Genomic DNA, 144,179 nt, shown 5'->3' with positions numbered 1-144,179 from the left:
TGCAGATAAAACAAAAGTGATGATATCTAGGGTTGGTGGCGGTAATGTCAAAGACGAGGGAGAGTGGCCATGTGCAGTTTGCCACAGGGGCGTGGGAAGTAATTCCATTTTGTGCGGTGTGTGTGATAAATGGGTGCATAAGAGATGTAGTGGTATCAGGGGTAGACTGCGAGATAATGCTGATTTTATGTGTACGGCGTGTCGGGGTGAGCAGGTGGAGATTGTCAGACGTGAATGGATTGAACTTGCTGGTGAATCTCTTGAGTGTGTGGAAGAGTTTTGTTATTTGGGAGACATGTTGTGTGCCGGAGGTGGGGCTGGAGCTAGCTCTGTGGCTAGGGTGAGAAGTGGTTGGAAGAAGTTCAGGGAGCTCTTGCCTCTCCTGACATTGAGAGGACTCTCCCTACGTGCTAAGGGGTCTTTGTATGCAGCATGTGTTAGGAGTGTAATGCTGTATGGTAGTGAGACCTGGGCAGTGAAGGAGGAAGATATTCGCCGGCTCAGACGTACAGAAATGACAATGATTAGGAGGATGTGCAGTGCGTCCCTGCGTCCAAGGCCTGGAGGGGCTGGGTTTATGATGGAAGAGTTGAGAGGTAGGATGAGACTGGAGTGTATTGGTGTTGTGATGAGGAGAGGTAGATTGAGGTGGTTTGGACATGTGGAGAGGATGGGGGATGATAATTGGGTGAGGAGGGTGAGAAGTGTTAATATTGGGGGTGGGGTTATGAGGGGTAGACCGAGGAAGACATGGGACGAGGTCATTAAGTGTGACCTCAGGGTTAAGGGACTGAACAGGGAGGCTGCAATGGATCGTGCAGCATGGAGAGCCGCCATTAGGTGACTAAGGCCGACACATGCAAGCATGTTAGAGCCTTTAAAAAAACGAAACGAAACGAAACGATGGAAGAGGCAAAGGAAGCAGAAATCGCTACAAGACCGCTAACATGAGCACCATTGTCACAGCCAAGCACTATAGTCTTTTTACTCTAACTTGGCCCAGATTTTCGTCCCTTTGCAGATTATTTCACGTAAAGACAGAAAAAGACTATACTACGGCTCTACATCCCTTCCATAGTATTTCTTCGTGACGAGCATCATATTCTAGCGCTAAAGTATTCGTATAACTCAGCATTCACGATGGAGAGTAATTTTAGGCCAAGTTGGTGTAAAAGGAATATAGTGTGTGTAACCATTTTGATTCCTGGGGTAATACTTCTGAGACAGGGCGCAATTCTCGTATTGTTAGGAAGCTTACTAACACCTCTTCCTTACTGGTTTATTTCTGACTTTGCTCCGTTACCATATTCTTGCGAGTTATTCAAACAATCTACGTCGATATTGAAAAGATGTTAGAAGCAAAAAAAGAGGATGTTAATGGATAGTTTGGAGAATAAATCGTTAAACCGAACGCCACTGTGATGAAGCAATGTACCAGAGTGTGCTAGAATGAACGATCTGTGCTATTTCTCTTGCCATCATGCTCCTGAATTCACCATTTTGCCTATTTCGGTGAAGTTTTCAATCAATCGATCAGTCACCTTACTTCCCTCGACAGTGGCCTTGCTCTCCTGCATATTCCCGTAGGGTAAGGAGGCTTCCTATCACCTCTTCTTTAAAAGCTTACCTTGTTACTTCAAACCAGTTTGCGTTTTTTGGTGTTATAATATCATCTACAGTTTTCAGTTTTCTTGTTTTTGAAGTAACTGTATTTCCAGTGCGATGACTGTAAGTATTTTACAGTAGAGGATACTGCATATTTCGTTTTGCATTTCGTCTAGAATGCCTGAAATGTTGAAGGTGACTTATCCCTCCGCTTCCTCTCCCACTCATGGTCACCACTAATCTCACTATGGCTAGACCGTCACACAGTGCAGCCATGCCCACCCCCTGTAGTCCCAGGTCTCGTAACAATTAGGCTACAAAGGCCTGTAGCCCGCCCCGTACCGTCCCCTGCGAAGATTAAACGAGCGTGTGGAATTTCGAACTAGTTTCTCCTCTGCACCAGCACGACGTCTATTAAAAACAGGACCGGAACCAGGGTGTCCCCTCCTACATTCGGCTGCGGCAACTCCACAGGCTTTGCCCAACAGACGTCATATTGGGTGCCAGCCTGACTCGCCCCAAAGAGTTCTGCCCCACCAGCACCCGAGCAGGGACCCTCCGGAAAACCTGGGTGGCCTTGGTCAGGGTCAGCCTCTACCAGCTGACAATGGGAGAATCCCTCGAGCTCGGACCAATGGACCATATAGCTCTGCAAGGCAAGGAGAGATCCTTGGAGAGACTGCTACAACTTTCTCGATAAATACTAGCTGACAATGGTGACAGTGATGGTTTGTGTAGGAAGGGAATACAAATCACTCCCCCCCCCCCCAGTTCCGCAGGCGATTCACCATCAAAAAATTTTAACCTACAGGGGCCTGAGATCGTTGACCTGGCTATCTAGGTATGGAAGATGAGAATTCCTTCTCAAGACCCACCACCTTCATTTGCTGTGTATGTATGTAAAGGGTGTACGAAACTTGCTAAATTAATTATTGTAATGACCAAGATTCAAGCGCAGCCCCGGCGCTCCACAGGCACGCTCTTTGCGTTTGAACCAAGAAGAGGATCCCCAAATTGGCTGTGTAATGGGGTCTATAAATGCAACAGTAGTTTATGTAGACCCCATTACATGCGCTCTGGATACTTTTACAGTGATAAATCTTTCCATTCATTCTTCCATCTGGCCCTTCTTTAGGATCAACGTTCCAAGCAGATCCGACACCGTGAGGCATGCTCTCTTACTCACCCTTGAGAGAAAACGGAGAGCTTTATGTCTAGGGTTAACTATGACAGTATTGACACCTCTAGTTGAGCAGATTCGCAGATTGGAAGCTTTGGAAATATAACAGCTGGGATAGTGGTGGGTAGGAGGTGATAGCCATGTGGGTAGAGAGTTGGTCTACTGCACGCAAATTGTAGACGGGTTCAATCTCAGGCTGGGACAGAGAACAGCATGAAGACTGTCGAAAATTGGCGTTCGTACACACTTTTGACTCCAAGTTAAATGCGGCTGTTAGAACTATCTGAATGACTCCAGTGCTTCCTCTCTCTCTCTCTCTCTCTCTCTCTCTCTCTCTCTCTCTCCAAACTCTTCTGCTTTTGTCTCTCAACGTACATCTTTCCTCTTTGTTGGAAGTTTGCTTTCATTCATCTGTAGACCCCATCCATTGCTGTCCCATTGCTTGACATTTATCTTTGCTCAGTGTCATGTTTTTTTTTTTATTCCTAACATTAGGGTCCATATTCTCGTCGGCTAAGAACGTTCCCTAACACCTCTTACTTAGCAATTTATTTTTGGATATGGCTGGTTAATATCCTCTTCTATGCTATTTATGGAGAGTATGGTGATGTTAAGGATTTATGTAACAGAATAGGACAGTAAGATGTAATAAGCAAAATAAATCGCCTAGGAAAAGATAATAGGGAGCTTCTTCAATCGACGAGTGGAAATATTTGAGGAGCATGTGGAGTTGCGTGGAGAGAAAGACTGACAGACAAATGAGGAAGTGGAAGAGCGTTGTGATGTTGATGTGGATATGGCCTACTGGAAAGCATTAGGAGAAGTAGCCTGAAATGGTATGGCCATGTAGAGAGGATGGAGAATGAGACACTAACTTAAAGTGTGTGAGATGAAGGGGGGATGGGAGGGAAAGGCTGAGATCAAGAATGAAATAGAGGGACGGGGTGGCGAGGTATGAGAGAGGGTGCAGAGTGTGAGCTGGAGAAAGGACAGCCTGATATGACAGGACAGAACGACGTAGGTAGACGAAGAATTATTGGTGGGTAATTTACTTTGCAGAGAGAGAGAGAGAGAGAGAGAGAGAGCCTGCAACATGTCCACCCGTTGTAAAAGTAAGTAAACCAGTCATCATTATGGCACTGATATCGATGAGCACCATGATCGCGGCACATGATCCAGAATTGTATTTCAAGGGTTTCAAAGATTTGCTGAGAAACATCCCGACCGGCCCCTTTCAAGGTGGCCCATGCGAGAAAGCATTTTTGACAGTTAATGGACTACTAATAAAATTGTATGACCGATACTTACTCGTATATTCAAAGCGACGGTCCAAACAACCCGCATCTTTTGTAGCATTTTTCATGCTGTACTCCTAGCCGTCGCAGCAGCTTTGGCAGATACAGGATAAAAACAAAAGAATAATCTGGTCTTGTTTATTTTCATTTATGTTTTAAACAGTAAGACTTTAAGATTAAATCAATAACTAACCTTGAAATAATAGTTTATGGGCTATCGACTAGTTCATGAAATCACTCGCCTATGTCTCTATGTATGACAGATATTGTGCAGTTGGAATTTAAAGTATAATAAGAGACGAAATATCGTGAATGCTGTCAGGAATATGCATCATTTGCAAATTAAGCTTGTTTTCTCAGCTAAACTGCTAAATGCGCAATCTGTTCCTCCTTTCTTCAATGAAGCATCTGGTGTATAGAGTTGTAGATAGTGGCTGGTGATTGGCTCGTGGAGAGGAGGAAGTGATGGGTTAATTCGGCTTCAAAACCCATCCGTTCCCAAGTCGTTCCAATTAGGTTGGAATATTTTAGCCTTAATTCGACTGCTAGTTTGAGTTACCTTTGATTGTTGTATGTTAGATTAAGTCAGCTTAAGTTAGTTTAGGATATATTTGATTTAATTTGATTTGATAAGATTTATTGATGAGCACGTATAGATAAATAGACGAAATGGTTAAACAGGAATGGGCTAAGTTACACTAAATTATAAATTTAAGTTAGGTTAGTTTAGGGTACGTTAGTTCAAGTTAGATGAGGTTAGATTAATAGTGACGAAATGGCTAATGCGGAGTAATCTTGAAGCCGAATCGACCTGAAGGCCAGCGAGCGGCAGGGCCATCCACCAATGGGAGGGAAGCTTTAAAATGTTCATCAATTAACATCCACCAAATACTACTTTGTTGTTTTGGATTTTTAGTGTAGTACCTTATACTCGAGAAAGTGCGGTAAGTATTGGAAATCAGGCCCTTGATCCACCCATATGTGATATTTTTGAGCAATTAACGTTGGCAGCAGTTGATTGAGGTGTAATGGAGGGCGGGTGAGGTGAGTTTCTGTGCGTGATTTTGGCGTTGGTGGAGGAGGTGGGAAGGGCAGGGCAGGGCAGGGCACCATAACAATATTTAACACCTGCATAACAAAGCTGCCCATGTACTCGCTAGGCTGATTGGGTTGAGTCTTTGTATGCGAGGGAAGAATGAGGTGAACTGCATATATGTGGTGCAACAAGGTGCAATGTTGCAGGTGGCTTTCAACATGGTACATAAGCTATATTGCACTTGTATGTCGTTATTACCGTATTCGTAGCCGTAGAAGGAGAACTATTGTACATTTATTCTGACCTGGCAAATATTCCTAACCCCTTTCTGCTCATTTATAGTCAAAACAGAGGGTTGATTTGACTGGTAACCATGGAAACGTTGGTACCTCATAACTAAGGCTCACTGAATTTTACCTTAACAGTGTAGGATTCATGTTGTGGGAGTGACCAGTTCCCTCAGGTGAAAACATGCCAGCTATATTAGTAAATGGTTAGCCTTAAATGCAGCTATATAGGCTAAGTTAGGTGAATGTTAGTATGTATAGTACTGGGAAGCTTGTATTTGGTAGAGAAATGATGATATTGGGTAGCCTAAAGTTTCTAGTTTGATTACAGTAAGTTGACATGTTCATATTATGTAAGGTATTTTGGTATGATTATTTTGCTGAATATTGTGGAAGTGGTGACTTTGTTTTCTATATATATATATATATATATATATATGACCGCCTAGGAACACCAGATGCTGTTGGCGTTCTCCCTACGTGTCAAGTGGGGTTGGTGGAGGATTAGTGCCCCTCCCTGTAAAACAGTTAACTCTAAGCCCTTGGCCACCCCGTTTGGGATACGTGGCGTCTGGCAATGAATGAATGAATGAATGAATATATATATATTATACCCGGTATATATAAATATATAAAACAAATAACCTAAAGTCAAATGGCCACCCCTAATGGGATTGTGGCATCTGGCAATAGATAGATAGATATGTATATATATATAAAATTTGATTTTTTTGAGTTCAGTTTTAGTTTTGAACAGTCTTTCAGAGCTCCTGCCCAGAGTTAAGTTGACATGGAATGGATTCGTCATTGTTCATTTCTCTATGTTTGTCTGTCTGTTTATCTGTCAGTAGATCTATCTGTATTTATCATTCTATCTATCCATATCTGTTCTGTCTGTGTACAGCAAGAAACTTTATTCCTAGAAATGGCTACAAGCAGACCTCCCTGTCTTCCTCTTCTCTACCATCAGGCTGCCCTTTCTTCAACTCACAACCCCCTGTCTCATATACATTCCACTCCATCCCTCGTTCTCATCCTCAGTTCAGGTTTAGCCTAATAGAAATGTCTGTGTATTGTACTGCTGACGGCTAATCTTTCTCAGAGTGATCAGCCACTCACTTGATGTAGTGCTGCCTACTGCTTCCTTAGCCTTAATCATTCTTTTTCTGTGCCTGCCCTCCTCTCTTCCTATTTCTTCCATCTCTCCTGTCACTTCTTATTGCTTTTCTTTCCTTTACAGGTGGCTTTACATTAAGTGACAAGCCAAATGGTTTCCTGTAAGTCAAGAAACCATTTACAATGCTGGATGGTAACCATATAACCAAACCATACGTGCTCCCTGTGTGTCAGCAAGTAGGTTGGTGGAGGGTTAGTGCCTCTCCCTGTAAAACAAATAACTCAAAGTCAAATGGCCACCCCTTATGGGATTATGGCATCTGGCAATAGATAGATCGATAGATAGATACTGTACATATACTGGTACCGGTATGGATTTATACGCAGTAATGTTCTTATGGTCGATTACAAACATTGATATTATCAAGTTCAAGTTCATGGTAATTAAAAAAAAAAAAGAGATTACTTATATGAATAGTAATGTTGTGTTTGTTTTGGGAAAATATGAAACGACGCCAATAAAAGATTAGGACAGAATGGTATTGCTTTAATGACAAGGTTTGGTCCAGTTAGGACTGTAATACAGTATTCACCATTTACTGGTGTTGACTGATAATTTTTTGGTAATGTATGAAGCAACGTTGGGTCTGGTTAGTACTTGGATGGGTGACCGCCTAGGAACACCAGATGCTGTTGGCATAATGTTCTCCCTACGTGTCAAGTGGGGTTGGTGGAGAGTTAGTGCCCCTCCCTGTGAAACAGTTAACTCTGAGCCCTTGGCCACCCCGTTTGGGATACATGGCGTCTGGCAATGAATGAATGAATGAATGATATCAGAAATGACATATTTCCACAACATTTTTAGCCCATTCCGTTGATCAACAGGCTGTCATAAATTACTCGGAGAAAACCATAACGCTGCACTCTATAATTGGAACAGGAACTTTCACCTGTTTTTATGAATCTTTCATGTGATGATAACTTTTTTCCCTGAAAAAATGCATACTTTCTAAGATACTGTGCATCCTTCCCTACCCATTAATCCTTATTTGTCCCCCTCCCCCCCCCTGAAAAAAAAAAAAAAAGGATTTTAGAGCTCAGGAACATGCAGTTAAAAAGTAGCACGATGAGTACTGAAAGGTAGTGTTGTGCAAGCATTTGTTATACAAGAATCCAGTGTTACAAGGTTGGCAAATATAGGAACTTTGGTATTACAGTACAGTTACCAAAAATCCTTTGTTACAAGGATCATTCCAGAATCAGAGAATTAGTCGTATGCAAGGGAAATTCAGGAAGCATGCATCTAGCTGTGCCAAGTGTGGTGTACTGCAGTGTTGATGTGCAGGGAATGAGTTTGTGATTTGTGCACACCCCTCATCCTCCTGCAGTCCCACCCGCTGCCTCATCCCTCATTTCACTGTTATGCTCAGAGCCATCGCCTGTAGTTGGGCAGTGCTCATACTGTGTACTGTACTGTGTGAGGGAGTGGATACTGTGATCTCTTGGTTATTGTGTGTAATTTGTACTGAGCGTGATGTGTGATAAAGATATTGTGTGGTAACAAAAGCACAGATCCTATGGGATTCGTCTTAATTGTTACAGTACCTGGCGTCCCAAGTGCAGTCCCGAATTTTCCCCTTTACAACAATTTATACCCACTAAATACCTACCGTACATACTGTTGGGGTTAATATCAGAAGCACACATGGGCATGATTAGATTAATAGAAAATGATAAGAATGATAGGAAGGAAGAAACATGTACCACCTGGGCTTGAGGTAAGGGGTGGAGAGTTAGTGGTCAACACCACTGGGAGTAACTCCTCAAATAGGCCTATAGCCTCATCTCTTAATCCTCCAAAGCTATCAGTAACCACGGACACTGCATCATAATTGTCAGCAGAATCTAGCTCAGGTGCGCAATAATGATGTTTTTGGGGCTAAAAATGTGTGATAACAGCAGGAATGCGTATTTCATCTTGCATAGCTAATGAAAACTGCAATAATTAAGTGCATGATAACCATGGGACCACTGTATACTTACTCGTATGTTGTTTAATTTCATTGTGTTTTCTTTATAGTAGATATGCATTACTGTAGGCCATATGTTATTGTTGTGTGTGTGTTTTAGGTGTAGCTTACCATTATTCTTGTTGAAATTTGACAGTTGGGTGCAGAAAGTGAGTAGTGTGAATGTTGGGGGTAGAGTTGCAAGAGGCAAACCGAAAAGACATGGGACAAGGTCATAGCATGTGACCTCAGGTTCAGAGAAAAGGGACTGAATGGGGAAGCTGCCAGAGATCGCGCAGCATGGAGAGCCGCCATTAGGTGACCAAGGCCGATGCATGCGAGCATGGTGGAGCCTTTATAAACAGTATAATAGGAGACGGTTACACAGCATCATAGATGTAAATTGGTTGTAGTCAGGAACCAAACCCCCTTTTTCCCATTGTTTATGTTTTTCATTATGTATACAGTAGTAGTAGTAGTTGTTGTTCCCTAGGCAGTCTGGCAGAACAGCCCCGATTCCCTTAGGAAGGCCATGGCCGAGACTGAGCTTTCCCACAGAGCTCTCAAAGAGTGTACGTTGTGTTGTTGGCGTAGGTGATTGTGTGCAATGCAGTCTTCCACAATGTGCTTAATAGTATGGGGTGCTGTGTTGCATCCTGGACAGGCATCAGTGACGGAGCCATCCAGCCTCTTCTGGTAGCTCAAGAGGGCTGGATGGTGCCCACATCTCAGCCTGGCCAGGTGGACCCTGTCCATGAGGGAGATAGGATTCAGAAGGGTGGATGTTAGGATATATACAGTACAAAAATTGGCTTAACAAGCTTATCTCAAGCAACATTACTTAGGCTATACGGTAACACTGGGACCTCCTTGCAGATAAGTCAAAACTAGTTAAAAATTCTTGGTCAAGTTTCAGCAACCTTTGGTTTGGATTTTCAAGAATCTCAGATTAATGATATGTTGGAGATGAAAAATCTAAACCTTGGGGTAGGGGCTAGGATTGCAGTTGAAGAGTTGAGAGAAGGATGGGACAGGAATATATTGGTGTTGTGATGAGGATGGGTAGATTGAGATGGTTTGGGCATATTGAGAGGATGGAAGACGATAATTTGGTGCGGAAGGTGAGGAGTGTGAGCATCAAAGGTAGGGTTGTGAGAGGCAGACCAAAAAAGACCTAGGAGAAGGTCATAGAGTGTGACCTCAGGGATAAGGGACTGAATAGGGAGGCTGGTAAAGACTAAGCAACATGGAAAGCCTCCATTAGGTGACCAAAGCCAATGCATGCAAGCATGTTGGAGATTTTATGAATGATAAAATATGAAAGCCAGATTTGATATTGATTTTTAAATAGGCTACTGTACAGTATTTCAGAGTTTTAAAATTGCAGAAAATGAAACATAATGCAGCTGACTTTTACCGCAGCATACCCCATGCTAACTTCATCAGACTTAGTTAATAAAATCATGACATCCTTTCTGTCCTAACTGTGACATTCTTTGGCTGTAACCTTGGCATTCTGTGGTCCAATCATGGCATAAATGAAAAAGTTATTATTGGGAATTTAGTATAGCCTACTTGAGAAGGCAGCATTCTTCAGTCCTAACCCAGACACCTTTCAGCTCTAAACTGAACATCCATGAGTCCTTGACAGGGCATGGCAAATTTGGCATGGATTACCATAGTTCATATTTTTACTGGCCTTGTTCAGGATGTAGCACTTAAATATTCAGGAGTTCCATACCTAGTCCAGGAAATTAGTACCAGGATAATTGTTAATGAGGCTGAGACAGAACAAACTTCAGTGGAAGTACAGTAAATCTGGCCAAGCATTATAGATAATTCCCCCTATGGCATGCTGATACTGGCACATAACCCATGCTGATGGTCAGCTCTCAGTGATGTTGTCTTGTATTAGTGCAGACAAACTCAACTTTGCTGGGCACACTGTCCTGTCAGAATGCTCTCACAGCATGCTTGTTTCTTCTTACTGTGTGACGCTTCCTACGTTTTGTCTGGTCTCGGAGATTTTTTGCCTTTTTTTAGGCCCCTTTTGGGACCGGAGCTTTGTATCTGATTGAGTTTCTTTTGTACTGGCTTTTTCCTAGTGTTTTTGTGTGGGTCATGTTAATTGTTGTCTAACTGCAGGGCTTTTTTTTTTTCCTACTATGTTATGTTTATTTTAGGTACTTTTCAGTCTTTTGATGCACTGACGATTAACGTTCTTTTTGTGCCATTTGAGCTTCATGTCCTCCATTTTAGTTCTTCAGAGCTGCACCCGCCCTCCCTCTGACTTCTAGCCTTATGAACTCCAAGTCAAGACCAGTTGCTCTTCTTCTTTCCTACCGTACCATTTTGAGGAGTATGGATTGTTTTTATGGCTTCTCCAATGCCCAGGTTATGTCGGGTTAGTTGCATTTCTGCCCTCTGATGGTCATCATTGCTTTGTGGTCCCTGTAGGTTCTGGCTTTCCAGTTTCCCAGGGCCCAGCCCTGCCTCCTGGAATCCTCATGATGCTTTGCATTGATGCCTTGCCAGTGATGTCTTTGCCACTTCTCGCATTCAGATGCGTCTTGTGGTGTCCATGTGATGTCTCACATTGCAGCATTGTCAGCATACCATGGCATTTCCTTCTGCCTGGTGACTTTGTACCCTGTAGTCTTGACTAGAAGTCCCTCATTAATAATGTGCCTCTTCAGGGGGTTTAGTTGCCTGGCCATCTGGCGTAGAGGCATCTTCTCACTTCACCATCCCTTGATGCTTCTGAGTTCAGTCATGTCTCATCTTTTCGAGTGAAGTTTGGCTCTGGTGTCCCCAGGACACTTTATTGCTCCTCTGACACTTAGTGTCATTCTCAAGATGTACAGTATTCAGACAGTGTCTAAATAATTCTGTAACTTGAACAAGGTAACCTGCCTCCATTATCCCTCCATCCTCTGACACTGAAAAAAACATCAGATAGGATACACTCAGTTTCATGTGTTTGTATCTCTCCTGACTTTTACAGACCAGATTCTTCTGGTATCCACAGAATTCTTTTAGAGGGAATGGTAACAAGTTTGCAAGTAACATGTTTTTCCCTTTTTATAACATTATACTTTTTACACTGAAGTTGATTTTTTTTAAAGGTTATTTTGGATAACCAGAAGAAAAATTACTTCCTGTTTTTAACTTTCCACTTCTCTCCATGTTTAGTTACTGTCATTGGAAGTAACTTTGTTTCAGGAGGTGTTAGACATTTGCCTTTGCCACTTATCTTTACAGTTGTGGTGTTGTCTGTTTCTGCTTGCACAGCTACTATCACTCTCCTCCTCCTCCAGGTTCAGGGCAGTCAAGGCAAGATTGTATGACCCATGGTCAACTTGACGTATGGCCTTTGACCCACATGACCCATGTCCCCATTGCCCTAAGCCTATGAATGTCCAGAGCTCTCATGGTTCACAGCCCCCTTGGCCATGGCATAAGGGATCCCACAGACCATAGGCTGTGGCTGTCTTTGCCAAGGACACATATGGTCCTTGGCTACATTTTTCTTAGCCAGTAATGATCCATGGCTTTTATGGCCCATGGTCCCTGTGCCCCAGAGAATTCCACAGGCCATAGATCATGGTTCCTTTACATTTTGTCTATGGCCCATAACCTTTGGCTCTGTTTCTTCATGGCCCATTTTCCCTATGGTCCAGGGCCCAAGGTCACCACAGTCCATGAGCTAGTGGTTCCCACACCCTTTGGCCCTCATACATCATGAGTCATGACAAATGACTTCTGTTGGCCATGACCCTTAAGCTCAGAAACTTTCTGTGGAGGAAAGTTTTCTAGTTTGGTTGGACGAACATGCAGTTCTCCCTAACCCTGGCTTTGCTGCCAAGTTATTCAGGGAGATAGCCCTGGACAAAATCCTCAACCACCACACAGCATTGTTGCCAGGCTCATCTACATCAGTTCCTGCAGTAGTCTTACTTTTGTGTAGTTCATCAAGCTTCTTTGACCCATCTGACAGCTTCAGTCTATATGGTATTTACTGTAGTCCCTCAGGTTCCCAGTCCTTTACCCCTGTCTTGTACTGTATTAGTATGTTTTTCAGCATGGGTTCCCACAAACATTTGTTCATCTGTGGTCCAGAACATTTCTTCTGTTTCTTCGTCCCTTAGAATGTCTCAGAAAATCAAAAGGCCTCTCCTTCCATCTGGAGAAGCTCTAGGAGGAAACTTTTAAGTCTTCTCAGTGTCTGACCGTAAGGCTCCCACAGTTTTTTTTTTACTGGTCCAGGCTTATGAGGGACATATGATGTGGCCACTGTGGGGACAGTTAGTTGTTGCTCATGCTCCTTTCCCCTCTCATCATCAGTTAGATGGTAACCTGCACATTTAATAGCAACTTGCCCAGTGCCGGACAGATAGTTGTACAGTATTGGCAGTTGCAGCTGTGACTGTCATCCAGTCTACCTGAGTATGGCTTGGACTGAGTGTGCCAGAACCATGCCCTGCCATTGCATGTGCTGCACTTGCCAAACAGCATGGTGGCCACTTACCATCACCAGGTAGCATGTCCCCACCACCATCACCACAGTTCTGAACTACAGTAGCTTATAGAAATGATTAGGGATGACAAAGTATAATCCACTGTATACCCCTGCTCACTAGCAAGCTCAGATTTTAAAAAGTTATCCTGACAGCCTTTTAAATACAAAAGATTCTCCTTTTCCCCTTGGGTGCCTCAAGACATGTGAAGACTTAGACATTGAAAAGAGAACTGTAGTTCCAAAGGCACCCGTCTCCCAAGGAAGGTGTGTGTCTCTTCTTACAGTACATCATGACAGAATCTAGAGCCCTCATCTCCATGATGTACTAAAACTTTCTGTAGGAGCCAAGTGGACCACCTTACAGACTTATGCAACAGTGTTCAGTCCTTGAAGAAACTAAACCACCTTAGATTGGCAGTAAAATTTGTAGGGGGAGGGCGTAAAGAAAACTGAATACCTGTAGTTCTTTTTAGAAGAGAAGAGATGCTGAAAGGAATCTCCACAGTGATAATGCCTACCTTGGCAAAAAGCTTGTTAGAATATTGCCAGAAGACTGTTATTTAAGAGGAGCCTGTGGAGTCACGTGGAGAGACAGGCTGACGAATGAGGATATAAAGGAGCGTTGTGGTGTGGATGTGATAGGAAGCGTTATGAGGAACACACTGAGGTGGTTTGGCCATGTGGAGAGGATGGAGGGTGAAAGACTGACGAAGAGAGTGTATGTGAGTGAGGTGGAGGGGGGAAGAGGGAGGGGGAGGCCGAGGATGAGATGAAGGGATGGGGTGGAGAGGTATATGAGAGAGGGGGGTGTGAGTTGGGAGCAGGGCAGTGTAATGGCAGGGGACAGGGCGACTTGGAGGCGATTTGTTTGTGGCCACCCCAAATGGGATTGAGGCATCTGGCAATAGATAGATAGATAGATAGACTGTTACACAAACAGACACTTTGAAGGGTTTTATATGATTTACCCTTTCTCATTATTACCTGGGGAGCGCGGTAGCACAGTGGTAGCGCGCTGGATTCGTAATCGGGGGATTGCGAGTTCGAGCCTCGCCCGGGCTGCCGTGCTGGGAGTGGTAGCTCGCTCCTGTAACCCTAGCGGGGCTATATAGTCCAATACAGGGCTTAGCTCGGGGGAACTCCATTTCTCCCATTTTTTTCTCATTATTACCTACGGGGAAATCATACGTTTGGGGGTGCATTCTTTTTCTTGCATAAATAATCATGCATAGGAGTAATCAGTCATCACATATAGATTTCCCACTACCATACTGAGATCTTAGTCTTGCCCTCTGGTGGACAGAGGTCCCCTAAAACATGTGTTTCTGTCCCTTTTCAAAAAATACTTTATTCTGAGGTGGTGACAAAAAAATCTCTGCCTCATCAGTGTTGAAGTTATGGGCTGGGTCAAGAAAAGCCTCACAAGTGCTTATGTCAGTGCAGTTATCTAAGGCAGAATGGAACTGCTATTTTATGCATGCACTGATGTTCTTGCTGAAGTCAGGGCTTCAGCTGTTCTGAAAGTAAGACTCAAGTGTCTTCTCATGAAGCAGTTCCACCTCTTTTGTGTAGGTGTAATCCCTGTTAAAAGAGAGTGGCTCTTAACAGGCATGACTCTATCGGCTTCTTCCTGCAAGATGGTTTTTACCGCTTTCCTCAACTTAGACTTGGTAACAGGGTGTGCACACTTTGCAGGCTCCTGTGATATATTTCTTAAGTACCTTTGCCTCAACTACTGTCAGTACTGTACAGGGGCTTAGGGCCAGCCTTGGAATCTTATTATCTGGCTCTTTGTGTCAAAAAGTGGCATCAGGAATGCCATGTTTATTGTTCGCTGCTTGCATTGCCAGTCCGTAGCTGAATTGAAATATGAACGATGAGTTAACCTTATAGACGGTCATGAAATCCACTTGGTAGAAGTTAGTACTCTTTGTTAGTACTGATGTGTTATGATAAAGTTTATAAAAATTCAGTATATGTAACTCACTGGTAAATTAAACTATTTTTTTATTTTTATGCCTTGCCCCTTTTATTCAATAAGGGCTAAGACATTTTCCCTTGGTAGAGGACTTTGGTTCTGGAGCGTGTGTCACTTCATAACTGGATGCCTTTCCTGATGTTTACCAATGACCCTTGGGTGGACTCGAACTTCCGACCCTTCAGTCAGAGCATTCTAACCCACTGAGCCATGGCTGCTATAGTCAGCTAGGTGACAGGTGAGCGCTACCTCTTCCGGCAAGGCAGCTTACCTGGGCGCGGCGTGAACTCACGACTCTTTGGGCTTGAGTCAGGCACACAACCACTGAGCCACCATGGCCCCATGTGTACAGTATGTCATCAAGTGTGGAATATAAAGCCTCTTTTGTTATGCGTTTTGATTTGTTTTGGTTTATGCTTTGTGGTTTTTAAGTCCTTTGCCTTTATTGAGCCTCTGCAGTGCTACTGTCATTTACCTAACTACTCACTAAAGAGATTTGGTAAACTAGGTCTTCACTGAATTAGGCCCGGCCAAAGTACATACGCTGAATCTGGAAGTTGGGTTTTAAATAGTGGTTTGGGTATCTCTAACTGTGCAGTTACATATCAGTACAACTGCAGCTTCTGTATGAACATGCACATGGTTGTGGGGTTGTGCAGTTTTCTGAAATGGAGAGGGTCCTGAAATCCACTGCAGGCTTGAAGCTGCCATATATTTAACAACATCACTTGTGAACTAAGTGTTTGCAACCAGTACAGAATATACTTTTACAGTACTACCCACACCCTTCCCACGTGCAGCACATAATCAGCTACCTGAATCCGTAACTGACTCATGGTCTTACCCACAGATCGTAGTTTTTGTCATCCTCATAGTTTCCTTTTCACTCCATACGTTTTCTCCAGTTTGGATATTTCTCATCCATTTTTCTATACCCGCTGCCATCAGCACAATATCATCTACATGTAAGAGGTTCCATGAGCACCCTTCTCTTAAGTCCTGTGATGATTGTTCATTACCATTATAAAAGTAGTTGGCTTGTTACAGTACTGCCCCAAAAGGCATCATGTGAGCAGTGAACCCCAACCACCCTTTGGCCTGAGATGTGTAAAAGTCACATCCAGTTGGACTGCCTCAACTCACTAGACCACTGGGCTTCCATTTGATGGTTATATGGTTACTACTCAATGTATTAAGTGGTTTCAGGAAGGAGGAAGGAATGAAAAAGGTTAACTACCCATTTTTCATCTACTTGAGAGTGATAAATGTATGGGTCCTGTCCTGTGGATGATGAGGCACCTGTGTGGGCATTTTGCCAGAGAGGATATACTAACCTGCCCTTTTTTCACTGGGTATGTACACAGGTGGGAGTCAGAATGGCAAGTTGGTGTGGCACAGGCAGGGGCACCAGCCTGGCTAGTGCAAACTGAGTGTTTACTCTGGAACTGCTTACCAGAGCCAGTTTTTACAGTTTGAATGTAGCACCTCTGACTAGGGTTGTGTCATGATGGTCCACACAAGACACTGGCATGGTGGCAAGTGCTTACATATCTGTAGGGGTCTCCCAAGCTCCACAGCCATCTAACAGAGGATGAATGGTTGATAGAGTGTGCAAAAACTCCATATGGGTATCCTGTTTGGAGTTGGAAAAGTGGATGTGAGAAAATGTGATGAGATGACCTGTGTACTGAGGCAGTTAAGTGCATTCCTCTCATATGCATGTGGTTCTTGAGTGGGACCATATGTTTTGTGGTTTTTATGCATTCTGGTGTTATGTTTAGAGGAGTGTGTGTGTGTGTGTGTGTGTGTGTGTGTGTGTGTGTGTGTGTGTGTGTGTACATGCATGTGTGTGTGGATGTGTTTGTTTAGTTTTGACTTCTTGTGTTTTACATGGAAGCAATACAATTTCCGCTCTTGTAATTTAAAGTGCAAATGCATGTAAATTGTAATCTTTTGATAATTATTTATTTTGTTGGTTGGAAGTGGTGCCTGTAAATGTCTCAAGTGCATTAAGCATGTGCATGGTCTGTGCACTGATGCATATGAGTTTAGACATCATACATACAGATCAAGTTGAGTCCAAGAATTTTTGTAGGTGAAGCAGTCTTTTCAGTGTGTGTTTAAGCCACAGTTCCAGCGAGAGCATGGTTTCAAGGAAGGAAAGCAACACTCAGAACTCTTTCCTTTATTAGATTGCTCTTTAATTTATATTACAGTACGTATTTCAGGAAAGCATCATGAAAGGTGCTAGAAAATTTTCATGCAAGTAACTTTCCCTTTCCTGTCCAAAACCGGCATTTATATGTACCAGGTACCTGAGTTGAGAATTTGAACAGTATTCCTGAAAAGTAAAATTTATTCAGATCAAAATAGATTACTCAAAGCTGTAGACATTTATTGTAATTTATTTTATCTGTATATCCTTGTGAAAATCACATGCAGTTATGGTAATACAGTAATGACTGGTGGAAAATACCATTGTGGTTATGCCTGTTGAACAATAGGTTGCAGATACAATGCTACACCAGCATCTGTGTTCTTGTTAGAAGGTAAAGTCTGAACTGAATAATAATAGATATGTTCAGTGTTACACAATACTGTACTGTAATAGAGGTGGTAAAAAACACCAAATTCATATAGCCCACACTGGAGCATAGGGGTCCTGAGGATTGGCAGCCATTGAAACATTTAAGGGTAGGAGACAAACCTGCACCCCAGTACGTGAGAGCTCTACCAACCACACCACACCACACCACCACATGTATATATGTATATACTGTACAGTTGTTGTTGTTGATCAACCCCAGTCTGTCTGGCTAAGTAGACCTATCAACTACAGGAAAGAAACTGTCCCTGCAAGGGTGACCCTTACAGTGAGCCGATGTCCCCTGGGGGGATGACAGCGTCTCACCACAGTCATGGGAAATAGCTTGGGGGTTTAGTTTCTGCATGGATGCTGCACTTGCCTCTCTCCACCCTGTTTTCAAGGCACCATAGCAGGCTCCACATCACCCTGTAATTTGGTTACAGTATATGGTTACCGCTGAGTTATTTACAGGTACCTTCCAGGGCTGCAGGAAACCATTAGAATTGTCACTCAGTGCAGAGCCACCTGAAGTGGAAAGAAGAGTAATAAAAAGTGACAAGAAGAAAAGGAAGAAGTAGGAAGAGAGGAGGACAAACAGAGGTAGAATGAGAGACAAAGGAAGAAGTAGGCAGCACTACATTAAGTGAGTGGATGATGGTCGCTACCACCTACCAGCATACTGTACAGTAATACTAATAGTGTGTAGTATATCCTGTTGCAGTTTGTTTACCACAGGATACAGTAACAGCCCTTGTAAATCAGTTGTATGAAGTTACAGTCTACAGTATATTAATTCCTACAGTATGGTGTAACCCTTGTTTATTCTCGCTGGAATTAGGCAGTTTTATTGAGCTGAAAAGAGTTTGGCACATCTGTTTTTACTGGTTGAGGTGATAGTGGTTGGACTGACTCTAGCGGATAGGTTGTGTGTGCATATGTGTGGAAGGTTATGTCTGTGAGGTGAAGTCAGGGTTTTAGGAGATTGCGTTTGTGTGTGTGTGTGTGTGTGTGTGTGTGGTTGGTTCATTTGATTGGGTATGCTGTTGATTAGACTCTCTCTCTCTCTCTCTCTCTCTCTCTCTCTCTCTCTCTCTCTCTCTCTCTCACACACACACACACACACACACACACACACACACACACACACACACACACACACACACACACACACACACACACCATCTTCGAGTGAGGATGATGATAACTACAAGAGTCATGAATACAGACAACCAAAGCTCCAATATCCCGCACAATAACAAGCAGCTGTCAGATTTACCCTACAGGTCCCTATTTCAGTTCAGGGGATAAGCATGTGGAGGTAAAGGGAGTGACTGTCGAGAGTATGAGGGAGGGAGGGGGTAAGTAGGGGGAGAGGGGTGGTGGGGGTGAGTGGGGGGGGACAAGGGTAGTGGGAGGTGTGAAGTCTTGTGGAGCAGTTCCAAGGAGCCACCTGTTGCCGTCACGTTGCCCCCCCTCCTCATCTCCCCTACCCCTTGCTAACCCGACCCATTCTCTACGCGGCTACTAACCCCCTCCATCTCTCCCCCCTCCACCCCCACCACCAATGGTTCCAAAGTTACGGGAGGCTTCGGGAAGGCGTGCAGTGTGGCTCGCTTGCTAGTCTTGCCTCCTGCTGTTTCCCGCCAAAATTTCACTTCCCGCCAAAATTTTGTTTCCCCTCCAAAATTCCGTTTCCCGGTCAAAATTTAACTTTCCCTGTCAGAATTTCATTTTTCCCCTTCAGAATTTCATATCCCCGCCAATATTTCGTTTCCCGCTAGAATTTCACTTCTTCAAAATTTCACTGCCCGCCAATATTTCCTTTTCCGTAAAAAATTCGTTTCCGTGCCAAAAATGTCTTCCTGCCAAAATTTCGTCTTCACTTAACCCACTTAAGCGTGGTATATGTAAATGATCCTAAGCATAAGTGGTGACATGTAGAGAGGTGTATAGTATGTAGGAGACTACTGGGCCTTGAGAGCAGGCTGTGAAGCCTATGCCCAGAAGTCGGACACATAGAAAAAAAAAAAAAAGTGGTTAAATGTTATCTTTGTATTTTGCCTATTTATAAAGTAACATAAGCTTAAATAATATATAGGATGGCAGCCTAAGTCGGTAAGGAGGTGATATTACGAAAATTCCACAAGAATTACGTACAGTATGACCTTCAGTAAGATATTATTATTATTATTTCGTGTGGTTATGGAAGGTTGTCACCCCATCCGTGGAGATGATGATGATGGTGATGACGATATGATGATGATGATGATGATCATGATCATGATGATGATGATGATGATCATGATGATGATGATGAGGAGGGGGAGGATGAAATGATGATGATGATAATGGTGATGATGCCGAGAAAGGACAAGGAGGGTGGTGGTGATGATTGATGATGATGATGATGAGGAGGAGGAGGGGGAGGAAATGATGATGATGATAATGGTGATGATGCCGAGAAAGAGGACAAGGAGGGTGGTGGTGATGATTGGTGATGATGATGATGATGAGAAAGAGGAGGACAAGGAGGAGGATGGTGATGATGAGAAAGGAGGACAAGGAGGAGGGTGGTTGTGATGATGATGATGATGATGATGAGAAAGAGGAGGACAAGGAGGAGGAGGGTGATGATGATGATGATGAAAAAGAGAAGGACAAGGATGATGATGATGATGATGATGATGATGATGGATGAAGCATGTCAGAGATCATTTATTCATTCATTGGTTGATTCAGGCCGCATACCTTTGACGTTTGGCTGGCAGTAAACAAATCGCTAAGGAAGAGATGTAACGGTATCTCCATAACGCTCATCCAGCTTGCGCCATTCACGAAGATATCTGTTAAATAAATAATGTTAAAGTAAATCGGTAAAGAAGAGGTGTTAGGGAATCTTCGCTTGTTTCATGCATCGCCTTGCCTGATTCATTGCTATATTTTTGTCGTTTTTTTGGCAAGAAATACAGGTTTATATCCTACCCTTAGTTGGGAAAGTGGTGGTGGTGATAGTGGTGGTAGTGGTAGTCGTGGTGATGGTGGTGATGGTGATGATGGTGGTGGTAGTGGTAGTAGCCATGGTGGTGATGGTGATGATGATGATGATGGTTGTAGTGGTAGATTAAGATGATGGCAGTGATAGTGGCGGTGGTGGTGATGGTGGTGGTGGTGGTCGTTTTGTTGGTTGTGGTGTTGGTGGTGGTGATGATGATGATAGTATTGGTGGTGGTGATGATGATGATAGTATTGGTGGTGGTGATGATGATGATAGTATTGGTGGTGGTGATGATGATGATAGTATTGGTGGTGGTGATGATGATGATAGTAGTGGTGGTGGTGATGATGATGATAGTATTGGTGGTGGTGATGATGATGATAGTAGTGGTGGTAGTGATGATGATGATAGTAGTGGTGGTAGTGATTATGATGATAGCTGTGGTAGTGATGATGATGATGATAGAAGTGGTGATGATGATGATGATGGATGATGGGTGTCAAGATCAGTTATTTATTCACCGTCTTCCCTGATTATAATATACAAAATAAGTCGCAAGGGAAGGGGTGTTACGGAATCAGGTGGGTTCATTCACCTTGACTAATTCAGTGTTGTACAGGTATTTGGCGTTGGGCAGGCAGTGAAGGTAATATTTTTCTTTTGCGTGTAAGGCCGTTGGTCGTGGCGTTGGCTGGTGATGAGTCAGTGTATGGGGGAGGGGAGGGGAGGGGAGGGGCGAGAAGTGGTGAGAATGAATGGGGAGGGAGGGGGAGGGCTGTGAGAGTAGGGTACAGCGGAGGATTGGGGAGGGGAGGGTATGGGGTGGGAGGAGAAGGGAAGGGAATGGGAAGGGAGGGGCAAGAAGTGGGGAGAATAAATGGGGAGGGAAGGGGAGGGCGATGAGAGAAAGGTACAGCTGAGGATTGGGGAGGAGAGGGGAAGGGAAGGGAGGGGAGGGGTGGGAAAGGAATAAGAAGGTTGGAGTGGGAGAGGAAAGATGGGAAGGAGTGGAGAGAGGAGGAAAGATGTGGGGAGAGTAGGGGGATTGAGCGACAGAATGGGGAGGGGAAGGGCGGTGAGCGGAGTTGAGGAGGAGGGGAAGTAGAGGTGAGTGGGGAGGGGAGGGGGTGTGGTGGGGGGAGTATGGGAAAGATGGGAAGGGGAGGGAGACGAATAGGGGTGAGTGGGTTGGGGAGTGGATGCAGCGGGCGGGAAGGGGAGGGGGAGGGAGATTAGCAAGGATGAGTGATTTGGGGAGGGGAGGGGAAGGTGGGGGAGTAGATGGGAAGGGGAGGGAGGCTAGTTGGGGTGAGTAGTTGGGGAGTGGATGGGAGGGGAGTAGGATGGGTCAGTGCCAGGTTTGTAGCGTAACGTGTGACGACTGAGACGGTGTATGAGAGAGAGAGAGAGAGAGAGAGAGAGAACTTATATGATACTGCTTTCAAACACACACACTCACACACACACACACACACACACACACACACACACACACACACGATAATGGTGCTACATACGTGATTGCAAAGGAAGCCGATGGTGTAATGGTCAGCACATCCACCTACCGGGAAAAAAAAAAAAAAAAAAAATATATATATATATATATATATATATATATATATATATATATATATATATATATATATATATATATATATATATATATATATGTATACACACACACACATCTATAGTTTGATTACCGAGCCGGTCAGAATTTTGGACCAAGTTTGTTTCCCCTGTGCCCCTGTTCATCCATCAATAGTCATTTAGGGACTTGGATGTAAATTCGATGGTTGTGACGGTAAAATACAGTTGCTTCAGTAACCCTTGTGAAGTATGTTGCATGTAATTCTTCTTGAACGTACCCTTACTATAGTCCTTTTAAAATACCTTGGCCCAGAAATTTTCCCTTTTGCAGCCTATTTTACGTATGGGCAGAATATGACAATACTACGGCTCTGCATCCTGGCACTTCTTCGTGACTAGCTTCGTAATGTGGCGTCTGTTCTTACAACTGAGTATTCAAGACTGCGAGATGGCGGTTTTAGGCCAAGTTAGGGAAGGGTGTGGTGGTGACAGTCGATAGTTCCTGGTTACTAGGAGAACCGATTTCGTATCCGTGTAGTTGGAGACAGAAATTTGTCCAGTATTTCACTTTTTAGCTAGTCTAATACTTCGACTTATTTTTGAATATGGGTGGTTAATATCCTTTTGTGCCCTATTAATACAGTATGGTGAGACTGGAAGGATTTATGTAAAGCAAAAAAAGTACGGTAAGGTGTATTAAGCAAAATAAATCGCATCGGAAAAGGTATTAGGGAGCTTCCTCAGCCGACGAGAATACGGGAAGGACGGTAAGATGTAATAGGCAAAATAAATCGCTTAGGAAAAGGTGTTAGGGAGCTTCCTCAGCCGACGAGAATACGGGTCTTAGAGTGCAGTTGTGGCGAGATTGGAAGGATTAATGTAACACAGAAAAGGACAGTAAGGTGTAATAAGCAAAATGAATCGCCTAGGAGAAGGTGTTAGGGGACTTCTTAACCGACGTATTTTCGTATAGTTCTTTCATTTTAACTTGGCCAGAGATTTTCGTCCTTTTGCCGCTTCACCCTGATGCCGTATCTTATGATATTCTTGACCAGGCGATTTTAGTTAGTTTGTTGAATCTCTCTCTCTCTCTCTCTCTCTCTCTCTCTCTCTCTCTCTCTCTCTCTCTCTCTCTCTCTCTCTTCTATTTTCCTTCATCTTCCTTGTTATCAGTATCATTACCTCTCGTTAGTGATAATATTTCATAACGTGAAGGAACAAAAACAATACAGTATATCAGTTAAAAACCTGTGGGTAATTTTGACTAGGTATCAGATAACATTTACAAGGCCAGCACAGTATTCTAGTCCCTGTGTTTTCAGCTGACGGAACTATATCATTCCCATTATTTGAATACTACATTTTGAGTAGTGGTTGTGTGAAATTCGATGGCCCTTTGTTACGAGGTAGCCATGAGTCTCCTTTGTTACTAGTCAAAATCAACCCTCCAGCCTGACCACACCTAGCCACCACCACCTGAGCTGTAAGGGGTGAGGAATCTATGTCAGGTTATAATAAACACCCTGTACTTACCTGCATATCTCATTCAATCCCGCGACACATTTTCCCTCGCCACCGTCAGACGGGTTTGTTAGGATGGGAGGCGTCCGGTTGTGAGGGGACTAGAACACAAAATGCATAAACCTCCTTCGCCCCAGGAAGTCTGGTGCCTGGGAGACCGGCGTCCCCTGTTACGTGTTAGTTAGTAGCAGAATAAGATAACGAACGAGCGAGCAAGCGATGTTTACTCTCAGTTAAGTTTGGAAATGAGCGGTCCGACCCGACCCGACCGTCACTTTAAGCAGAATCTAATAACTTTCCTATGCGAAGTAGGATTGAAATTCTTTCTGCGTGTGATACATTCAGAAAATTTTGTTATCAACTAAAACTCACCCATAAAGGCATAGGAATCCCTTGGAATCTCCAGTTTTCCAAAGGAGAGAGTGTGTGTTTGTGTGTGTGTGTGTGTGTGTGTGTGTGTGTGTGTGTGTGTGTGTGTGTGTGTGTTTGTTATGTGAGAGAGTTTGTTTTTCGTTCTATTATATTTTTCGTTATTCAGCTACCATCATGAATAAATTATATGTCAGAGGTAAATTGTGATAATGTGGCCCTCGCTTGTTCGTCACGCGCTCCCAAAGCGCACTTATACTGTTGCTACATCCAGACATCATTCTGTAGCCAGTTGGATAATACCTAAGTGAGAGTTGCATCCCCCTTAGCCAGTGATTTGTTATTTAATGGCAAGAATAGAAAGCACGTAGAGTGCATAGGCTTACCTCCTTGTGTGCCAGTACACTTTCAGTGGCTCGCACAGAGATACACGAAATAAACTGTAAAAGGACGAAGATCAGGGCCAAGTCAAAGTGAACGAACTGTAGAAACAAATCCATCTCCCGTAACAGCTCAGCATTCAGTATAAAAAAGTATATTTTTTTCTCGTTAACTTGGCCCAGATTTTCGCCCTTTTGCTGTCTAATTCTCAACTGTTAAGGAGCTAAAGTTACTGATGACTTCATTGGGGATTTTGAGTGTCTCCAATTTCCCCCATTCGTTCATCAGTAGTTGTAGCTCTATTGAGAATTGGACCCTTTCTCTCTCAAACACAGACCTCGAGTCGTTTTATCGTTGGTTGAGGAAGCTCCCTAACACCTTTCCTGAGCAATTTATTTTGCTTGTTACACCTTACAGTCCTCTTCTGTGTTATATAAATTCTACCAGTATCGCCATAATCTACATAAATATCACACAAATGGATAGCAACCACCCATATCTAAAAATAAGTCACTAGGGAAGAAGTGTTAAGGGGCTCTCTGAACCGACGAGAATACCAGTCCAATAATTACCTTCTGATATACGATTACTTACCCAAACCCAATACCTCGATATACGATTACATACCCAAACCCAATACCTCGATATACATTTACTTACCCAGACCCAATACCTTGATATACAATTACCCAAACCCAGTACCTCTATATACGATTACCTACCCACATGGCAGTATCTTATGTGTTCCAAGGATGGCTCAGTCGGCTGGTGTGGGTGTGGTTTTGACAGTCGGATGAGGAAATATATAAATGATGCAGGATAGGTACTGGTAACAATCATATTTTTTTATGTTTAATTCTTTCTCCTTAATTTGGTTCAGGTTTTCTATAATATTAGTTTCTTACTCCTTAATGTGGCATTTTTTAAATTATAGTTTTCTCATTAATTTGGTTCAGATTTTTGATAATATATCTCTACCTTAATGTCTCAGATTTTCGTCCCTTCCTAATTTATTTCGCATACCGTAGAATGGGGGAAAATCCGACCGTTGGGGGAATTCCTACCAGTTTTTAATGTTTATGAAAAATGCCTAATCTTCATTTTTATACATATTTTGTTTTATATATATATATATATATATATATATATATATATTATGATGTTTTATTCATTTATTTAAACTTTCTTCAAACCAATCGGAGTTGCCCCCAGCGATCAGAGTTGTCCTATTCTGCGGTACGGTAGCTCTGAGGCAAAATAAGATAATACTTCGGCTTTACATCCCATACATAGCACTTCGTGACTGGCATAATATTGTTGTGTAAAGCTATTGTTACAACTCAGCATTCAAGACAGACATGTGGTAATTTTAGGCCAGATTAAAGTAAAAGGAGTACAGTAAATTTTGTAGTGAGGATGAATACGGGTAGGAAATGAACGAGCAAGAACATTTTAAGCCAAGTAAGAGTAGAAAGAGTAGAGTAACATGAATTTCGACTTTTGGTAGGAAGTGAAGGTAAACGAAGGCAATTTTGGGCCAGCTTAGAATTAAATAATTATATCACTTTTACTCAAACTCGGCCCAAAATTGTCATATCTCCTTCATGAATTCGAGTTAGGAATTCTCTGGCACTACAGTTCGATGCTAGTCACGAAAAAGTGCTGTGGGAAGGATGAAGAACCGTAGTATCGCCTTTGTATGCCACTGAGCTACGTGAAATAAGCTCCAGAGGGACGAAAATCAGAGCCAAGTTAGGGTAAAAAGAGTATAGTTTAAATTTTCGGCTTGGTAGGAAACAAACTTAAAGCAAGATATTTTTAGGCCAAGTCAAAGTAGAAAGAGTATAGTTGTGTATTATTTTTCGACTTTTGGTGGAAAATTGAGATAAAACAGAGGGATTGAAAGAATAGTCAATTGAATGCATGGTGTGACGTGGACGGTGCTGCACGCGTGGGTAAATGCACGATATAAAATAATGGGAAAATGCATTGAACGTGGTGACAGAATGGTGAAGTCTGTTGTGTGATTGCCGATTTCCACACACACACACACACACACACACACACACACACACACACACACACGCTTCAGCTTTAATTAATCTTAGTGCAGTGGAGCAAATTTACTTGTAGATAGATATAGACAGATAGATAGATAGACATGTGTGGAAAAATAGATAGACTGGGTTTGTAGTCCATCGGGTTTGTGATTGCCATGCTCATCTGTTGCCTACCGTTTTTCTCCACGTAGTTCATATTAATTAATGTTTGTGCAGTGGAACAAATTTACCTGTAGACAGATTGATAGATAGACAGATAGATTGATAAGCGGGCAGATAGGTAGAGAGATAGATAGATAAGCAGACAGATAGATAGACAGATAGGTTTATTCTTTACCAAACGGGTGCGGCCTTGCGATATTTTCTCTTGAGTCTCACAGATTACTTGGTATTACCTCCGCCAAGGAGGTTATGTTTTCACCCCTGTCCGTTTGTTTGTTTGCTGGTTGGTTGGTTTGTGAGCAGGATTACACAAAAACTACTGGGCGGATTTCCACGAAACTTGGTAGAAAAATGGGTCTTGGCCCAGAATAGACTTCATGAAGTTTTGGTGCAGATCCGGATAAAGGTGCGGATCCAGGATTTTTTTTTTTTTTTTTTTTTTTTTCACTTTAACATTGCGAGATGGGTCGTATTTCGACATTTTCGTAAAATTTTCAGTGAATATTGCATGGATCTTGATGAAAAAATTCAGGCATATTTAGGATGTTGGTATCTACGAATGTGTACAGTTTGGCGCTGATTCACACCTTGGCGGAAGTATGTGCTGTGCTGAGAGCCATTCTAGTTATTCCTGGATTACCACAGCTGCTGGGCATTTTTATAAACTTACCTCTGAAAGCTGTAAATGAGGATATAGAATGCGTAAATATTTCACCGACGTCGACGAGTAGCTGGCCATATTTTACGTTCTTAACGCTGTTTTGTTTTTTTCATTTTACTGGCTGTCAGACGCAAGTGAGGTTACGTTGGACTAGGTTTGGTTTGGTTAGGTTAAGTTTGGTTTAATCATTAAGTTTCATAGCTTTGTCTCGGAATACACATACGCGTCCAGTAAAGAATTAATCCTATCTATCTGTCTACCTATCTGCCTGCCTATCTATCTGTCTGTCAACACAGCCAGTCGGAGAGATCGTCTGTAAACACTTCCACAGACGACCTAGCTGCTTCCTCAAATACCCAAAGATAGGTATATATATTTTTATCCAGTTACTTCTTACAGTCACAATTCAGCATTTAAATATCTGTGTTGCATATGTACCAAAATTACCTACCATGAGATGTGAGTTTGTTATAGGTGGAATCGCCGCGCCCATTTGGGAATTATATATATATATGTATACCGAGATTGGTAGGTAGGTAGATACGTTGTTATATTATCACATTATGTAGTCAGTAACAGTGCTCATGGTATTAGTCCTGTATTACGTGTCCTCAGTAATCTGGTACACCTGATTTCTGAGTCTGTTCTGGAATAAGCTCTGGCATGGTATAATTCACAGCCATGAGGTAAAATTTCTCTGGCCCGTGTTCTCGTGGGTTAAGGAAGCTCCCAAACACATTTTCCTGAGTGATTTGTTTTCGTTAGTGCACCTTACTATCCCCGTCTGTGTTGTATCATTTCTTCGGACATCGCCATTCCCGTAGTTAAAGCAGCTGCCTAACACATTTTCCTAAGTGATTTATTTTCGCCATTCCCGTTAGTTAAGGAAGCTGTCTAATACATTTTCCTAAGTAATTTATTTTCGTCATTGCCGTTAGTTAAGGAGGCTGTCTAACACATTTTCCTAAGTGATTTATTTTCGCCAATCCCGTTAGTTAAGGAAGCTGTCTAACACATTTTCCTAAGTGACTTATTTTGGTTAGTGCACTTTACCGCCCCCGTCTGTGTTATATAAATCATTCAAACATTGCAATACCCTGGATAAGCAACGTGTCGTGGAATATTAACCAATCATATCCAAAAATAAATCGCTAAGGAAGAGGTGCTAGGGAGCTTCCTTACCCGACGAGAATACGAACTCAGGACAGTGCTGACGTGGGATTATTTTTTATTATTTTATTTAAGCGAAATTTTGCTTGTTTGAAGTAATTTCAGTCGCTTGTGTCAGTTTGTAAGTGTAATATAATTTTGAAACATTATTTTTAAATGTACCAAAAATATCTATGTATCTCATATCTAGCCAGACGCCTCAGTTCCTTTGGGTGGCCACAAACAAATCGCCTCCATGTCACCCTGTTTTCCTCTGACAGGCTGTCCTCTCTCCATCCTACACCCTGTTCTCCGCTGTCAGGCTGTCCTGTCTCCATTTCACACCACTCTCTCATAACTCTTTACCCCATCCCTTCACATCTTCCTAGGTATTATCGCTTTGCTGTCACACTGCCCTCTCTCCATCTCACGCACCCCCTTCTCCACTTCATCCTGGGCAATATCTACCTATGTACAGTATCTATCTATCTGTCTACAGTATCTGTCTATAGCCAGACACCATAATCCCTTAAGGGGTGGCCGAGTGTCTTTGAGTTAGTTGTTTTACGGGGAGGGGCACTAACTCTCCACCAACCCACTTGCTGACACGTAGGGAACACGTATGGATTGGTTATATGGTTACCACCCAGCGTTGTAAATGGTTTCCTGGCTTACAGGAAACCATTTGGCTTGTCACTCAGTGTAAAGCCACCTGAAAAGGACAGAAGAGTAATAAAAAGCGACAGGAGAGATGAGACAAATAGGAAGAGTGGAGGACAGACACAGAAAGAGAATGATAAAGGCGAAGGAAGAAGTAGGCGGTGGGTAATATCGCTTTGCCTAAAAGATTAATGCAGAATGTAGCCGTGTGAATGAAGCTGTCATGAGGCGAGGAGAGGGATGGTGGGGAGGACGGTGGTGGGAGGTTATGACCGTATTGTGAAGCAGTGTGGGTGAGGTGTGGTGGTAGTGGCAGTGTGGGTGAGGTGTGGTGGTAGTGGCAGTGTGGGTGTATGGTGGTGGTGGCAGTGTGGGTGAGGTGTGATGGTGGTGGCAGTGTGGGTGAGGTGTGGTGGTGGCAGTGTGGGTGTGTGATGCAGTGATGGCAGTGTGGGTGAGGTGTGGTGGTGGTGGCAATGTGGTAGTGGGTGAGGTGGTGTGGTGCGGTGTGGTGTGGTAGTGGGTGAGGCGGTGTGGTGTGGTAGTGGGTGAGGTGGTGTGGTGTGGTGTGGTGTGGTAGTGGGTGAGGTGGTGTGGTGCAGTGTGGTAGTGGATGAGGTGGTGTGGTGTAGTGTGGTAGTGGGTGAGGTGATGTGTAATGTGGTAGTGGATGGTGTGGTGTAGTGTGGTAGTAGGTGACGTGTGGTGTAGTGGTAGTGGATGACGTGTGGTGTAGTGTGGTAGTGGATGAGGTGGTGGTGTGGTGTAATGTGGTAGTGGATGAGGTGGTGTGGTGTAGTATGGTAGTGGATGTGGTGGTGTGGTGTGGTAGTGGAGGGCGGCAGTGTGTGTCCCCCGCGGCATTATCGATCCCACTGCGCATGAATGGCGGGGCGGCCAGCCTTTGTATCCACTCACTCACTCCACCGCCGCCACTCCCCCCTCCCCTCACCCACACTCCCCCCCCTCCCATACCACCACCCTCCCCCTCCCTACACCGCCTCACCGTTCCCAACTCACGTATTTTTCTCTCCTACGTATTTCTTCTTTATCTACACTTGTCATAATTACTCTTGTAACGTGAGAATACTGCAGGATGGGTGACAGTTACAACATCGTATTTATAAATTGTTAATATAAAGGTTATGTGATGAAATTGTTAGTGTGTGGATGGTGTGCCTGGCGGAGCACGGAAGTTACTGCACACAGACGATGCGCTGTGGAAAGGGTGAAAATGAAATTGATTTAGTGCTCAGATCGGGTGGCACCGCTCCTGGGCGGCTGCGGCTGCGCCAGAATTTGCACGCACTCCAGACGCGTTCCCCGTTCCCGGCTTGGGATTCGTCCAGCCTTCACCCTTTGTATTTTGCGCTGGATGACTGATTCATGGCAGGCATCTTTAAGCCGCCTCGCAGTTGTTGCTCTTGCTCTGTATCAACCCCTGTTGCTGTTTAATTGGTCCTTGTCTATTATTTATTACGTTTCCTTACCACGGCCACTGCCGCAGCAAGGAGAATCTTTTCATTGTTTTATCCATCAGGCCTAACATCACCTACTTCCTACCATCACGCCATGTGATACCTAACACCTCCCCTCACTGTGTCCAGTGTAATAGGTTGTATACACCAGCCATGGCTGTTTTCTTCCACTCGTGAGCCAGCCAAGGCTTGAACAGACCACATGAACAGCGGTTGTGTTACGTGCACACACCGACACGCACTTGAAGATAATTTAGCCAATTATATGATGGCGGGGATTCGGACGTGTGTCTTACTACGCGCGTTGGCTCCCCCTATCCCCCCCCGCGCCCCTCCCCCGTGCGTACTCTACACACAGCGGTCGCCACCGTCGCCACACAGCCTGGCTTGGTGCCTCTGTGCTACTGTTTCTCTCACCGCCCACGCACCATACCTCTACCCTACGACCCACACCCACCACATCCTGAACCCGTGGAATATGTGACATTATTATAGCCAAGGCAAATCCCTCGTGAGTGTGAGTTGAGGGTGTGTCGACTGTTGTGGCACTCGCACTCACACACACGCACACACCACCACCACGGCCCCGTTGCCTCAGGATGGCACCGGACGTGACACCGGCCACCGCTTTAAACTGTATAATATTTTGGGACAGCATGGCTTAGATATTCGCTTTTTACCATAGCCTAGAGTCGTGTATACGTTTAGTGCCCATTGCCTGCTTAAAGATACCCTTGTGATACGTGTTAGAGGTGCATATTGTGATGTGCAGTGGCAGCTCACGGCCCTGACAGCGAAACCTTGCAACAAACCCGCCGTGCACTGTCTCGCTGTGTGGCTCTTCACCTCGGCACCATGAGTCACACGGGACATACTTGTATCCACTGGACCACAAACTTGGCAACACTCTGTCCAAGTGAGTCTCATATTCATTCTCCATCACCCAACCTCTCCGTTTTATATGGACACCCTTTTAAATGTAAATCAATTCTCTATTTGTTGATATTTTGTTACTGAGGGTGATGCTCCTCCCTACGCCAGGCATTCCCTTAACTAATTGGATGGGGGTTGTGGTTCAGTAGGACGGGGATGGGTATGTGCAGAGTGTAAGTTAATCGGTACATATTGGTACCAATTACTTTTTATGTCTCTGTCAATTTTATCTACAGTATATTGCAGTTGTGTATGCAAGGCATGTATGTGTATAGGTAGGTACAGTAGGTAGCTTGGTAGATAAGTAAATTTGTAGGTGGATAGATAGTGTGTGTGTGTGTGTGTGTGTGTGTGTGTGTGTGTGTGTGATAAAATGAGGACAGATGAGTTCAAGTGGTTAGAATGGACTGTAGCATTGACAGCCATGCCTGCCACAGGAGTTTAAAGCACTCAGAGGTGACTACAGGCTTTTCATCCATGTAATGATATCAGTGGCATGGGTCAGGTCTCTCACTTTTATATGGTTTGGACTAATATAGCCAAACCTGTACATCAACCCAAAGGAGGGAATAGTAATTTAAGTGTAGCCCATTTTATATACAGGTGTCTTGTGGCCTAATAGTCTAGGTAGCCGACAGGGTGAAGGTCATGAACTCTGTGTAAGGGTTCAGTCATTCAAAGGTTCTTAATCTAGTTGGGTAAGGAAGCTCCCTAAGACTTCTTCCTTAGCAATGTATTCTGGGGTATGACTGGTTAACATCCTTTTGTATGCTCTGAATATAAAGTGAGATGATATTGGAAGGATTTATAATGTAGAGGAGGACAGCAAGGTGTAATAAGCAAAATAAATTGACAAGGTATAGGTGTTAGGGCGCTTCCTTAGTTGACGAGAATACAGACCAAAGGCACCAAGGCAGTATGTTGATCAGCTACCTTGCCATGTTCTGCACTGCAGTCCATGTTCTTCAGTATTAGGTTCTTACAATTGAGATGCAGTTACTTAAAGTTTATACACCATATATATATATATATATATATATATATATATATATATATATATATCGTTTCATTTCGTTTTTAAAGGCTCCAACATGCTTGCATGTGTCGGCCTTGGTCACCTAATGGCGGCTCTCCACGCTGCACGATCCGTATATATATATATATATATATATATATATATACTGTATTTGCATTTATGTCTGTGTATACTTTACATTATAATTGGTATATTCCCACGTCCCAGCTTAAGCTACAGTATATAATATAGGAAAAAAAAAAACAAAAAAACAATGACAGGTGGGTTTGAAGAAGCAGTCAACATACTGCTTAGTCAGGTGGGCCACACATCCATTAACTCTCCATTAAAGCTTTTGATGTTCTTGGCTGCATCCCAAGGACTGTGCCATCCACAACAAGTCACTCCATAAACATTTGTGCTACCGAGCCATGACAATGATGCAAGTTAGAAAGAGGAAAGTGCATGCCAAGCTGCCATCATCTGTCAAATTTACCTACAGATAAATTTTGTTTACTATCCGTGATATAAGTGCAGATTTAAACACACTTTCATCCTCCGATCAGTCAACTATGCAGCTAAATGTCATTCATTAGGCTTTGTTGCTTTGTATAATCCAGTCTCTTGCATCCATTTCCTGTGCTTTGCTCTCATGTTTAATTTTTCATTCTCACAATACACCAACATATCGCCCATCCTGTGCTTACTGACACATTTTCATGCAAGCTTCTTATAATCTTGTCATTCAGTCTTACTTTCTCAATCAGGGCATTCATTGCACCACTCACCTCTCATGACTTTTTGAGTAGCTATAATGGCTCTTTTGTATAAGGCATGTCAGCAAATGGGTTGGCGGAGGGTTAGTGCCCCTCCCTTTAAAACAACTAACTCAAAGACAAATGACCACCCCTTATGGGATTATGGTGTCTAGCTTTAGATAGATAGTCATACAGTCACTCAGTAATTTTGCTTAACCAAAGAAAGGCATTTGTATTGATGGAGTAGATGAAGATTTTATCCCCTTTAATTCTGAAGTCTTTCCCAAACTAAATGATACATACAGCAAGAAAAACATAGAAGATAATTTCTTATTGAAGGGGTGAAGCAGGAGTACAAGACGGATACAGTCCACTGTGTCTGAAGCCAGATGCCTTAATCCCAGAAGATGTGGCCACAGATGAATTGCCTCCCTGTCGTGCTATCTGCTGCCATCAGGCTGCCCTCTTCTCCAGCTCATACACACATCTCTCCTGTAGCTCTCCACTCTATCCCTTCATGCCGTCTTCATTCTTCCCCTCCCCCACAACCCTCCACCTCATTCACATTCACTCTCCCAGCCAGTCTCTCATTCTCTATTCTCTCCACAAGGCCAGACTATCTTAAGTTACTTCTAATGCATTCTAGGACATCCACAGGTGCACCACAAAGCACTGTCACTTGCTTTATAATTTCTGTCGTCTTTCGTTATACCATGATACTGGTAAATAAAATATTCTACCTCTAAAACTATCTTTCATTTATTTGTACACTACTTACTGTGTGCTGTTTCTTCATTCACGCTACCATAACTTACCTGGCAAGGTATAGTTGTTTTATGTTGGCTGGCACTGTACACTGTGGATCACCAGAGTTTTTACAGTCATGAGAGGTAATGTAACCCACTCATGTCAGTACAGTATTAGGAACCAGGGTTGTGGCAAATTAACGTTCTTGGTAATGTTTTGGACTCGCATCCATCATTGGGTCTGAAAGGGATCATACAAAAAAAAAAAAAAAAAAGTGAGGGGAAAGAAAGAAAAAAAGAAAAAAGTCTACAGATTAGTCCACAGAGATTACATTATACCAGGAATTAAGAACACTGTTATAAAGATGCAGTGAAATTTGAAATTGGAAATCAGATATGAAATAACTAAAAGCAACAGAAAATGAGCACACACTTGACTAATTCTAATGAAGAGATACTGCCGCGTGATTGCAGCAGTGTCATAGCTGTGAGCGTAGGTAGTAGCAGTGAAGTGGCAGCAGTTACTACATTGTGCAGTTCAAACATTTTCAGTTTTATTTATTAATCCCATCAAGAGTTTCCATATGCATTGAACTTATGATCTAGCCATTCTGTTGGAGGTTTTTCAGACTTGTTAAGTGCATAAGAAGTCTGCCATATAATATGTTTGAAAATTGAAAGTACAGTATGTAGTGGACTCATACACCCATTGCTTTGTTATGCTTAGCAGTACACCACGTTGATGGTTTGTTTATGGGGAAGTGGGTACGACTTTGCAAGGAAGATGGATGAGTGGAGGAGGATGCCACATGAATTTTGGTGGAGGCAGGTGAAACTGTTAAACTTTTGGGAGAATCACCTGGCCTAAACCCGTTGGTGTTTTGTTATGATTTTATTCCTCTCTCTTTCTCTCTCTCTCTCTCTCTCTCTTGATTGTTAGAAGTCATAGGTCAGAAAGTAGAGCATGTGTTAACCTGCCACAGTTGGATTTCAAAAGAGGGCTGGAGGGTTGTCATTTCAACATTACCAGAGATGTAGTAGGGTCCCTGCAACTATGATGTTCTGGGCTGTGCCATCCATAGCCCTCAAGAGATGATAAGGAATTGACTCGTATTTACTTTATTCATTTATTTATTTATCTTTTGGACTAAGGGCCTCAACCATTTTTCATTCAACATACCATATGATGTGTTTTTAGACACTTGCAAGTACTACTGCTGTGTGACTTCCGTTTTTGGTGCATAAATGAGTGTGATTACAGGATAATTAAGTCATAACACATAATATCTTTACATAATAAGTTCATAAAAATGCAGCCAAGGTAAGAGTGAGTACAGTGTATAATAACATGGTTTGTGACTGGTGATACCTCCTCTCAGGCGCACCGTGCGATCTGCTTCGAGGACAGAATCAGGTGGGGAGTTTGACTGGGGCGGTGCATCTGTCAAATGATAAGGCAGATGTCCTAAGGCCAGCTCAGTGTGGACAGAAACCTTGCATAGAGTAAATAATGAAACATACAAAATTTGCTGATGTCAGCAAATTTTGCAAGTTTCACCCCTTACGGGACTCTGGTGTCTGGCAGTAGATAGATGGACACATGAACCAACATCTCTGTTTATTGTAACCTGCATGGTGTAGTTATTAGCTGAAATCTTAAATTGTTATTTTTTGCATTACAGGTCTTGATGAAGATGTAACATGTAGCAGACTGCAGCATCTACCAAACTTGTGAGTACAATTTTTGTGCTGCTGATTTATTGCATGTCTGATTTAACCAGGTACAATATTACAGTCATAACAAGACACTTGTAAGTAATGTACTGATATCCTGCTTCATTGGAAGTATACCTTACCGACAAGTAAGCTAGGCATTCTGTCAACAGTGTCAATAAAAAGGTAGTCATTTTACTGTTACTATTACATGCTGTGGGGAAATAAGCTTTGCTGTAATTAGAGTAGTGCATATCATTAGAAATACAATTAATAAAGAAGTGTGAATGCAACAGCCATTCAGAGCACAGATATTGAAGTGTTTGGGGAGGAATGTTAATGAGTTTAGTTTATGTACAGAAAAGTTTGCAGGTTCTTCTCCACAGGTCCCTGATGAGCAGCCTGAAAGCAAGGATTCCATAATACAAGTACAGTGGCCAACCCATTAACTTATCAGCTAATTTTGTCAGCAACAGAATAGTACTGTAATTATCGCATTTTCCTACATTAGCGGATTTGCAGGAAGGGGTGTATTCATGGGAAATATAATGACTAATAAGTTGTGGTATACAATATATGTATATACTGTATACAGTACGGTTAGTGGTAGGTGGTGTTGGCCATCATCTGCTCAATGTAATGTTGCCTACTTCCTTCACCTTTATCCTTATTTTTCAGTGTCTGCCTTCCTCTCTTCCTATATCTCCCATCTTTCCTCTCACTTTTTATTACGCTTCTTTCCTTTTCAGGTGGCTTTACATTGAGTGACAAGCCTAATGGTTTCCTGTAAGACAAGAAACCATTTACAGTGCTGGGTGGTAACCACATAACCAACCACATGTGTTCCCTACATGTCAACAAGTGGGTTGGCGGAGGGTTAGTGCCCCTTCCCGTAAAACGTGTGGGTTGGTTGTTTGGTTACCACCCAGCGTTGTAAATGGTTTCCTGGCCTACAGGAAACCATTAGGCTTCTCACTCAATGTAAAGTCACTTGAGGAGGAAAGAATAGTAAAAAATGAGAGGAAAGAAGGGAGAAATAGGAAGAGAGGGGGGCAGACACAGAAAAAGAACAACAAAGGTGAAGGAAGAGAGCAGCTACACATGCAATACAGTATGTAAATTTTGGTATGGAAGAACACATTATGGGGGAGCCCACTGCATGGCTTTCTCATAGCCCATTTTACTACCACCCTCAAGAACTCTTTAAATGCCTTCTCCAAATCCACTACATGTAGTACAGCTTTGTATTCATTGTGGGATATTTCTGTTAATGCTGACAGAGAATGAATGTTGCATCATTTTTGGCAACCAGGCATAAAACCAAATTGCATTTCATTTATGCTTCTCTTCTTATATTCTCCCTGGCACATTTCATAACCTTTATTGTGTGGTGGAGCAGCTTCAACCCTCTGCAATTATTTCTCTCCATTGCTTTACTTTTACCTTAGATTAGCCAGTCTCCCAATACTTTTTTCCCCAAGAATTGCATTTATCAACCCATCACCATTTTCACACGTAAATTACAGCAACTCTGAATTTCAGAGGCAATAGTTTCTTTACATTTCGACAGCCTAGTGATAGCACTTCAAATTGCCTCCTCTCTAATCTCTGGAGGTGGGCTTTGCAGTGGCTACTCGTTGGTAATATCCTCCCTTTCCTGGTCAGTCTTCATTCAGCAGCAGACTGCAATGTTCACACCATGCAGTCTTTAAAAAATTCATTTGCAACAGTCAACGTTCCTGCATCATCCCTGACTACTTGTTCACTGACCACTCCATGATTTTTCCCTCATTATAACCATTGCCATGTTGAATATCTTCATTTATTTTTCTTTGGACCATTTGACTTGCAAGTTAATTCTGTACATGCTCTTGTGTTTGCCCAGTATACCTCAGTCTTAACTCTGCATTTGGCTGCCAGGTACAACTTCCTGTCCCTCCCCATTTTTCCATTTATTAAGCTGTTCTTACATACCGTAATTGTTTTTACCTGTTTGTATCTTGACAGGATTGAGTCAAGCTCGTACTCTTCCGTGTTTTGAACCATTTTCTTCATACAAATCTCTGAATTTATGAATAGTGTTGACATACACCATTTCATTCAGTAGTGCTTTCTACTGATCATTAGCTCCTTGTGGGAAACTGAATTTCCATATGTCTCTATCACCTCTCTTTTTGTATAGTTTTTTGCATTGTCTCCTGGTGTTGCTTACCCATAGGTTATGTACAACTGTACAAAAAAGTATCGTTACGACTTTGTGCTAAACAATATGACAAACGACGGTGGTTTAGGAAAAACAGACAGGGAGCTAAAAAACTGTTGGTACCCCTGCATGTCCAACAATGTTGGTTATGCATGAGATCCTGTGTTTGAGGTAATGTGTCAGTATGAATGTATCAACCCTTCGAAAACAGAAGCCATCTTAGTGTTCTTTACGTATCTATCGGACCCCTGAGTAACAATATTTTTTTGTACAGTTGTACATAGGTTACACACACACACACACACACACACACACACACACACACACACACACACACACACACACACACACACACACACACACACACACACACAAACTATGTATATATATTAAATTTATATTTATATAGATTGTGTGTGTGTATGTTTTTTCTTTGTCACTTCATCATTCCACCACCACTATGCAGTAACATGCAGCCTGACTCAAATAACTGGTCTGAGTAAGCTATATCTAGATTTGTGAATATACTAGAACATAATTAGTGAGGCTGGATAGTGAGGAAATGGAAAATGTGAGTGCATTTAAGTACTTTGGTAGTGTAACGAGTAAGGACGGAAATTTGGAGGATGAAGTGTTTGAAAGGGTACAACAGGGAAGAAAGTTTGCTGGTTCATTGTAACTGATAAGAAATAGGGAAGTGAGCATGGAAGTAAAAAAGTCACTGCATGACAGTAATGTGATCCCCATTCTAACATGTGGAAGAGAAGCTTAGATCTTGCTGGAAGGACAGAAGTCAAAAGTGAGAGCAGTGGAAATGAGTTATTTGAGAGGATCTTGTGGACTTCATGGAGAGATAGACTGACAAATGAGAAAGTGAAGGAGCATTATGGTGTGGATGTAAATGTGATAGAAGGCTTTAGGAGAAGTACATTGAGGTGGTATGGTCATGTGGACAAGATTGAGAGTGAGAGGCTAACTAGGAGAGTGTGTAGGAGGTGGAGGGGGGAAAGAGTCCAAGGATGAGGTGGAGGGGTTTAGTAGAGAGGTACTGTATTTGAAAGAGAGGGGTTTAAGTTGGGGTTAGGACAACGAAATGACAGGGGACAGGGCAACATGGTGACCATTTGTTTGTAGTCATCCCATATAGGATTAAGGCATTTGTCTATAGATAGATAGGTAGATAATCTTTCTTACTTGTCACTGCATCTCCTTTCTGTATCATGCAATAAATTTTTACCAATTCCAACATATACATTCATAATTCCTGCGTTAGTATAAACTTTTAGTCACAGAATGGAAGGTAGTGTCAAAATTTGTATGCTTTTAGTGCTCATTCTTACCAGTCTTTACTCGATCTAGCAACCGTTGTGGCAGTTCAGTCTTCTTACATTAACCTTTGCTGAGGTGCAGACCTTATATGAGGCACAGTGAAGGTCTGCATAGGCCATGCTGTAAGCCTCATAAGAGGTGCATTCACATTGATTATAAAACATTGACTCAAGGAAGGTAAACTGCCTTACAAAGAATCAGTCTGGCATGGGTTAAACAAGATTTACGCACAGGAATGTCTGGCACTCAAACATTGCTGTTAAGTCACCAGAAGTCATATTTTAAGTATGGACCTTTGAGTTCAGTGGCACCATCTGCCCGGTACAGTAATAAGTAATTTTTTAAGTGTGGACCTTTGAGTTCAGTGGCACCATCTGCCCAGTACAGTAATAGGCTGGCAGCTTCATAGTAGCAAAACAAACCACTCAGCCACCATGACTGAGAACAAGGGAACCACATCGTTCATTCATAACAACATAGACTACACAGACACACTATGACAAACAAAACTACTAGTAAAGCTATGCCTGTACTGTATATCTCTTCACTCAAACACCTTAACTCTTTTCCATTTTGCCCCCTTAACAACTCACCACCCACTCCTGTTTTTGTCTAGATGTCAGCCATTAATGCAGATTCTCAAGAGCTTTTTGGATTCAGGGTATCTTCCACAGTTCCAGAGGTATTGACTTTTTGTTAGCATAACTTACATGATGGATTTACACACTCAAGGACACCAAAGAAAAGTTGTGCATTTAATGCTTTGATGCCCAAGGGCATCCAAAGAACAGGAAATTATTACAGTAATTGCAGAGGTAGTAACTGTGAATGCAAGGGGAGACTGTCATATGAGGTGAGTGGTTAGAGGGCAAAGGTGAAAGAGTAGTGAGCGAGTTTAAAGACCTGGTGAAAGAAAATGGCAGTGTATTGATGGTATTAGCAAGGAAGGATTGTATGAGAGGAAGATGTTGATGGAGGGATTTTTTTTTTGGTATTAAGGGTTAGTCTTGGCCACAGATGAAGCTCATGGATCTGATGTAAACCTTGGCCTTGGAGATGGGGCAAATCTGTGATGAGGCATTGAGAACTGTTTGGAAGGAAGGATTAGTGTGTTGTTCAGGCAAAGATGGATATGTACGAAGACAGAGTGGGACAGTACAGCCTGCCATCATTGAACATAATATCCAAAAGCCTCCACTTTCCAAAATATTTTTTCATGCAGTAGGAAGTTGGTATTATCTTGTCCCCATACAATCAGTGTATATTTGAAGACAAAGCTTAATTTATTAACAGTTATAATATCAGATGAAACATTACCAGTATTACTAATACAAGCATTCTTTACTTGATTTTCTTGTTGTTATTATGGCTCAGTTTTTCAAAATGTTCCATTTTCCGAAAAGTCTTTAGAACCAAGAAGAATGTAGGATTTGAGAGTTTGAACCGTACCAACTGCAATGTATGGATGAGAGGCATTGGCTGTGAATGCTAGGGTTGGGAATTGGGTGTTAACACTGTAAATGAAATGCCTGTAGTCTGTTTGCAGGGTGAGAAGGTTTAACAGTGTGAGGCTTGACAACAAGAGAGATGTGGACCCAGATGCACCATGCTGTTATGAGAAGGACAGAAGCAGAATGTGTTAAATTAGTTGGGCCATATGGATTGAATGGGTGATGAGAGGTTTATAAATATATACAAAATGGCAGATGAGAGATTGATAAAGATGTATAGAAGTGGAGGAAGGGGGAGGTCAGGGAAAAAGTAGAAGAATGAAAAAGATATTGTGTCATGGAAGTGTGAGTGTCCAAGTGGGTGAGAGGTGTGTATGAAACAGAGCAGATTAGACTTAAGTGGCTTATGGGGGAAGATTAGCTGTCAGTGATCAACAACAGGCATGGAACAGAGCAACATGAGGAGGCCATAGATACTGTAGGTGGGGCCTGGCTGTGGTTGATTTAAAATTGCTTCAGTGTAAACCACTCCATGAAAGCTGATAGAATGACTGTCAGTGTGTGAAATCGTTTTTCCCATTTTCAGGCATCATCCCGCTGAAATGAGTAATGGGGAAGGTGTATGAGAAGTGTACTAATGAAGAAAAAAAAAAAAGGAAATAAGGTTTCATGGATGTTATTATATTATGGTAGTGGTTTTCTTGTCATCATCATCCAGACCTCCTTTCACACCCAAATATTGGGGGTAGGGTCCACAGAACCAAGGGAAAAAATATATATATATAAAATGAGATAGTAACCAAAGTTATCCCACTTTAACAAGCCACACTCCCATTCACTCACCATTCTCGCCCCCCAGAATCTTGGCTTCAGCTGATAGGTCAATAAACATTCAGCACATAGCTTCACATTCACCTATCTGACAGAGTAATTCAATGAATGTTAAGTTAAAAAGGGTGCCAAACCCTGGTCATGCACTCCTCCACTCAAAAAAATTTATCCAGCCAGCTCAGTCACATATCATTTCCCGAGACTCATTAGCTCCTATCCCTCTCTCTCTGACACACTTATTTACCATATTTATCTGCCTCCTTCTAGATCTACCATGTGTCCTCCTGCCTTCAAGCTTGTTCAGATATGCGCTTTTCACCAGTCTATTCACACCCCGTCGGGATTTCACTTAAGTGTAATTATAAAATATTTTATTCTTGCAGGTGGGTGAGGTGCCGAGCAGCGGAGACCAAGATGGAGGGTGGAGACAGCCGGCCCCCCCAGACCCTTCCACCACCAACCATAGAAGCAACAGACTCCCACCAGACTCCCCCTTCACCGCCACTGCAGCAATCACCCACATCCCCCCTCCAGTCTCTCCCCCACACCCCACTCCACCACTCTCCCCTGCCCCACACCCCCATCACCCCACACACTCCACTCCCCCACACCCCTCTCACCCCACACAGCCCCCTCACCCCGCTCACCTCCCAGAGCACCCTAGCCTCGGAAGCCTCAGTGGACTCAGGAGTGGCGTCTGCACAGTCGTTAGACATGTTGCACAGTAACAACAACAGCTTTGAGACACACGCACTGCGGCGGAGGGTAAGCACATTCACTGTACCAGTTTGAAGTCAGGTGACATTCTCTTTTGTTTATTCTTGCTGCTTTACTCTTTTTACTCTAACTTGGCCTAAAATGCCATCTCTCCATATTGAATGCCGAGTTGATGATGGAGACAGCAGAAGAATTTTGTGTAAAGCTTCTTAGTAATGATACTATGCTGTAGGAGCTGGTTTAGGAAGAAGAATCAGTGGTCATGAAGATTGTTAGTTTGTCATTAAAAAGAATGGGGGAAAAAAAAAAGATAAAATTAATGCAATTGGTAAAGATGGCCTAATAGTCATTCTCATTAAGAATGTAGGTGACTTTCTGCATGATGTATCAGTAGTTAGCATAATTCTTTGAGAGTTACTTGCAACCTGAGCCTAACTCAAAAAAAGAGCATTTAGTAGAGTTTGGTATCAGTTGTTATGCACTCTGGCCACTGAACCAGGCTGATACTGTATGTTTTAAGTTATGGTGTTTGTGAGTTTTACATACAGGTACAGTTATTACTAGACAGCCAGCACACAACAGAACAAGATGGAGAACTGCCATCATATAAGCTTTTGACCCTTGCTATTTGGAAAACAGACACACAACTGAATGTGATGATGAAAATGATTGTATAACATCCCATATTTGAAATCCAAGAGGTGGCTGCAAGTTTTTTCCATCATCTTCAAACTGCCAGGGCTATACAGTAGAGTGGTCTGCAGATTAAGTGTTGTGGACTAAGTAGCCTAGTCTTATGCCCTTTTACAATATGGACACATTTTAAAACTTGTCTGAGGAGATATGAAATCAAGAATGAAAGACAGCATTGTTATTAATTAACTGACAGAATAATGCACAAAAACCTCCCAAAGCATTTGATATTTTAATATTATCCTCCCCCCCCCCTCCTCCTTCTGACTAAAAGTACACTATAGAACTGAGAATATTTTCAAAAGTTGATGAGTGAAAGAAATTTGTTTTTTAACAACAGCACTCACTTGCTATACTGAGAAAGGTAAGATGAAGATTAGACAGTGAAACCCAAAATTTAAATGGTCATTGGAAAATATTTTAAATTGAAGTGAATCTCTGTTTAGATAATATTAAATTCTTGAAGTACGCTGTCATGAGGTGAATTACAACATGCTTTCAGTATATTTCTGGCAAGCACAGTAATAGGTTGAGAAAGTGCATTTGTCGTGGTTCTGCTGTTGGGTGGAGCAGCAGTAGCATCCACCTAGAGGTCAAACCTCCTCATATTTCCCTGCACCTCACTTTGAGATACTGTCAACCACAAGGAGGTGCCAGCTTTGTACATCATGTATGTACTGTACTGTGTTGTACCTGTAGAATGAACCCACAGAAGCAGTTGCTTACCTTTGGGTGATTGGTCTACCTAGCCATACAGACTGGGGGTAAATATTAACAGTGACAGCATACCTTCTCCAGACTTACTTGTCTGCACCTTGTGAGGTTTAAGTTCCTTCCATAGTTTGAATATAATAATATTGGTCTTATAACCCATACTGAATACAGTACCATTAAAAGGTGAAACTGAAAACTTGTGGTACTGATGTGGCAGGTAAATGTTGTAAATAATTAGCTTCATCTTGAAGTCTGTCCACAAGATTGTGACCATTGTGTTCCCTCTCTTGGAGTTAGGGAGGAAGGTAAGGGACATTTTAGCTGTATTTGAGAGTACACTGCCCCTTACAAATGTTGGTACCACTATGTAAAGCTTCATTGTTACTCTGATCAGATGATCTTGATACAGTAGCTACTTCATACCACCATATTTAATGAAGGTTTATGTTTGTTGTGAATGTAGGCTTCATACATCACAGCAATAGCTTTTCCAGCACCAGTACTTTAGTCTTACAATTTTCACATGTCAAGGAAATCGGTTGATCTATTCATCATTTTGTTTGGGATAAGATGCTTATTAATTGTACATCATGGCTCCTAATTGTATAGCACATTTTAACCCTTTTGCCGCGACCTAGCATTTCTCAGTCATTCCCCTGGACACAACTTAAGGCCTTAAAAAATGAAAGTGCTAATTGTAGTTTGTTGCTACTCTTCTAATAGGAAATGACCCTGAAGTTTCCATATTTTACTGTGATAATAGCCAAAGTGCACCATTTTACGAGAAAAATTGTCATTTTCTGAGAAAAAATACAAAAATTAATTTTTGCTATTGTCTAATTTTGCAATGATGACAAGTTTATTTACATCAAGTAAGGTTTTTCACATGTATGTACTGTATACACAAGACATGTATACTGTTTATTGTCACATAAACAAAATCAAAACTATTTTTGTACAAAAACAACAGATGTGTGGACGGAAAAGTTTTTTGTTGGTTGTGGACTGTAGTTGCCTGATGTGTCATGAAGAATAATTAATAGGGTGACCACAGTCACCTAATGAGGCCAGAGGGTTAAAGCCTTTTGGTTTAAATATGAAAAAATTTTCTTAGCTAAGTGTTCGTCTAAGTACAGTTGATTACAATTTATCTTCAGTTTGAACAAAACTGAAGTATTTTATGTTGTTTTTCATTAGTGGTAGTATTCAGTATCTGACAGTTTTATTGACATGTCATATGTTGTTGCAGGCTGGGAGCAGTGTGAGCAGTGGAACTAGTGAAGTGTGGCTGGGGTCCCTGGATGGTGATCCAGCTGGCCTGGAAGTCCTGCCGGAGCTGTGGCCACACACCGAGTCTCCCACCACCACTGCCCACACCACCACACTCCCACACCATAACCCTACCTCCCCCCACCACAGTCCAACAACAACAACCCACCAAAGTCCAACAACTACCCACCATAGTCCAGCAGCAAGCCACCATAGCCCAGCAACAACAACCCACCATAGCCCAACAGTAAGCCACCATAGCCCAACAACAAGCCACCATAGCCCAACAGCAAGTCATCACAGCCCAACTGGAAGCCACCACAGCCCAACAGCAAGCCACCATAGCCCAACAGCAAGCCACCATAGCCCAATAACAAGTTACCATAGCCCAACAGCAAGCCACCACAGCCCCACTTTATCCTGTCACAGCCCAGCACCAGCAAACCATAGTCCCATCAAGCAGCAGCAGCAGCACCTTCAGCTACAACGGCTAGACCCCAGTGGGCCTGTCATGCCCATATCAAGCCAGGACACTGAAAGGCACTCCTCCTCCCCAAGAGACAACCCTAAGGAAGCTTCTTCATCTGTGATACCACTTCACCCTAGTGCCCTAAGTCCTCACACAGGCTCACTGAGGCTGGGAGCTAAGCTAGAGCAAGCAGGAAAGAAAAAACATAATTGCTTGATAACTTTGAACCCAGCTCCAAGTACTGAGTTACAGTGTGAACTAAGTGCTGCAGGATTGTGTACCAGTGATGAGGCATCATTTAATAACAAATTTTATATTAAAGATAATCAGTTTATGGTACAAGAAGGCTGTAAATTTAATGGAATAATGAGAAAGCATAAAGAACCCGATGGTGTAGCGGTAGATAATGTTTGTGATGTTGAGTGCATGGCAAGAGAGGGCTCTGTTTGGATTGATAAATTTGCTTCATTATTTGTTAAGCAGGTCATAGAGGAAGCTTTAGCTGTGAGTTCTTCTGTAGGCTGGTCCATTAAATGCTCGGGCCAGTGCCAGCGTGAGCAGTGTCGTGAGGAATATCAGAAAAAAGAGAGCAGCTGGTGGACTGTGGGAGGAGGCAAAGGGAATCGCAAATCGAGCATCCCTCTCCTGGGATTATCGTGCGGAAGTCCCGGTCTGTGTTGGACTCCCGAGTTGCCGTACAGTCCCTCACATCGACCGCATTCCAGGTCCTCCCTGGGATCCAGCCTTTCCTTCTCCCACGACTCCCTGGTCAGCTCTGGCCCTCGCATGGACGACTCTCACCTCATCACCGGCGCTGTGTCACATGATGCCTTGCTCTTTCCTAATTCTAGACCCTCCCACAGTGATGTTAGTGACATTTACAATGTGCCACTGGATGGAGATATCTATGCAGTGCCAGTAGATGTAGTCAAACCAAAAGAAGGACAGATTTTGCATCCAAAAGCAATCATGCATCACCCCAAAAAGAGACATCACAGGAGACATGCAAAGAACACTGCCAGTGCAAGTGCCAATGTTCTAAATGAAACCAGTTCTAAGAAAATCAGCAGTTTTGATCATGCCAATGTTAATAGAGCATTCAAAGAAAGTAGCGTAACCAGGAGCCGACAACACTCGGGTCAGTCAGTTACTTCAGTCAGCAGTGATTTGCTGAGAGTTAGTAAGAGACATAGTGTGCCCAGCAACATAGGTTGTGCTCAGAGTATGACTCCTAAGCATAGTGTAACTAAAGAAAATAATGAACCAATACATATGACACTAGAAGAAGTCAGAAAGTCTTTCCATGAGTCAGATGATACGATTAATTGCAATAAAGCTAATAGAACTCAGCAGAACCATAAGAATATTCAAGAACAGTCTAGAATATGCAAAATAATACCGGTACCTTTTACTGCAATGAAATCATGCAAAAGAAAAGACACTTCAGAAAACCGTATCGATGATAGCAGAAAGAAAGGTAGAAGTATATCTAGCAACATTCGTAATACATTTATTACTATATTTGGTCTCAAAAAAGGAACCAAATCCAGTAGTACGCGATTGAAAAATGGGAACTGTGTGGATGCTGCAACTCAGGGATTTTCAGAAATCGCAGGCAATGGGACTGCGGCCGTTGTCTGTTCCCCTGCCTCAGGTCCGCAGAGTAATCATACCAGCAACCTTGCAACAACAGCCACCATTACCCACACCACATCCACCACCACAACCAGAAACCACCACAGCCAGCAGAACCACCACAGCAACCACCGCCAGTCCAACAGCATCAACACTGGTCTGTTATCATGTCTGGGCAATCCCAGGGCAGAGATGGATGAGGTTCCTAGCACCCCTGTTCAGAACCCCACCTCCACACGTTCCCCGGCAGTGGTCACTAACAGAGCGCTGCCGCCACTGCCCTCAGCCTCCAACACAGAGGACTCCACAAGGACACCTGAGGCTGAAGGTGGAGGGGACCGCAGAGAGGAGGAAGGCTGTGATTTTGCTTCCATTATTGAAAAAGTGAAAGATGTAAGTACCTGCAACATTGGTTTTTGTCTGTCAGTTTATTGCCAGATGTCTTAATCCCGTAAGGGGTGGCCACAAACAAATCGTCTCCATGTTGCCCTATTGCCCATCATTTTACTGCTCTGCTCCCAGCTTACACCCCCCTTCTCTCATATACCTCTCCACTCTATCCCTCCATCTCATCCTTGGGCTCCCCTTCACTCTCCCCTCCCCCATCTCACTCACATATACTCTCCTCGTCAGTCTATCGCTCCATCCTCTCCACATGGCCACATGCTCTTTGTAAAGTATTTTAGCCAAATAACTTCAGTGATTTTTGTTATATCTATGCTACCACAGCAGTTTACATTACAGGTTATATTTGCTCATTCTTCTAGCACCAGAATTCACTATCTTGTATGTCAGTATTACCATGCTGTACATTGATATACTGGAGGGAAGGGAGAATGCAGTGTACGATGCTAGTAAATATGGAAGACAGAACAGATGAATTGTAACTTTCAAAATGATGGGACAGTACAGTGCACTTGCAGTTCATAGTGCGAGAGGAGGGGTAAGGCTGTGCTGTGGTGATTGAGTGCCACATAGTATCAATATCTGAACTGTAATGGGAAAAATATTGGGCAGTTGGATTTGTCCTGGAATAAGGTGATTTCAGTATGATTTATGCATTTTTCAAATTGCTGCAATTTTGAACACCTAAGTTATCAACTTTTTAAACTCTTCTTATGGTCATATGGTAGGTAGATGCGGTACAGTAGTTATGCCACATTTGAACCAACCAGTAGGACAGCATCAGTGTCTAGTGAAGGTCTGGTAGTTAGTACACTCAACAGCCTTGACACATTCATGTGTTTGTTGGTGGTAATAAGATGAATGAATGGGATTGCCAGTTAGCGGTTAGTTCAGTTGACCATGTGACTGTGATGCTTGAACAGTATATCAGAAAGTATAGCTTAATTAACAGTAACTACCAGAGGTAAGAGTGTATTCCTTTATCAGAACTGAGTCAGTTGATGTAGAAACTAAATATGGTACATTTGTTTATGATTTGAAATTGATAAATCTGTATAATAAATTAATCCATAGAATGACAGCTTACTGTAATATCTCCCCCTTTTTTTGTATTGCCCCAGTGGTGGAATATATCCTCATGATTATTTAAAAAAATGAAGAAAACATGCATCTTAGTTGCTTCCAGTATATACTTCATGACCATTCACCCTCTCTTTCCCTCCCACATTTTGGCTAAAACATGTGACTGGCAAGGGAAGGCAATGCACATAGTTCCTAGCCAAGGTTCAAACTTCTCAGGTGCCGGTAATATGTTTTGAGCAAGTGTGATTGTACCCTTAAACATTATTAGTGATGTGTATGATATCTCAGCTGAGCTGTTATATATTTTGGGTGCATTAGTGTTGTCGGTGCAACCCCAGGCTTATCTGAACGTGAACCGAGTGGACATCAATAATGGCCTCTTAATTGGGCCCTCCCAGAAACTTATTGTCGAGGTTATGATGAAGGGCTGTCAGTATTGTGAGAGTGAGGTGCTTGAGGTGAGTTTGTTATGGTGTGGAGGGCTGGACTACAATGTAAATGTGGTGGATTGCATGTGAATAATATTTTGTGTTTGGCACTGAAGCAGGGAAGGGTGATGGCCACATTGCAATCTAGCAAGATACGGTACTCTTCTGTTTCTTGGGTAGGGTAGTTTTTGAGGAATGGACAACTGGTGGTGGTTTGTGAAGGGTAATGTTTGACTGGAAGTTTGTAATGGCATTGTTGGTTGTGTTTTTGTATGTGTTGGGTGACAGAGAAAGGATGTTAGTGAGGCATTCTGTGTAGGGTTGGGAAATTGTTCATTTTTGTTAATATTTTGTTTCTCTGTGGCAGGGGGGTGATGCAGCATATGGTTAGGGTACATGGGTAGAATGGATCTAGAGCTGATGCAGTGATTTATGTATCTGTCATATTAATGTGATCTCAGATTGAAAGCATTTTTCTTTCTTGATGCAAGTCATATGTATTTGTGGTTTTGAGAGAGAGAGAGAGAGAGGATAAGGTAGTCATAAGCCATTACTGTTATGGCCATCCCCAGTTCAGAGGCTCCCAGGACGGTTAAAGCTTTGGAGGTGATGGTTATGATTGTACAGTAAACCCTTAATAGTTAATACTGTATACAGAACCCTCTTCTAACAGATAACAGTTCTAGTAACCACCTTGAGCTGACCAAACATTCATTTAACATATTTTTGTTTGGTAAAAGAATGGACGCCTGGGAAACACCTACCTGCATGCCGTCCCTACACACTCACACGCGCGCTCCTCTGCATCCTGCAGAACACTGCATCACTCTCTGGGTGACCAGCATCGTGAGAGGAGCCATAAATAGGGCATTTATTGAGAAAAAGAGCCGTTTAAAGCTAGTTGTATGTTATTATGTACAACTGTATGGCTGAATGACACTATGTTTAACAATCTCTGTTCAGTAAAAGCCGCGACGCATGGGAAATACCAAACAGCATGGTGTTCAGCAAAATGAACTATGGGCTCTAACGTCGAGTGTCTGGCACCAATTAGTTTGTTATATCGAGGGTGTTCTGTATATTACAAGATATGGTATTCAGTCAGCATCATGGCACGTAGTATGTAGGCAACTGATGTAACATCATCCAGCCATACATGCCTTTTATTAACTTGGGCAGTCCATCATATATCAGAATGATTGCCAGTTACCTAATACACTGGGAGCAAGTCACTACACATTGGTAAATGTTCTGTAATGTTGTTTGTTGCAAAGATTAGCCAGGATATACAGTATGTGTTGAGTGATCATGACAGTCACTGGGTCACCTCAGCTAATTATTGCTGCTTCATTCAATCACCATACTGTCACCAACAAACATGTGAATATGCTGGGGTTGTCACTTGTACCAGCTGCCAAATATAGTGTGATGTCCTTTACAGTTAACCGATATTAGCATATTGAATATCTGTTCACTGTGGATTATGGCATCAGTCTCTGAGAAAGATTAGGGAACAATGCCAATATTGAAGGGAAGAACAGAGCATAGATAGGACTGATCAGTGTTCCCATCTTGGCATGCCCATAAGGTTAACAAGACGGGATTGTTGTGGATATCAGAAAAACTGCATTTCAGTAACATTTCATAGTAGTGCAGTAGTTTAGTGCAGGATGATGATGATGATGATGATGATGATGATTACATTGATTGACAGTGGGTTTGTTATTGACGCATGTTTGAGAAAAAGAAAAAAAAAAGAAAAAGGAGTAGGTATGATGGAAGATACAAATGCTGAAAAACTGTCATTATACGGACTGTTTATTTCATTTTACGGACAGCACATTATTGTATCTTTCCCAACAGTGTGGATGGTATTGGGGTCCAATAAGTGGCGAAGCAGCAGAGAAAGTTCTGGCAAATGAACCTGATGGATCATTTATTGTGAGAGATTCCTCTGATCATCATTATATTTTCTCTCTTACCTTCAAACTTAATGGTTTTATCAGACATGTCAGGATAGAACATGATCAAGGTGAGTAATATGACTGTCACTCTGATGGGTTGGTTTTCACCTATTGAAGATCTGTAATGCCTTTCAATTCAGTTGATATTTAAGTGCATTGAAAGTGAATGGCCAGGTTGATTAACAACCATGGAAACTCATTCCATCCTCATAAATAAGGCTTACTGAATTTCCCTGAACCACAAAGTTGTTGCAGTGCTTTAGTCCTGTCAGATGAAAACAGATTGATGATAACAAGTTATGTTTGTCACTCTTCCATGTATCATTAATCCTAAAGGTGTAAAGCTTTTTTTTTTTTTTTTTTTTTAACAAGTAATTAAGCTTTGCAATTTTTGTATGATCACTTCGCCATTTTGTGAAAGTAATTCTTTGCACAATATACTGTACATGTATACTCCTTAAGAGTCAGTTGATAGGTTTTTGGAATGACATTCAACAGTTAACAGGAAAAGTTTGCACATACATTTTTTACTTAAATTTCATCTGTTTGGAATGTCATTTTACCTCTGTGATGAAAGTGGTTTATCATTCAGAGTATCATCCTTCCTCATGACTTACTGTGAATTTATTGCAGCATTCAGCTATACAGTATATCTAGGTACAATGAATTGCAGTAGTTCATAGACCCCAATACAGACCTTTAGTGTAGTGTGTAAGCTTTGTTTTATGGTTTTCGTATTAAAAAAAAAAAAAAAATCCATTCAAGGGGAATGACATATGGAAGGCTTTACCAATGTTCATCCCATAAAAGTGTAATGTTTAATGTATGGGTAGTCTGTGTGTTGGCAGATATTAAGTAAAAACTATCACATTTAAATTTTTGGCATTGATACCTCATGTATAATCATCAAATATTTCAACAGGGAACTTCAGCTTTGGTGGATTTACCAAGTTCAAGAGCCAGACAATTGTAGAGTTCATAGAGAATGCGGTGGAGCACTCCCGCAGTGGGCGCTACCTCTTCTTCTTGCACCGCCGACCAGTCCTTGGCCCCATGAGGGTCCAGCTCCTCCATCCCGTCTCTCGCTTTAAGCACATCCAGAGTCTTCAGCATCTGTGTCGGTGAGGATGTTGTTCTTGCTTTAACAATGACCCTCACTCTGTTGTGGGTCCTCTTTCCTCGCTTTCTGAACCCTACCTCACCGTATCCATAGGTGGGAAAAAAAGGTCAGGATGATGATGATGATATTGATGATGATAATGATAGTCCCATAATGTTAAGCATTAAGTGAAGTTGGGGGCAGATGCCATGAAGCTCAGCCTTGGTGCTCATATTTGTAACTTGAGCTTTTGATCCTGTGGGAGATTATTCACCCACTATCATGGACTACAAGGCCGCTGTATCATCCAGGTTACAACAGTTACCGTCTGTTGATGTTACCCTGTGTATGGCAGATATATTGTATACAGTATGGAGAGTGGTGAAAATGTTGACTGAAGCCATATTAATGATGTTGTAGAAGGATGCTTGGGTGTTGAGAGTTAAGAGATGACGGTGCTCAGGCTTGTCATTTTGTGTGATTGTGGCTGGAAGGTGAAATTGAGAGAAACGTGAAGTAAAAAAGATGAGAGGAGTATTCAGAGTGAAAGAATAAAGTGGGAAAAACTAAAAAAAAACAGCAGTTAAAGATGAATGTGACCAAAGGATATTGGAAGAGTTAAGATCAGTTAATGGAGTACAAGTAGATTAGGGGACTTGTAGAGTGGAATTAAAAACAGATGGAAAGAACATTTTGAAATGGTAGTGAGTGGGAGTGATGAGAGCAGAATGATTGTAAAGCATGATTGGTTTTGTTGATGTACGGGGATGGTGCCTGAGAACATGACATTGATAAGTTTTAAAACCTTTCTTTTTGCAAGGTTGAATTGGTAATTCATTCTAAATAACTGATATTATGCATTGTTGATGTTACTGCGACTTTGCCCTTGTTATCATGTTTTACTATGGATTTAAAATCATACTAAATAATATCGCTAATGTCAACTCTATTTATAGGTTTGTGATTGTGAAGCATGTTCGTCGTGACCTGATTAGCGAGCTGCCCCTGCCTCAGCGACTGAAGGATTATCTTTGCTCTCCACACTACTATTCAGAAATGGTAGAGCAGTGTATGGCAGCTGCTGCAGCAGCAGCTTCTGATAATGAAGACAGTGCTTCCCCAGAAGCTGCAGGTGAAGGGAACAGTGTTCCTAGTCAGGTGCTTCATCCTTCACTAGGGGAATTAGAGGATAACCTTACTGTTGCACCAGTGCTGCTCCCTAGTTTCCCTGGTGTAGCTCAGCCTGTGATGGACCGTGCCTCCCAGACCTCCCAGGCCACATCTCCCAATCTCTCTCTCTGTAACCACAACCACCCAGACCTTCACAGTCTTGACAGTATCCACAACTCATGTTCTGAAGCCACTCAGTCAAGCCAGAGCACCAGCAGTGTTTTGCAACTCATACAGGATCCTGACCATCTCAATAGTGTAGCACAAAGTTTCCCAGAGCCTACCAACCATGCCATCATCTCTCCAGCCAGAATTGATGAAAATCTGAGAATGGGCTCCAGTTACTCCCCAACTTGTTGCTCACCTGCACATGTAGAGTGTGATACTTACCCTGCATGCTCACAGGTGACCCCAACCAGCCAGGCTCATACTGCCAGTGCCTCACCTGCCCCACAGGGTAATCTTGCCTTTGCCCACCAACACTTGACCAGTGCCAGTGGGCCTCTCTCACTCAACTCCTCATCGAGTGATGTGCAGGACAATACAAGTTTCCCTAACGATAGACCGCTAATATTAAGTGACGGTGATGCAGATAGAGTAATTACCGATAATTCATTCTCTAGAGAATATTGTAGGAATAATCCATGCTTGGGTTTGGAGGATCATGTATTTGAAGATTTAGGAGGTGTATGAATTAAGTTTACATTGCTAAATAGCTTCTGATTTGAAGTGCTGTGAATCTATTTTAAGGTTAGCTGTTTATAGGCTGCCATGTTCCTCTTAATTTTTGTGTTTTGTATATTTGCTGAACTTGACATAGAGTTTATTTACAAATATGTATTTATTGGTATATAGAGTATAATTATTTACATGTAACTATATTGTCTGAAGCAACCAAAGACATTCAGTTTAATCTATTCACTTTCCACAGTGAAAAAGGGAATTAAGCTATATTTTTATTACAGTTCATGCAGTAAAACTCTTGTACGTCTGTTGTTAACCCCTTCGGTCCAGCGACTTGTGTTTGGTGCTTTGTTCTTGCTGCCTTCACTCAGTTTTATTCATCCCTAAACCCCTATGCTCGTGATGGAGCTGGATTGGATGATATATGGAAAGGAATCAGGTTTTTAAAGGGTTTATGAGGGCTGTATCTCACCCATCCTGCTTGAAAATCTCACCCTGCCTCACTCTCTTACTCCTCCAGCTGAAAAGTCTCTCCTTCTTTTAGTACTATCCTGGAGAGGGGTGCCTTCACATGATGGCACTGATATAACTGGCTGGATCCACTGCCTGGTCATACAAACATCCCTCAGTTCCCTCTCTATCCCCCAAAAGGAGGATGGTGGACTGGAGGAGGAGGACAGCTTCACCCGGCAGTTCACAGGGTTCACAATTTATATAAACCTGGGGCTATAACTACTACTACTACTTCTACCACTACTACTTCTCCTGCAGCTATCTTTAGCTAAAAGAATTAGATATCAGTGTCATAATCTCTGTAACAGCCTCAAAAGAAGCCATCAGATCAGTTGCTGCTTTCCTTCCTTTGTACTCCTTTGCAATAAAATCCCATGAAGAATACAGGAACAAAACACAAAGCTATATCATGAGACTGGAAGGGTTAATGCTCGTGTTCAGGTATCAGTGATTTTCCAATTGTTTCCCGGCTCATTTCTCAGTGCCACAGTGTGTCATCGTCAATGGTTTTGAGTTGGTGATAGGTATGGCAGTGGTCGCAAGAGTTACAGATAAAATGTATAGAATAGTTTCCAGATACTTGGTTAATGATTTACAGGGTGTTTTTTTTTTTTTTTTTTTTTTTTTTTTTTTTTTTTTCCTGGAACACCATATGCCACTTTTTACATTGGCTGTTATTTTTTCACATGATATTGTAGAGCAATCCATTTAAATTGTACGGCATCTTGTTGTTCGTCCATACTAAATCATGTTAAATATACAGTGGGGCCTCACTATCAGAGTCCATCTCCTGCGACTCACTCTCATCCGTCGTAAGCTAGAACAGAATACTAGAGGTAACCTGATGATGAGCGTTAATGATGACCATTAACACTGTCTCAGTCAGTGACTTGCTCAGCTGAATAAATTAAACAGGCATGAGCTGGAGTGGAATATGTGAATTGTGTTGACCATCAGTGGGTTAAGTTTGGACAGATTGGTCTGACATTTGTTTGAATATCAGGTTGTCAAGAAGTTCCAGGAAAGATTATACAGTATAGCTGGAGGGGTTGGGGTGGAGAAGTATTTACAGTAGGAGAGGATGGTGAGTTGGAGATAGAGCAGCCTAAAGGTTGGGGACAGGATGACGCGGAGGCAATTTGTTTGTGGCCACTTCTTCCAGGATTAGTAAAATCAGCTGCAGATAGAGTAACAGAAGTGTTCATTTCGCATGCTGGCCAGTATTTTTTAATTTGGAGGGTCAGGTTTTAGTGATTTTATTGTCAGATGACGAATGAATGAATGAATTTTCGTCAGAACAGTTCTGTAAAACAGCTTTGCCCTCAGTACATATCATAGGCATTAAATTTCTGTCTTTGACAGTAAGGCTGGTCACTGTCATCTTAAATGTCAGGACCAACTTGCCTAGCCCCGGGCTCCCATGCTCCTCATGGGGCAACGTAGGATTGGATGATGGATGGATGGATGGACAGTCCCCAGGTTCAGGTTTTTACCCCATCAGTCCAGTTATGTGTTTATATTTTACTTTTGCTGCCATCATGTGATATATATTCAGCTTAAAAAGAGATACCAGGCTACAGTAGTTATTGCAGCTCCAGGCTCATCTGAATGTGAACCTGGTGGACTGCAGGCTGAAGTTGCCCTCTTCCTGCAGCTCATCCATATTTCAGGTAATAGAGAGGGAGTTAGTTTTTTTTGTAACAAACAGTCTCCAAAGGACCATCTGATGCTTTCCTTTTGTACTTCTTTGAGTTGAGGGACATTTTAATGATACCAGGCAGCAGAGCTACTCAGTTATATCAGTGCCACCACGTGAAGGTGTCCCCATCTCAGGTTGTGAAAGGCTTCATGGAGACTGTAGCCATATCACTACAGATAGTTTCTTCAGAGATTAACAGGATCATGTGGAGGCAGCAACAAGATAATAATAACAATGTATACCATTGTGTTGGACTTAAAATAAGTGTATTTGGATTTAATGAGGTTCCACTGTGTATGTGGCATTCAGAGGTTATCAGTTCATTTGCAGTGTCACATTTTATATAATTAATTCATAAATACAAACTGTCATTTTCATTTCAACATTAGAGTTGTAACTGATGTTGTTGCTGTTTAACGTAAAGTGAGCCTAAGTGCAGTTTAATACAATGATGTTCCAGAATGAAGCACTTTAATTTTGTAACACTGTACTCATAGATGGTCTGTCTTTTAACAACTTAAAAAACAGTATAGCAACATTTTTAACAATTAATTTTCCATTTCTAGTGATTTCAATTTTTTGTGTTGTTTATTCTTACCAGTAGTTCATAACCAGTCCTATGTTATAATCTCAACAATTACTCCAGTACAGTACTAGGTAGACAGGATTAACCCGGCACAGCTTAGAACCACATTAATCAGGATGGGTGTCGAGTCTGCAGCTAATGGCACGGTGTACTGTAACACTCAGTTCCGTTGTTATATTATTTGATCTTTGCATTTATTGTACTTAGGTAATACAGTAACACTAACTATAGGTACATCTAATTAGTGCTAGGTTTGATAGAATGTGGATATTTGTGCACTTAATCACTTCACAATTATTTAGCCATAAAAGTAGGATGCTCAAGTCCTTCCCCTTACTTTTGGAGAATAAATCTGGTTGATATCAGTATTGAAAAGCAGTTTGCTCAGGATCCCAAGTGATTCCTTCATTCCTTATCACTGAACAGAAATTTAGTTGACCATTTCAGTTCATTAATTTCCTCTGTTTGTTAAGCAAATTTTGTAGTACAGGTATTACACTACACTGTATGAGAACTTTTTCTGCTCAATGTGCGTAGTGCACACATTGCACATTTTGTAATTTATTAGATGTTCAGTATAGTTCAAAGCACAGTAAATTTAATGATATTGTAAATTGAACATTTTTTACACTATGAGAAATTTTGATGTTTGGACCATGTAACTTATCAGGGTGTCAGACTTGTGATCCAAGGCAATATTAGACGTCTAAGCCAATTATATACTGTATCTCCCTGTTGCATCTCATAATAAGTCCAAAGTAGGTCTGTGCCCCTTGTTAAAGCATATATATGTACCTTATCTATATATATATGCTTCTTTGTCTGTGGGAACAATTTTGAAGCTACACGAAAAGCAGCACAGTAATTTGATAATCGCATTATTAGTAGAGTATTAGGTAAGATACAAAGCAAGTGACGTGCTGTTCCTCACCCGGACGCCTCAGAATTCAACCCTGAACATTTTCGCGTTGTGATATACTTTGTTTTAAGTAATGGTTTCCAGCACCAACTTTTGCCTGAATAATGTAATGATGAAGATAGGGGTCAGGGCTCAATCATATTGATTTGTAGCGTTGAATTAGCACCTTTAGTCCATGGCATATTTCTCATTTTGTTCATGCTGCTTTCACATGCATTTATTAAGTTTGGCTGAGATTTTTAGAACTGGCAGAGTTAGATTTAAAGGTCATCAGCCCTTTCCCTGTGAGAGGTCTTTCTTCATTTCGTTTACAAAGGTTCCAGTATGCTTGCATGAGTCAGCCTCAGTCACTTGATGGCAGCTGTCCACACTGCTTGATCTCTAACAATCTCTTTGTTCAGTCCCTTATCCCCAGTCACACATTATGACCTTGTTCCAAGTCTTTAAGGAAAATGAAATTTCTAGAGACAGCAAGAGAGGTGGAAAATATGTCATTGAACTGAAGTGGTAATGGATGTTATGGCATAGTATGTTGTTATTGTTATTTATTTGCAACACTTAGTACCATATTTTAGGTGGCACAGGGCACTTCACAGCACCTGTTCCCTAGTCATTTATTTTGCATATTACCCTCCTTGATGCTGGAGGGGGTGCCTTCATGGGGTGGCACAGGTATAACTGGTTGATAGAGCTCCATGGTTATACGAGCGTCCCTCAGCGACTTCCGTATCCCCCAAAAGGAAGATGGTGAGTTGCAGGAGGAGGGCACTTCCTGCCTGCAGCCCACCGAGTTCACATTCCGGTTGAACCTGGGTCTACAACTACTACTGCTTCTACATATTTTCTTCCCCTTGTACAGTATTAAGGCAGACTCTGTTAAATGAAAGAGAATATTAACATGTGATATGCATAATAAACCACTGGGAGAAAGATGCTGTGAAATCTCCTATACCACCTAGGATGCAGCCCTCAATGACTTGAATTTTGGTGAATGACGTACCATTACTGTTTCTGTACATTATGCAGTCATCAGTTGTAGACTAGTATGGTATGTAGAGACTTCGTGCATTGGTCTAAATGCAACACTTCCACATTCTGGTAATTATTGCTTGTTGGTGCAGTGATTGTGGTGGCAGTATGGAACTAGCACAGTGCACTACTCAGTACATTGTTATCTCAACACTCTGGCTCATGGGACATACTCATTTATATTAATTTATGATTGCTCCATCATGCTTTCGTACATCAGCCTTGGTCAGTTAATGGCAGCTTTTCACACTGCTTGATCTGTAGCAGCCTCTTTGCTCAATCCGTTATCCATGAGGTCACACTATAACCTTTTCCCAAGTCTTTTTCAGTCTGCCTCTTCCAGCTCTTACCCTGTGTTCACACCTCTCATCCAATGCACCCACTTGTCACCCTCCATCCTCTCCACATGCCCAGATTATCTCGGTCTACCCCTTTTCATCATAACACTAATACTTTGTGGCAGGTGGTGGCGACCATCATCCACTCACTTGATGTAGTGCTGCCTACGTGTTCCTTCACTTTTATTATTCTTTTCCTCTGTCTGTCCTCCTCTATTCCTATTTCTCCCATCTTTCCTGTCACTTTTTATTATTCTTCTTTCCTTTTCAGGCAGCTTTACATTGAGTGACAAGCCTAATGGCTTCCTGTAAACCAGAAAATGATTTACAATGCTGGGTGGTAACCATATAACCAACCCACACTTGTTCCCTACATGCCAGTAAGTGGGTTGGCAGAGGGTTAGTGCCCTTTCCTGTAAAACCACTAACTCAAAGACAAATGGCAACCTCTTATGGGATTATGGCATCTGGTTATAGATAGATAAATAGATAGACAGACAGACTAATGCATTCAGGTTCCATGCTTCCTCTCAACTCTTCATTTGCAATCCTAACTCACTGTTATCGAAAGACACCATCTACCATTGTGGAATGTTTGACACATTAGGGTTAATGGTGAGAATATTAACATTCAAAACCTTGTGACTACCTGGAAATAAAATGCTAGAGGAAGACCCAGCCATGAGAGAGTTCAGTAAAATAGTAGTGCATAAGAGAAGGGAATGCTGCTTATGTTTGTAGGGCCCTGGTTTTGTGTTCCAGTCCTGTATTGCCCCATTAGGAACATATGGGTTCAGGCCAGCCACTCAGTCCAGACACTGACGATAAGAGTGGCCAGTTGTTTGCCTATGAGTGGCATTACATGAGCAGTAAACCCAAAACCACCCCATGGAAATAATCCTCTTGGACTGCTTCTGGTTGGAGCACCATAACTCACTAGACCACCAGTTCATTTGTTCATTGGCTTGCATGCAATCAGTCTTGGTCACTTAATGGCAGTCCTCCACTTTACTAACAGCATCTAAAATGTTATATGAGGGCAGTGGGGCTAGTGTATTACTGTACATTAGTGCATAACGTGAAAGCTCACTCTCGATCTCCCTGCGTGCATCAGATACGTATAAATTTAAAGCTGATATACGAGAAGTTTGGGTATTGGATAAGGGTATCTGAAATTTATGCAGCAATAAGCCTAACTTGAACAGTGTTGGACTTCCATTTGAAGACGAAAAATCATTTTAGATTCATTTTCCTGATCCTTCCTCCCCCCAGAATAAATAACTAGAATAATTAGGAATCCAGTTGCAGCAAAATCCAGATAAATTGTGTAACCTTGGCTGCTATGAACTGCCTCCTCCCATCTTTCTCTTGTCCCTTCTCCCCCATTTCCCCTGCAGCAGCAGAGTCCAACTGTTATCATACTATTTTTAGTGGTATAGAGTCCTAGTCAGAACCATCGGAATAAAGTTTTCTGGCATTAGTTGGACTGGAGTATTAGAATTATTTTGACTGAGAGAATTAGCTTTACAGTTCACTTTGGACTCTACCTCACCCCATCCTTAGGTGAGAAAAGAAGGCTAGGTGATGATGGTAATGATACAACAGATTGGACTCTCAGTAAATAAAATAATTAGAAAACAGTTATCTGTCATAAATTCTACATGTCATCACCGTGCAGACCTGCAGCTCCCTCTCTTTGGTCATAGATGAGACTGTATGCACTGCAGGTGTTAGGCTGTGGGGTCACCATCATCATGTCTTCTCCATCACCAGCTTCGTTGTTGTCATTATCATCAGCATTGTCATAGCTGTCATCATCATCATCATCATAACCTCTTTTCCCCAGCTAAGGGTGAGTTAAAGTAAGGTCAAGGATACAAGAAAGAAAATGCAGGAGGGGGAGAATGTTCAACAGCCTGCCTAGTGAAATGGGCCAAACACTCAATCATGTATCATTCAAGCCCCTGGAATCCTGTTTTTTTTTTTTTTTTTTTTTTTCCAGATGCACTCTACATCACCTACCACATAAAATCAGTCCTATAATTATATAATGGAATGTAGCTAGTCCTCATTATTTACCCCTCTATAGCCAGATGCTTTAATCCTGGAAGGGGTGGCCACAAATGAATCACCTTGTCACTCTGACCTCCACCATCAGGCAGCTTTCTCTCCAGCACCCCCCCCCCACATATACCTTTCCACCCCACCCTTCCATCTCATCGTTGGCCTCTGCCTTCCCCTCCCCCCCTTTTGCTCATTCACAAATGCAGTACTAAACAAACTCTCATTCTCCACAATTTTTCACAGTTGAGTTTGTTTTCCCTTATAACTTCGCTCTGAGTATGATCGAAATGAAGTTGCCGATATCAGCTGGTTCCCTTTATTCCAGCCACCTGTGACTAGAATTTTGCCGTATATTGGGTCCTTTCTAATTGCTTGCAAAGTTTCCCTCTCAAACTCAGCTTAAATTTATGCATGGAACATTTTTTTCAGACATTGATACCATCTATGGATTTTGTCAAAGTTCCATTACAGATACATGGTTAACCCCCCTCCCCCTCAAAAAGAAAAAAAAAAAAGTCAGTCCCATATTATTCCCTCTTTAGATGTAGGGACTTAAGGCTAGGATACGCAAATTCTGGACAACAGTAGCTTAAAGAGTACTGAATTATTTTTTACAATTTTGCTTGACAAAAATTTTGATACAAGCTAATTATTTTGAAACCAGTGGAATATGTAGCTCAGCACATAAATATTTGCAGGCATTGCTACAAGTGAAAACCTGGAATTAATACTGTACTGAATAGTGTGACATTTGAGGTGATGATAGCACTGTCTGTTATAGCTTACATTCAGTTAAAAGTGGTGAAAGAAAAAATTTAGCTTCATCTATATGTGCTCTGCCTTATGGAGCCCTTGGAGGCTGTGTGTTCATACAAGGCTTGACATGGATTCTGTAAGGCTGGATGGTGTGTTTTTGTTTCATTTATAAAAACACCAACATGCTTCTATGTGTTAGCCTTGGTTACCTAATGGTGGCTGCGAGGCTGCTTGATCTCTAACAGCCCCTTTATTTAGTCCCTGGTCGCTGAGGTCACACTGTTTAACCACATCTCAAGTCTTTATCGGTGTGTCTTTAGCAGTTCCACCCATAACATTTATACCTCTCACTCACGGCATTGAAGAAACTGGTGAAAGCGAAGATTCAGTTTCTGTGATATACCTTTCACAAGACCCTTTGTGAGCTGGGTTATCTATGCCTGATTCTCTAAGGACTCCATATGGCTGAACATGCATCAAAGAAACTCACCAAGAGACAGCTTGAAGTGTTGTTAAATTCTCTCCAGTCTTGTGTGCTGTGGGGATGGGTCAGTCTGCTTTTGTGAGATGCAGGCACATTATGGCAGTCTCTTGACATTACTAATCAACCATGGAACCAGTGGATGTAAAAACGCAGACACTAATAACATAAAAAGGGTTATGGGAAGTGGAAAATGATGCAGGGTGGATGCCAACAACACCGAGCTGTCTTTGCAGCACATGAGAAATGGGTAACGATGTGTGAACCACCCTGTATTTAATTTATACAAGTATTGCACTGTGTTGGTCCATCAGAGAAGGTGGCCCATCAGCCCCTTCCAGCCTGCCAGTGTTGTCCGTGCTTACAACTCCCTTGCTTGACAACAGGACCATCGTATTGTCAATATTTGCAATTGTTTTGTATTATAATAATTTTTTTATAAGCCATAGTAATTTTTTATACTTAATGTAGTAATTCTCCAGTGATAGATCCTTTGTTTTCAGCAGGCTAGAAATTTGTGTAGTTGGTACCACATTGTGATTAGGGTGATGATTTTGATCTGTTGCAAGCATGTTCCTTATGGCATGAAGTGAAAAAAATATATATATATGAGCACTGGAAAACGATATTATATTTTGAAAGTACCGTAATTGTAAATATTTTTTGTAAAGAGTAATAATTTAATGTACTTGGGAACTGTTGGAAGACTTGGTGATGGCAAATTGTTCTGCAGCTCAAAATTGACCTGGGATTTTATGTAGAAAGCTTCGAAGACAAATTTTTATGCTCAATCGCTATCACATTCATCCAGTAGTCCAGTGATGATTAGGATGTTAAGATTTATTGAAGCTGGTTTGTCTTGGCATTTTGTATTATAGGTTCAAGTGCTTCTGTGTCATTTACATTGCCAGTCTTGTGTAAGCAAAGTATCCAGAACTTCACGTGGCAGCAGTCTCACCGATGATATTTTTTGATGTTACCTCTGCTTCAGAACTGAAATACTGTTTCAGACCCACACAAGTTTGGTGTAACAGTTGGACACCTACAGTAACTCCTGATGTAATAACTCCCATGTGCTTGTCATTATTACCTGGTAGTTTTCTCAGAGTAGTCTAGAGTCCTTCCATTCAAAGCTTACACTGTCCACTTAATATCAGGGTAAAGACCCCTCTCTAGATTCATTTTGTGCAGGCAAGCAGAAACTTACAGTAATACCCAAGCTAAAGCCAGTGTCATTTTCATAAATTAGCAGTGATATGACTGGTGGGCACTGAACTCTGTTGTTAGACAAAGATGCAGTCACACCTTGTATGAAATCTGTTTGATGCCAGACGACATTAAGTTAGATGAACATTGCACTGTAGATCATGGAAAGCAGTCTAGCAGACAACACCAGAGACTTGAACACAACCAGCTCTGATAGTCATAATGAGAGTTTCCAACACAAGCACTTTATCTTGTACCATAGAGTATGCCCATGGTGTTTCATGACATATTGTGCTCAAGTGCTGAAGACTGGCAGTAATTGTGTGTTTGGTTAGCATGTTAAGTGATAAACTTGGCATGACACATTGTGTGGAACATGCTGGTCAGGTACCCTGTTTGACAGTCATCATGAGTCAAATGTGGCACAAACACTGAGACACGTCTGCCCTGCTGTTGTTGTTGTTAACCTGTAAGAAGTCGTCCTGTGTCTTGCAAAGCTTGACACGTACCCTCCATTATCCGCTCTAAGAGCAACATTTTGTGTAACCCACCAAATACAGATATCATGCAACAACTGATTCATTATTTTCCTTATTGCATGATTGTCAACAAATCTTAGTAAAAACCAAAGTAGATAATAATGTAGTATAATAGGTGGTGGCAACCGTCATCCCCTCATATGATAAAGTGCTCCCAACTTCTTCCTTAACCCTTATCATTCCTTTTCTGTCTGCCCTCCTTTCTTTGTATTTCTCCGATCTTTCCTGTCACTTTTTATTACTCTTCTTTCCTTTTCAGGTGGCCATACATCGAGTGGCAAGCCTAATGGTCTCCTTTAAGCCAGGAAACCATTTACAGTAGAGATGTATCAATACCAAAATTTTCACTGATACTGATATCACAAAATTGGACCAATACCGATACTGATACCAATAAGGCAGGGTGGTCCCTGCCGTCTGAGGGCTGTGGCAGGGCTACCAACCTGTCTTGTACATGTCCATGGTGGCAGATGTGGCTCATTACCAAAGAATGTACCATATTACTACGCACCACGTTCTCAATATGATAATAGCTGTAATTAGATATTACCAATAATTTATTTTTCATCCCTATAAAACATCCAAATTCAATTTAAAATAACTTCCAGTGAGTGATATGCTATGCACTAAATTCCTTTTCAGTATCGGCAGAAAGCCAGCTGATACCGATTCCGATACTCTAAAAATGGGCCGATACCACCGATACCGATACATCAGTACATCTCTAATTTACAGTGCTGGATGTTAACCATATAACCAACCCACAGGTGTTTCCTACATGTCAACAAATGGGTTGGTGGAGGGTTAGTATCTCTTCCCATAAAACAACCAACTCAGAGATAAACGGCCACCCTTTATGGGATTATAGGGTCTGGCCATTGAGAGAGACAGATATACACGGTACAGTAATGCTAAAGTGTCTTAACCCCTTAAACGCGGCCGTGTACAGTCGCTCCCCCCCGAGTGGCGGGGTTGTATCGCGGTCTGAGTACCTGTAGGAAAATATTCGCCAAAAATCAGAGATTAACCCTAGAACATTATATTTGGTATGGCAGATAGTACTTACATTCAGCTTTCTCCAGAGACAGGTGTTGAGCCTTCGTGGACTACCCAAGGACTTGTGGAGACTTGCAAAGTTGGGTAACCAAATCTTCACTTTCACACCTCCAGCAACCCGGTTTCCCCTCTGCCACAGCCTCATTCTGTCACAGTAAACTTTATACTACAACGTAAAGGTAGTTAGGAATCCGTATTTGTACAATAAGCACTGAAAATAAGGCAAAAATCAACGGAGCGTACGGCCGACATGCAGTGCGGCGGCGGTCTTCCTGTCACTCAACAAACATTTCCATTTTCACAGCTAAAAACATGTATACTACATTATTTTCAATCATATTACTTCCCAAAAGATCACCACGGCGCGCTTTTTATTCTGCCTTACGCCCGTCACTTTATTCTCATTCCTGTCGGCCGCTTGCACTGACTCGGAAGAGCTAGAACTCGCCATAATGTCACTTTGAAAGCCTGCGGTAAACTGACGCTAAACAGGGGCAAACCGTGAGAAAAAAAGCTAGTGTTACAACTGGGGAAACAAGCGTTTCCTATTAGCATAAGCTGCTTGTGAGAGGAGAGCGTAGATTTACAGTTCTGAGCACTCATAGTGCTGCCATGTATCACAGCCAGGCTGGCAGGGGCTGTGGTGGGGGGGGGACGGGAAAAACGCGATACTTGGCAACAACGGAGGTCAGTGGTACAAAGGTCAAGTGTGCTAGAAGTAGCTAAAGGGTGGTGGTACTGATAGACAATACCAGCTGGAGCCTGCCTGCCCGCGGTTATTCAAAATTTACTAGAATCGCAAACGCGACGCTCCGCCGTTATGTCCTTTTTGCCGAGCGTCGCAAACGCGACGATCCGCGTTTAAAGGGTTAAACAAGATGAATCACTAAGGAAGAGGTGTTGTGAAGCCTTCTATGGCACCCAGAATAGGGTAGGGTAAGGCAAAGTCTAATAAGATACTCATCACACCTCAGGGTATGGTAGGGTAGGATGGGGTAGACCCTATAAAACGGGTCTCTGCAGTGGGGTAGGGCAGGTCACAAGGTATGGTTGGGCAGGGCAGGTCCCAAGGTAGGGTAGGGTAGGGCGGGCCCCAAGGTGGGGTGGGGTGGGGCAGGTCACAAGGTAGGGTAGGGCAGTCATCAACATCCTAACAACACAGTAACATGAGCACCACCACAATCACAACACAACCAATATCACTCAACCACCAGTCAGCACACCACCACCATAATCAAACCACACCAATGCAATTATACCACCACAGCCACACCACCACCATCATCATAATCACATCAGCAAAACCCACCACAGTACCTCTCACCACCACTAAAGTCATAGCACATCACCACAGTCACACCACCACTTAAGTCACAACATTCACACCACACTCACTATACCACCACCACCACGGCCATACCACATAACACTAACACCACAATGAAGATCCTCAAACAGATAATGCTGGAGGGAAACTTTAATGAAAAAATATTACAGTAAGTGAAGGTTTTTGGGAAATCACTAGATTTGGGTGTCAGTACTGTACAGTACTTCATCACAGAAAATCATACAATACAAAGGTTCTACCATAACAACATTACATATGGCAAATATTACACTACAGATATATATTGTCTACAGGCAGTCCTTGCTGTATAGTAAGACCTCCCTAGGTCAGCATAATAGGGCTGAGGCCTTGCCGACTTAGGCAAACTGCCAATTAATGAGAATCACCTCCCCCCACCCCCAAAAAAATGTAAGATCACTTACCATGTTTGCATACAGTAGCAGGGTGTATTCCAAGCACAGATGAGGCCTTTTGGTAGGATGCAGAGGTATTTGGGGGGGGGGCTCAAGATCACTTCTGTGCACAATACAGTATACGTTATACTGCCAGCCTACAACCAATATGCCGACTTAATTTTGATTTCTACAAGTTGAACGGGATAGCCTGTTGCGTCACGCCTCACTTGATGCTGAGTTTGGGTTGTTATTAGTCGGGATTTTACTGACCGGATCAATTTTGCCGACGATTTTTTTGCCACTTGGTCAATTTTCAAAAATGATTTTTTGAATGAATATTTTGGAGCCGTGCCGACTTATACATACTTCTGACTAAGGGAAAGCCGACTAGGGAGGTTTTACTGTATATCTGGCATGTGTTATAATACATCACAATTTTTTCCATATATAAAGTGTTGTATATTAAAGGATCTGGCTAATCTACTTCATGTGTATCACTGGATAGGGAAGCTTTAAGTGGGAATATTTCTAGAGAAGAGAGAGAGAGAATGTAACCTGTATCCAAAATTTACATAAACAAGTACAAATGACCTAAATGCAGGAGCTCCAGCACCTTTCAGTTAATGCTATTGTTGTGGTGAACAGAATACACCTGTAATTTGGTGTATGGATTTTTTGTTTCTCTTCCACTATTCAACTGAGAAAAAAAAAAAAAAAAAAAAAAGGTGGGTGTTCTTCAGTGCTGTAAAATTGTTCTTGGCCATACACAATATACGGTACTAACATACTCTCCCTTTTTAATCTCAAAATTAATGAGGGCTGGAATAACCAGGATTATTCATTCTGCACAGTGAAACGAAGTGTGTGCTGTATAAAGTTGTTAAGAGTTCTAGACTGGGTGTTTGTGGAGAGAAGAATCCACTGCTTTTGCCTATACACAAGCTTTTTGGTGTGTGATGACATGGCACTACTGAATGACTTCAGAACCCATCTAAAAGTACAGTATATAATGTCATGTAACACTGATATCTGGAAAGGAAAAATTCTGTTTGGAGCTGCTGGAGAGACTGCTGCTTAGAACATTTCAAAAGATGCTATTTTCTATAATAAAGAGCTCTGTGTAGAATACGGAATACACAGCCTATGCCCCTGTATATTGTATGGCTTCGAATATCCAGATATTATTCATCATACTGCAAGCCTAAAAACAAAAGGTGAGCATACAACCCTCCCCATTACAGTACTGTTTTTTCTGTCTGGTGTGGTGGGAGGGTGGTGTTGTGTGGTGTGGAATGGTGTGATGTGGTGTGTGGTGTGGCACTACTAAAGTCTGCAGAAGTGACCACCTCACATCCAAAAACCAACAGCGAGAGACAAACCATCAGCAAAAGACAGAGAACCAATCCTAGGCCTGCTCCCACACCTAACCACCACAATCAACATCCTTTATTTCCTTTGCAAACATGATGCAGAGCAATCCAAAGAACAACAGCCATAATACCAACCCAGAGAACACGTCATTTTCATTTTAGCCTTGCCATTTTCTAATTTATTTCAACCTGGGATGGACTCGTTAAACTAAATGAGTTTGATATAGCAATAAGAAGTCCCTTTAATACAAGAAATCTGTCCTCAGCTGTTAAATTTGTCTGGCAGCAGCAGATGACGTTTGTATATTAATGATGCCACAGTTTGTATCGTGGAGTAAAAGTGATGGTGAATTCCTTTGGAAGAACTGGCATTTTTGAGAAGCATAATAGTGTACAACATCATTATCAATAACACTGTATTATTATTATTATTATTATTTATTGTTGTTGGTATTATTATTATTATCATTATTATTGTTGTTTTTATGCTGTTATTATAAATATCATCATTATTATTTATTATTATTACCCATCCCCGCCGCAGGTGGCTCGGGGATGGGTATTGTTCTCACTCAGTTTGTTTGTTTCTCTGTCTGTCTGTCTGTTAACAACTTTACTTGAAAACCACTGGTGCGATTTTGACCATAATTACAGGGATGATGGGCTATGACCTTCTGATCACTTGATTACAATTTGGGCCAAATTGGACCAAGGCCCAAGCTGTGGGCCCAAAAAATGTAAAAACTGGAAAAAAAAAAAAAAAAAAAAAAAATCGTCAAAACTCCTTTCAAATTCTTCATATCGACATGAAACCAAAACCTAAAGGCACATCTTTCAAATCCTCATCCTATAACATGCCTCATTACATCAGGGGGGTCACCCCCAGTTAGCGTTAGGGGGGTCAATGTCAGACGGGTCGGGCCTAAAATTTTAAATGGACATAAAATTATAAATTTTCAACCAATTTACTCGAAATCTGATATGTGACATATTTGACTAGATATCCTGTTGTGTTTATATGACAGCATTAAAATGACTGCTGAGGATGGGTCTGCAGTGACTTGGCACCACTTATTGTTGCTGTTGTTGTTATTAATATCATCCTAGACAGGTTAAAGACGACTGTATGCAACCCATCCAACGTGAAAAGTCTCTCCTATGCTGAATAAAATAGTGTGGAACACAATGAATATAAGAAAGAGAGAGAGAGAGAGAGAGAGAGAGAGAGAGAGAGGAGGATGTGAACTAGAGAGGGTAGGCTGATGGAGGAGGGCAGGGTGACATGGAGGCAATTTGTGGCCAACCCTGCTGGGATTAAGGCTTCTGGGTATAGACAGATAGAGACAGATGGATATAACATAAAATGGATTATCATAACAAAGAGGATTAGGCAGTACAGGGGGAATTTCTATCCCCATATTACTACCTTTTAAGTGACTTATGACAGGGATGCTGGACTGTAATGCCTTCATGTAGTGGCACTGATATAACCAGGAGGATCCACTGCCTGGTTATACAATTGTCCCTCAATAACTTCCCTATCCCCTGGAAGGAGGATGGTGGGCTGCAGGAGCGGGGCAACTTATGTCCGCAGTCCACCGGGTTCACACTTAAATGAGACTGGGATAGCAACCTGTACTACTGTGACACGTAGGGAACAAGTATTGGTATTCTTACTGTTCCCACTCCCCCTACCCCCTCTGCACTCCCCACCCTCCCTGCCAAATTAACCACATCATCAGCTGCCTGCATAATGATAATCACAATACAGTGCTAATTATGAAAGAAAGCACTTGCCATATACAGAATTATGTGTACAGAACTTACCGTATATGCTGGCGTATAAGTCGACATTTGAAGCATTAAAAAATATCTCAAAAACTAAGGGTCGACTAATACGCCGAGCATAAAGTTGTCAATGCATGGCAGAGATGAAATAAGGCCATGGTATATCCCGAAGGAGGGATGTGACACTACCAACAGACCTACAGCTGTACAGTAGCCTACTAATTCTATCATGCTAGTCTTGTACTGCAACTTTTACGACAGATCCAAGTTTTGTATACAGTACTACTTCTTACCTAGTCAAGTTTTGTAGCCGAGCCAAAGTTTCACTAAAAACAAGTCATGGTTACCAGTAATTATCGGCATTTACACCTAAAATGTGAGGAGTACTCTATGCCGTGCACCCTTCCACAAACGTAAATAAACATCAACTGAGTAACGGCTATTTGAGACGGTGAATCTGACATGCTATTATCATAGGCTTTCCATGGGTAGAGATGACATGCGTTTCAAATGGTTTTGCTACGGTGATCAGTTGCACACCACATTTGTAAGAGTCACGTAATAAAAATTCTAACCAAATAACTGAAAATTTTATATTTTCGCAAATGAAGATACTGTAATGTAGAAAGAAAGACTGAGTTATGGAAATTACCTGTATGGAAACTACCATACTGGAGTCCAACATTATTTTCAGGGTTGACTTTTCCAGCAAATATAGGCCTAAACTTGAATTATGCCCCAGAATTTTAGGGGTCGACTTATACACCGGCATATACGGTATATAAACTGCCCTATGGGGGGTTATTTGTTACACCAATAAATACAACAAATACAGATATATGCATAGAATATTGTTGACCAGTTATCATTAGTGTTTCATAAATAATTTCTACATACCATCAACACATGGAGTATCTGAAAGTAAAACCATATCATACATAACACCTATACACATATGAAGAGTTACACTACATTACTGTGTTTTGATGAGTACCAACATAGAACAAAGGTATGCACTCAGAGCTAACCAAGACACTGAAGTACTGGTTATTATCACTTGACGGTGAGAACAGTGGGAAAAAGATGCCATCTCACTGCAGCCATTAACAAGCAGGAAAACTCCTGTTGAAAGAAACAGACAATTATTAAACATTATTACCATGAGTTAATTCAGTACTATAAATTTAATCTCAACATACTTTCTTCATGAACATCAATAATTTGCTAATCCTAATACCAAAACAAAGAACTATCCTAAAGACTGAATTTTACAATGCATGTGCTAAAACATCAACTCTCAGTAAACACAAAAATAAAATGTGGATCTGACTTTCACAATATAACATCTGCATCTGTGTCCACCACTGAAAATCCATAGATGCAGGTATAATCAGGTTGTCACGATTGCTGAACTATTGAACAAATCCTGCAGTGGAAAATAAAAGGTTTATTTCCAGATACCTTCAGCAATCACTTGCCCTCACCAGTGGAGAAACAGAGGAAGACTGACCTGTGGATTTCTTGGGAAGCTTGGGAAGACGAGGGATGGGGGAGAGAGAGAGAAAGAGAGAGAGAGAGAGTGCATGTGTATGTGTGCACAGGGGGAGAGAGAGGGAAAGGTGGGAACAGGTCAGATCACATTGCTCTATCTACACTCGTGAGGGCAACAGTTGTTGCCAACACAATCTGGAAATACACCTTCTGTCTGCCAATGTGTTTTCTCAAAAAAAAAAAAAAAAAAAAAAAAACAGTAAAATGGCCAGAGAATCAACTGGATCCAACAAACTCTAGTCTACTGCAGCAAATAAATGGTCATCTTTCAAAGCAAGGCAACAGAGTAAGAGTTGTCTCAGTATCTACCCACTATTTTCTACAGTATTTCATTTAGTAAGGAAGTAAAGAAGAAAATTATATAAATGGTTACCCACAACAATCATTTCAACCTAACCACATTGGTCTCTTTACACCTGCTGTTCAACTCATACCTTACACCACTTATTATGAAATCCAAACCATCATCATCATCACCACTGACATCATCATACATCATCACTATACTCTTTTAACTCTAACTTGGCCCAAATTTTCATTCTTTTGTAGCTTATTTCATGTCGCTCAGTGACAGAAAAAGACAATACCAGGGCTCTACATCCTTTCCATAGCATTTCTTCGTGACAGGCATCATATTCTAGTGCTAATGAATTCTCAGGCTCGGCATTTATGATGGTGAGAAGGCAGTTTTAGGCCACGTTAGTGTAAAATGAGTATACCATCATCATCTCTGCCCTAACTCCTACTAAGAGATATGGTGAAGTAAGATCCAAATGCCAAGAATGAAGCACAAAGGCAGAACCGGCATATACCATACCCTGCAAACTGGGCCACACAATCATTCACACACCACTCAATTCTTCCTAATGCTGGCTCTTACCTTACCAGCAAGACCATCAGTATATACAGTAAAACCTCACTATAACGAACTAATTGGGGCCCAAGGCATTCCGAAAAAAGCAAAATTCCAATAAAAGCGACATCCACACTTCCCCTTGCTAACCCGGACTTTTTCTGATATACTGTATCTGACATTAATCTGGATTGCACCAACAGTTTTTAAATTGTTTTCCCTACCACTGCAGTACTGTACAGTACTGTATTATACATTCACTACAATAATCGAATGGTATTATGTATAATATAATACTGTACTGTACACTGATAAACATATCTTTTATTTACCTTGCTGTGGTGAACATAGCTGAAGTGGTCAGGCAGTCCAGACTGCTTCTGACTTTATCGGACTTTTTCCAATACATAAGAATTTAGTCCAGTATCTCCTCGATTCCGATAAAAGTGAATTCCGGTCTACTGAAGTCCGTTACATCGAGGTTTTCTGTATATTTCCCTGTATTATCCATTTTAGATGCACTTCTTATGTACTTGCTCTTGCTCTTGATTTTTCACTTGAATGCCACGTCAGTCCCACAAACCAGACACTGACATGGGCACTGTAGTACAGTACTTTCATTTTAACTTGGCCCAAAATTTCATCCTTTTTCAACTATACAATATTTCACATAGCTCAGTGGTAGAAAAAGACAATGCTAAGCTTCTAGGTCATATCCATGATGGTTCCTCATGCCTACCCAATATATCCTTTTTACTCTAACCTGGCCTAACACTGCTCTCTTTCCATCTTGAATACTAAACTACGGCAAGAGACTAGAGCAGCGGCGCATGAGTCTGAAGATTTCATTATCGTGCTCTGGCAACCTACAATAGTGTGTCCGAATTTGTGTATACTGTATTACGATACACATATCATATTAAACACATATCATATACATGTGCGTATCATATACAGAACATACATACACACATATCATATTATAGACGAAATCGGACGCACTGTTGCCTGGTAGGTTGTCGGGACACAATAATGAAACTTTTAGACTCGTGCGCCACAACTGTAACACTAAAATATGATGCTAGTCAGAAAGAAGTGCTATGAAAGACTACAGCCATACCAGTGTCTTCTTCTGCCACTGAGCTACACGAAATAAACTGCAACAAGACAAAAACCTGGGCCAAATTAAGGGGGGAAAAAATACATATATATATACTGTATATATATATATATATATATATATATATATACTGTATATATATATATATATATATATATATCTATTCTAATGTTGCTCTACTGCTACAACTCAGCAGTCAAGAAGGTGATATGACAATTCTAGTTTAGCTGGATTAAAAAAATACGTAAATAAATAACATACCCTCACACAATGCTCTTGCGATCTCCACACTCTCATCTGTGTTTATTATCAAGGCATTCATAGCATAAGCCACTTTCCTTCTCGGTAATGCTCTGCTTTCTACTTCCACTGAACCTTTACTATTACTGTTAGTGTACCAAGATACTGAAACTCTCTCACCAATTCAAGTCTCTCTCCACTCAAAAGCACATCACAGTGAGAGTTACTATCTCTCTCAACAATCATCACTTTAATCTTATCTCCATTTAATTTCAGACCTCATTGCTTACAAATACCAATGCTGTGTGCCATCCTGCAAAACTCACATAAGCAAATAACAAAGCATCACTTACATACATTATTTACTAGATAATCCATCCTTAGTTTGTTTATAAAGGCTCCACCATGCTTACAAATGATGGCCTTGCTCACCTGATGACGGCTCTCCATGCTGCTCAATCTCTCGCAGCCTCTACTCAGTCCCTCATCCCAGAGGTCATGCAACAGGACCTTGTTTGAGATCTTTTTTGGTCTGTCTTTCACAACTCTGCCCTCAATGTTCACACCTCTTACTCCAACACAGATACTGAACCACTCACTCACACATCCACCTACTGTTACACATACACCACTCACCACAGAGACTCCTTATGTCACTCAACAGCTTTCCAACCACACCATGTAAAAACTCTCCATCACATTCCTGATGATATGGCATAAATTCAGTGAACACCACATCTCATGAAGAACTGATGTGATTTCTGAATGAGTTGTGTGAAGAGTTACACATGAACAGATGAGAGGTGGAGGGAAGATAAGTTCTTCCTTGCTGTATAAACACCTCCTTACTACTATTAACTGCACTTCTATTATGCATTATATTCAGACAAGTCTAATGAACCTGCATGCTATAAATAGTGTAATATATAAAAGGCACAATGAGAGTGACACAGCCTACACAGTACAGTAAATCATTAGTCAGGAAGGAGACCTACTGCCTATAATTAAAATCTCCTTACAGTCAGTATCTACTTCAAAATACGTAAAGTATACATACACTATAATCAAAATATTTTTTCTCAGAATACCCTCACACATATTATACCATGTGAAACCATACGGCTATAAACTGGTTCTTCAGTTAAAGAGAAACTGTTTGGTGTGATCCACCAGTCTGCATGAGATACTGACACTATGTCAGATATAGTGGGTAGTTATTAAGTGAGCATACTTAGTTCTATGCTACATCTGGCAAGCAACAAGTGTATGTGTATTTTGTGTGTGTCCATAAGTGTGTTTGTGTGTGAGCATGTGCATGTGCACATGAGTGCATATATGCATACACATGCATGTGTACAGGCATGCATGAGTGCATGCATGTGAGAATGTATTTGAGTGCCTGTGTGTGTCAGCCCACCTGAAAACTTTGCTGGCCAGTAGATTTGGCCAAGTTACTGAAGCAGCTGGCTGGCAGGGATGACTGGTAATATTCCATATCTGTAGTATTTTGTAGGTATTATTGTTAGTTGCACAGTAGGAAATTACAGCAGATAAATTCAGAGGAAAGTTGATGCAATATTCACTGAATGATAAAAACACACTAATGGGTAGTGCCAGTGTGGATGATGAATGACGGTCTGTTTATATAGTACACCCTTGTAGTACACATGTTTGTACTGCAGGGTGCACCTAGTACACAGTGGGTAGTTGACAGTGTCTGGGTAATCTTACCAACATAGTCCAATTATTTGATAAGTAACTTGTCCTCTTATATTAAGTCATATATTAATATATTAATAATGATATTCTGAAAAAATACACTGACATATTAGTATTAACTAATATATTTATATTAGCTTTTTTTTTAATGCAAGGAAGAAGGAAGCAAATTCAAGCAGGAAGAAGCCTGCAAATTGTTCCCTCCAAGCTTGTATTATATATGAGAGGTGTCACAATTCTGGTAATTGTAAAAATAATGTATATCCACTCACTCAATGTAGTGCTGCTTTGGGTGTCTGCCCTTTCCTCTCTTCCATCCTTCCTCTTGTGTCTGTCTTTCCTTCATTCTTTCCTCTTTCTTCTGCCTACAAGTGACTTTACACTCCCTCGTCTGTCTTTCTTTCCTTCATTCTTTCCTGTGGGTTACTCTACACTGAGTGACAAGCCAAATGGTTTCCTGAACACCTGGAAGCCATTTACTACACTGGGTGTAACCATATAACCAAATTATGGCACCTGGTTGTTTAGTGGGTAATTAAGGTGCTCCAATTGGATTGAACCTGTGTAAATTTATATCCAAGGGGTGGTTGGGGTTTATTGCTCACTTAATGCCACTCAGGGATGTGTGAGGCTGGTCACTCTCATCTTAAATGTCAGGACCAACTTGCCTAGCCCCGGGTTCCTACACTGCTTATGGGGTGACATACGATTGGATGATGGATGGTAAAAATAATGTGTGTGTCGAGCGATAGTGAATTCCCTATGAAAGAACTGGAGCTTTTGTGAAACAAAAGACCAAATTATTATTATTATTATTATTATTATTATTATTATTATTAAGAAGAAGAGTGAAAAGTTAAAATTTCTTGGAAGAGGCTGCCCCCACAAGATCCATGTCATACAGCCAAACACTGCTTACTCAGTGGAAAAACACCAAATCTGGTTCACTTTCCACCATCAGCCAGTGCCCATAGGTGTTCTGGGACACAGTTTTGTGACGATTATTTGGCTTGTACAGCGAAGCTAAAATAGGAAAGGAAAGATAGGTCAATGGATGCATAAGCCATTTTTACTGGGCACTGTGAAGCAGCTGAAAAATGGGAAAGCAGCTGGGTTGATGAGGTATATGAAGAGATGATTTAGTGTAGTGGAGAGAGTGGAATGATGTGCTTGTTGGAGATATGTAAGAAGGCATGGATGAGTGAAACTGCCAGCAGGGTGGAAAAACACAGTGACGGTACCCCTGTACAAAAATAAAGGTGAGTGAAGCGACTGCAAGAATCATCGTGGCATATGTCTATTGAGTGTTGTGGGGAAGGTATATGGAAAAATTATTGTACAGACAGTAAGAGAGATATCAGAAGTCCTAGTGAGTGATGAACAGGGAGGCTTTAGGAGTGGCTGAGGAAGTGTAGATCAAATATTCGCAGTGAGACAGATAGTGGAGAAGGACTGTGAAAAGGACTATAGGGTGTTTATGGCATTTAAGGATCTGGAAAAAGCATACGACTGTGGAAGATTTTGCACATGTACATGTAGATGGTAAGCTGCTAGGTGCCGTCAAGAGTATTTATGATGGTAGTGAAGCATGTGTAAGGGTAAATGGGCATCTAAGTGAATGGTTCATGATCAATGTGTGTGTGTGAAAAGGTTGTGTAATGTCCCCATGGTTGTTCAATATACAATATACAAGGATGGGGTGATGAGAGTAGTAAAAACATGAGTAATGGAGAAAGGGATGGCATTGGTAATGAATGGAATGTCTCAAATTTGGTGTATGCTGATGATGCAGTGCTACTTGAAAATACCGGGCAAGAGCTTGGTATACAGGCACAGAATTTTGTAGATGTCTGTGAGCGTTGTGCCTTGAGTGTAAATGTAGAAAAGAGTAATGTGAAGGTTACTGAAAGAGGTGACTCCCTGTGTGATTTTACAGTGAATGGAAAGAGAGACTAGAACTGGTGAGAGAGTTCAAATACCTGGGTACAGTGATAGAAAAGAGAGGAAAATGTGCAAAAGAAGTGGAAAGTAGAATGACACAAGGAAGGAAAGTAGCAGGTGCTATGAAAGCCTCGATAAGAAACAGAGGCTTGAGTGTTGCAGCTGCACAAGGCTTACGTGAAGGTGTTTTAGTGTCAACTTTAACATATGGATAAGACTATGGTGTGGCACGAAAATGAAAAGTCACGAGTAAGAGCAGTGGAGATGGGACTGTTGAGGAATGTATGTGCAGTTCGGAGAGTGGAGAGGATACAGAATACAGAGTGAGGAAGTCTGTGGACACCAGAATCGAAGAGAGTGTGTACTGAGATGGTATGGTCATGTGGCAAGAATGGATGACAATAGTGTGGTGAAAAAGGTATATATGAGTGAAATTTGAAGAAAGGAGGAGGCGAGGTAGGCCTAGAAGAAAATGGAGGAGTATGGTGGATGAGTGTGTAAGTGACGTATGGAATATGGTGATGCTCAGGGACTGACAAGAGATTGAGCTGGCTAGAAGAATTTTGTGGGAACTGCATGACCAGGGATTTGGCACCTCTTTTTAACGTGACAGCGTTTGGACTGGCTCTATCAGATAGGTATATGTGAAGATATAGAACGTAGTGAAATTTTTCGTAGCCTATCTGATGCAGCCAGGATTTTGAGGGCTTGAATGATGAGTGAATGGAAATGTGGTCCACTGAATTGGGCAAACTTTGGCTATCTGGACATTACTACTCCTCTCCCTGCCATAGGGTGGGACAGGAGGTCTGGATAATGATGAACTGATGATGACTTCAATGATGATTCTTATTTGTGTTTTCCTGTTTCTGTCTCTTGATCCCTCCCACCCAATGCAGTAGTGTGAAACACAGTTATGCTGGTGATGAATAAATAACCTTAATTTCTCACAAAATGCAATGAATGGAGTGCTGCTCAATGGAGATCTGCCAGTCTGACAATCATCAACTCTGACATGATTCTAATGAAAAAAACATTCTCTTTCTCTCTCTCATCAACCGACACAAGGAGCTTACTCACTATACAGCACACACAAGGCATCATGCACACTGTTTTCTTAACTATAAGCATGTACAACTGCAGACACCAATATCAGTTCACTATTTATTTACCCAATTATGAAAAATTCTTACATAATTTCCTCAGAAGCTTACTGAGGTCCAAACGATCTCATCACTGGGTTGCATTTGTTGCTGCTCAACTCCAGTCTGTCTGGCCAAGCAGACCTGTCCATCACAGATAAGCAACTGCTTCTATGGGGCCATATTATAGGTACAGTACAGTCCAGTACATACACCATGCTGGGATCTGGTGTCCCCTTATAGCAGACAGTGGCTCACCAGGGTCCTTCCCCTTGGCAAAGTGGAGAGAAATATGATGATGTTTGGCTGTGGGTAGATGCTGCAGCTGTTTCATTCCACCCAGGGTACAAAGCACCACTACATGAAGGCTCTTTGTCAGCAATAGGTTATGATGGCCATTGTTCACTTGTTTTGTTTGTCATCAAAAGGAAGTAGAGCTAGGAATCCAGGAGCTTGATTGGTGAGCTAATTAGTATATGGGTCATTTAAGTGGGCAAACTTTTGCTAGCTCTTGGTCTATCACACTTTATCATGCTCTCTGGAGAGTACCTCATCCCATTCTTAACCCCGCCAATACAATGACAGTTTTTCCCTATAATCTTATTACTTCCAAATGATGTTACTCAATTCAAGAAAGATTTCTCACACTTTAGAAGTTAATGAATGCTGTATCTAATTTCTCCAGTTTAAAAAACATCTCTGCTACACTAGGTAAATCTGTCTGAAGGTAGTTACAATAAAATAAAAGTACATGATCTAAGAGAAAGAGTTAAGTGGGAAAAGGTCTGGATGATGATGATGAGGGAAGTGGACTGATGTTAATGTCTGCAACAGTACAGGAAAACAAGCCATGAAGTGTGGTCTCACCGCTGGAAGTCTGTCTTGGGTGTGGTGAGTCTGTGGCGGAGCAGAAACGTGGCCAGGACCTCAGCAACACGGTCTGGGGTATCCTCCTGGACTGCATGACCACACTGTGGCAACACCTGCATCTGGAACTTGCCTGGTGATAACAAAACACAATGGTAGTGAGGTTATACTGCCCTAGTCCAAGTGAATGCCTTGTTGTTGTTCTTGTTGTGACCCCAGACTAATCTAAAATGTAAACCTGGTGGACTGCTGGCTTAAGTTGTCCTTCTCCTGTGACTGACAATCCTCATTTCGGGGATAGGGAAGTAGATGGATGTTTGTATAACCAAGCAGTGAAGCCATCCAATCATCCATCATCTAATCCTGTGTTGCCCCATGAGGAGTATAGGAGCCCAGGGTTAGGCAAGTTGGTCCTGACATTTAAGAGGAGGATGACCAGCCTCACTCATCCCTGAGTGGCATTACGTGAGCAATAAACCCCAACCACCCCTTAGATATAAACCTGTCCAGGCTCAATCCAATTGGAGAGACTTAATTGCCCACTAAACCATCAGGCACTATAATTTAGAATATGGTTACCACCCAATGTAGTAAATGGTTTCCTGGTGCACAGGAATCAGTGTACAGGAATTCAGTGCACAGGAATTCAGTGTACAGTCACCCACAGACAGAAGGAAGGGGAAAGAATGAAGGAAAGAAAGAAAAAGGGGTGTAAAGTCACATGTAGGCAGAAGGAAGTGGAGAGAATGAAGGAAAGAAGGATAGAAGAGGAAGGAAGGAAGAGAGGAAAGGGCAGACACCCAAAACAGCACTAGAAGAGGAAGGAAGGAAGAGAGGAAAGGGCAGACACCCAAAACAGCACTACATCAAGTGTGTGGATGGTGAGCGCCCCCACCTACCACCATGCAAAAATAATACACAAAAGGATAATAAACAGCCATATCCAAAAATAAATCACTAGGGAAGAAGTGTCCTTAACTAACAAGAATACGAGCATACATAAGGATATTAACCAGCCATATCGAATAACAAATAACTAACGATGAGATGTTAGGGAGCTTCCTTAACCAACGAGAATACGAACTCATGTCTCTAACCTTGCATCTGTCCCACTGTGAGGTCGGTATCTAGCCTGTCTATGCCGGCCAGCAGCAGCATCTTGGCCGGGCTGCATGACAAGAATTTCTCGGATAAGCCCTGGAACCAACCTGGCCAAAACTTTTCCGTCGCACCCAAGTCTATTCGCCAACCATATTTTTTCACCTGGAAGTAATCATTCATCATCATCATCATCATTATCATCCTGACCCATTATCATTATCACCATCCAGACCTCTTTTCCCACCTAACGACAGGGGGTGAGGCAGGGTTCAGATAGCAAGGAAAAACCTAAAAGAGGAAGAAACTAACCAGAAGTATACCAATTAAATGGGCCACACTCTCATTCCCTCACCATTTAAGCCCTCAGAATCCCATGTTCCAAAAGCATAAACATCCACAATCATGCTCTTCCATCCACCTATCAGATAAGAGTCAATTCAACAACTAATATTTCACTGAGAAGAAACAGGGATGCCAAACCCTTGTCATAAAATCCTCCATACTGAATTCTTTCATTAACAATATCATCATCATCATCTAATCTACTGTAGAGAGAGAGAGAAAGAGAGAGAAAAAAAACAGCATTATAGGAAAATACATGATGCTTTACACCACATACATATATTTTGTATTTTTTTCTTTCTATCTGACAGTTTTATGAAGTTAAGGAATGAATATTCTAACTGAAGGGGTCAGACATAAGTTTTCTCTCTCTCCCTCTCTGGTATTTAGGCAATGCAATTTAGCAAATCTAATACAGTACTGGTATTATACATTACACATCAATATGCTGTGACTTAAGTGTTTCAGCTGGTGAAATGGTGAGTTAACCTCTCATTACAACCAAGTTATAACAGGTTCTACCATGGTGTGTGTTTTTTTTTTTCTTACAAGCTAAAACTATCAAATGTTTTACTCAGCCAACCCTGGTTATGATGATGACAATAACAATGACAACAATAAGGATGATCATCTTCAATACTGATATTATAATGAAGATGAAGACAGTGATGGTGATTCATACTATCAACAAAATTCTAAGCCATGTGCCCTATTTCAAATTGAACAGTTGTGGCTGCAAGTATAGCAGATGGTGAGTTTGCAGGGTGGGGACATGGGCAGAAGTGTCAGACTCAAGGATGAAGGTGTCAGATTCAGGGGCAGAGGTGTCACATACCGGGAGATGAGGTTGTGGGGGCGGAGACATAGAGGTGGTGTCGGATTCTGGGGCAGAGGTGTTAGATTTGGGAGCAGAGGTGTCAGATTCAGAGGCACATGTGTCGGACTCGTTGTTCTCCTCTGGTATGGCATCGGCCCGCATTGTCACACTCCCCGACTCATGACTCTGGTTGTTGCTCTCCTCAGTGACCTTCTCCACATCGTCCGTCGCACAGGACCCAGTTTCTAAGCTACAGGTGTGGTGGGGGAAGGAGTAGTGTTAACCCCTTCAGTCTGATGACACCTTTGTATTTCTTTGTACATTCCTGCTAACTCCACACAATTTTATTGAACTTATTAAAGGTTTCTCAATCTGATGAAACTAATGGAAAGCTGCATCTAAAATCTTCAATGCCAGAAGTCTCACCTAACCTTAATAAAATCATCCGAAGGTAGTTACAAAACACAGTAGCTAAGAATAAAAAATCCGAGAAGAGGCCAACATAATGGAACAGCACAGAGACACATTCTCTGACTTGCATGTAAATTTGCAATATAATACACCTTTTCATCAACTCACATTAGAGTGGGTGTGATGTGCAGTAAGGGATAAGATTCAGCTTTCTATGCCACTGTGCTTACCTCACACTTTGGGGATATCCATCACTTCCCTGCCTGACACATCATATCAAAAAGTATCATCTGTAGAGAGAGAAACATACCAAGCCTCTCCCAACTTTGGAATATTTATCAGCAGAGGAAAATGTGAAGTAGAACAGGCAAAGTCTTAGGTGAACTTTTGTCCATGACTGTCCATGATACTATGATACAAAAACTTAAATTTTGTCTGGCAAATAAGACTTTCATACACATGGTTAAAATAACAGTCACCCTGTCGGATGATGCCCACGGTACAGCTAGACTGGAAGCTAAGCCTTGTGCCAAACCAGCTAATTACTTACTAACAGTTGCTGGAAACTGCTGGGAAACTGACATGAAATGTGTATTAAGATTTATAAATATGTGGGAATCTCAGCTTGGACTCTGGCTCTGGGTCTGAATGTTTCTAACCAGCAAGTGATGACTGTGTGGCAGGTTATCAAGTTTGTAGCCACATTTCACTCTCATGGTGGTACCTCCCACGGTCAACAGCGGCCATCCACCTAATCATCATCATCACCTATCCCATTTAGCTCCATTTAAAAATTAACATAGGGCCTGGGGCTTGGCTACTCAGTCCTGACATTTAGGGCAACTGTGACCAGCCTCACCTGCCACTGAGTGGGATTGTAAGCAGCAACCCCAACCACCCCTCAGATGGAACCCACACAGGTCCCACCTGGTTGCAGCACCTTAAGCCACTAAACCACCCGGGCATCATCTGGTTATATGGTTACCACCCAGTGTAGTAAATGGTACCTAAAAAAATTAAATACAAGCCACAGAATCATAAAGAACACCATACACTGTAAAATAAAGAAAACCTGAGTCACTCACTTCTTCACCTGGCCAAGCATAGACACTCTTGTGGTTACCACCCAGTGTTGCAAATGTTACCTAAAAAAATTAAATACGAGCCACAGAATCATAAAGAACACCATATACCGTACAATAAAGAAAACTTGTCACTCACTTCTTCACCTGGCCAGGCATAGACACTCTTGCGGCCTCAACATTCCTCGTCTGACCAGAGCGCACACTGAAAACAATAACAGCCATAAATTTCACAGCCATCAAAGCTTACACACTAAAGAAAATGTGGCTCAGATTAAAACACCTCAATGGAGTGATGGTCCAAATAAACCAACAGTCCATCCACCTTAATATGACAGAGATTCATGTCCTTTTGCAGCTTAATTCCCACATATCAATGGCAGCCAAACACATTACTATGGTTCTGCATCCCTTCCACTGCATTCCTTCGTCATTAGCACCATATTTTAGCGTTAAGCTTTTCTTACAGTTCAGCACACAAGATGGAGCGATGGATGGCAATTTTAACCCAAGTTATGGTGGACAGAGTGTAATGTATTGTACTTTAATTCCACCTCAATGAAATGTAACTGAACGGCCAGAAAACAATTCAGAGATGATTACCATAAAAAAATATATATGAAAGGAAATATATCCCTGATGTTTTGGATGGTGCATTTGACTCAATAATCAAGTTAACAAAAACTATTAAGATGTATATGTACTATCACAATTACTAGTTTCTTTACCCCCCTGGAAAGAAGTAAGTAGAGGACAAGGTCAGAGAAAGGCTAGGGGGACAGATATTGGTGCTTCTTCTCTCTCTCTCTCTCACACACACACACACACACACACACTACTGAACCATCATTTTCTATTAGCCTGCACTTACATCAAACCAGTCTTCCACCCCCTCTCACCAGGGGGGTAAAGAAACTAGTGATCATACACATTACTGCACTACTATAATCACACTATTTTCTGAAACAATGGGCAGCAACCTTTGACTCATTTTGTTCCTATCTTCCATATTCTGATGATTCAAGTGGCACAAAAACACTGACTACACTGATAGAAGAGGAGTGGGAAAAAAAAAAGTGTTTTTTCTACTCTTTTATATTATGGAATTAGCAACAAGATATAACTACAGCAGATCCTCATTATAACAGACTAATTGGGATGGAAGTCTGACCCGATAAAGCTGATAATCCGCTATATTCAATGTTCCTCCTAAGGTGGGATTTCAAACACAATAAAAAATGAGTACAACAGCATATTCTAGTGCCAAAAATGAGTGCTATATCCATTTTACACTAACTCGGCCCATAATTTTGCTCTCTGCTGCTTATTTCACACCCTTGTCATACTACTTCTTCATGACTATTACAGCACTGCTATGGTCTGTTATTTTAACTCAGCACTCACAATGGGGAGAGGGCAATTTTGGGCCCAGTCAGAGTAAAAAGGTTTGGAAACACATACTGCAGCCCAATGTGCCCCATTTAACAGACACTGTTTGCAATAGCCAAGAGAAATCCAGCGGCTTTTATAGTGTCCGTTAAATCTGATATACGGTCTACTCAGGTCTGTTAAATCAAGGGCCTACTGTATATCAAATGTGCACACACACAGCGACACTGTACCCAAACTTCGACCCTGACCTGTGACATCAAGTTTTAACTAACCAGCATCAAAACTGAACTACTCCTTATAAGACTTACACACACTTTTGAGATGGCATTCATGAGATATTCTGTTAACACAGATATAGTGATACATGCAGAGAGATGAATCATCATCATCATCATCATCATCCGGACCTCCTCTCCCACCCAAGGGCAGGGTGAGGAGTAGCAATGTCCAGACAGCCCAAATTTGCTCAATCCAATGGGCCATGCTTCCATTCACTTATCATTCAAGCCCCCAGAATCCTGGCTCTATCGGATACGCCAAAAACATTCACCACGTTCTGTAGCTTTGCATAAACGTATCCGACTGAGTCAATCCGGATGCTGCCACGTTAAAAAGGGGTGCCAAAATCCCTGATCATGCACTTCTCCTCACAACATTCATCCAGACAGCTCGATCTCTTGTCAGTTCCCTAGCCTCACCAACTTGCAAACCTCTCTTCCTCACACATTCATCCACCATATCTCTCCACCTTCCCCTTGGCCTACCTCGCCTCCTCCCTCCTTCAGATTCGTTCAGATATACCATTTTCACCACTCTATTGCTATCCATTCTCTCCACATGACCATACCATCTCAGTACATACTCTTCGATTCTGGTGAACATGATCACAAAACCTAAGACACTGGGACTAACAGTAAAAAAAAAAAAAAAAAAAAAACATCTGCTTTGTGATTTTGTTCAATTATTTAAAAGTCTGATAAAGGACACTGTCCAGTAAACGTATCAGTTAATAAATATCTGACATCCCAATTACTGTATATATCTGAACACTTGATAACATTCTAGTCCTTGATGAAATTATGAAGCCAAATTCACATGTAAGTTGGTTACGTTTTTCACAATAGTGAATTAAGAAGAGATCACTAACCTCCACTCCACAGCATTTTGCAGCGAGTTGAAGCTCTGTGGCCGTCCCCGCAAAAAGCTCTGCATGGAACTGAGAGCGTCCATGGCTGTGCCCTCCACCACATCTATCACCATCAGCCCAGCCAACCCTGACACACACACACATATCGGCTATACATTAGTAGTAGTAACTGTAATAGCTGCAACCCCAGGCTAATCCAAATGTGAACCTAGTGACTGCATGCCAAAGCTGTCCTTCTTTTGCAGTCCATTATCCTCCTGTTGGGGGAATGGGAGGGGATTGCAGCATGTTTATATAACTGGGCAGCTTCATTGCCTGGTCATAATATTGGTGCCACTATTTGTGGGCATCCCTCTCCAGCACCCACATATGCCTTACATCAATCAGTGACTCAGAGTTGTTGTGGACCACCAGCAATCAACTCACACAACTGGCCAGTTGTAGTGCACACAGAACAGGAGGAATATACTCCACCCAACATTTCCACTTATGACAATGGATTATACGTTGGTTATGTGTCCCAAAATATAGCTTTTCCTTTATATCCATCCATCCATCATCCAATCCTATGCCGCCCCACGAGGAGTGTAGGAGCCCAGGGCTAGGCAAATTGGTCCTGACATTTAAGATGAGAGTTACAATTGGTATTATTAATAGGGAGAAACCGGCAAACCAACTTTTTAGCTAGCAATGAAATGGATACTAATAGGACTTTCATGGACAATTTTTCTGTATATCACTCTGGGCTTACTATAGCAACAAACCAATGTAAAAAAAATAAAAAATTGATACATAACATGGAATACTTCTAAGATAATTTTACATCAGAGGTACAGTCATGTTAACTGAAGTGGTGAAGGACACTGGGTGAAGGTAAAGACTATATTCTTTTCACCTTAACTCGACCATTATTTTCATCTTTTTGCAGCTTCTTTCACATAGCTCAGCATAGGACAAAGACAATGCTACAGCCCTACATCCTGTCTATGGCACCTCTTTGTGACTAGCACCATATTTGCTCATTAATCTTTTGCTCTAACTCAAAATTCAGTACAGAAATATGTTAGTCTTAGGCCAAATCAGAGTAATAAGAGTATAGAGTCACCCACCTGCCACATGCTGTTGATAAGCTGTGTGTACGGCAACAGCACCACCCATACTGTGGCCAATCAGTACACACGGTGGCTGCTGGTTACCATACATTGCCTCAACCACAGCACCAACATCACTGAAAATGTCATGTGTGCAGTCAGCTATAAAAGTACATTCATCTCTACTGCCTCCTGCATCATATCATTAGAGTCACAGATGCTTGAATGAGATGCAATAGAGAAAGATGCAAATTATCACTCACAAATGAATCATAATATGCATCTCACTTCACTATGTCACAGTCAACTGGCTGTGAATCTAGCAGTGAAAGAGAGGCAGAAGAAGTGAAGATATTCATACTTGACCATGCCTTGCAACTTATAAGCACTGGAGTATATATTTTTGACAAACAGATACTATGCAACACAATGCAAAGGCCACAAATCTGAGAGATATTATACTGTACTGTACTCCACTAGGTTCTTCTTTCAAGTTCATTTGTAGTCCTAAGCACAGCAATACATCTGTGCACAGGAAGCAACTTCATCGATTCAATGATCACAGCGAGATAAGAATCTGAAACTATAAACTGTTTGTGTCAACTGTATCATCAGTAAGTATTTGCAGCAGTTAAATTTTGCCATGTAAGTCAACCATGTACAGGTGAGAGTGTGGAAACCTGGCCAGGGTATCTGCAGAGAGGTCTGTGTCATCAGAGGTGCAGGTGTTGCCATGACCACGCTGATCCAATGCCACCACCTGACACTCCACCATCTCACAAACTGCCTCCTGTAACAAAAAATCATATATCATCATCATCATCAAGACCAATTTCCCCCACTTAGGGGACATGTTCAGGAAGGGCCCAAAAAATACAAGAAAACATGAAAGGGGGAAAACTATCAATAGTAGGCTTAAAGAAATGACAAAGTAAGGTACAGTTCTTCAAAATAAAACCATGAACACAATATAAAACTATCAATACTCTGTTCCCCGGCTCTAACTGAACACTCATCTTCCTGGATAAGACAACCGTGAGACTGGGAAGAGAATATGAGGCCATCTGTAGAGTAACACTGAAAGAAACATGATCAGTAAGAGGACAAATGGAGGTTAGACATCTGATTTTTATTCTTTAACTCCTATGGCACTGTGTCCAAAACTCATTACTCTATCCTCCATTATCTCTGCTTTGATTCTGGTACATTCAGTGTTACTTCATTAAGTGTCTAATATAAATAGTGGGGTGGAGTACTCACAGCCAAAAGTGACCATGTGAGGGCAGAATATCCCCCACCATGCAGCAGCAGCAGGAGGGGGCCGGTGGAGCCTCTGCGGTACACCCGGAACACATTGCCATCGCTCCCCACCACCACATCCTCGCAGTGGTCCCAGTACTTACGCCACGATACTGGGGTGTAGTCACGCTGCCCTCTGCCTCGTGCACCACGCCCTCGACCACCAACTCCGCCACCGCCACCACCACCACGCAGCCTTCACAAAATACATTAAAATTATAGTTCTTTTACTATACATTTTTAAGTTGTTAAAGTATAATGAGTGTAATATTACCATCATCATCATCATCAACATCATCATCTTCATTGTCATCATCACCATCATCCAGACCAAGGCCATGTACATGGGGGGGTTAAAGCCCCCAATTTGAAAGAATGAAGAATCTAAATGAAAACAATACAAAAAATGCAACTCATTAATTTAATTAAATCTTGTTAAGAATGTTACAACAGAAATATATTAGAAAAAGAGTTAAAAAGTTCTACAAAATATAAGAAAGAATGAATTAAAAAGTTTCACGTACATCCCAGAATGTTTTGTTACCAAGGAGAACACATGGAAGGTCATGGAAGGCTACTGAAAAAAATGGAAGTTTGTAGAACATAGTGGAAATTTCTGGAATGTTTCAAAAGGGTATATAAATGGTACTTTTATGTTGAGTGAGTTAGTTTATAGTCAGAAATCAGCAAGTAAAGAAGTGTTTTATCTTGTTTTTCCTGTGTTTATTAGTGAAAGATGTCAGGAAAACGACTGAATTCTTAGCTTCGCTTCCAAGGTTCTGTAGAGTTCAGTATGTAAATTACCCTGAGTTTGTACACTTTCAGTACTTTAGTCAGTTACAATACCTAAGTTTACCATATTGCTTAACTTAGCTTGGTAGGTAATGAAGGCACTCCAATCGGATTGGGCCTGTGAAGGTTTACATCCATGGGATTGTTGGGGGTTATTGCTCATGTAATGCCACCCAGGGATGAGTGAAGTTGGTCACTCTCATCTTAAATGTCAGGACCAACTTGCCTAGCCCTGGGCTCCTACACTCCTCATGGGGCAACACAGGATTAGATGATGAATGAATGAACGAATGAAATAAAGTGAATAAAATGTTATGAAAAAATAGTATTTTTGTTCAAACCCTCCCCTCTTTAAAAAATCCTGCACATGGGCCTGATCCAGGCTTCTTTTTCCACCTAAGAATGGGGTGAAGTAGGATCCACAGAGCAAGAAAAAATACTGACAGACTGGGAACTAATCAAAGTCCACCCAATTAAATGGACCACACTCATTCACTGACTGTTCAAGCCTCCGAAATCCTGGCATCACCTCCCATGCACACCTTCCAAGCAAGTGCACTTCCTAATTATAATATCAACCTCACAAATTTTGGTGTTATCCCTTTTAGTTTATTTCTTCTGCTACTAAACAATACTATTTAACTTAAGGGATGGCCTCTTGTATAAACTGCACTTATTAAGGCTACAGATACTAGAAATGCCTTCATGTGATGGCACTGATACTGCCAAGTGATGGGGCTACTGTATAGTACCTAGTTATATACACTCAAGATGTAGTGCTGCCTACTTCTTCCTTTGCCTTTATCATTCTTTTTCTGTGTGCTCTCCACTCCTCCTATTTCTCTCATTTTTCCTGCCACTTTTTATTACTCCTCTTTCATTTTTTGGTAGCTTTTTACATTGAGTGACAAGCCTAATGGTTTCCTGTAAGCCAGGAAACCATTTACAATACTGGGTGGTAACCATACAACCAATCCATATGTGTTTCCTTCGTGTCAACATGTGGGTTGGCAGAGGATTAGTGTCCCTCCCTGTAAAACAGTTAAATCAGAGTCAAACAGCCAACACTTATGGGATTATGGAGTCTGGCTATAGACAGATAGATAGACAGATAGATAAAGAGAACTCTCTCCCTGTCCCCTGAAAGGATGATGGTGGGCAGACACAGAGAGGGGCAACTTCAGCCTGCATTCTATGGGATTCACATTCAAATGAACCTTGAGCTACAATACCAGTAACAACAATAACACTTAGAGTTATATCTAACTCCCCATTCCAAAAAAGTTTAGGCCTACCCTGAAATGAATAAATACTGGTATTGTCAAGAGGTGGCAAGAGTGTAATGAAAACAATGCCTCCGGACTCAGTGGGTTATTGACAGAATCATAAACTACTCAACCTTTTTCACTACAATAACACTTTTATATTTCTTCCTGCAAGTGCCACATGATTTTATTCAACTCAGGGAAAGGCACATAGTGCAGGTTAAAAACTGTCTCTATTTAACCCGTGCAATGCGGCCAGGGGTTGTGCAAATATCCCCCGAGGTGCAGCAAAATGGCAATTTTGGTCACTCACACAGTTTTCCGTGAAGAGTATATCACTGGCTAAGAAACTGCACCAAGCTGCTACTTACATTTTTTTTTTTTTTTTTTTTTTTTTTTTTTTTTTGAAACTGGCAAAGTTTTGGAGAAATAATTGTCAGAAATTGCATTTCTGGCAGGAACATGAAAACTTTGCTTTGTGTGTGTGTGTGTGAAATATGTATTGAGGCAGAAGAGACAGGTTGCAGACAGGCTGTTGCCAGGCTTCCCGCTGGCCAGGTGCATTGCCAGCTCGCTCTGCACGCTGCAATACGAGCTTAGGGAGCTACTTTTACACCCATTATTTACCACCCTACTTCTGTTCCATTACCTCCTATTGACCTTACATTAGTGTTTATGTTATTCTGACCCATGACTGCCTTTCCTGGGGTGATAAAATTGCAAGAAATGCATTATGAAGTGTGTGATTTTGTAAGAAGACATAGCCGAGGGGTGTAATTCTATAGAGAAGGTTATCTGGTTGATTCGTCGATGGGAGAGGCACTAGGAGAGAGTAATTGTGAGGCGTTGTAGGAGATGTAGGCCTTCTCTGCTCCATTATTCTCTTCATATTTTAAGTGGGATGATGAAATAGGCAGATTTGGGTCAATGGGGATTATTGTGAGAGTTCTATCTCTACTGCCAGACGCCTCAATCCCGTCTGGGGTGGCCACAAACAAATCGCCTCCAAGTCACCCTGTCCCCCGCCATTTCACTGCCCTGCTCCCAACTCACACCCCCCTTTCTCATATACCTCTCCACCCCATCCCTCCATCTCATCCTCGGCCTCCCCCTCTCTCTTCCCCCCTCCACCTCACTCACATACACTCTCTTCGTCAGTCTTTCACCCTTCATCCTCTCCACATGGCCAAACCACCTCAGTGTGTTCCTCATAACGCTTCCTATCACATCCACATCCACACCACAACGCTCCTTTATATCCTCATTCATCAGCCTGCCTCTCCATGTGACTCCACAGGCTCCTCTTAAATAACTCATTTCCACTGCTCTCACTCTTGACTTGTGTCCTTCCAACAATGTCCAAGCTTCACTTCCATATGTTAGAATTGGTATCACAATACTGTCATGTAGTAACTTTTTCACTTCCATGCTCATTTCCCTGTTTCTTATCACTGCTTTCAAAGAACCAGCAACCTTTCTTCCCTGCTGTACCCTTTCAAGCACTTCACCCTCCAAACCTCCATCCTTACTCATCACACTACCCAAGTACAGTACTTAAACGTACTCACATTTTCCAGTTCCTCACCATCCAACCTCGCTGTACATTCACTGACTTCACCTCTCTCAAAGACCATCACTTTACTTTCCCTACATTCACCTTTAGATTCCGTTTCTTACACACTCTCCCAAACTCATCCACCAAGCCTTGCAGCTCTCCTTCGTCTTTACTCAACAACACAGTATCATCTGCAAACAACAGTACTGGGAGTTTCCAAACACTATCCTCTCTCACCAGGGCCACTCCAACATCCACTACCCTACCTTGTACCTCTTTTATTACCCCATCCATGTACAGATTGAACAACCATGGAGACATGACACATCCCTGTTTCAACCCAACTTTCAAAGAGAAAAATTCACTTAGTTCACCATCCACACGCACTGCAGCCTTAGCACCATCATACATACTCTTCACAGCATTCAACAACTTCCCATCTACTCCATATATTCTTAACACTTTCCATATGAATATGAATAAAAGTTAGAACTTGGCGTGACCCGTGTAGCCTATGGTTTGTAGCAGTTTATGCTAGCTGCTGTCCTCCTACTTTACTCTCACTCTCCTACTCCCTATCGCTCTCTCTTTGTCTAACTCTTGTTCTCTCCTGTCCTACTGACCCTCCTACATGTGATATCGGACTTATATCTCCCTCTTGCTTCAAGCTAAAGCGTGTGGGCGTACGTGTGTGTGTGTGTCGGTCATATTTCCAGCGCATGATCAGGGGTGTTTGGCATTCTTGATTCCTCTAGGCAGGGGGATGTATAGTTGTCTCTTCCTGGAGAACTTAGACATAACTACTTGTTTTACATATTGTTACCTATAGCTATACAGCTGCATACCGCAGTTACATATAGTATTGTGTTACAACATTATGCGTACACTTTTGGGTCATTGTTGCTGATGCAACTTAAGAACTGGGCTCAAGATAGGGGGTTGCAATGAGAGCTACCAGTTACCGTAAAACCCCACAAATTTTGTGTCGTTTTGATCCTTCTAGAAACTTTGTGGTGCGTTGCTGAAAATCTTGCTCATAAGAGGTATGTCACAGCTTTCCGAGACGCCCCTGTATGAGGTACGCCACAGTCTACGGGTTAAACTCTCCAGTATAATGATAGTCTCTTATCATATACCCTTGCTCCTGTCAACAATTGTGAAAATTGTCACTTCCCACTCACACACAGTTTATCTCAGACTTGAAGTTATAGATAAGAAATCAGATTAGATACAAACAGTTTCATGAGGCCCATTTTATCATGTTTTCAATATTTTCCCTCCATCTGATCTTCATACACTATTGTTCCCTTCTTCTATTATCTCTCTCCTTGATAAGATTCTGTCTGTCTCTCCCCCTTTCCTACACTTTCTCCTATTTGATCATTTCCATCATCTTTATTACATCACACTGTCCCTCCATTATTACTTCCTTTATGGAAATTATGTGCCCTGAAAATCCTCAGCACAACATACTCAGTGTACAGTACGATACCATATTTAGTAATGTAAATGATATTTTCTCCCTTAACCTAACCTTTATTATATGTTCAGGTTCAACCACACCTTTATGCAATATGTTTACATACATGTGTGTGTGTATGTGTGCAAGTGCACTGGTATAAATGCATGCATGCATGTATATAAAGGATATAAAATGGCATATAATTCATTGCCTCACTACTCACCAGCTGGACAACTGAACAAACTTTCATATAAGAACTACCGTAATTATAATCCCAATAGCATATACGGTAATAAATTATTACTTCCAAACACTACATAATTATGTAATCCTGCATCCTGAAGAAGTTTATCACAGTTGAAAAAAAAAAAAAAAGGCATTTGGTTTTGTCCAGAAAAAAATACTAAAATAATATTATTTTAATATTTTATTCTAGACAACACCAAAAGACTTTTTCTTTTCAACTGTGATAAACTCCTTCAGGATGCAGGGTTATATTTTATGCAGACTTTGAACGTAATAATTTATTACAACTTACCACAGTCAAGGGGTGCCTCAGAAAAAAGGGCTTAACTTAATACCATATATGAACGTTTTCTAGGATAAATATATTCAGTGTTTTACATAAATTTTGTGGATTTAAAGAGTACATCATTAAAGCCTCCTTCCCCCCTGCTGACACAAACTGTACATGTCTTTATCTTAGTATCCATCAGCCCTAACTTAGGCAGTTGGAACACAGCTATATGGTAGGTCAACTTATACTGCATAGCTGTAAGATAAAGGGGGAGGTGGATGTATTGGAATGGCATCTGTAAGACATCCTTCCATATTTTGAAAACTTTTACAAGAATTTGAATACAAAAAATTAAATTAGTGTTTATCACAGCAAACATCAATGTAATATTACTAAATATACAGTAAACTCTCAATTATTCGTTGTATTTCAGCCAAGCCCTACACTGAATATATAACATGAAATGCTGGATACTGCATATCCGGCTCAACATTTGGGTTTGAGCTGGATATTGTGATTCTATCTGTCTTGACCCTCTATCCACCAAGAGTAAAAGATGAAGACTAAGCATACAAAAACAATACAGTAATGATACAGTACAGTAATACAGTACTGTACAGTGTGTACGGTACTGTTATATGTCCTCACCAAGTGTTGGCATCAATGGGGAGAAACAGCACTAGGGAGTTCACACTTGTTAACAGTACAGTACACAGTGCAGCACAGGAGTACAGTAGTTTAACAACAACAATAGAACACTAGGACATGAGCAATGACAGGCCATTAATTTTGCAATACAATACAGTACAGCAGCATGAACACAGGATGCCACAGAGTTAGCCAAAACACCGGGGTTTTGCGACTGCATGGTCAGATGTCTTGACTCTACAACATCCATGGACAAGAATGAGAGCGTGGCAGAATTCTTGGCGCACAGGACAGGTTATGCCCAAGATGGATTCTGATTGGCTGGTACGTAGCAGGCGTTTTATCGGCTCCCAAGTTTCGGGATACCACCTGGCATCGGCTGGCTACAACTTACAAGCCAGCTGAGACCCCTCAACACCAGATATTACATTGGACTGCTGGTTAAGTCCCGTTTCAGTGCCGGATGTTGCATAAAATCACTGGATATTGCTTTAATAAAGCCAAGATAGCTGTGCCACATATTGCGTTGGGCTGGATATTGTACCAATGGATAATTGAGAGATCAATGTATAATATCTACACGATGCTTTAGTGAAAAAAATATGATAAATTTGAATTGCTTGATTCTGGGAAGAGCTGAATGTTCCTCATGAACTACAGGTATACTGATACAGTATCATAAATTTTGTGTTTATCTCCATGGCTGGATTTACATTACAGTACTCTGAAGTGGACTGGGTACACAAACACCTCAACATCTGTATAGGGAAGCTCACCAAGATTTAGTCCACTGACTTTACTTACTGTACTGTACATTACATCATTTGCTTACTGAAAGGGAACCTACACTTGGTGGCACCATGGCATCTAGCAAGAGCCAAAACTCCCCACAGACATATTTCCTTGCACCTCGTTATCGGAAGATCCCTAGTCCAATCTTCACGAGGTGCTGTTTACCGAAAGGGGCATTGACCCCACAGAAGCAGTTGCTTACCTGTGGTTGACAGGTCTGCTCAGCCATACAGATCAGGGTTAAGCAATTATTCAGGTACTGGGGGAAGGGTGCAACTGAAGAGCCAGCCAGTCTTAAACCGTCTCTCTGAGGAACAATCACATCACCCTTGAGGGGATAATAACTACCGGGTATCTAAATTAGGCAACATTAACTTATCTACCTATCCAAAACACTGTGAAACAGCTGGAGAGATCCTATGCACAGAATTTACAACTGTAATAACTATACTGTAAACATCATTGTGATACATTTAAAAAGTTGTGGAATTGCAGAATTTTGAAGATATCATCAACACAACCTCATCAGTTTTACAAGCAAACCATGGCTGGTAGCCACCCACCATGCTGGATTTTTAAGCTGATTTGGTTCCAAAGCCAATCTGTCACTATTCGTTCATTTCTACGAACCTAAGCTTATTCAACAGATAATTTGCCATTTTGGACAACCATGGAAATAAGAAACTTCCTTTTGACAGTTTATGGATCTCACCTTCTACTAACTTTTTTCCAATATAAATACTGTAGCTGTCACAAATAAACATTAGCCTTAGTACTGTACTATACAAAACTTTTTAATCCAATCTTCACATGTAGTGGGGGATCAAATGGACAGGTATGATGGGCACACGAGGCAGATGCACCGACCAACCAGACTGAAGCAGGGAAGCCACTGAGTGTGCCTCTTTTGGGCCATGTGATACATATGTAGCAGTTACATCACACTAATGTAAGCAGCCATACCTCTTTAACTTTAGTTAAAAAATGGTTGTCAGATGAGGTGGTTGTTCTTATAATCATGGGGCATGGCTGAAGTAAGTTTTCCAAAAAGACAATGCAGATACCAACTTAAGAGACTGCAGAGTGCTATCATGAGCCGCTGACTGTCCTGCAGGTAACTATAAACTGCCATGTAATTATAAGATGGACTCATTTATGGTACTATGGATGCTGGACAATCTTTCAGAAGGTACAGTTTCTGCATTTTGAAGGTTAGGTTTGAATGAGATGAGGTGGTCAATGCTGAGGGGGTTTGAGGATGCAGTCCCCCAGGTTGGAAAATGTTTTTTTATGATGATGTTTATTGTGATAGTGCTAGGTGGGGGCGCTCACCATCCACTTACTCGATGTAGTGCCGCTTTGGGTGTCTGCTCTTTCCTGTCTTCTTTCCTTCCTCTTCTGTCTTTCTTTCCTCTTCCTTCTAAGTACGGGTGACTTTACACTCCCTCTTCTGTCTTTCTTTCCTTCATTCTTTCCTCTTCCTTCTGCCTATGGGTGACTCTACACTGACTGACAAGCTGAATGGTTTCCTGTACACCAGGAAACCATTTACAATGCTGGGTGGTAACCATAACACCAAATTATGGCACCTGGTGGTTTAGTGGGTAATTAAGGCACTCCAATCGGATTGAGCCAGTGCAAGCTTACATCCAAGGGATGGTTGGGGTTTATTGCTCACATAATGCCACTCAGGGATGAGTGAGGCTGTCACTCTCATCTTAAATGCCAGGACCAACTTCCCTAGTCCTGGGCTCCTACGCTCCTCATGGGGCAACACAGGATTAGATGATGGATGGATGGTTTATTGTGATTTGATCAACTTCTGTCTTCACATTTAACTTTAAAAAATCTGTTAGATACTATCTATCTATCTATTGCCAGACGCCATAATCCCATAAGGGGTGGTCATTTGACTTTGAGTTATTTGTACAATTTCTGCATTTTCATAGTTAGGTTTGAATGCAATGAGATGGTCAATAATGTTGGGGGTCTGGGAGAGACAGCCCTCTAGTTAAGTGTTTTTTCTGGTGATTTTTGTTGTGAATCAGTCTATCTGAATCATCTTTTGAAAATTAGCCCACTAAGATGTGCTCGCCCACCCAAAACTTTGGATTTCTCCCCCAGTCCCATTATCGCGATAGAAGGGGAGGGCATAACCTGGAAACAGTTGCTTTGCGAACAGTTTGAAAGTTAAATTCGATCAATTCACAAATGAAAATACACTGGCTCGTTTGGCAAAATGACCAATTCCAACCTAACCTAACTAACTGCAATGATTTGGGAACGAATGAGTCTTGGGTCTGAAATGACCCACTGCCCTCTATGGGACGCCACCACTCACGTAAACAAACCTAAGCTGGTGAGTGAGTGAATGAATGAAATCCAAGTGTCACAGTGCAAAGATCATATGGCACTATGCTGTGAATAACCCAACTTGGTGCTCTTCAATGTAGTACCATAAACGTTATTTCTGTTCTGGGTGTCATAAATGAACTGTATAATTTTTAACGATAATCCGTCATAAAATTTCCATCATTTTTTGATGAATACCTTTCCTGCAATTTGCCGCAAAACATTACTGGTAATTTTCAAAGCTTTGAAAAGGTAGTGAGGTGACACTGCTTAATAAAGTTAGTAAATTATGTTGCTGGTGCTGCTGTGGTCTCAGGCTTATCTGGATATGAACCAGGTGGATTGCAGGCTGATGTTGCTCACCTGGTGATAAACTCTTCTGCAGCTCATCTTCTTCCTCTCTGGAGACAGGGAGTTCAGGGCCTCTAGTACAACCTGGCACTCTCCGGTGCCAGTAACATTACCGTATCTGTGCTATAACGTGAAGGCATCCCTCTCTAGCACCTGGAAACATTATAGCCTATATCATATATTTATAAAGCTGACCAAAACTCACCCAGTAGGTAGTGATGGCAGACCCATAGGTGGCAACTTACTCCTTAGTAATGAACGTCTTATGTCTGCCATTATCCTGTAATAATCCGGTCGCAAATCATACGGCACAGATATCACAAGATAGCTTCAGCTCCAAGACAATCTTTACAACCCGAGCCACAGACAGACAGCCTCCCGCAGCCAAAACACACACAACGAGCCTAATATTATCTTGTCTACGGGCTGATCGTGTTTATGTCAAAAATAGTTCCGTACAATTCTGTGGCTTGATTTTCTTTATTTCCATTAACAATCATAATTAAGAGAGGGATCTTTATTTGTGCTCAAAGTTCAACCTCTTGCTTCCTGAGTAAGAGGGTTTAGACTCTAGAGCATGCAACCGGGCTCAAAAACACAGACCAACCAATCTTACACGTATATTGTCATACAAGCATACAATACTGGGCACAATACAAATGGGCAGATTAAACACACTATGGTGGACACGAAGGGCAAGAGTTGTGATTGTGACTACAGGTGACAGGGTAGCTGTAAGTGTCGGCCCAGGTGTGGGAGGGATCCCGTTGGGCGTGCGGCCGTGCGCTCTCTGAAGGGGCACGTACGGGACCACTGTCGTAGGCCGAGTTGTCCAGTTTGGGCTGCTGGGCGGCGTAGAGGGAGCGGCCTCGGTGAGTGTGTCGACCCTCGGGACTGCGGCCGAACAGGGCGAGTAGGCGCGCTGCCTTGCGCCTGCCCTTGGTAGAGGACGGCTTGCCGGCTGGTGTGGGAAGGTCTCGGCCGGGAGTTCTGGGGGCGTCCCGCGATGGCTGGGGGCTGCGGCCTCACTTTTGTCAAGAGGCCATCAGGGCTGCCTGCGGCGTCTCGTCCTCTGGGAGTCCGGCAGCAAGAGGTGACATAGGGGCGCTGGCTGCAGTGAGCGTATCCCCAAGCTCACTATTGGGCCGTTCCAGGCCATCTCCAGCTGCGACTCCGCTGGGGAGCTAGCTCCGCCCCTTGGGGTGTGGGGAGAGCGAGAGGGGCGTCCGACTGCCTCTGGAGGAGTGAGGCGAGCAAGGGGCATTACTCTTGGTGGGCGTCACAGGGGTAGCGAACAAGGGAAGTACGTGAATTGGACATTCCCTCCACGGCAGGCACGGTGGGCGCTGCTGCGGTTCCACTAGACCCTTGGACTGCAGGTGAGAGGAGGACAGTGGCTGTCCTTTCCCCAGCAAGCACGGTGGGCGTCGCCACAGTCCTGCTCCCTGTGCAGGATGCAGATGAGGGAAGTATGGTGGATGTTCCCTCCCCGATGGCCACGGTGGGCACCGCCGCAATACCGCTTTGCCCTGGGAAGACAGGAGAGAGGAGTACATTGGCCGTCCTCTCCCCAGCAAGCACGGTGGGCGTCGCCGCGGTCCTGCTCCCAGAGGGGGCTGCAGGTGAGGGAAGTACGGTGTACGTTCCCTTCCCAGTGAGCACAGTGGGCATCGTCGTGGTCCTGCTTGAGACTGTAGGTGAGGGAAGTACGGTGGATGTTCCCTCCCCGATGAGCACAGTGGGTGTTGTCGCGGTCCTACAAGGATAGTTGGTGAGAGGAGTATAGTGGCCATCCTCTCCCTGACAAGCACAGTGGGCGTCGTCACGGTCCTACTTGGGACTGGTTACACGAGTCCCATCCCAATCCTGGCGAGTGCTGGTCTGGCTCAAGAGCAGTGCAGGAGGGTGGCATACCTCCCGCGGGCTCCATTGAGGGGAAATGGGGCGCATGGTGGCGGAGGACGTATGCCCGTCTTGCTCGGGCCCTTTCCGCGACTCCCTGTGGTCTCCCCTTGGTGCTGGTATTTCAGTAGTAGTAGTAGTTGTTGTTGTAACAGGCTCATTTGAACGGGGATCCGGTGAACTAGAGACCTAAGGTGCCCTTCCTGCATAGTCCACAATGCCCCTTTTGGAGGATTGGGAGGGGATTGAAGGACGTTTGTATAACTACTGGACAACTCCACTGGTCAGTCATATTGTAGCCACCACGTGAGGGAGTTCCTCTCCAATACCGGAAACTGTACATGAACGGAATAAGTACCCAGTGTTTTTGGTACTCCTTTCATTGACAGTTTCAAAAATCGAGTAACATAAATATATATGACTGTTATGGGTTTGGTTATAAGAGAAAAAAGTTACTATTATAGTCCATTATTTTCTTCGGGTTTCAATATAGTCTATATGGCTTAAGTATTCCTTCCCACTTTTTCCTGCCAGTTTCAGGTGGCGGATTTGGTGTGGGCCTGTGGTTTTTGTTGTTTTGTTTGTTTATCTGGTGCTTAATGGTTATTGGCCACAATGTGGCCACTAAGCCAGAGTCCATAAAAAATAAAAAATAAGGTCCATATATACACAGGACAAAACAGGGACACAAGAAACAACAGATGGTATAGGCATTGAAAACAGTAGCTGGGAGACTGATGACTGAAGGCTGCCTTAAACGGAAGTCGAACTGGAGGTAGAGTCCGAATCGTGATCGTCGGGTAGATGAGACTGCAAAACTTCAAGTGTGTAGGACAGGATCTTGTGTACATCAGGGTCGATGACAGCTTGGAGGGACCCCTGGCACAGCTTGGTGAAGGATAGCATAGCTGTCCAAAGTTTTCCTTGCTGAACTCCTTGGTAGATCCCATAGGTGCAGAGTCCACATAATGGTTTAACTGGGTCTCGAATAAGTCGAGGCCAGACTTGGGTAGCGAGGCAAAATCCCCCCAGGTGAGTTGCCGGGCTGAGCCAGAGGGCTTGGGCCCCTCCAATGCCTGCCCCACAGGAGGAATAGGAACCACGGCAGCAGGCACCACAGGAGACCCAGGAGCAGCAGAGGGATCTGCAGGGAGTGATGAGGGAGCAGCATCTCCAACCTCCATAGGCACCTCAAGAAGGGACTGAGAGGCAGACCGGCAGGAAATAGCCCGCCCCGACAGCTGGATCCTTGTTGGGGGAGTCGTAGGCTGCAACTGCAGCACCCTCGGGACCAAGGTGGTGGGACTCGCAGGGGGCCCAGGACGATGAGAATGGGCCCTCCTCCCATGCCTCCTTTGCACCATGGGTGAGAAGGAAAATGACTCAGGGATTAATATGGCAGGGAGCCCATTGGCCTGGAAGATGGCAGGTAGGCACCAGGCGAGGACTGCCATATCCCCCTCTCCCCAGAGAAAGCCTTTGCAACCTCCACACACATGGTGACAATGGTGGAGGCAGGAGAGGCAGATGAAAGGCGAGGATGGCACTGATGACAGGGGACAGCCCTGCACTGCCTGCCCTGCTGAACTGGTGACAGAGGCAGCTGCAGGACCCTTGTCATCCTCCATCACAACGAACTCAACCACCTCACCAGCTGCAACTGAAGGTACACAGAGGGCAGTAAAATACCCGCTTGGCAGAGCGAGCCAGACACCACCACCCCAGGAGGAGGGCGTAGGGAGGTGACCCCCACCCCACAAGGAGACGATGGGGAGTTTTTCCTCACGCCAAGCAGGAATGACATATCTCCCCCATGACCCGATGCCCCTCTTCCATGCAGCTGGACCACCAGGCAGTACACAGTTTGAGTGCCCTATACTCCGACGGAGAGAGCACTCACCAGAATCGGGGTGGGACTTGCAACGGTCAAGTCCCAAGCAGCTCCTCGGATGCTGTGTCCACCAGATTGGCCTTCACAAGAGGAGGGGACTCCACAGAAGCCTCACATCCTGCAACACCCCAGGGGAGCAGTGACACAGTAATATCCACCAAATCTACTGTAGGAGTGACCACCAGTTCTCCTCCCTCTGCCACCCACCTCCGGGAGCCAGCACGTTGGCACGTCACACTGACGACCTTTGCTGGATCTCCCCAGGAGGGCGGCGGGCCCAGGGGTAGCGTCCACCAGATCTACCAGCCATCCCCCAGCTGCACCAGCCCCTGACGACGGGATGGCAGTGTCCACCGGATCTGCAGCGCCTGCCAGGAGACCCTATGGGCCTCCCCCTCCGGTCGTCCCCGGGACAAGTGGTCCCTGGGAGGAGTGTCCATCAGATCTCCTCTGGCCGCTGCCCCAGGTGGGAACCTAGGCAGTGCCCTCCCGGGCGGAGGAGTGTCCTCCAGATCCTTCTCTTGCACCCTGGCACGGAGTTTCAGCAGGGACCATCAGGCCCGCCAAGATGGGGAGCAGACCACCAGTCGCTTCCCCTCTGTGACCCTGGAGGTTCCTGTCGAGGGTGAAGCCTCTGACTCGGCCTGCCCTTCCTGCGGCAGAGTGAGGCACCGCTCTCCCCTCCCCTCCTGTATGGAGCATGGAGACTGTTCCCCCACAGATACCCTGTCAGAGACACTCCAGGGTGAGACCACCCCAAGGCCAGGTATCCTGTCGCTGCGGCATCACCCTCACCACCGACAACCGCTGCCGGACTCCCCCTGCATAAGCGGCCACAGACCACCTCCAACAGCCTCCTCCCCGAGGTGAGACCGCGGTCCCCGGTGTCAGCAAGCCGCCCCTACCATCCGCCCTAGCTGCCAGACTCCTCCCACTGCAGATGGCTGCAGTCATCCCCTGAAGGCCGCCTCCTCCAGGCAAGACCGCAGCTTCAGGAGGATGATGCCTGTCCCGCAGCAGACACTTAGCCTGGGCCCGGCTAGATCCGCCCCCAGGACACCCACCATGACAAAGGGTAGGCACTGTGCTGCGCACCTCCTGGCTCTGTTCAGCCCTAGCCCTGAGGGCCACTCTTCTCCCAGGGCCCAAGCGAAAAGAGGGCCGCCCACCACTCCGCCCTTTAGCCCCTCTAGGACACCTGGCGATCCCAACTACGACCCACACCAGGAACGCACTCCTGATGGCCCACCCCCGACGCCCGGCTGCCACCTTCAGCTGCCGGCCTGGTGGGCCCCCATCTCACCCTAGCACCACCCATTGCCTTTCCCGTGAGTAAAAGAACCCTAGGCTATTGTCCTATCTCTCGTCAGTGCTCCCCCTTGTGTGATAAAGGCCGACTTTGTGCCAAGTAAATTCCTCCCAGTGTCCCCAGTGCTAAACTCCCCTTCTCCCCCAGTATACTATGAACACAGTAAAGAACTCACATTAATGCAACAGTGATATCCAGGCACTAGGCACTGGCCGACTCATGTGTGCACTCCCCCCTTCCATGCAATACACAGTTGACCCCATAGCTAGATCAGTGTTGTGCCTTTGTCCCCAGAGTCATTATACACAATACACCCCTTAAAGATATCCCATCCATGTAAAGCGAGTGTGTTCAGAGTAATACTCCATGAGTCTGTGTCCCGCGAGGACCCTGTGAAATAGTGTCCCTTTCTGCCTGTCACGCGAGTAGGTAATAAGTGTTATATCCACCTGTCCCATGTCATGCGAGTGTAATATAAGATAGCCTGTATCTCATCCATGTCACGCAGATGTGTTACAGATGATATAAGGTCTTGTCTGTGTCATGCAGATGTGTTACAGATGATATAAGGTCTTGTCTGTGTCATGCAGATGTGTTATGGATGAGAGGATATTCCCGTCCCAGTCACGTGCGTATGTGTATATCGAGATTGACTACTCCTAGGGGTTTTGTTGTGTCTCCCCCCCCCCCCATCTGTGTACATTCTAGTGAGCCATATTCAGTGTATTGTAACTGTCATATGTGTATTGTATCGTGAAATCATTCTATGTGTATACTATAATTTTAAATAGCGGTTAAGGTATTGTATTGGTTAGGTCTGATCACGGAGAGCAGTGTACTGTATATCATTGTACTGACCTCTGTGTTCTCTTTCATATTCAATATATGTGTGTTTTTGTTCAGCTGGTGTTTGAGTTTCCCCTCCTTGTCTGCAAACTCTGGCCTGGTCAAAAATAAAGAACCCAAGGCCCACACCGTGCCTGAACCTGAGGAGTCAGGGTCACACAAAGCTGCATAACAGGCAGGGTTGGGGGAGACGATGGATGAACGGTGGATGAATACATCATCTCCCGTGTCCCGACAAGTCAGAAATTAAGCCAAAGCCCCACCGGACGTGAAACCACCCACAACCTTAGCTGCCATGTTCTTCGTCGGTTGGTGTCTCTCATTCAACCTCTCAGGTGCTGGATTCACACTCCTCTTACCACCTGTAAGTTACCAGTGCGTTCAAGATCCCGTGACTCCTCGGACCTGTCCCCTGTGGGGACAAGCCTTTTGTTTACAGGCCCGTAGCCGGGGGGGGGGGGAGCGAGAGGGTCGGACGACTCATCCACCTGCCTTGGAAGGGTCACTTTCTCACGATCTGTTTTTGAATTGAATTGAAATATTCATTGTTGTAAAAGGTACAGAATGTTTTTTAATATCAGTGCAAAAAGAGTCACTCACCGTTGTTCAGAAGTTTTTGATGTTTCTCAACATCGCTTAAGCATACACCCCCATAGCAAGTGAAATACCGGCCATGGCGACTGAGGATACCACAACACCCCCAGGAGGAGACTACGGAGGGGTATATGGCGCACGTGCAACGTCTGTACAGTACGGACATAAGTCCCACTGGGCTGCGCGCCCCTGTTCCTCAGAGTGCACCCGGCGCAACCACCCCAGTCCGAGTGCACTACCTTTCGGCCGGGCCAGCCCTCACCAGGATTGGGGTGGAGCTGAAATCACAGCTCCAAGCAGCACCCCAGCAACGGCCTGTAGCCGTACAAGCCCAGAGACGGCCTGCAGCCACTCTAAAAATGCGACAGCCTGTAGCTGCACCCTTGTGACAGCCTGTAGCCACACCCAAAAGGAGACGGCCTGTAGCCACTCCAAGTGCTGCTGAACCCCCCTGCAGAACCCATGACGGTCTGCAGCTGCACGTGGAGAGAGAATGGTATGCCACCTCTCCTTCTGCAGTTGCCTCGGAGGGCACAACACCAGTGACAGCCTGTAGCTGCTCCTCGCCTACACGTCGCCCTTCATGTGGGACTCCGGCGATGGCCTGTAGCCGTGCCTGTAGACAAGCAATGGCCTGTAGTCACGCTTCGCCTGCGGTCCAGTTAGGAAGTCGGGTCCTGGTGACGGCCGGTAGCTGCACTGACAGGGAAGAGATGGCCTGTAGCCGCCCTCCACCTGTTGCCCAAGGGACCTTACCAACGGCCTGTAGCCACACCATGGAGGGATGCTACAAAATTCCCTCGCCCCCTGTGACTTCACAATGTGAGGGTGACCTGCACTCAGCCCTGCCCACCGGTGGGGACGTAGGTCGCACCTTCACCTACCAGGATCGAGGCAGCCTCCAGGAGGAGAACTCGAGGACTGGTGGAGAGGCCTTGGGGTTGTACTCCATCCAGTCAGCACCCGAGGAGGACCCACGCCTGACGGACTCCTGCCGGGAGCAACACCACAGCCCTACCCTGACGGACCCTTGACAGCGCCCCCAGGACCCCAGGGCAAGACCTCTCCCCTCTCCGACAAAGGCGACGCCCTTCCCCCATCAGGCGCCTGCGAGAGTGCCTATGGAGACTGTTCGGCCCTAGTCCTGAGGGCCAGAGCCCAGTCCCTAGCCCTGACAGTGAGGAGCCCTTCACCATGCCCAATCATGGTCCTTGACGAGAGGTGACGCCCCTGTGACTCGTCCCATGGCTGTGGGATGAAGGGACTCCTGAAGGGACTCCACCAACGCCAGGCCGACATCTGTGAGTCCCCAGGCTTCCCCCTTCCCCCTTGCCCAGCGACCAGTGATACATAGTCCCCACAGAGCGGAAGTGAGAGATAAGGACAGAGACTATGAGTGCAAGTGAAGGGTAAAGTTCAGTGCCAGAATAAGGACTCTTGTGGCAATGCATGTCCACCTTGTGCAAAACGAGAGGTAAAACTCAGTGTCAGAATAAGAACTCTTGTGACAGTGCATATCCACCTTGTGCAGAACGAGAGGTAAAACTTAATGTCAGAACAAGAACTCTTGTGACAGTGTATATCCATTCAATACTAGTGGAAACCAAGTCAGTGCCAGAATAAGGACTCTTGAACTATTCCGTGCCCAGTAAAAAACCATACCACACCCTCTCACTTAGAAACGAGGCACAAATACAAGGACTGTGAAACTGTGTATCACCCATTTACCTAAACTGAGCATATTGTCTATCGTGTATCCTGCGCGATACACGTAACCCATTTCCCAGCCCGTGTATTGACTTTGTATTGAATATCGTGTGGATTGACTTCCCATTCTGTAGCTGAGAATTTGGTAATATACGTGTAAGGTTGTTGCTCTGTGTGTTTATGCCCTGTTCCTCTCCTACTGTGTCTAAGCTCCGGTCTAGAAAGGGAACCCAGCTATACCTTAGGCGTCATTGGGACGGGAAGCCGACCTAAAAACGCTTAGCATAACAGCAAGTATGCAGCAGACCTTTGACCAGCCGACTGCTATGGAAGTCCAAAAGACCCCACCCCCCTTCAAAAAGCCTGGGTACGGGCTTGGTTTGCCAGCCTTGTCATATTCTAGTAATCTAGTAACATTTATTGGAGTAACCTAGCATGGATGAAGGGGGACTTAATCCCCGAGCTAGGCAACTAAGGCCATATAGCCCCGCTAGGTCACAGGAGCACGCTACTACTCCCGGCACGGCAGCCCCGGGCGAGGCTCGAACTCACGACCCCCCGGCCACGAACTCGATGCTCTACCTCTGAGCCACCGTGCCCCCTAGCATGGATGCAGAGGCGTACCGCGTACTGCAGTTGTATAATGCCATTAATGGAGGTTGCACTTTACTTTTTCGAAGCGCTTCTCTTCTAAGCTGAATAAAATCACGTGGTTGTAGTGTTCATGTAATTCCAAAAATATCGCACTTTGTGCAAGTGACAAAATAACAATCACAGCCTTGTAGCTTGTGCCAGTCTCGTCCTTATGTATGGGAATAATTACTGTAAATGTTCCAGGTCCAGTTATTTATGCAAGTTTATACAGATAATCAAATACTTTAAAATGTTTTTCTATATATTCCATGTAGATTTAAGTTTAATTTATTTTCCTTAAAAGATAATATTAATTTATAAAAAAATTACAGCTAGGTTTAAAAAATAGAAAAAAGAAAAAAAAAAGGCTATAGCGGCAACAAAGGTCAAACTGTGTATTTGAAGATTTCCTAACACTTCTTCCTTTGTGACTTATTCTGCACATTACAACTCAGTATCATCGTGGTTATATAAAATTCAAGAAGGCTTAGTTATGGGGTAGGAATGTGTCTCCTTGGTTAATAGTCATATCAACCTCCCATTCCAAGTACAAACGACCATCAACTGAGCAGCAAAGCGTTAATGATCTTTGCCAGATTAAATGTACTGAGATGCCCGCCCCCACGGGAAATCCAGGGAGGGGTGTCCCAACACCCACCCCAGGAAGGACCGACGGCCCCACACCCACCCCAGGAGAAGACCACAGAGAGGTGCAGAGAGTGCAAGGCCCAAGCGAAATGGGCCTAGGTGCCCCGTGACCCTGCACCCCTCTTCCTCTCAATCCAGCTACCAGCAGGAACGTAGTCCCGGCAGACTACATCACAGCCGGGCCAGCCCTCGCCAGGATCGGGGTGCTCATCATCTTAGCACAGTCCCAAGCAGCAACGCAGTGACCGCCACTGTACGCACCGGGGAAGGGATGGCCACTGTACGCCCTTCAGCTGTTACCCCCTGCAGCCCCATGGTGATGGCCACTGTACGCACCGGGCAGAAAGTGACGGCCACTGTACACACTTTGGCAACAGCCACACCTGGAACCAGACCCGCGGTGACGGCCACTGCATGCACCAGGCAGAAAGTGATGGCCACAGTATGCACTTCGGCTGGTAAACCAGGAAGAGGCAGACCCGCGGTGACTGCCACTGTATGCACCGGGAAGGAAGGGACGGCCACTGTATGCCCTTCGTCTGCCACCTCCTTAGGGAGCAGCCCCGCGGTGACTGCCACTGTATGCACCGGGCAGGAATCGACTGCCACTGTATGCCCTTCGTCTGCCACCTCCTTAGGGAGCAGCCCCGCGGTGACAGCCACTGTATGCACCGGGCAGGAATCGACTGCCACTGTATGCACTTCGGCTGTTGTCTCTAGGGCCCGTGGACCCGCGGTGACGGCCACTGTACGCACCAGGCAGGAAGGAACGGCCACTGTATGCCCTTCGTCCACAGCGCTTGAGACTATCCCTTTGGAGGAAGTCCTTGGCTCGGCCCACCACCCATCCAGGGGCCAAGTGGGATGCTTCTCTCTCTCTCCTCACAGGTGTAGTCCCCCAGAGGAGTTGCAGTTAGAGGAGTTGTGGTGAGGCCCCATCCTAAGCCCAGGGATCCACGCCCTGCGGGCCGCCCCTGGACGATGCCCTCTGCTGACAGACTTCACAAGGAAGGGACGCCACAAGCAGCTCCTGATGGCAAGCCGATCCTGTGAAGACTGCAGCCCTCAGACACCCAGGGGCACCCCTAGGACCCCGGGGCGGGACCTCCCCAGCCCCACCTGCAGACGACCCTCCTCCAGAAGCAGGCAGAGGCAAGCACTCCTGTTGGCCCTGTTCGGCCCCAGTCCAGAGGGCCACCTTTCAGGTCAAGGACCCGCCAGGAAAGGGCCTCCCTCCACGCCGACCAGCAGCCCTGTCCGGACGACACCACCCCTGGCAGTACTCCCGTGCCTCCTATGGGAAGGCACACCTGACGAGCTACCTCCCACGCCAGGGCACCACCTGTAAGCGACCCAGCCCCCAGCAGCCCAGGCCAAGGTCTATCAGCCTGACAGTGTCTCCTTTAACCTGTACCGTATATGTATATCACTGCTATGTCTTGTAAGGATTGTAATTAAGGCAATATACTGTATGTGCAAGGTTGGTCAGCCGAGTTTTTATGCCCTGTTCTTCTTGTTGTGTATTCTAGTTCTGGTTTCAAAAGAGAACCCCGGCTCAGTAGCCAGTGTTCTAAGGATGAGGAGTCGACCTAAGAACACCTAGCATAACATGTACTATAGTATACGTTATGCTATGTACTCAGAGCTCAATTTCTTGCTCCCTGAGTACAGTACGAGCAACTGATTTGGGTTCTTTCCAAGACCGGGTCTAGAGCACGCAACCAAAGGAACAGGGCTCAAAACACAGGCTAACCAATCTTACATGTATATTAGCCTACCATATAAACATACAGATGCAGGGGACAGCACAATATGACAGATTATACACACTATAAGGACATATGGACAAGGAGTTATGACTACCGGTGATAGGGTAGCTGCAGAAGTCATCCAGGTGTAGGGGGCATCCTGTCAGGTGTGTGTTCTCAGGAGAGGTGCAGGACCACTGTCGTAGGCTGGATCGTGCGGGGCAGAGCAGAGGCCTTTCCCTGGATGGGCCTCGGTGATTATAACAGCCCTAGGGACTGGGGCCAAACAGGGAGAGCAGGCACTCTGCTCTGTACCTATTTTGGGGGGAGGATGGCTTGCTGGCTGGTCTGGGCAGTTTTCGTCCGGGAGTCCTGGGGGTGTCCCTCGGTGGCTGGGGGCCGCAGACTTGCCTGCGTTGAGAGGCCATCAGGGGCTGCCTGCGGCATCTCTTCCTTTGGGAGTCTGGGAGCGACTGATGACGTCGGGGTGCTGGCTGTAGTGAATGCACTTCCAGGCTCACGATGGGACCATTTCAGACCTTCTCCAACAGGGACTCTGCTAGGGAGCTAGCTCCATCCCTTGAGGTGAGGGGGGAGCGAGAGGGGCATCCCACTCGGCCTCTGGAGGAGTGAGACGAGCAAGGGGCATTGCCCTCAGAGGAAGCCACAGGGGTAGCAGATGAGGGAAGAATGGTGGATGTTCCCTCCCCGGCGGGCACGGTGGGTGATGCCGTGGTTCCACTAGACCCTGGGACTGCAGGTGAGAGGAGTACAGTGGACGTCCTCTCCCCGGCGAGCCAGCTGGCGTCGCCGCGGTCCTGCTCCCTGTGGGGGCTGCAGACAAGGGAAGTACGGTGGACGTTCCCTCCCTGACGGGCACAGTGGGCGCCGCCACGGTTCTACCTTGTCCTGGGAAGGCAAGCGAGAGGAGTACGGTGGACGTCGCCATGATCCTGCTCCCAGGGGGGGCTGCAAGTGAGAGAAGGATGTTGGACGTTCCCTCCCTGACGAGCACGATGGGTGTTGTTGCGGTCCTGCTTGGGTTTGTAGGTGAAGGAAGTATGGTCCCTCCCCGATGAGCACGATGGGCGTCGTCGCAGTCCTACCTGTGATTGTGAGTACGCAAGTCCCGCCCCGATCCTGGTGAGTGCTGGTCTGGCTTGAGAGTAGTGTGGCAGGGTGGCATACCTCCCGTGGGCTCTGTTGAGGGAAAGAAGGGCACATGGTGGTGGGGGATGTAAGCCAGTTTTGTCCGGGCCCTTTACGCGCTTCCCTGTGGTCTCTCTTTGGAGTGAGTATTTCATCACCGTCGCGCGCTTCCTGTGGTCTCCCCTTGGGGTGGGTATTTCAGTATATATAGGCAATAGCACAAAGCTAGGAAGCATCATTAGCCTAACTCAAATGAACCTCAGATTGTATTCTCAAAAGCTTACCAAATTTTATTTACTCCTTTCACCTTCAGGTGCCAAAATTTCCATCCCTTTGCACCTTATTTCATGTAAGTTTATGGCAGAATTGGATAATTTTGCAGTTCTGCATCCTTGCCATAGCACTCCATTGTCACCAGCATTACTGTATAAGGAAAGGTGGCAGTTTTATGTCAAGTTGGGGTCGAGTATGTCATCATCATCTAATCCTGTGTTGCCCCCTGAGGAGTGTAGGAGCCCAGGGTTAGGCAAGTTGGTCCTGACATTTAACCTCTAAAGACCTATGTCGCTTGATCGTGCTTTTGTGTAACTTGACACGCCAGCCTATCCCACACGATCGATAAAGACACACAAAAAACCAGGGGAGGGTAACTCCGACTCTTTGGTGACATATATGGGATCAGACCAATGAGAGCTAGAGTGTCTGGGGTGGTATGACGTGATTGACTCCCTAAGGTGGGCAAGAAGGAACCCCCCCACCACCACCGTCACTTTACCTCCCTCAGCCCCATGGCATCATCTCCACATTGTCCCCTCCCAACCAACCATACCCCAACATAGCCCCCTACAGCAGTGTGTGCATAGCAACTCTTCTCCCCTATCCCTCCATCCTCCTCCCCCTCCAGCCACACACACTCCACCTCCACTTTTCACCTGGCTTGTTTTGTTGCTATGGGCATATACCACGCTGACATTTCATGCCTAGGGAACACTTCACATTGACATTAGTTATGTATATATATAATTATTTAGTGTAAATAATGCATTTTCTGTACATTTTCTATTCTCGTCCATGGGGGATTGGTAACTTTTTTGCATCTTTGATGGGTGATTGTGCGGTAACTATTTGGTCAATCTGGCTGAAACATACATTTTCAGGTGTGTAAATTCAGTCTCTTGAAATGTGGAAGAAAAATTTTTGCCCTGGTGAAAGTTGAAAAATCAACCCCGTTTTGCAGCTGGAGGGCAGACCTGCTAAGCAAACTGCATACTTTAGGGGCTAAGATGAGAGTGACCAGCCTCACTCATCCCTGAGTGGCATTACATGAGTAATAAACCCTAACCACCCCTTGGATATACACCTGCACGGGCTCAATCCGATTGGAACTTATTTTTATCATTTTATCACCTACTGTTTGCTGCAGTAGTAGGAGGAGGAGGAGCCCTGGGTTCATCTTGGCACATGAATTCCGTGGAGTCCATGCTAACAATGCCTTTCTCCTGCAGCACACCATCCATCTTTTGGTGGATGGGGAGGGAAATGACAGAGGTTTGAATAATGTGGCAGTGCAGCTGCCCAGTTTTATCGATGCCTAGTGTAAAGGTGTCCTACATGAAGGTGTCCCATCTCTGCATCTGTTTAATGTAGACAAATGTAAAGCATTCATCATCATTGTATCATGTACAGCATTCAATGTGGGTAAACCTATCGGAGGTGCTAATGCATATAGAGAGCTGAAGTGTGACATCACATAACCATGACAACTGCCATGCTGGATGTAAACAAACATTTAACAATGCGACTTTTACAATATCATCTCGTTTCTTTCACTTTCCTTGCTTCTGGATTTGATGTTACCCCACCTGAGGTTGATATAAAGTAAGGATCATGATGATGATGATGATGATCTCAATCAACTTTAGCTTTATTTAAAAAAAATCTATGGTACAATACTCCTTTATTTACAAAACACATAAAAATACAGGAACTTTATGGATGCACTGGGCAAACATCTCACTGTGTAGTGTCAGGCCAAATGTCCAGAAGAGGTGTCAGATGATGTCCTCTGCTCAGCCCGATCCATTTTGCGAATCATACTACCAGCCCAGTCCAGGCCAAACCTCTGAAGGACCTCAGCAATGTCTGGAATGGAGGTAATGGACTCAGACGACCCCTTCTCCCCAGCAGCCCTCTCCACAGCTAGCCTGGGCATTGCTGGGGTGAGAGGGGCAACGGGAATTAAGGGGGAGTGACTGCGGTCTGGTGGAGGCGAGGTACAACTACTATGGTGGGGAGGGGATGAGCTGCTGTAGGCAGTGTGTCGCTGCTGTGACTGCTCCAAAGAAGATGTGAGAGTGCTTTCGCCAACTGAGTGTCTGGATGTGTCTCCTGCATGATCAACAGTTCTATTCTCCAAGCTACTTTCTGCAATCTTCTCATGTCTACTGCGATGATCAGTTCCATGACTAATACAAGTGATGTCACTCATTATCCCAGCTTTCTCATCTGATATACTGGTATGCACAGTATCATCGACAGAACTTGACACAGGGTGCCTCTTCCCTGTCCTTGCTTTCTCCAAGCTCGATGTTGCTGCCTCAGGTAAGAGCACTGGAGAATGGTGCCCATTGTGGTTTGCTTTAACTCTTTGATCATCTCTCTTCCCTTTTGTTCCTTCCTTTTCAGCATACTCTTGATGTTTATTCTTGTAATTTATAGTTAAGTGTTTGTGGCGACGTAAATACTTTCTTCTAGACAGTGACATTCTCAGTTCTTCTTCAGAGGATGTCTCAGCCTGCAATCTGACTAATGGGAAGACCTGTGGTGGTGGTGCTGTGTGCCCACGAGCAACAGAAACATCACTTGAGTCCCCCAGTGAAGACTCGTATTCCCTGGAGGGAGTATGGTAATCTGCTGATCCACTTGGACTAATGTGGCTTTCAGTCAGATCTGACATAACTTCATGTATAGTGCTCAATCTCCTGCCTCCGATGCTGTGGAATGACAAGTACATCCTTAATTATGAGGTTCATTACACAGCTAACAAACATGCCATGTAACTGATATGACCCTTTTGATACACTGTAATTACAGGTCACCGAATCTGCATGACAGAAAGAATCCTAAGTGTGAAGGGACTGTGTACAAGGACATTCATCCATCCATCCTTTATCCAATCCTGTGTTGGCCCATGAGAAGTGTAGGAGCCCAAGGCTAGGTAAGATTGTCCTGACACTTAAGATAGTGACCAGTCTCACTCATCCCTGAGTGACATTACATGTGCAATAAACCCCAATCACCCCTTGGATATGAACCTGCCCAGGCTCAATCTGACTGGAGCGCCTTTATTACCCAATGAGCCACTGGGAACTATAATTTGGTCGTATGGTTACCACCTAGCAAAGTAAATGGTTTCCTGGTGTCCAGGAAACCATCTCGCTTGTCACTCAGTGTAGAGTCACCCATAGACAGAAGGAAGGAGGAAAAAATGAAGGAAGGAAAGACAGAGCTATAGTACTCAAGAAAATTAGAACTTGGATATAAAATTGGCAATCTTTGTGCAACTTCCACATTCACACCTCTGTATCATACCAAGACCTTCAGAGCAAAAGCCACCTTCCTTCCCTGTGTAACTGTACTTTCCGCTTCCTTCTTACATTTACTTTTTTTTTTTTTTTTTAACCACTTAAACTCCCCCATCAATCTGTCTCCATTCACCTGCACATCACTGAGAGTCATCTTCACTCTCAACAACCATCAATTACTTTTATCTGCATTTACTGGTACTTTCCAACAATATTTTCAGGACTTACACTATTAACCACTGTACATTCATCTCTAAACAAATAAAAATGTTAAAATTTCTTACTTAGCTATCTTACCTTAGTGGCATTTTTCTAGTTAGAGATGCCTCAGTGGTGGTGATAAGGTTGTCAGGAGGTAAAGGAGACATCCTGGACAAGGCATCTGGCTCCAGCAGTGATGAGCTCTTGTCTAATTCTTCGCCCTCTTTCTCCTTCAGGTTCTGCGTTACTCTTTGCAATGCGTTCAGAACATCTTGAATTTGCTGATGCATCACATAACTCTCGTCCTTCCTATCACTGCTATGTGATGACAACACTGGGCTCACTTCACTGGATGCTGACTCTGTTTTTTCTTTACTGTGAAGATGGAGTTGTTTGAAAGGTGATTCAGAACCAATGTTACGCGGTGATGAGGATAAATGTTCTGGGTATGGTCTGATGCCAACATCTCTGCCACTATCACTGCTATTGTTTGTGCTAATTACGTCCTCCGATGTAGATAAACTGCTTAATTTTACAGGAACTTGATCTATGTCAGTGTAGATGGAGGTGAGACATGAGTCGGGTGTGGTGATACTGGCAGGTGGTGAGGGTGTTACTGTGGACTCTACAGCATCCAGCTCTAGATAGTCTACAAGTGATGACAGAGAAGGAACGCTAAGACCTGAACCCTCTACTGTCGATGCAGAAATGTTCTCAAGTTCCTCTCCCTTTGTATGCAGTAACTTTTGCAGGTAATACTGTAACAATATCCTCTTCTGCATTTCATATTTTTTCTTCCTCTTGATAGGTCTTTGTCCACTGCCTTCTCCCTTCAGCTTCTGGAAATATGTACTAGGGGAGCTACTCACATCACTGGTTTGCTGCCTTGCTGTGTTTGACATGGAATCAATAAGTTGCTGCACCTTCTTTCTCTGTTCTTGGATCCTTTGTAATTTCTGCTGTAGCTCTCGAGAAGAAAATTTGTCCACTGGAAGTGATGAAGGTGGACTTATGTAATCTGTGCTGGATGCCCCTGAGGATGACTGAGGAACAGGAGATGCAGGCCTTGGAAAGCATTCATCAGTTGGTGTAACTGTCTTCAATGTACTCCCACTTCCTGCGCTCAGCTCAATCTTGATGTGAATATCATCCGAACTGGACTCCTGGAAGGTTTCATCTTCGCTGCCTGTCAGTGCTGTGTGGTGAGTAGTGGTGTACTTGCCTTGGCCATACTGAGGCAGGCGATCCACCGGTACTGTCTCTGCTAAGTGAATGTCATCACTCAGATCCTGCCTGCCTACATTCTCATCTTGTGCAAACTCTCTTCTGGATGGTAAAGACGAAGGTGGGCTCATGTATTCAGTACTTCCCAGTCCAGAACTTGAGCCCTCTTGGATGACAGGCACACTGGAAGAGGACAGCATATCATCATCAGATGTAGTTGGCATCCCTCCTTTTCTTTCTTCTCTCCTCACACCTGACCCATCCTGCTGGTACCTGGGGTGCTCATCAACAGGTACAGTCTCAGCCAAATGTGGGACCACTGGTTCAGTAAATCTTTGGCCATCTTGAGATACCTCGGTTTCAGGCTGACGAGTGTCCCTCTCACCTTCCTCTACTGATGCCTCTTCCTCTGGAACTGGGCTGTATATTTCCTGCAGGAGTTGATCCCTTCGTCTCTTCATTTGCTCAAGGAACGAGGTCAAGTCATGAACTTTTGTGTCAGGCATCTGGCCTTCAGTTTCTATTGCTGATGAATCAATGGTTTCTGCAAAGACAAACATGGTTTTTAAATTAACAGATACTGTAGCAACATGCATAAAAACAAGCTGATGCAAGGATGAAGGCACTTGAAGGCAGCTATGTCAAGCTTACCGATGTCAAGCGAGTCCAGGAGTTTGCTAACTGTCCAACAAATACTCACTGTTCAAAATAAAACTCCTATTTAGTAAACTGTCTTACTGAATTTTATGAGCATCATCATCAATCATCATCATCATCCTAACCCTAGTTCTATCTACCTATAACCAGACACCATGATCCCGTAAGGAGTGGCCGTTTGTCTTTGAGTTAGTTGTTTTACAGGGAGGGGCACTAACCCTTCAACAACCCACTTGTTGACACGTAGGGTACCCATATGTGTTGGTTATATGGTTACCACCCAGCATTTTAAATGGTTTTCTGGCTTACAGGAAACCATTAGGTTTCTCACTCAATGTAATGCCACCTGAAAAGGAAAGAAGAGTAATAAAAAGTGACAGGAAAGATGGGAGAAATAAGAAGACAGGAGGGCAAACACAGAAAAAGAATTAAAAAGGTGAAGGATGAAGTAGGCAGCACTACATCAAGTGAGTGGATGATGGTCGCCATCAACTAACTCTATTTACCATTAAAAAAAATATATAGCTGGTAAGATCCACACAAGGAAAACACAAACACACACACACACACACACACACAAACGTAGAACTATCATCAAAGTGCTTCACAAAATGGTCTATACATGGACTATTAACCACTGTAATGCAGGATGTCTCATACTAGAGCTATGTATCTTAATCTGGCAACAGACACTTTCATTAGGCTGACAGAGACCACTACCCATCTATGGACCATCAGTATTTTCATCTGGATACCATCATCCATCCATCCAATATCTAATCCTTTTTTGTCCTGTCAGAAGCAAATGAGCCTGCAGCTAAGCTTCTCAGTCCTGACATTTAAGGTAACGGTGACCAGCCTCACTTTCCCCTGAGTGGCATTATGTGAGCAATAAATTCCAACCACCCACTGGATATAAACCCTTACAGGCTCAGTCTACTTCATCAATCAACATGACAGATAAAGTAAACCCTGCTTCTGGAGCCCTGCTGACCAAATCACAAGATATGGAGCTAAAACTTTGCAGAACTTACTTCAATGTTCAACAGAATCTGTGAGGAAAAGAGAGAGAGAGAGAGAGAGAGGTGAGGCATATTTCCAAAGTTGCTACAAATCACAAAATTTCCTGAATTTCAAAATTATGCCAACCTGAAATCTCACAATCAAGTGTTAACATGGGCACTAACTCACCTTCATGCAATTTTCTTATAGCCTCTGTAATCAATTTCATATCATAAACAGCACATAACTGTCCAATTTTCTTATTTGAACCACACTACTCTCACTTTCCTTTTTTTTTTTTTTACACGTCCAACTCTGGCCAAAGGCTTCAGGGCCTATTTCTCGGGGGCTGACCTATCCCAAGGCCCAGTAGTCCTCCTACACCTCCACGTCACCACTTCAGCGCTAACACCCACCATCCATACTGAATACATGCTAGGGCTGTCTCATACAGGACTGGTGTATTGGTATTAGCAGGGGTATTTTTATAACATGTCGGCGGGTCATCTGGCAGATCAGGAAAGTCTGCTTTTAGGAAATTCAAATCCTTAAACTGTTCCCTGCCCCAGCCGGGATTTGATCCTGGGTCCATAAGGACTGCAGGCCGCCTCTCTACCAATTCAGCCACCGCCTCCCCCATCTATATATTCTCTCAGAGCACCAAGGTACTGTACTTAAACTTTACCAGAAATGCAAGTCTCCCTCCCTCCCTCTAAGGCAATTTCTATCTCAATAATCATCACTTCACTCTTAGTTACATTAACTGTTACATCTTGTGACTTAGAACATTTACAAAGCTCTGAACCAGTCTGCAAAGATCCTGCATATTACTGGAACATCCACATATATTACTCTGGAAATATTTCCTCCTTCTCCACTCACTGCAAACTTTACTCTTCTAACTCTTGTTTTAACTTCTGTCATAAACCCATCCATTTTTACAGTATAAAGACCAAGATTTAGGAACCACAGACAAACATGTACAAGTATTGCTCTGACATCAATCATGAACCACTGACTCAAACATCCATTTACCATAACACATGCTTTGATGCCCTCACAAAAACTACGGTATTTACAGAATTATATAACTTACCTCTGTACCTCCTTCTATAACCCCTCTCTGTTCATTTGATACAACTTTTCCAGAGCCATAAATGCCATTACTATCAAACAGTCCACACATGTTATCTCCACTATCTGTTACTGCACAGATCTGATCCATACATCCCTTACCACTACTCAACACTCGTTCAAAATCTCTCTGATACCTGTCTTACCTTCTTTACCAATTCACTTCCATATATCTTTCCTACATGCACATGGCAGACTTATTCCATGATGATTTTTGCACCCACTCTGATCACCTATATATATGCACTCACTCTGGTTATCTTTACATACCTCGCTGCCATCACAGTGTATTCCCACTCCCCACAAATATAGCTCCACTCATTCAGGCTTCACAACCGATTTCCCATAAACACTTCACAGCAGTTTCGTCTCTACATATTTCTTCTCCACAGACCACATCAACCCATGCTTGTCTGCATTATATAAACTAGTAGTGTATCAACATAACATTACTCATGAATTAATAAAAACAATACCAACCCAATCCATCTGAGGTGTCTGGTGACAGGTGCAGGGGTAGCTCTGGTGTGGAAGGCTGAGGCTCCTTAAGAACTTGCTCTACTGCTCGTTCCATTTGCCGTTGCTCCTTCTCGCGCTTCTCGTTCATCTCCAGCACCTGTGACAAATGACCCACATGTCTCAGTACAACAATATCTCTTATGTACCCACTCAGTCCAATAACATATTATCTTAACTCTAACTAATGGTACTGGAGAGAGATGCCTCCATGTGGTGGCACCGATATGACTGAGAAAATTTTCTGCCCAGTTATGCAAACATCCCTCAATTCCCTCCTTATTCCCCAGAAGGAAGATGATGGACTGCATAAAAAGGGCAACTTCAGCATGTGGTCCACCAACTTCAGTCCAGATGAACTTGAAACTGTCACCACTACTATTACAGCATTACTATTCTGGGTAATTATAAACAACTTAGCAAACACCCCTATGCTGAACAGATTAGTGAAGGCAAAATCTAACACCTAAGGATGAAAAACTCTAAGATGAAAAAAACTGTGGATAGCAAAAATAAAAATAAAAATATATTATCGTAGTGATAAGGACTAATTTTCCAGCATATCGTCACGCTATCACATTACTTTTATTACAGTGTTTCTATTCACTTCTGCCCTACTAAATCCTCCTGCCAGTGAAAATTTGGTTCATAAGAATAGCAGCACAAATTACTGAAGGAAGGAACAGGGGATGTGATGACAGTATATAATGAGGCAGATATGTATTCTTCTTATTCCTGCAAAATTAAATCCTCCTGGCAATGAAAATTTTAATCATGAGAAAAGTAGTGGAAGTTACTAAAGAAAGGAGGGTAGGATGTGATGGTAATATATGAGAATGAGTTGAGAGATAGTGGATGAATTAGGAAGGAGTGACACATGAAAGGTCAGGAACAAGCACATAGGGTCAGAGTTATGAGGGAGTTTGTTGATGAACAGTGAACAGCAATAAAGAATATTCATTCATTCATCATCCAATCCTATGTTACCCCATTAGGAGCATAGGAGCCCGGGGCTAGGCAAGTTGGCCCTGACATTTAAGATGAGAGTGACCAACCTCACTCATCTCTGGGTGACATTACATAAGCAATAAACCCCAACCACCCCCTGGATATAAACCTTCACCAGCTCAATCCGATTGGAGTTCCGTAATTATCCACTAAACCACCAGGCGCCAAAATTTGGTTATATGGTTACCACCCAGCATAGTAAATGGTTTCCTGGTGTACAGGAAATCATCTGGCTTGTCACTCAGTGTAGAGTCACCCACAGGCAGAAGGAAGAGGAAAGAATGAAGGAAAGAAAGACAGAAGAGGGAGCGTAAAGTCACCCATAGGCAGAAGAATGAGGAAAGAATGAAGGAAAGAAAGACAGAAGAGGATGGAAGGAAAGAAGGATGGAGGAGAGGAAAGGGCAGACACCTGAGAGCAGCACTACATCGGGTCAGTGGATGGTGAGCGTCCCCACCTACCACATCATATAATGATTTTAAAAGCATAAAGTCAGAGTACAAGTATGTCATGTTTAAGTTTTAGACAGTGAAGGTGGCTCTGATTAACTACTGCAAATGCACCCTGTAGCTTCTGAAATGTGGAATAGAGAACACATGGCAAGGAGAGTGCTTGTGATGGGGGGACCAGAATGGACATCTGATTAAATGTTTGCCACAGTTTGGGTTAATACCATAGATCCAGGGCAAACATACTGCAAGATATGTATACTATCCACTGAGTCACTGCAGCTCATAGCAGTATACACTGGTGCTGCAAATGATGCAACTGGTCATTCTGAAGAGCTAGGGGTAAATACTAATGGACTGTAGCTGAAGGATACATGTCACGAGAGAATTAGGTATTGCCAATCGTGATTCACTATCCAAGCCTTTTCTGCCCCCATCAGGGTATAAGGGCCCAGGCATCTTTATCTCTTTTCTATCGCTACTTTAATGGTCACTGCTCCTCTGAACTGTCTGCTTGCATTCCTCCACCTCTACGACGGGCGCGTAGCACCCGTCTGGCAGCAAACTCTCATCCTTTTTCTGTCCAACTCTCAAATGCAAGAGTTAACCGTTACTCCCAGTCTTTCATTTATGCAACAGGTCAGCTCTGGAACTGTCTCCCTCTGTCTGTATTTCCTGCTGCCTATGATCTCCAGTCTTTCAAACGCAGTGTGTCCAGGCATCTCAAAATGATCGGATCTTGAATTTGGCTCTATATTGTATTTTGTTTTTCTCTTGGAGGGAACTGTTACTGCGGGCTCATGGCCTTTGGTTCCTTCTTCCTCTAAAAAAAAAAAAAAAAAAAAAAAAAAAAAAAAAAAAAAAAAAAACCCTGGCTATTTAGTCCCAACATTAATGGTGAGGGTGGTCACCCTCACTCACTGAGTGGCATTACATGAACAATAAATCTCAACCACCCCTTGGATGTACACTAACATGAGACCCATCTAGTTGGAGTGCCTTAACTCACTACACCATCAGGCATCATCTGGTTAAATAATGTTATTACCCATCACAGTAAATGGTTTCTCAGATACAGTAAATCATCTGGCTTGTCACTCTGTGTCAAGTCACCTGAAGGCAGCAATACACTAAGCAAGTGGATGGTGTTTGCAAAGCCTAACATGGGAAAAAAAAAAAAAAAATGTGCAGATGGTTTTGCTAGTGAGGTGGAACCAATATTCCAAAGGCCTAAATGATATGTGGCTGACGAAACACCCCATTTCAGTAAGCATACTGTTTATTAGTTATCCTTCTTTTATACTTTTAATTTCTTGTGTCTGGATCCTACCTCACACCATCTTTTAGGAGGGAATAAAGGATGAAGTAGTGGTGATGAGCATAAATATTAGCTCTTCCTAATGTCATCCAAGACTGTAACAGCATGATTTTTGTTGTTGCTGAGCTACCCCAGTCTTTGGACTGAGCATACCCATTAACCACTGGCATGCAATTGTCCTTGCAGGGCTATCCTATGCAGTGAACTAATGTTCCCATGCAGCTGACAATGCCTTTCACTGCAAGGTGCAGGGATTAGTGTGAAGGTTTGGTTCCTGGGTGGATACTGCCATTGCATCTCCACCCAGTTAACAAGGGCACCACAGTAGGCTCCACATCACCCAATTAGCTGGCTATATGGTCACCAACCAATGCTGTAAATGGTTTCCTGAGTTACAGGAAACAATTAAGCTTGTCACTCAGTGCAGAGTCACCTGAAGTAAAGAGAAGAGTAATAAACAATAGCAGGAAGGATGAAACAGAAAGAGAGGAAGACACACACAGAAAATGAGTGACAGACACATAGGAAGAAATAGGAGGCATTACAACATATGAATGTATGATAGGTGCCTTCATTTACCACCAACAGTATGACAGCAGGAGTTGCAATCCCAGGCCCATCTGAATGTGAGCATGATGGACTGAAGCGCCCTTTTCTGCAGTTGACAATCCTCTCTTCAGGGGACAGGGAGGGAACTGAGGGATACTTGTACAACCAAGCAGTTCCACAACCTGGTTATATTGGTACCACATGAAGGCATCCATCTCCAGCACCTCCCTACAAGTATATGGCAATTACATACACTCAGAGCAATGACATTCATAGTCCCGCAAAACATGTACACCTTCAGCTGTTCTGTTCCACTACCATGATGCTACAGTGATTAGGAAAGTAGCCTAGTCAGATTATACACCACACATCTGCAGGTATTACTGTGCCAACCCTCACCATCAGTTAAATACTACTCTATAGTATCTCTGGTAAGAGAACACTGAACTTACTGATAAGGGATGTGGATTGAGGAAGGTTGACAGGTTGTGTTTTTGTTGTGCGTGGTCCAGCCCAGTGATGAGACGGTCAGCCAATCGAACCACCCGCTCCCTGCCCAGCGCCTCCTGACCACGCTCTTCTCTCTTTCGAGCCTCCTCCTCCCTTGCTTTCCTTTTGGCTGCCTCATTCTCAGCCATAACTGCCATCTCCCTCTCTGCAGCCACCCTTCCATCAGGCTGCAGTACAAAACATCAGTTAGTTTGTGTTCCCATTATCACACAGCAATAAAGAAGGCAGTAGGGGAATGCAAGATAAAAATGGTAGATTACTAGTGGAGAAGGGAGAAAAAGTGAGCAGATGAAGACAACAATTTAAGGAATTTTTGAACACAGAGAATGAAAGTAATGTGAGTATACGTGGCTGGGCAATGGCTGGGAGAAAGAGGGAGGTGAGAAGGGAGGAAGAGATCAGTAGGATGGAAGTAGCAGAAGAAATTAAGAGAGTCAAAATGGAGAAAGCCCCAGGAATTGATGGAGTGTGTAGTGAAATGCTGAAGCATGGGGGAAAGACAGGGATGGGATGGATATGGAAGACGTGCAGATTGGCTTGGGAGGAAGGTGGAGTCTTGGAAGATTGGAAGTCAGGTATAATTATTCCCCAGTACAGAGGAAAAGGGGAAAAGAAGTGTGTGGTAATCACAGGGGCATTTGATTGGTGTAATTAAGAAAGTACATGGTAGGATACTTACTGACAGAGTTAGGGAAATAATACGGGAATTAGTTGGAGAAGAACATGAAGGTTTTGGGAAGGGAAGAGGTTGTGTGGATCAGATATTCATCCTTAGGTCTTCCATGGGAAAGTTTCTAAAGAAGGGAAAGAAGTTGTATGAAGCCTTCATGGATTGGGAAAAAGCATATGACAGGGTGGATGGACAGGGAATGTGGATAATATTAAAAATATATAGAGTACATGGGAAGCTGTTGAGTTCTGTGAAGAGTACTATATGTATGAGGGTGCTAAGGTTGCAGTGTTTTTTTTTTTTTTTTTTTTTTTTAACATGTCCGCCTCTGGGCAAAGGCTTCGGGGCCTATTCCCAAGTCCGAGTAGTCCTCCTTGGGGACCAGTAGTCCTCCTATATCTCTACATGTCACTTAGTGAATTTTTCTATCTAAATGTTGGATTGAAAGAGGGATGTGTCATGTCTCCATGGCTGTTCAATCTATATATTGATGGGGTTTTAAAAGAGATACAAGGTACAGCAGTGGATGTTGGAGCAACCCTAATGAGAAGGGGGAGCATTTGGAAACAACCTGTTTTGTTGCTTGTAGATGATACTGTATTGTTAAGTGATGACGAAGGGAAACTGCAAGGCTTGGTGAATGAGTTTGGAAGAATGTGTAAGAAACGGAATCTAAAGGTGAATGTAGGGAAGAGTAAAGTTATGGTTATCGAGAGAAATGAGGTCACTGAATGAACAGCAGGTTGGATGAGGAGGAAATGGAAAATATGAGTGTAATTAAGTAACTGGGTAGTGTGATGAGTAAAGGAGGTTTGGCGGATGAAGAGCTTGAAAGAGTACAACAGGGAAGAAAGGCTGCTGGTTCTTTGAAATCAGAGATAAGAAATAGGGAAGTGGGCAAGGAAATAAAAAAGATGATGCATGACAGTATTGTGGTACCAGCTCTAGAGTATGGAAGTAAAGCTTGGACCTTGTTGGAAGGACACAAGTCACGAGTGACAGCAGCATGTGGAGTTACATGGAGAGACAGACTGACAAATAAGGAAGTGAAGGAGAGTTGTGCTGTGGATGCAGATGTGATGGAAAGCCTTGGGGGAAATACAATGAGGTGGTTTGATCATGTAGAGAGGATGGAGAGTGAAAGACTAACTAAGAGAGTGTGTGTGAGTGTGGTGGAGGGGGGTAGAGGGAGAAGGAAACCGAGGATGAGATGGAGGAATGGACTGGTGAGGTATACGAGAGAAAGGGTGTGAGCTGGGGGGAGGGCAGCGAAATGGCAGGGGACAGGGCAACATGGAGGTGATTTGATTGTGGCCACCCCTTGTGGGATTAAGGTATCTAGCAATACTGTAGATAGATAGAAAAAGACCATACCGATTTACATACTGCACATTCATCCTACTGGGCACCCTTCCCATTAATCCATCATCCATTTCTTTACTGCACCATTGAAAGCACAGGGACCCAGGATTATTTACTCAGTACATTTACAGCAGGCATAACTACTCATTAACCCTTAAGTGGCATTATGTGAGCAGTTAACTCCAGCCACCACTCAGATGTAAACCCTTATAACCCACTAGAACACCAGATGTCTACTTGGTTACATGTTTATCATCCAGCATAATGAATGGTTTCCTGAGTTATTTAGCTTGTCATTCAGTGTAGATTCACATGAAGGCAGCACTTCATCAAGTGAGTGGATGGTGAGTTCCCCCTACTCACTCTTTATAATGGGGAAAAAAAAAAAAAAAAAAAAAAAAAAAAAGTATATTCTCATTCCGCAAGATAACTGTGCTCAGGAGTGGTTGGAAAATATAGCTACTGGTATCTGTAAGACAAGGTATGAATGAGGTTAGTGAGAGGGATATACAGTACAATCATTAATCCTGACAGCATGGTCAAGGTCTCCAAACATAAATACCCAGGATACATAAATGTAGTACTGTATGCTGCATCCGAAGCTAAGACAAACGGTGTGTAGTGGAGAACCCTGATGTGTATGGTGGTGGTAGTAGAGATAATGATTGGGGCTGCTAATTATTCACTGAAATGGCAAAACAACTGTGATGTATGGATGCAAGAAGTGTGGCTAGATCCCTGCTACACACTGATGCTGTCCCAGGATCAAACATGCCATAATGTACATTCTATATACAGTACACAGTACAGAACATACCGCACTTGACCATATTTCCTTTTCTACCCTCACGTTCCTGGGAATGTATGTAGAGGTGGTAAATGTGCCTGCTTCATGGAACTGCACCCGTGGAACCTTCATCTCAGCTTCAGGTCTGCAAATGTGGAATATATACTAAGATCAATATTTTAATAGGATCACAAATAACTTTGTTCAACAGTAAATGGAAAAACAAAGCTAAAAGTTGAATGAGTGGATAAGTAAAGTTTTATAGTACTGTAGTGGTAGGGGGGCACTCACCATTCACTCACTTGATGTACTGCAGCTCTCGGGTGACTGCCCTTTCCTCTCTTCCTTCCTTCTTTCCTTCCATCCTCTTATGCCATTTTTCCTTCATTCTTTCCTCTTCCTTATGCCTACAGGTGACTCTACACTCTCTCTTCTGTCTTTTTCTTCCTTCATTCTTTCCTCTTCCATCTGCCTATAGGTGACTCTACACTGAGTGTCAAGCCAAATAGTTCCCTGTACTCCAGGAAACCATATGCTACCTTGGGCGGTAACCATATAACCAAATTATGGCACCTGGTGGTTTAGTGGGTAATTAAGGCACTCTAATCAGATTGAGCCTATGCAGGTTTATATCCAAGATGTGGTTGGGGTTTATTGCTCACATAATGCCACTCAGGGATGAGTGAGGCTGGTCACTCTCATCTTAAATATCAGGACCAACTTGCCTAGCCCTAGCCTATGCTCCTCATGGGTCAACACAGGATTATCCATCCATCATCCAATCCTATGTTGCCCCATGAGGAGCTTAGGAGCCCAGGGTTAGGCAAGTTGGTCCTGACATTTAAGATGACAGGGAACAGCCTCACTCCTGAGAGGCATTATATGTGCAATAAACCCCAGCCACCCCTTGGATACAAACTTACACAGGCTCAATCCAATTGGAGTGCCTTAATTACCCACTAAACCACCAGGCACCATAATTTGGTTATATGGTTACCACCCAGCATAGGAAATGGTTTCCTGGAGTACAGGAAACCATTTGGCTTGTCACTCGATGTAGAGCCACCAACAGGCAGAAGGAAGACGAAAGAATGAAGGAGAGAAAGACAGAAAATGAAGTGTAAAGTCACCCACAGGCAGAAGGATGAGGAACGAATGAAGGAAAGAAAGACAGAAGAGGACAAAAGGAAGAGACACCCAAAGCAGCACGACATCGAGTGAGTGGATGGTGAGCGCCCCAACTTAAATGATGTTTATGTTTTATGTGGTAGTAAAGGACAATGATAAAGCTCTACTTCCTCTCCTTACCCCCTGAGGAAGGGGGGAAAGAATACTTCCCCAGCTGCCCTGATTGTCATAAGAGGTGACAAAAAGGAGCCTTTCGGTCTTCAGTCTTTCTCTCCTTACTGTCCTCTTTTGCTCTTGTCCTACCTCTTTTCTTGATATTTGCATGTTTCTTCCAGCCTTTATTTTCCCTCTACTCCTACACTGCCATATAGTCATATTATGACTTGGTGATAATTCTTCATTATTTCTTCTTTCCTTGCCTTAATACAGTACTTCTTTATGACTAGCATCATATTCAAGTGTTCATATATTGCTACAACTCAATATTAATGATTGAGAGACAGCAAGTCTGGGCCAGGTTAGAGTAAAAGCAGCATGGTAAGAATAAGGTGAACATAAAGCACCCTGAATGAAGAGGATAAGCTGTTGCCTATGTTCTGCTGCCATCCACTTCATCCATCTGGCACTATGCATCAGTCACATTAGCCCCTTGAATCCAATTATTTTACATTTATATGAGGGCGCTCACCATCCACTCACTCAATGTAGTGCTGCTCTCGGGTGGCTGCCATTTCCTCTCTTCCTTCATCTTATGTCCTTCTTTCTTTCTTTCGTCTTCTTTCCTTCATTCTTTCGTCTTCCTTCCGCCTGTGTGTGACTCTACACTGAGTGACAAGCCAAATGGTTTCCTGTACACCAGGAAACCATTTACTATGCTGGGTGGTAACCTTATAACCAAATTATGGCACCTGGTGGTATAGTGGGTAAGTACAGCACTCCAATCGGCTTGAGCCAGTGAAGGTTTATATCCAAGGGATGGTTGGGGTTGATTGCTCATGTAATGCCACTCAGGGATGCGTGAGGCTGGTCACTCTCACCTTAAATGTCAGCACCAACTTGCCTAGCCCCAGGCTCCTACGCTCCTCATGAGGCAACACAGGATTGTATGATGGATGGATGGATGGATATATTATTCTTATTACAGTAGTGACCTGCACATTTTGAATAGTCCCTCAGAGATATCTAAATCATCTGACCATCCATCCATCCATCATCCAATCCTATGTTGTCCAATGAGGAGCGAAGGAACCCAGGGTTTGGTAAGTATCAGGAACAACTTGCCTGACTCCGGGCTCCTACGCTCCTCGTGGGGCAACATAGGATTGGATGATGGATGGTCAGATGATTTTAGTTACTTCTGAGAGACTATTCAAAATGTGGAGGTTAGACATAGCCTTCATTAACCCCATCACAACACGACATATCTTGTAAGCTGAACATAACTTCTTGGTGGTCATGTGATTAAAACAAAAAATGTCTTTGGTTATAAGGGACTTTAAGATAAGCAAAACTGTCTACAGGTGGCATAATGGAAATAAAAAAGTATATATCACTGAACATGTGGGCCTTTAGTATGAAAAAAAATTATCAACATCATCATCATCATCTAATCCTGTGTTGCCCTCTGAGAAGCGGAGAAGCCCGAGGCTGTGCAAGTTGGTCCTGACATTTAAGATGAGAATGACCAGCCTCACACATCCTTCAATGGCATTATGTGAGCAACCATAACCACCCCTTTCATACAAAGTGACACTGGCTCCATCCAGATGGAGAGCCATAATTACCTACTAAACCACCAGGTGCCACAGTTTGGTTAAGTGGTTACCACCCAGCATAATAAATGGTTTCCTGATGTACAGGAATCCATCTGGCTTGTCACTCAATGTAGTCACCCACAGACTGAAAGAAAAGGAAAAAAAGAAACAAGGACATAAGAGGAAGGAAGGAAGGAAAGGAAGAAGAGAAGACAGGGCAGCCACCCAAGAGCAGCAGCACTACATCAACTGAGTGGAAGGTGAGCGCCCCAATCTATCAATAATAAATATAGGGTACAGTACCAGTAACTGGATTTAAAGGCCTTTTAGTTGTAAAAAATTGTCTGGTAGTAACTTGATCAAGACTAAAACTAAATCACTGGAATAAGGGCCTTTACGCTGGCCAATGTACCCACTAGTAGTCAAATTATTGGGGGGGGGGGGGGAAAGTTGCTGGAAATCAGGGTCTTTAAGCTCAACAAAACTCCCCGACAGTGAAACGATTAAAATCAAATATGTCCGTGGAATTCAGAGACATTAATCACTTCACTCTGATGGCGTATTTCTAACTTTCCTCTTGCAACTACCAGTCAACCATGCTCGATTTAGGAGTGACATGTTTTAGAGAAAGGACTGATAGAGACTACTGACTGCTTAATCTAGCCTGAAAATTCTCTCCAAATTATCTGTAAACTAAAAAATGAAACTAAATAATATACTGGTAAACTAAATAAAAAATTAAAAGGTAAAAATACAAACTATAAAATATAAAATAAACTAAATAAACTACAAAATGAAAATGCAAGATGTCACTAGATCCAAGAGGTCAAGCTGAAGAGTACTGTCTAATTATGGCCTGATTAAGACCATACAAACACGGCCAAATCAAAACAAAACATTACTTCACTGGATTAAACAGGTCAACATACATCTTGGGCTGGAATGCTTCTGGCATGGGCAGATTTGCTATCTGTGCCGCCCTCCGCTTCTCCTTAGCCAAAGCCTCTTGCCGCCACCGCTGCACCTGCCCACGCTCATGCTGGAGGTGATTGGCTATTTCCTTTGCCACCTTTCCTGCCTCATACCCTCGCTTCTTTGCTGCCTCTCTGTTCTGCTGTCTTCGCTCCCTTAGTATTTTCTCGACGTCTGGCTACACAACGTACAGATGTATATTACATAAGAGTATTTCCCCGAAAGAATCCACACACACAATTACCAGTATGCTACGGTGCTGTATAAAAATAAAGCAATGCACAAGCATAATAAAATAATGCACTAGTTCCCCTTTTCATTTCCCTCACAAGGCTGATACGCAGTAGATTTTTGGAACACATCTGTACAATATTCAAATACTGTAATAATATGAATTAAGGCAAAACTGATTTAGTACAAAATACTGCATTTTTCTCTTCCTGCTTTGGTTTCATTATACTGTACATTATAGCAGACTGCCATGAATTTCAATCAGTCAACCAGAATGATGCCATAATTCCTCTTAAACTCTACCGTACACTATGATGGTGGGTTCTCTCTCCTAAATAATACATAAAAACCTGGCAGTAGCAATAATAACAGATAAAAGATACCATCACCTAAAGAGGGTTATGAGAAACACTCCTTCACTATGAGACCTATCCACAATTCATCAGCCAATCATGTAGCTACTGATTAAATACAGACTCCAGTGAATGGAGATGGGGCTGAAGTGGCTACGGTACAGTGTGGTCGGAGGAAATTCAGGGAGTCATTGCCCCTCCTGATGCAGAGGGCTCTCCCAAAAAGTTGAGGGATCCTTGTATGTAGCATGTGTTAAGAGTGTAATTATGTATGGCTGTGTGACCTGGGCAGTGACGGAAGAGGATATTCATAGGCTCAAATGTACAAAAATGACAATGATCAGATGGACATGTAGTGCGTCCTTGAATATGAAGCCTGGGCGAGGGGAGCTAGATTTACAACTGAAGAGCTGGGAAGAGGAATGGGACTGGAGTGTATTGCTGTTGTGATGAGGGGGGATAGTTTGAGATGGTTTGGGCATGTGGAGAGGGTGGAGGATGACAACTGGGTGAAGAAGTGTTAATGTGAGAGGTAGCTAGACTGAAAAGACTTGGGGCCACATCATAGAGTGTGACCTCAGGGATAAAGGACTGAATAGGAAGGCTGCCAGAGACTGAGCAGCATTAGGTAACCAAGGCTGATGCATGCAAGTATCTTGGAGTCTTTATAAATGATTTGATATGACAGATATGAATTGTGTGAAAGTGAGACACAAGGCAGAATTAGTAATGGCAGGCCATATGTGATATGGAAGAATGGAACAAAATAATAAATTGGAGAAAGACAGGGAAGATGAAAAGGGAGGAAGGCACTGGAGATTATGACGATGATGATATTACTCAGCTAAACAGAGACCCCTTGCAGTGACTGGTGAAGAGGTTAATCCAACAAGATATCTGTGTTTTACCTCCATCTGAGCCAGTCTGTGTGCATGGCCAATAGCCTGGAGACAATCCTGGTGCTCCTGCTGCAGCTCCTGTACCCTCTTCTCTCTGCCAGCCTCCCATTGCTGCCTTAGATCCTCCCTCAGGACCTCCAGTACACAAGCCTCCTCAGTGTGCACCGCTGTACGCACTCTTCGAGCCTCCTCTTTTGCCTGCGCTCGTACCTGCAAAGAAAAGCATTTTAAAGTGATGGGCCAGAACAGGTTATGCAGTAGTAGTAGTACGGTATTAGTAGTAGCCCCAGGTTCATCAGAAACATGAACCCAAAGGATTGCAGGCTGAAATTATCCACCTGCAGTCCACCACCCTCTTTCAGTTACGGAAAGAGCTAAGGGACCTTTGTATAACCAGGCATTAGAGCCATATGTTTATATTAATGCCACCACATGAAGGCATCCCTCTCAAGCACCCAGGCAGATGTAAACCCAAACCAACAAAGTGTCGGACAAATACTTTCAGGAATATTTTTATACTTAATAGCTATTCTTTAACACATTTCTGACATTTTCAAACTGAACTATGAGCAGTTTTCTCTCTGGCTTTTCCACTGTAAGTGCCTAATTCTGTACTTAATTAATAAGACGATGGGGAGATTCTCATCCTCTTACTCACTTATTATTCAAGGTACTTAACCTGACAACGGTAATTTTACTGTAACTGTGATGGCAGAGGCAGCTATGAGCCAGAAAATTCCCACACCTTCCTTTTTTACTAAATAATAAGGAAATATATGCAACAGAAATGTTACTGAGAAGATCCTCCTAATTTGGTCTGACAACATAAAAAAATATATAAATAGGTACATTAAAAACTTAAGCAAATTAACATATTGAAACTTCAAGCTAATACCATCAAGCCTATACTAAACAAACCTAACGTAGCCTAATCTAACTCAAGCAAACCTAATGCTATTCTCCATCCTTTCCTCCCCCATTGCTCACCATCAATTCCCTCATATTTATATACATGTTCTGCTGGCATTATTATCAATACTGGTACTCAATAACATACTTCACAAAGAACAGTAGTTAAATGGAAGACATCTGATGGGCAAAAGGAAATCTCCTGTTTCCAGGGCTATTCCAAGGCATATATATTCACTTGAGAAATAAAATCCAAATAAAAAAATAAAGATTAGCCAATAACAACACGTGGACTCGAAATACAACAGAATTATAGATTTTGGTGTGACAAACAGCTGGACAGTTAAAACAATTACTTATCAAATTCTGACATCCAAAAAAGGAGGAAGGAACCCACCTGTTGAATCCGAAATATCCTCCATTTTTGCCTCTCATTTCGCAGCGCTTCCTCCAGTTCGTTTGGACTTGGTCTTAGGTGACTAGATACAAACTTTTCACCCATTTTCTCTCATGCTGATAGCTCACTTAACAATAATTCAGCAAGATAAACAGGCACAAACCCCGCTTCCTCGACATTTTATATCGTTTGTTTTGAAACTTTCTGAAGCTTTTTTATGGTTTCACTAAAATTTACGTACTTCACGTGGTTTGACTATCGTACATAAGAATTACAGTACTTGCATGGAGATGCGTTTTATATATATCATCATCATCATCATCATCATCAGCCGTTTGAGTATCCACTGCAGGACCGGCCTCTCCCGACCCGCCGACCGAAGTGGGGACGATACAGCCAATGTATCTTTACCAAGTAAGTGGCTTAGGCTGTCTGGTAGAGACTGTATGTAGGGTGAGAAGTGCTTGTAAGTGTAACTGTAGTGTTGGAGTGGCTTTGGATGTGTATGTAGTCTGTGAACCAAGTGTAATCGGCCCTCGCAAGCCGACTGGGTGCAAGCATACTTTATATATATATATATATATATATATATATATATATATATATATATATATATATATATATATATACATATATATATATATATATATATATACATATATATATATATATATATATATATATATATATATATATATATATATATATATCCCATTGGAGCCCAGCGTCCAGAGTATTGGGCAGAACTGAAATTTTTCAAGTCTTTGTAAACTAGGGAACCCCCGGGTGCGGATGCTCAAAACTTTAGTCCCGGTCGTTGCTCGCCAGCTATGTTCACAATGGCTGCCGTCTGCGATGTTCAAAACAGTTTGGGCGCCATATTGTGACGTCAGCGGGACTATGTCTTGTCGCAACTCCATCAAAATTTACGACTGGTACCGAGCAGTCCTAAAGCCCATTCAGCACGGTCGTAAGGAAGCTTTGAGCCTCTCATCAGCGTTATCTACTCCTCGAAACATTAGTTAAGGTAAGTGTTTGTAATACATTCAAGCATATAGCGGTATTTTATTATGGCAAGGATCACAGGGAACTCTCTCATGCATGATTTGAGCTTGGTTATCGAGTTTTAAGTGACAAGCTATTGAGGCCTCTTATGAATTGTAGATGTGCAGCATAATTTTATCTCGTGAGACTGTGAAAGCCTCCCTATGATGCTACATATTTGCTGTAAGATGTAGGCTACTCATATATTTTCATTAGGTATGGCATGTGAGCTGTTTTGCTTCTACAAATCCTCGTTCTAAGTTAGATGTAGGCAGAATTGGTATTTTTTCCGGTATATTATAGTTTAGGACACAACTGGAATTTCACATTTTAACCTCCATTCTCTAGAGTATGCTTATTGAATTCCAGAGGTGTCCTAAACTGTTAATTTACTTTCTTTTTTTCCTTTAGGGACGTTTCATTAGCTCACAATTTTATTATGACCAGTATGGGCTGTGAAGTGATAGGTTAGGGTCTTTAGGTAAGGATAGGGTAAATGTTTACAAGTGCACCTGCCTCATGGTGATGAATTTGATATAGCTCAATGGGTACATCTTGATGTCTGTGTCAAATTATTCTAATTAATCCATGGCAAAATAAGTCTTTGAGATATTAACAAAAACCCACCACCACTTTGCACTTAGCTTAAAACCTAACCTAACCTACCCTAGTCTAATCAGAAGCCTAACCTAACATTACTTAACTGCACCCCACTGACCTAAAAACAACTTAATTATCACCGTAATCATGAGGCCTTGGCTTGACAACCTCCAAGCAGGTTTGGGGTTTAGGTTAGGTTAGTTAATTTAGGTAGATTAGGTTAGATTGAGACTAAAACAATGTTAGATAGGCCTAATGGTTATTAAAAAATATAAAATCTGTCAACGATTATAAATTAGAAAAGAAAAATATTGCAAAACAGGTCGTAAGGAAAAAATTTCCAGTTTATTGACTAAACTGAATGCTTGAATTTTGTTTTTACGTCCGAAACATCACGTTGAATTCTACTGACAGCATTGACAGGATCAGTAACATACTGCCAAGCTGCCGCCTTCATCCTGACTTATGTTGCGGCACTGTCAAATGAAACTTTTCCCAATATAATGTCTTGCTTCTCTGCAACACTTGTTGCCATAGCCAGCAGCTTTGCACCAGTGAAGTTTGGGCGCCGAGGTCTCTTGGCTTTAGGTTCACCTTCCATTGTGCAGTAGGCTAGTATTAGCAGACAGAGAGGCGTGTGGCGAGTATCTCTGGCAGTGATATTTGTTGTTACCAGCATGCACGTGTTGTTGTCTGTTTAGAAACAACCTCCTTGATTCTCATTGGCTGCCTTTTTTGTTACATTGATTCTCATTGGTTGCGATCAGATCAGCTGGCGAACTGCCTGCCGTCTGCCGCATGATGGGACTAACACATATACCCGACCTACGATTGACCGCTTCTCGTTTGAACATTGGTGGAGGAGGTCAGTCATAAGGCGGGAATAACTTATGACGGGACTAGAGGAGCGACCACCGACGGCGGGACTGAGATATGACCAGTTTTGAGCATCCGGCCCCCGGGTAGGGACCTATGAGCTTCGCGACTATGAGCCGATAGGCGTACCCTCCCAGTGCAATGCCTCGCCCAGCACCCCTGGGATCCAGTGGGTTAAATATATATATATATATATATATATATATATATATATATATATATGATATACCAGCCGTGGCAACTGGGGGCACCACAACACCCTCAGGAGGCGACTAGGTAGGGGTTTCTAGGGCGCACGCGCTGTCCGTGCGATATGGGCATATGTCCCGTATTGCCATGCGCCCTTATTCCACGGAGTGCGCCCGGCGCAAACATCTCAGTCCGGGTGCATTACCCTCCGGTCGAGCCAGCCCTCTCCAGGATCGGGGTGGAGCTGAGAATTCAGTCCCAGGCAGCACCCCAGTGACGTCCTGTAGCCGCACAAGAAACGAGATGGCCTGTAGCCGCGCCAAAATAGTGATGGCCTGCAGCTGCAAAATAAAGTGATGGCCTGTAGCCACTCCAGGTGCTGCCCACCCCCCCTGCAGAACCAGTGACGGCCTGCAACCGCACTTGGGGAGAGAGCGGTACGCCCCTTCTCCTTTTGCAGTTGCCTCGAGGGGCACGACACCGGTGACGGCCAGTAGCCACACCACTAGGCTGGAGATGGCATGTAGCCGCTCCCTGCCTACACGTCGCCCCTCATATGGGACTTTGGCGACGGCCTATAGACAGGTGATGGCCTGTAGTCACACTCCACTCATGGTCCCATCAGGAAGTCAGGCCCCGGTGACGGCTGGTAGCTGCACCAACAGGAAAGGGATGGCCTGTAGCCGCCCTCCTCCTGTTGCCCATGGTACCTCGGTGATGGCCTGTTGCTGCACCAGGGAGAGATGCCTAAAAAGTCTCTCACCTCCTGTGACTTTGCAACCTGAGGGCGACCCTTGCTCAGCCCGCCCCTCCTGTGGCGGAGCAGGTCTTGCCTCCACCTCCCCGGACCGAGGCAGCCCCCAGAAGGAGAACCTCTGCCTAAAGGACTGGTGGAGAGGCCCTGTATTGTCCACGGGAGTGTATGCCATCCAGCCGGCGCCAGAGTGAGAGTAGAACCTGACGGACTCCCGCCGGAGGCGATGCGACAGTAAGACGCTGATGGTGGAGCGACGGGAGAGAGACTGCAGCCGATGGACTCTAGACAGTACTTCCAGTACCCTGGGACATGACCTCTCCAGTCCCAGGCGACAGCAACGCCTTTCCCAAACCAGGCGCAGACAGGAGTGCCTACAGGAGTTGTTCGGCCCCAGCCCAAGGGGCCAGACTCCCGTACCCAGCCCCACCAGTGAGAGGCCGATTACCAACTCGACTCCAGTCCACGACGGGCGACGACTCCCCTGCAGGTAGTCCCGTGGCCCTCGGCAGAAAGGACATCTGATTGGACCCAACACCTGGCCGACACCTGTGAGTTCCCGGGTCTCCTCTGCCTGGCCCGAGCCCTCGACCCTCTCCCACCAGAAAGACTGAATATAGTGCCCGTACAGTGAATGGTGAAGATAGTGAGTGATGAAGGCAGTGTTCGAATCATAACTCCATGGACAGTGCATACCTGCCTATTTACAGTGTCGGAAATAATACTCTACCACTACTGAATGTAAAATGGGACACTAGCACCAAGACTGTGAGATATACGCAGCCCTAGACTCAAATTGTGCGCAACCTCAACTTCATTATTTTACAGTGTCTGTCCTATATCCTCGTGACTAAGAGTATCCTGCGAGATACGTATAATATATCTGCCAGTCCGAGTCCTGTCTAACACCCCCTGACATGGTATAGAGTACTGTGTGTTTCTGTTTGTATTGTACTGAAGAATATAGTAATATACGTGTAAGGTAGTTGCCCAGAGTTTTTATGCCCTGTTCCTCTTGTGGTGTATCCTAGCTCCGGTCTAGATAACGAACCCGGTTATATCGTAGGTGTTCCTAAGACGGGAAGCCGACCTAAAAACACGTAGCATAATATATATATATATATATATATATATATATATATATATATATATATATATATATATATATATATATATATACATATATATTATAAACAATATTTTAAGCATTTATATACCGTATGCATTGTGTACATTTGGGGAACTGTGTGTGTGTGTGAGAGAGAGAGAGAGAGAGAGAGTACAAACACTCATCGGGGATTCGGGTCAGATTCAAGTTGCAGAAATGGTTGCTGCCATGAGACAGACAAGGGAGGGGGCTGCAGCTTCTGTCTGTCTGTCTGTCTGTCTGTCTCTGTCTCTCTGTCTGTCTGTCTGTCTCTGTCTCTCTGTCTGTCTGTCTGTCTCTGTCTCTCTGTCTGTCTGTCTCTCTCTCTCTCTCTCACACACACACACACACACACACACACACACACACACACACACACACACACACACACACACACACACACACACAAAGAAATTGAAAAAGCTAAGTAGCATATCATGAAATATATACAGTTTTCCACAAAGATGCACTGACCTGTGGAATAGCCTGGACAAAGAGATCGTCCAGTCCAAAAACTGAAATGAGCTTAGAGCAAAATTTGATTGGTTGAGACACGGAGACGGGACTCCACCAGTGTAGCTCATTTCCTGTATATCACAACTAGGTAAATACAGCTAAGTAAATACACATACTCCCCCTCCCTCACACACACACTCTCCCTCCTTCACACACACTCTCCTTCCCTCATACACACTCTCCCTCTCTCACACACACTCTCCTTCCCTCACACACACTCTTCCTCCCTCACACACACTCTTCCTCCCTAATTCCTCTCTCACATTCACTCTCCCTCCCTCACACACACCCTCCTTCCCTCACACACACTCCCCCTCCCTCACACACACTCACCCTCCCTCACACACACACCCTCCTTCCCTCACACACACTCTCCCTCCCTCACACACACCCTCCTTCCCTCACACACACTCACCCTCCCTCACACACACTCACCCTCCCTCACACACACTCACCCTCCCTCACACACACTCACCCTCCTTCACACACACTCACCCTCCCTCACACACACCCTCCTTCCCTCACACACACCCTCCTTCCCTCACACACACTCTCCCTCCCTTACACACACTCACTCTCCCTCACACACACTCTCCCTCCTTAATGCACATCCTCCCTCATATAGACACTCTCCTTCCTTTACACACACTCTCCCTCCCTCACACACACTCTCTCTTCCTCACACACACTCTCCCTCCCTCACGCACACTCTCCCTCCCTAACACACACTCTGCCTCCCTCATACACACACTCTCCATCCCTAACAAACACTCTGCCTCCCTCACACACACGCTCCCTACCTCACACACACTCTCCCTCCCTCACACACACTCCCCCTCTCTCACATACACTTTCCCTCCCTCACACACACTCCCTCTCCCTCACACACACTCCCTTTCCTTCACACACACTCCCCTTCTTCACACACTCCCCCTCCCTCACACACTCCCCATCCCTCATACACACTCCCCCTCCCTCACACACACTTTCCCTCCCTCACATACACTCCTTTCCCCCCCCCTCTCTCTCTCTCTCTCTCTCTCTCTCTCATATTCTCGCCATACAAATATCAAACTAACCCACCTAACCAACCCTGTGCTTTGTTGAATCGGTGCAGAGTGGTTTGTTGCAGCTGTAATTGCTGTAGCCTCAGGTTCATCTGAATAGGCACCCGGTGGATTGCAGACTGAAGCTGACCCCCTCCTGCAGTACCCACTATCCTTCTTTCAGGGGATAGGGAGGGAGTTGATGGACGTCTTTATATGCAAAAAGCAGAACATCTTTATATGCAAAAAGCTGAACGACTTTACATGCAAAAAGCTGAACGTCTTTATATGCGAAAAGCTGAACGTCTTTATATGTAGAAAGCTGAATGTCTTTATATGCAAAAAGCTGAACGTCTTCATATGCAACCAGCGGAGCCACCTGGTTATATTGTCACCACTTTTGAAGGCGTCTCTCTCTGAGTCTCTTGCAGTGGCGTAGTCAGAGCTCAGAGGGGTGGCCAGGTCCCTGAAAAATGTCCGGTCACCCAAATTTCTGAGGGAATAACTCTGGATCCCCGTGAAGAGCTCCCTTTAGTGTGACATCCCGTAAATGGGTTTGGCCATCCCTTGGACGCACGATTTGAAAGATCCTAGCTACGCCCCTGTTGGTCTGTTGTACTGTACTAGGGCAGTTGTGTTTTTACCCGAGGGAACTGGTCCATTCCCACAACTCGAATACTAAGTCGTGGCTTAATGGGATGAAACTTAGTGATGAGCAGTGGAAATCCTTGGTTACCATTTAAATCAAAGCTCCCGTCTCGCTACACTTAGACATCGGGTGAGCTACAAGGAGTTAGGGATCTGTCAAGGCAATATTCAGAAACGTGTGTGGTGGAGAAAAAGACCGCGGAACATTTTCGTTTTTTCTTATTAAAACACAGTTACAAAATTACAGTTTTTAAGCTTCCGATACCAGCATTACGAGATATGAGAGAGAGAGAGAGAGAAGTGATGCTCTGTTCCTCTCTCTCTCTCTCTCTCACACACACACACACACACACACACACACACACACACACACACACACACACACACACACACAGCCTTCACGTTAACAATGACTAATAAATCGACGAGTTTCCAATTTATAGCTATAATTCTAGTTACACTTTGTACAGGTGTCGTTTCTCACTAACACAAAATATAATTGGCTAATATATGAACAGCAGCCAAGCACACAACACTACATGCAGGCTTCAGTATTTAATGCTAATAGTACTGCTACATTCTCGTTGGGTGAGGACGCTCTCTAACACCTCTTCATTACTTATTATTTTTTTATCTTTTTTGATACGGCTGGTTAATATAAATTTGTATGTTATTTATGCTGAGTTTGGCGATATTGGAAGTATTTCTATAACACAGAAGAGGATAACTAGGTGTTATAAACAGAATGAATCGCTTAGGAAATGGTGTTTAGGAGTTTCCTTAACCGTCGAGAACACGGGCCCTTGTGTTGTTGTTGTGGGCCCAGGTTCATCTAGGCGTGAACCCAGTGGACTGCGGGCTGATGTCTTTTTCCCGCAGTCCACCATGCTCCCTTAGAGGTATAGGGAGAGAGTTGAGGGACGTTTACCTGTATATAACCGGGCTTGGGATCCATCCAGTGACATCGTTGCCACCACGTGAAGGCGTCCCTCACCAACACTACTAACGGTAACATTATCTGACGTGACCCTGAAACATGATTCGGAAATAAAACACACAAAACCACCCATGTCAACTTGAGGCAGGATCTTTGTTAGGTTAAAATACACATGATAGGCTACACTGCAGTCATCGTATGTGCTACCTTGGCTGGCACAACACAACATAAAATTCGACCCCCCCCCCAAAAAAAAAATATATACATATATATATATATATATATATATATATATATATATATATATATATATATATATATATATATATCAGGCCTAATACTCTGTACCAAAATACACAGACGCACTTACGATCAATTCCATGCTGTAACTCACATTTGCAGGGAAGACAAGGAGGCCGTCGAATCTTCCTCTGCCTCCAAGTCTACTTTCATGAATAGATCTTAATTATGAGACGAAAATTGCAGCAGGTTATAACTGTCTTCTGCAGGAATATCAGGGAAAGGAGTGAGTAATATTACCTTGTATAGTTCTATCTGTAAAAACATATCTAAGTCACGACAGGGAATTGATCGTAAATATGTTAGAGAATCCTGCCCCTGGATATTTTTAGAAGGCCTTGTCTGAATCCTCCTCTGGCCTTCAGTAGCCTACCCATCATGCTGTAAAGGTTGTATAGTTCTGTACAGATCTGTTGCATCGCTCTTTTCACTTCTTGCCATTAACAAAGACTGTCACTCGCTAAAATGCATGTTTAACATCACTTTACTTGGAGGCTAGCTTTCTTTACTGGATGTTTTAGAAGTGCAATCGCTTTCACTTATAAATACTACAGGGACAGTCAGGAAAACCACGTTAAATATGAGATCGCTGTGTTTATTCCAACTCAGTAGAAAAGCTACGTAAACAAATACACTGTTATCGGCCCCAACAGATCACCCTTGTAGTACTTACAAGTGGAGGCGATTACATATCCATTGGCCATTAGTTACAATAATGTATTAGTGGTAGGTGGGGGCGCTGACCATCCACTCACTCGATGTAGTCCTGCTCTGGTGCCTGCCCTTTCCTCTCTTCCTTCCTTCTTTCCTTCCTTCCTCTTCTGGCTTTCTTTCCTTCATTCCTTCCTCTTCCTTCTGCCTGTGGGTGACTGTACACTGAGTGACAAGCCAAATGGTTTCCTGTACACCAGGAAACCATTTACTACGCTGGGTGGTAACCATAGCACCAAATTATGGCGCCAGGGTACGAGTAAGTGAAGATAACACTACATCGATTGAATGGATGGTAGGCGCCCCTCACCCATCACAAAAGCTTACAATTGACAGTCAGTATCAATAGGTGGTGGCGACCATCATCCACTCACTTGATGTAGTGCTACCAACTGCTTCCTTAGCCTTTACCATTCTTTTTCTGTGCCTGCCCTCCTCTCTTCCTATTCTCTCATCTTTCCTGTCATTTCTTATTGCTTTTCATTCCTTTACAATTGGCTTTACATTGAGTGACAAGCCTAATGGTTTCCTGTAAGCCAAGAAACCATTTACAACGCTGGGTGGTAACCATATAACCAAACCATACGTGCTCCCTACGTGTCAACAGGTGGGTTGGTGGAGGGTTAGTGCCCCTCCCCATAAAACGAATAACTCAAAGTCAAATGGCCACCCCTTACGGGATTATGGCGTCTGGCGATAGACAGATAGAGTAATGCTGGTTTTCAGGTACTTTCTTATTTATTTACAAAGATTATTTATTTACTGTCATAAATATACATCCATAAGTACAATTAAAAAAACACATGTATACACTTCACACACACACACACACACACACACACACTCTCTTTCTCTCTCTCTCTCTCTCTCTCTCTCTCTCTCTCTCTCTCTCTCTCTCTCTCAGGTCAAGAGGATTTCAGGGACTGGAGAACTGCGATGGTGTGGCGCATCACGTGGCGTGTGTGTGGTTGTTGTGGTGGTGGTAGTTGTTGTTGTGGTTGTTGTGGTGGTGGTAGTTGTTGTTGTGGTTGTTGTGGTGGTGGTACTTGTTGTTGTGGTTGTTGTGGTTATTGTTATTGTGGTGGTGGTTGTGGTGGTGGTTATTGTTACTGTGGTGGTGTTGTGGTAGTTGTGGTGGTAGTGGTTGTGGTTTTTGTTGCTGTTGTTATTATTATTATTATTATTATTGTTGTTGTTGTTGTTGTTGTTGTTGTCGTCGTCGTTGTTGTTGTTGGGATGGTGATACATGTTATATATGTTAATGCTGTAGTGGTGAGTGGTAGTGGTGGCCATTCTGGTGGTGGTGACTGGTTGTGGTGATGGTGGTGGTGGTGACTGGTTGTGGTGATAGTGGTGGTGGTTACTGGTTGTGGTGATGGTGGTGGTGGTGACTGGTTGTGGTGATGGTGCTGGTAATGACTGGTTGTGGTGATGGTGGTGGTGGTGTCTGGTTGTGGTGATGGTGGTGATGGTGACTGGTTGTGGTGATGGTGGTGGTGGTGACTGGTTGTGGTGATGGTGGTGGTGGTGACTGGTTGTGGTGATGGTGGTGGTGGTAACGGTAGTGGTGACAAATGGTAGTGGTGGCAATTGTAGTGATGGTAAAGGTATGTGTGACAATGGTAGTGGTGGCAATGGTAGTGGTGGCAATGGTAGTGGTGTTAATGGTAGTGGTGTTAATGGTAGTGGTGGTAATGGTAGTGGTGACAATGGTAGTGGTGGTAATGGTAGTGGTGGTAATGGTAGTGGTGGTAATGGTAGTGGTGGTAATGGTAGTGGTGGTAATGGTAGTGGTGGTAATGGTGGTGGTAATGGTAGTGGTGGCAATGGTAGTGGTGGTAATGGTGGTTAGGACCGTATTTCCATAGTCTTCCGAGGCTGTCTAGCACTTCTTCGTGACCAGCATTTCTGCATAGAGTACAGGAGTAGTCTATTTTCTGCTATTATTTAAGTTATACCGATATGGAATAATAATAATAATAATAATAATAATAATAATAATAATAATAATTCACTCATTCTAAATGTCAGGACCAACTTGCCTAGTCCCAGGTTCCTACGCTCATCTATGGGGCGACATAGGATTAGATGATGGATGGATGGATAATACTAATACTACTACTAATAATAATGATACCGTAACTAGAACTGTAACTGCCCTGCTTACAGTCGCTAGCCTCCACCTACTGTTCTGGATGAAGGTCCTTGATGAACGGTCACTATAACATGAACAGGGCACCTCAGTAGTGTTCATGGGTCATGGTGGGGAACATCCTGTAGTAATTTAGTGGAAATTGGTCCAAGTTCGCCCTTCAGATTCTTTGTGCAGGTCGGATTGAAATCTCCAATAGACACGACCAACTTATCTCCTTCACTCATGTTACTGAGATGACTCTTTTTGCCATGCCCTTTCACTGCGCATAAATGATTTGGATTTTTTAAAGTCAGCAATGGCCCATGCCAGGACACACAACCTGGGCCCTTCAGATTCCATGCACAGTCTCCGGTTCCCCTGGAATCGTCGCGAGATTCTGAGCCCGCAATAATAATAATAATACCAGCAAAACCAATTGTCTCCACCTACATAGTAAGTGGAGACTAATAATAATAATAATAATAATAATAAAAATAATAATAATAATTATTATTATTATTATAATACAATGATGATGATGATGATGATGATGATGATGATGACAGAGAAGAAGAGGAGAAGGAGGAAGAAGAAGAAGGAGAAGAAAAAGAGGTAGAAGATTTGAACATCTAACTTAGCCCTGTGATTATGGCCTTGCTCCCCAAATTGAACTTTGTATCCTTGCTTGACCCCTAACCGTTCTACCAAATTTGTTCCCAGATCAAAGCTGTTTAAATTGATCTTGTTGAATGACCTTTGGCTGGTTATTGTGAAAATCGACTCCCTCTATCCTTGCGTGACCCGAAACCCTTCCACAAAACTTGCTCCACCTACTGTTCAGAGAGAGAGAGAGAGAGAGAGAGTAGGTCAACCCCATGGCTTATCAAAACAGTTTTTGTAAATTTGCTTTCTCTCTCTCTCTCTCTCTCTCTCTCTCTCTCTCACACACACACACACACACACACACACACACACACACACACACACACACACACACACACACACACACACGCCAAGAAGGAAGATGTGCTACCAAGCCTCCTATGACACCCTGTATTCTCATTGGGTAAGGAGGGTCCCTAACACCTTTCCCTAAGCGATTTATTTTGCTTATACCTCCTTACTATCCACTTCTGTGTCATTTGAATTAACCAAATATCATCTTACTCAGCATAAATAATTTACATATTGATATTAACCAGCCGTATCTCAAAATAAATCGCTAAGGAAGAGATGTTATGGAGCTAACTTAACCGGCGACAGACTCTATAAGCTCATATTCTCTTCGGTTAAGGAGGCTCCCTGGCACCTCATCCATAGCGATTTATTTTTGGATGCGGCTGGTTAATATCC

At 43.3% G+C, this 144,179-nt stretch overlaps 3 protein-coding genes across 4 annotated transcripts; 1 reads left to right on the top strand and 2 right to left on the bottom strand.

The window, feature by feature from the left end:
• Positions 1 to 31,492: 31,492 nt before the first annotated feature.
• Socs16D (Suppressor of Cytokine Signaling at 16D) lies at positions 31,493 to 54,393 on the top strand. Its single transcript, XM_080268632.1, has 7 exons — positions 31,493 to 31,554; positions 35,773 to 35,821; positions 42,001 to 42,382; positions 44,991 to 47,507; positions 50,894 to 51,062; positions 51,917 to 52,115; positions 53,050 to 54,393. The coding sequence occupies exons 1-7, from the start codon at positions 31,494 to 31,496 to the stop codon at positions 53,954 to 53,956; spliced, it is 4,284 nt and encodes a 1,427-aa protein (XP_080124758.1). The 5' UTR covers position 31,493; the 3' UTR covers positions 53,957 to 54,393.
• A 16,657-nt stretch (positions 54,394 to 71,050) lies between these two features.
• LOC145394830 (protein phosphatase methylesterase 1) lies at positions 71,051 to 98,237 on the bottom strand. 2 transcript variants are annotated; one of them, XM_080268630.1, is made up of 11 exons: positions 98,089 to 98,237; positions 88,111 to 88,345; positions 87,531 to 87,640; positions 86,869 to 86,987; positions 85,760 to 85,886; positions 83,360 to 83,425; positions 81,746 to 81,977; positions 80,565 to 80,730; positions 79,468 to 79,600; positions 75,216 to 75,295; positions 71,078 to 71,156 (listed from the first exon to the last, which is right to left on the bottom strand). In XM_080268630.1, the coding sequence occupies exons 1-10, from the start codon at positions 98,157 to 98,159 to the stop codon at positions 75,250 to 75,252; spliced, it is 1,305 nt and encodes a 434-aa protein (XP_080124756.1). In that variant the 5' UTR covers positions 98,160 to 98,237; the 3' UTR covers positions 71,078 to 71,156; positions 75,216 to 75,249. The 2 variants fall into 2 exon arrangements, with proteins under 2 accessions (XP_080124757.1, XP_080124756.1); XM_080268631.1 differs by lacking the exon at positions 75,216 to 75,295 and having other exon boundaries at positions 71,051 to 71,156.
• A 14,098-nt stretch (positions 98,238 to 112,335) lies between these two features.
• On the bottom strand, positions 112,336 to 132,050 carry LOC145394731 (uncharacterized). Its single transcript, XM_080268513.1, has 8 exons — positions 131,925 to 132,050; positions 130,628 to 130,828; positions 129,093 to 129,313; positions 125,312 to 125,426; positions 122,405 to 122,629; positions 118,593 to 118,728; positions 114,192 to 115,863; positions 112,336 to 113,303 (listed from the first exon to the last, which is right to left on the bottom strand). The coding sequence occupies exons 1-8, from the start codon at positions 132,027 to 132,029 to the stop codon at positions 112,337 to 112,339; spliced, it is 3,642 nt and encodes a 1,213-aa protein (XP_080124639.1). The 5' UTR covers positions 132,030 to 132,050; the 3' UTR covers position 112,336.
• Positions 132,051 to 144,179: the final 12,129 nt, after the last annotated feature.

This window comes from Coenobita brevimanus, chromosome 28, assembly GCF_032717465.1.
Source record: "Coenobita brevimanus isolate Jiangsu-jjx chromosome 28, ASM3271746v2, whole genome shotgun sequence".
NCBI classification, from domain to species: domain Eukaryota; kingdom Metazoa; phylum Arthropoda; class Malacostraca; order Decapoda; family Coenobitidae; genus Coenobita; species Coenobita brevimanus.
Note: the sequence above shows the minus strand (reverse complement) of the source record. Positions and strands in the feature narration are given on the sequence as shown.

What these genes read in the sequence shown, in the direction of transcription:
- Socs16D (XM_080268632.1), top strand. Translation starts at nt 31,494, where the DNA reads ATGAGTCACACGGGACATACTTGTATCCACTGGACCACAAACTTGGCA. An exon ending in CTGCAGCATCTACCAAACTT is followed by an intron (nt 35,822 to 42,000) that starts GTGAGTACAATT and finishes TTATTCTTGCAG; the next exon opens with GTGGGTGAGGTGCCGAGCAG. An exon ending in CACACGCACTGCGGCGGAGG is followed by an intron (nt 42,383 to 44,990) that starts GTAAGCACATTC and finishes ATGTTGTTGCAG; the next exon opens with GCTGGGAGCAGTGTGAGCAG.
- LOC145394830 (XM_080268630.1), bottom strand. Translation starts at nt 98,159, where the DNA reads ATGGCAGACATAAGACGTTCATTACTAAGGAGTAAGTTGCCACCTATG. An exon ending in TCTGCAGATACCCTGGCCAG is followed by an intron (nt 86,988 to 87,530) that starts GTTTCCACACTC and finishes TGACATTTTCAG; the next exon opens with TGATGTTGGTGCTGTGGTTG. An exon ending in ATGCCTGGCCAGGTGAAGAA is followed by an intron (nt 81,978 to 83,359) that starts GTGAGTGACAAG and finishes CCACACCTGTAG; the next exon opens with CTTAGAAACTGGGTCCTGTG.
- LOC145394731 (XM_080268513.1), bottom strand. Translation starts at nt 132,029, where the DNA reads ATGGGTGAAAAGTTTGTATCTAGTCACCTAAGACCAAGTCCAAACGAA. An exon ending in GGATATTTCGGATTCAACAG is followed by an intron (nt 130,829 to 131,924) that starts GTGGGTTCCTTC and finishes TTTTCTTTGCAG; the next exon opens with GTACGAGCGCAGGCAAAAGA. An exon ending in GAAGCATTCCAGCCCAAGAT is followed by an intron (nt 125,427 to 129,092) that starts GTATGTTGACCT and finishes CCACATTTGCAG; the next exon opens with ACCTGAAGCTGAGATGAAGG.